This window comes from Lynx rufus, unplaced genomic scaffold (genome assembly GCF_022079265.1).
Source record: "Lynx rufus isolate CCGP_SWC_20201006 ecotype Redwood Valley unplaced genomic scaffold, mLynRuf1.p SCAF_8, whole genome shotgun sequence".
Taxonomy (NCBI): domain Eukaryota; kingdom Metazoa; phylum Chordata; class Mammalia; order Carnivora; family Felidae; genus Lynx; species Lynx rufus.
This window is the reverse complement of record NW_025814896.1, coordinates 67,982,785-68,121,023: the sequence shown is the minus strand read 5'-3', so window position 1 is coordinate 68,121,023 and position 138,239 is coordinate 67,982,785. Positions and strand designations below refer to the sequence as shown.

General features: G+C 41.2%; 2 protein-coding genes across 5 annotated transcripts; both read right to left on the bottom strand.

Annotated features, from left to right (window-relative positions):
• Positions 1-12,950: 12,950 nt before the first annotated feature.
• On the bottom strand, positions 12,951-28,180 carry STON1 (stonin 1). The gene is made up of 3 exons (XM_047069730.1): positions 26,213-28,180; positions 18,145-18,347; positions 12,951-15,938 (listed from the first exon to the last, which is right to left on the bottom strand). The coding sequence occupies exons 1-3, from the start codon at positions 28,140-28,142 to the stop codon at positions 15,864-15,866; spliced, it is 2,208 nt and encodes a 735-aa protein (XP_046925686.1). The 5' UTR covers positions 28,143-28,180; the 3' UTR covers positions 12,951-15,863.
• A 41,462-nt stretch (positions 28,181-69,642) lies between these two features.
• Positions 69,643-133,669, bottom strand: PPP1R21 (protein phosphatase 1 regulatory subunit 21). Of its 4 annotated transcripts, XM_047068074.1 has the most exons (22): positions 133,593-133,669; positions 124,271-124,339; positions 120,862-121,008; positions 118,738-118,839; positions 117,009-117,173; positions 116,773-116,831; positions 115,676-115,770; positions 111,930-111,982; positions 111,294-111,443; positions 106,937-107,038; positions 106,760-106,848; positions 104,236-104,372; positions 99,287-99,379; positions 94,516-94,643; positions 91,800-91,952; positions 87,579-87,671; positions 83,922-84,164; positions 78,274-78,306; positions 77,000-77,116; positions 74,020-74,118; positions 72,930-73,058; positions 69,643-70,456 (listed from the first exon to the last, which is right to left on the bottom strand). In XM_047068074.1, the coding sequence occupies exons 1-22, from the start codon at positions 133,647-133,649 to the stop codon at positions 70,427-70,429; spliced, it is 2,343 nt and encodes a 780-aa protein (XP_046924030.1). In that variant the 5' UTR covers positions 133,650-133,669; the 3' UTR covers positions 69,643-70,426. The 4 variants fall into 4 exon arrangements, with proteins under 4 accessions (XP_046924030.1, XP_046924031.1, XP_046924032.1 ...); XM_047068075.1 differs by lacking the exon at positions 99,287-99,379; XM_047068076.1 differs by lacking the exons at positions 69,643-70,456; positions 72,930-73,058; positions 74,020-74,118 and adding an exon at positions 76,199-76,464.
• Between the last annotated feature and the right edge of the window lie 4,570 nt (positions 133,670-138,239).

Genomic DNA, 138,239 nt, shown 5'->3' with positions numbered 1-138,239 from the left:
TCACAGACAAAAAAAGAACAAAAGCCTCTCTTTCTAGCCAAAGAACCAAGAAAGCGGCAGCAAGACAGAAAACTCTTTTTTTTTTAAGTTTATTTATTTGAGAGAGATAGAGCATGCACACAAGTCGGGTAGGACAGAGAGAGAGGGAGAGAGAGAGGATCCCAAGCTGGCTCCGAGCTGTCAGCTCGGAGGCCAACGCTGAAGTCAAGAGTCAGATGCTTAACCGACTGAGCCACCCAGGTCTCCCAAAACAGAAAACTCTTAAACAACTGCTGTACTAGAAAAAAAAAAATGGCCACATCCTAAACCTGTCAGCGAAGGCAAAGTAGACTTCCACTCTTGTCCACATATAACAAGGTGCAGCCATTCCCATGATGTCACTGGGTTCCACACGTGATGCCTGGATTTGCACTTCACCCAGCTGTAGAGAAACATCCCTACCACCCACTGGGGTTGTCAGAGAAGGCCAAGATTTTAATTCCTGCTGGTGATAGTGAGACCTGTCCCTTGCAGTGTAGCAGAGGTCATGTGAAAAGGAGCAACAAGGCACCATTTCCTGTCTCAGCCGGGGTGATGTCAGTGGAAGCCTGTTGTGAAGCATGAACTTCCCCCCTACCCAATACTAATGAAAGCTCCCCCCTCCCCTGGGGTGTCAACAGAGGCTAAAAGGAGAACCGGCCCTTCACCTCCACCTGGAAATACCAAGATGGCATTCTCACCTTCCCCCACTGACCCACTGTCACAGAAGACCTGCTAAAACAGTTTTAAATAAGATCCAGTCTCATAATAACCAAAATGTCCAGCATGCAACTGAAAATCACCTGTCGTCCAAGAACCAGGAAAATCTCAACTTGAAAGAGAAAAGACAATCAGTAGATACCAACACAGAGCTGACTAAGATGTGGGAATTATCTGACAAGGATTTTAAAGCAGTCTTACTAAAACTTCTTTGATGAGCATTCAAGCAAGCAATTAAATGAGCACTTTAAACAAATGAAAAAAAAGTCTCTACAAAGAAATAGAAGATACAGAGAAGAACCAAATGGAAGTTTTATGACTGAAAAATAGAATAACCAAAGTAAAAATTCTATGGATGGGCTTGCTATGTGTTGGATTATATCTCCCAAAAAAGGTAGAGTGAAGTCCAAACCTGCAGTACCTCAGACTGTGACCTTATTTGGAAATACAGTCATTGCAGATACAATTAGCTAATATGAGGTCATACTGGAGTAGGGTGGGCCACTAATCCAATATGACTGATGTCTTTTTCAGAGAAGGACAAAGACACACAGAAAGAAGACAGTCATGTGACAAAGAGGCAGAAATTGGAGGGATGCATCTACAAACTAGGAATGCCAAAGATACCAGCAAACACCAGAATCTAGAAAAAGCAAGGAAGAAATTCTCCCTTACAGGTTTCAGAGGGAGTATGGCTGGGTCAATACCCCAATTTCAAACTTCTAGCCCAACTTCAAATCGAGATAATAAGTTTCTGTTATTTTAAGTTACTCAGTGCATGGTAGTCTCTTACAGCAGCCCTAGGAAACTATACAAGGCTCAGCAGCAGAATGGAGACCACAAAGCAAAGAATCAGTGAACTTGAAAACAGAACAATAGAAATAGCCCAATTTGAACAATGAACAGAAAAATAGACAATGGAAATATAAGTGTCTTTCTTGTCAGGAACCATAAAGACCAGGAGGAGGTGGGCTGAAAAGAACTGTCAACTCATTATCCCAAATGCAGTGAAAATATCCTTCAAAGAAAAAAGGGAAAATCAAAATATTCTCAAATGAAAGAAAACTAAGATCATCTATCACCAGCAAAGCTACCCTAAAAGTATGGCTAAAGGTAGTTCTTGAAATAGAAAGGAAATGATAAAAGGAGGAAAGAAAGAAAGAAAGAAAGAAAGAAAGAAAGAAAGAAAGAAAAGAAAGAAAGGGAGAAAGAGGGAGATAGGGAGGGTGGAAGGAAGGGGAATGAAAAATACAAAATGTGTAAATGTAACAGACTTTCCTTCTCTTGGCTTTTTGAATGTAGCAAAAGCTACAAAGAGAAATACATTAAAACATACTCTAGATAGGGGCGCCTGGGTGGCGCCGTCGGTTAAGCGTCCGACTTCAGCCAGGTCACGATCTCGCGGTCCGGGAGTTCGAGCCCCGCGTCGGGCTCTGGGCTGATGGCTCAGAGCCTGGAGCCTGTTTCCGATTCTGTGTCTCCCTCTCTCTCTGCCCCTCCCCCGCTCATGCTCTGTCTCTCTCTGTCCCAAAAATAAATAAACGTTGAAAAAAAAAAATTAAAAAAAAAAAGAACAGAGGGAACAAACAGAAAAATATAGGCACAAATCTGTGTTGGCAAGAATGTGAAGAAAGTGTAAACAGTGCAGCTAGTTTGGAAAACAGTTTGGCAGTTTCTTGAAAAATTAAAAATATATTTCCCATATGACCCAGCAATTCCACTCATACCCAAGAGAAATGAAAACATGTCCACACAAAGATTGGTACACGAATATTCATAGCAGCAATATTCATAGCAGCACTGTTGATAATAGCAAAAAAGTGAGGAAAACCCAAATTTCCATCAAATGATAAATTGTCAAATAAAATGTGGTATAGCCATACAATGGAATACTATTAGACAATAAAAAGGAATGAAGTACTGATACATGCATGAGCCTGGATGAACACAGATACACAATATGAATGAGCTTCAGAAACATTACAGTGGAGCACCTAGGTGGCTCAGTTGGTTGAGCATCCAACTTCAGCTCAGGTCATGAACTCACACTTCATGGGTTCAAGCCCTACATGGGGCTCTATGCTGACAGCTCAGAGCCTGGAGCTTCCTTTGGATTCTGTGTATCCCTCTCTCTCTGCCCCTCCCCTGCTTATGTTCTTTCTCTGTCCCTCAAAAATGAATAAACATTAAAAAAAATTTTTTTTAATATTATAGTAAGTTAAGGAAGCCAGAGACAAAAAAACTTCTATTGTTTAATTCTATTTATATAAAATGTCCAGAAGAGGCAAATCTATAAAGACAGAAATTAGATTAGTGGTTGCCTGGGGCTGCGATGAAAAAGAGAAGCAACTGGGGGCACCTGGGTGGCGCAGTCGGTTAAGCGTCCGACTTCAGCCAGGTCACGATCTCACGGTCCGTGAGTTCGAGCCCCGCGTCGGGCTCTGGGCTGATGGCTCAGAGCCTGGAGCCTGTTTCCGATTCTGTGTCTCCCTCTCTCTCTGCCCCTCCCCCGTTCATGCTCTGTCTCTCTCTGTCCCAAAAATAAATAAACGTTGAAAAAAAAATTTTTTTTAAAAAGAGAAGCAACTGAAAATGGGCTCCAGGAATTTTGGGCGGAGATGGGAATGTTCTAAAATTGATTGTAGTGATGTGATGGTTGTACAATTCTGTGGATGTACTAAAAATCTTTGAATTGTACACTTAAAACAGGTGAACTTTATGAGATACAGTCATCAAGAAAGTTGTCAAAAGGTATCAAGGTTTCAGGGGAGTTAGGGTGGACCTAATTTTTTTTTAATTATGGTAAAATAAACATGACAAAATTTTCCATCTTAACCATTTTTAAGTGCACAGTTCAGTGGCATTAAGTACATCTGCATTGTTGTGCAACTATCACCACCACCCATCTCTCTAAGTCTTTTCATTTTGCAAAACTGAAACTCCGTGCCCACTGAACAGTAGTAACTCTCCATTTCAACTTGGAGCTGCGTTTTATCCTTGTGTGGACAGGTCTAGGAAATTAAGCAACTGGTATTGTTTCAAATGCAGGAAAAAAAACTTTCTGAAGCTACAGAATGGTTCCAAAATATGTTTAACAAAAGACAGATACTTTCATTTCACAACCAAAAACACCACTTCATTGGGTGTTGGGTATTCAATGAGAAACCATGACTCCTGGCCCATAGGAGGTGCTAAAAGCCTATGAAGAAGGCTTCCTTCTTCATTTTCAGCAGCTTTTAAAAATAAGATGGAATCAAATTTTAAAACAAACACTTTATTTTTTTCATCCTCTTGAAGATATATGTGTTTAGTAAGAAAAAGTATATTTATATATGTGATAAATTTTAAATTTCTTTGAAGACTGGGGCTGTGTATTATTATCTTTATATGTCTCCATAGTATCTGCACTACAGAAATCATTCATTGAATGTTACTGATTTGAATTTTTAGTTAAACTGCTCTAAAATGAGGGCACTTGGGTGGCTCATTCGGTTAAGCCTCCAACTCTTGGTTTTGGCTTGGGTCATGATCTCACAGTTCATGGGTTTGAGCCCTGCATTGGGCTCCATGCTGGCAGTGAGGAGTCTGCTTGGGATTCTCTCTCTTTCCCTCTCTCTCTACCCTTCCTCTGCTCATTCTCTCTCTCTCAAAATAAATAAATAAACTTAAAAAAAATTTTAACTGCCATAAAATGGAATTTCTAGCCTATTTGTGGGTAAAAAAATAGGGACCAAAATAAAATTACCAATAGGAGAAGTAGTGCATTGATCTTCATTCATTCGATATTTTTTATTCAACATATAGATCATAAACGCTTGCTAAGGGATCAGCACCATAGCATTGACATTGATACAACCATTGCCTACCACCACCCCTGTCTGTGGGCTTCTTCCCAGAAAATGGGAAATTACTGTAGGCAGAGTCACCCCAATCAAAATCCCAGATGGGAGAGAGGAAAGAAAACTACACAAGCAATTACAATGTAATGAGTTAGTAGTCAAAATTACTTATGAGGAGCACCTAACTTGAACAGGGAGAATCAAGGCGGCTTCCTGGAGTAGGACCCCTCAAGTTAGACTGTGGAATGAGCAAGGGATAAAGGAAGTGGGCAGGGAAGAGTGTCCCAGGAAGAGGGCGCTGTACAAGCCAAAGCTTGGCCAGACAAGGGAAGACATGGTGGGTTTGAGAAAATGAGAGCAGGTCAGTTTGGCCAGGGGATAGAGAACAACATAAGTTGGCAAAGTTAAGGTTGGCTGGTCAGTGTCAGATCGTGTGCTCCCCACTGACTGCAGCAGGGAGTGTGGATTGGAGGACAGGCACACTGGAAGCAGAGGAGCAATTACAAGTCTGTGGGGTAAGGAAGAATCAGCAGCTCTGTTTGAAAAGTATGCAGCAGGCGCAGAGGAAGAACAAGAGATCGACGTTGCTGATGTGTATCCTTTCCTGGTGCTCAGTCATATAAGGCAAAGAGGAAGAAAGGGGTAAGACCTCAAGAGACTTGAGCAAGTTTGGGTGGCCGGGTATGGGGTGGAGATCCACCAACAGGGAAAAGGCAATAAAAAAAAGGGTGACAAACATCATCTAGTTCACAGTTTTACCTCAGGCCACTTCTGGTCCCAGTGTGAGCTTAATATAGAATTTGTCCTTTTCCACAATGAGTACTCAGCAAAGCCTTTGAAAAGTGTTTCAGAAGATCTCAAAATTATCCACTGGAGAGGCAGGCTCTTGGCATTTAACAATGCCACTGTTTAAAGATGCTCTTTCCTTGTCCTTTTCATGGCACTTGAGGACCTTGGGGTGGAATTCTCTCTGAACAGTGTGAAAATATCAAAACAAAGCCCTACAGAAAAGGACAAGCACTTCTACTGGCACCATCGCCCACCCCCACACAGCCACTCACAGATCTACAGCATCCCTCTCAGAGATGAGAAGCAGAAAAAGAGTAAATTCTACACCAGCCACCACTGGGTTTCCCCAATCTGAACATGCATTCTTTGTTAGCGGGATTAATAATCTTCAATTCCAAAATCCCAAGAATTTCCCCATTTGGATCAGTATAGTTGATATTTAAGCATTGCTACCAGTGAAGAACAGAAGTTGAGAAATACATGACCGAACTATTCAAGAAAATAAAATTAAAGTCAGTCTTTAAAAAAAAATTTTTTTTTGTTAACGTTTATTTATTTTTGGGACAGAGAGAGACAGAGCATGAACAGGGGGAGGGTCAGAGAGAGAGGGAGACACAGAATCTGAAACAGGCTCTAGGCTCTGAGCTGTCAGCACAGAGCCCGACACGGGGCTCGAACTCACGGACCGCGAGATCGTGACCAGAGCCGAAGTCAGACACTTAACCGACTGAGCCACCCAGGTGTCCCTAAAGTCAATCTTAAAGGGGAGTCACAGATATCCCTTCTCTGTGGGAGGGTGAAAAGCTTCTGAATTCAATTCCATTTCTGGAAAAAAAAAAAACAACTAAAAAATGATACCTTGGATACATATGCCTGCTTGCATCTGTACCCATAAACTCTGCCTTCCCTCCTATTTGCAATGGGTGAATTTTTCATCCCCTTATCTAAATCAGCCCCCCACTAGCACCTCAGAGTCTATCCCCACTGTCTACTCAGAGATATGACCCTAGCAATTTTCTCTCTGTCTTTGGCATCATCCATTTTTCTTTTGCCACCGGATCACTGCCAACATGCAGACATCCACTATCTAGGGGTATACCAAAGGTTAAAGAGAGGGTGGTCAGTCCCGGGTGCAGGTAATAGCGTGTGCATTGTCTATAGAAAACTTACATACAAGAATGAAAATGACTTTTAATCCGGTTGCTTTTTTCTTTTGCCACGTGCTGGCAATTCTAAGCAATATCTGAGACACAACATTCCCCCACCCTGCTCCCGGCAACTTTTCGTTGGTACGGTGTTCTTTTTTTTTTTTTTTTTTTAATTTTTTTTTCAACGTTTATTTATTTTTGGGACAGAGAGAGACAGAGCATGAACGGGGGAGGGGCAGAGAGAGAGGGAGACACAGAATTGGAAACAGGCTCCAGGCTCCGAGCCATCAGCCCAGAGCCCGACGCAGGGCTCGAACTCACGGACCGTGAGATCGTGACCTGGCTGAAGTCGGACGCTTAACCGACTGCGCCACCCAGGCGCCCCTCGTTGGTACAGTGTTGTAAACAACAGCTGGAATCACTGTTGAGTTTTAATAACACACACATAAACTTCAAATCAGCACATGTTAACTTCTTACCATTTCATGAACATAGAAGTTAATCTGAAAAATCCCCAGTTATACAGTTAAACCCAGGACATACAGGGACTCAGATATCCATATTCATTTGGGGAATTCCTAATGGTCCAGAGTCATCCAAATTTGCTTCAGTTCCTGTCTCCATTCCCTTTGGAACTACATATTCCTAGGTGGAAACTATCAATTCACAATAAACAATGACCAGAAAGATGAAAAAGTAAAACTTGAGTTACTTCATTTTTGTCATTCTGTGTGACTGTCCTGTGTGCCATTTGTATCTTTAAATTTAAAAGAATGAAACAGTAGGATGCCTGACTGGTGCAGTAGGAAGAGAATGCAATGCTTAAACTCAGGGTTGTGAATTCAAGCCCCACATTAGGTACAGAGATTACTTAAAAATAAATAAATAAACTTAGAAAATAAATACAAATAAATAAAGAGAGAGATACAGTGTGAATGGCAAGATGTAATAATTTTTGCTTGAGAAGTTTTGTTTGCTTGCTCTATACATGAAATATTTATTGTATTTGAGTAATATTACCTTTAAAATTGAAGTCTATTCTTCTATTTTAATTATTAATTATTTTAAAACTGAAGAAGGAATTAAGAAAACAAAACATTTAATTAGCATTGCCTAGATTGTACCTATTGCAGCTATTTTTGTGTTATTAAAATTCATGTATTAGTTACTGGACAACTATTTACATAGAATGTTATTATACCAGACTGTAACACAGAACCAAAGTACAGACTGTTGGATAAATATAAAAACTACCGAATAGTTGTATTGTTTTCATCCTGCAGGAACCTAGAGGAATTTGTGGGTGTTCACAAGACTGTGAAACTAGCAACTAGTTCATAAACATTCTGAATTTCGTAACAAAACCTGAAGTGAGATCTCCATACCAACATGAAATAACACTGGCTGGTGGAGACTAACCAAGAAAAATTTTAAAGCAAAATAAGAGGTGATTGAAGCAATGGCTGGATTTATTTCAAAACTTGTGATGCTTCCAACACCACAAGTACAGTTAATGGAAACTCTGAAGAATGCAAGCAGGCACATCCAAAGCACCTGATAGAAACAATGCAAGATTCAGACGACATGGACTGAAAGATGACAAGGAATCACTTCCTAGAAGTATTGACAATGAGGAAGAGAAGTGAAATTTTAGTAAGAGTCAACATCAATCAGATTTACGAAAACAGCACAAAGAGGATGGACTTTGGTCTCAAGGCGAAAGGGTGTTAAACAGATCTCATCCTCACCAGCTACTGTCCCAATGTTCTTATTTACAGCAAAGCTCCTCAAAAAAGCCATCTACTCACGGTCTCTACTCCTACTTGAGTTGTCTGCCAACGTCACCGATGATTTCCACGTTGCTAAATTCAAAGACCAATTCTTAGTCCTCGGCTTATACGGTCAGCAGCATTTCAGGTAGCTGATTACACTTATTCCAGTGAGGTACTCTTCCTCCATCTCCTTTACTGGATCATCCTCGTTTTCCTGACCCCTAATGTTACAGTCCAAAGACTCAGTACCTAGACCGCTTCTACTTTTTACACTCACTCGTAGGCAATCTCATCCAGTCTTACAGCTTTTAGTGCCAGGGTCTCTAAACATCCCATCTCTGGCTCAACCCTCTTTCCTGCCTGGTGTATCTACCTGGATGTCTGATAGGCCTCTCAAGGTCAACACATTCAACCTGCATTTCTGATCTTTCTCCCCAAACTTTCTCCTATAACTCTTTCTCTTCTCCATAAAAGACAGCTCCCGTTTTTAGTTGCTCAGGCCAAAAGTCTGGGAGTCAGTTTTGTTTCCTTCTTTCTACCACACTGGGAGCCCAATCCAATCCATCAGCACACACTACTGGCTCTGTATTTCAGACATGTCCTGAGTCCAACCATATTTCACCCCCCATTACCACTCCCAGGTACCATTGCCTCTCACCTGGATTATTGCAATAGCCTCCTAACCATGCACTGCTTCTGCCATTACCCACTTTTATGTCCACAGACTCATCATAACATGTAATTCAGTTCATGTCACTCATCTGCACAAACCTTCTAATGGCTCCCGTCTCACTCAGAATAAAATCCAAGTCCTTCCCAAAGACTACACCCTACGTGATCTGCTTCCCTCACCCACCCACAACCTCTCTGATCTCTCCCCTGGCCATCCTCCCCCGTTCATCTGCTCCCACCACCCAGCAGCCATCTGCCCTCCTTGGTGTTTCTCCAATAGGCTAAGCACACTCAGACTTCAGTGCCTCTGCAAAAGCATTTCCTTCTGCTGGACACACCCTCCTCTGGGAGATCTTGGTCACTTGCTTCCTCACTTCTTTCAGGTCTCTGCTAGAATGTCATCTCATCAGCGAGGACTTCTGGGGCCAACCTATCTAAAATGGGTTTCAATTTTCTGCCATTCTGTTGCTTTTTTCCACCCCCTGCACAGCAATAATCACAACACGGTATCCGTGTATTGTCCAACTTCCCCACTATTAAGTATCTTCCACAAGAAGAGGAATTTGCTGTTTGGTGATTGCGTATCCCCAGTGCCTAGAAAAATGCAAGCACACAGTAAGCACACAATAAACATTAGAGTCAGCAAGACAACTAATTAGAACAATGGTCTCATAGCATTTTGAGGTGATTCAAAGTGAACACTTAAAGCAGCCGATGTCAAGCAAGCCTTCTGTACTTCAGAGTGTGGAAGACACCTTTGGGAATGCCTGATGTGTTTAGCCACATTCATACACTTACTCGTGGAAAAATATTGTTCTAACAGGCTTTATAAGAAAATGACAACATCCACCCAGAAAGATTTCTGGAAGACAGTGCCTGTCTTAAAGAGACAATGCTCGTTAGTAGTCTCTGAGGACTACACGGGGTGAAGGCTTATCCTTGAGTCAAGACAGTATGGTATAGCCTCCTGAAAGCATACATTTGCTTACCTAAGAACCTAAAAGTACAATCCTGCACTAGAGCTTTTTACAGACCACACCCAACTTGATACATGGCAACTGAAAGCTCAGAAGTCAAACAGGATGGACCCGCTGTAATATTTTTAAAATATTTTAAAGGAAGAAGATTTAGAGTTTATTAAGTTAAACAAAAATTGTTTGAAATCTGTTGAGAAGCAAGGCGCTATTTTTTTTTTTGTCTCTGTAGTACTCAAAAATATTTAGGGGCGCCTGGGTGGCTCGGTCGGTTGAGCGTCCGACTTCGGCTCAGGTCATGATCTCACGGTCCGTGAGTTCGAGCCCCGCGTCGGGCTCTGTGCTGACTGCTCAGAGCCTGGAGCCTGTTTCAGATTCTGTGTCTCCCTCTCTCTCTGACCCTCCCCTGTTCATGCTCTGTCTCTCTCTGTCTCAAAAATAAATAAACGTTAAAAAAAAATTAAAAAAAAAATATTTAGATATAAGCATGGTATTTAAATCTCTGGGATGTGTAAAATTGTATTCAACAGCATTTTTAGACAGGGCATTAAGAATACTTAAAGTGTTTGTCTACTGCATTAATTTTAATTATACTCCACTGGACTCACAATGGTTTGAAATGCTTTACAAAATGCCCCTAAGATCTTTTATTAATCATAATACAAGCACCACCAAACTCAAAAGCTCAAATTCTGGGTAGCAGCAGCTTGCCTGCGAGCGCCCTCTTCTGTTTCAAAAGTATATGGCAAATTTCATTACGTGGAGTTCACAATTCTGGGCAGCACAAAATGGGCTTTTCAGGGAAATGTCAACAAACACAATCATATTATTTAAATATACTGTCCTCCCACCTGAGGTTTGTCAGGCTGTTCTGGAGAAGATAGAGGAGGGGAAGATGAGGGGAAAGTTGCAACCCCAGAAGTTAATGGTGATTTGCATTTCATCCCCGGGAAATCTCTGAGAAATGAACTTTAATCTAAAACATGAAGCAACTAGTCTAATCTGTTTTCCTTTTCCTTACAGACAGAATCCGATTTTAAAGGCAAAATATTACCTGCAGCTTTTATCTAAGGTATTCTCTGTAACTCAGCGATTTGCTTTCTGACTTGCAATCCTGTCTTGCTTTAAAAATTAATGTACAAATTCATATTTAGATGCTAGTTCTAAGCAGGAACGTACTAATGCAATTACAATCAGATAAACCTTTTGTTCCATATAAACTGGGAAAATATGCAGGGAATGAGGTTGAACCTTATGAAATTGCCATTAAGAATGGGTAAATATTGCCCATTTCATATGGTTCAATCAAATACACCCAGTCCTGTGCTTTAGGACCCTGGATAAGAGCACTAAGAGGGGCTGAGAGAGACATAGCAAAATCTAGTGGAATCATGGTGTGTCTACACACAAAGGGGGCTGGGTAGTCTAGGTGGAGTTGATATAAAACAGGAAAGAACTGATTGATGTGAATTTGAGGGATTTTATTAGAAATATAATCAGCAGAACGAGCCAAACCCTGCTCATTCCAGTAGTGGCTAAAACAGTGCTTAATGATCTGGCCACTATGAGGTTTATTTCCTGATGCAGTTTTGAAATTTAACTTCTATAGCTAGATAAAAATTGAATTTCAACACATGGCAGCTTTCTTATAAAAAGGGCAAGCAGAGAGGTCGTTAGGTTGGTTTTTATTAGAACTGATGTATCTTCATATCTTTTATGGCCTCCCACCCAACACACACCTTATCTGAAATATATTCTGTACAGTTGCATAAAAATCATTTATGAAACTGAAAATAGATTGCTTTAAATGAGTATCATTTCTATAATAGTTGCCAAAGTTTGAAAATTCCTTAAAATTCTCCTGTGGACAAAGTTTGTATTGGTGTCAGGAAAAATTAGGAGAGATTTTTTTTTTTTAAGACTTACTCATTTTTGAGAGACAGAGTGTGAGTGGGGGAGGAGCAGAGAGAGAATAAGACACGGAATCTGAACAGGCTTCAGGCTCTGAGCTGTCAGCACAGATAATGACCTGGGCTTGAACTCACTGACCCCAAGATCACAACCTGAGCTGAAGTCAGACACCCAATGGACTTAACCACCCAGGAGCCACTAGGAAAAGCTTTCTTTCAACAGCAGGTGCCCTATTAGCTCATTTATCCAGGTTATCAACATCTTTCATTTTGAGTTATTGTCCAACTCTGTAAATTTTAGGAAACTGGTATTAATGTCCATGATCCTTGTCCATACAAATGCAAATTAGGGGCACCTGGGTGGCTCAGTCGGTTAAGTGTCCTACTTCAGCACAGATCATGATCTCGTGGTCCATGAGTTCCAGCCCCACGCTAGGCTCTGTACTGACAGCTCAGAGCCTGGAGCCTGCCTCGGATTCTGTTTCTCCCTCTCCCTCTGAACCTCCCCTCCCCTCTCAAAAATAAATAAATATTAAAGACAATTAAATTTAAAAAAAACAAATGCAAATTAATTGTAGGTAAATTGATTGTTGATTATTGCCCTATGGATAGGTCCATTTTGCATCTATTTGTAAGCTGATTTCAGAATCCTTATTGCCTGTGTCTCTGCTCTTTGAATTGTCCTTGGAACCAGATGTAACATCTTACCAGTTCCCTCGTTACTTAATGAGCTAACTTAAAACTTGGGCATGTCCATCCATATATATATATATATATATATATATATATATACATATACATATATATATATGTATATTTTTATGAGAGTAATGACTATACCCTCTTTTAAAAATCATCTTTCACATCACAGATTGTAGTTTGATGGTGTTATTTTTCCAGAATGTGCCAAGATTCCATGTTCAGTGACTCTTTAATAATGAAGCAGTATACATTTGCCTGACAGTCAATTGTTTAAGATCCTTGAAATTGATTTCATACAAAAAAAAAAAAAAAAAGTCCCAGACCTTGCAAAAACAGATATAAGTCCATTGCACAGCAAGAACCATTTGAAATACATCTTTAATTTTAAAAAATCAATATGCAATCTACAAAATATTTTGTTACATGATTAAGGCTCAACCTGTTTTATATTTGTATTGCTATGACATAAAATCATATTCTGAGTAAGATATAGTAATACTTATTGTTAAGGAAGACCTTCTAACTGAATTTATAAGAAAAAGAGCTGTATCATAAATACAGTTCCAGAATGGAGGAAACTAAAACCCTAAAACTGTCCCAATATATAAATCAGGTCAAAATGCTAGCCTTTATTTATGTGCTGCAAAGTAATTATTTTCATACATTTTTAATGGATCAACTATTTTTATTCTCATAGAAAAAGGACATGTACTTAAATTCAGACCTGTACAAATGATCAGGTAACCATCAAGCCATGAATTCATTTACACGGTTAGTATGATCCTTTGACTGGTAAGGCAACCAGAGCAGAACATCTAGTCTCATACTGGTCAACTCCTTGGAACTCTGCCATTGTATCCATCAAAGAACTGATCCCCAAACGGTCAAACTCATAAAGGGTTGATCTAAATGACCTAAATTAAAACGCTAGAAAGGATTTCCTCCTTCACACACATCCTTCCTCCCTCCCCAACCTTAAAAGCAGGGGGGTTGTTGTTGTTTTGAAGATTATCATTTAGTTTCTGACAAAGGAAATTTCACTTCTTAATTTGTAAGTCTAAATGAATTCCACCTGATTTTTCACTTAGAGCACCATGGTCACATTTGACCTTCTGCCATTTCTGAGGTCAGAAGAATTGTATTAAAAAGCCTCTCCTCCCTTCACAGAATGTTAATTTAACGCTAAGTAATGAATATTTAAAGATCCTAATAGATGTGCAAATTAACAATTATGCTGTAGCACCCTGCTGTTAATGCTATCAACCTTTGCATTGCTGCAGAAACCAATTTGAGCTTTAGTCAGCCTTTTTGTTACTGCGTTTTCAACACTGAATCTTGAGATGCTCCAAAGGCTGGGTGGCTGGTGGGTAAATGACCCCAGCAGTGAGGTACCCACAAATACTGGGCAACCTGTGAAGCATGAGAGGTGATTAATTGAATGCTTTGCTGAAATTATTTGGAAGTGTAAATATTCATTAAGTTCATCTGAATCAGACTCTGAGTTCTTTACGGGCAGGATGCCATAAAACAGATTTAAAAGGAATGGCAGTAATTAACCCAGCTGACTTCCCTGGGATCATGGAACAGCATCAGGTCCAGCCTGCCTCCATATTTGTTCTGAGCATGACTGCAGTCACTCCAGAATGTGCCACACCAGATGATGGGGAAAGATAGTGGAATTTTTTTTCTAGTGACACACACACAAATTTCCCCTCCCATGCAATCAACAGTGAGTCTCCAACATATGACATTATGCGCACTGTATCAAGCGAAGTTTAAAAGAACAATACCAATTCATTTTAACAGTCAACTTTTGCATTCTCTGTTTTTAAAATAATGATGGGCAATAAAATCCGCTGATTGATACAGATTATCAGAAGTGTTTGTTTTTAATCTGTTTTGAACAGATTAAAATGAATGTAGTACAATATTAAATAAAACATATGACATCAAGTCTGTGGGCCAACAAATAAATGCTGTTTGAAAGAACATTATTATATCATCAGCTCTGACTCAAAAGAAATCTGATAAATAGGGAAATATGCCTCCTAATCATATTTAAGATTCAATATAAATTGAAGGTGTATAATACCACATGGAGGGCATTGTTTTTTCGGACTAAAAAATCTGTAGAATATGGAATTCATAGATTTTAAGTCTGACCTTTCACTGTAAATATTGAAAGAAAATTATAAACAGAATTTGAACTGCTAATGCTATTGGTTTTTTATTAGAAACCAAGCATTTACCTGACTTGGAAGAATAGAGATGTCACCTCGTAAAAATTCAGGTAAAATAATCTAGTGTCTTTCATTTTCTTCATCTTTTAAAGAAAAATACCTAAATTAAGCAGAATTAGCATAAATAGCATGATAGCAGTACAAGCATAAAATAATCATAGTCTCATTTAGACTTCTACTCAAGAGAGGCTTATGTTAATTACAAATAATACTTTATCAAAAATACATTCTTAGAGCCTCTACTTTTGGGAGACAATATTCATGAACTTTAAAAATTCATCTCTAATATACATAAATATTTTAACTAGTGTCCAATACCATTCCATTCTGAAAGGAATCTCTCCAAGCAAAAGGCAATATGTCTTAGTGACTTGTACTAAAATATGTATATCAACAGAAATAGCTTCTTTGCAACACACACCAGAACACAAATACATTTTGAAAATGATAACGCTGTGGGGAAAGACAGGTACCAAATACAGTCAATGATTACTCACCAATGTAGGAAGAGGACAGGAAGATAAATTATTCAAAATCAGATGCTTCCACATCTCCATTTTAGCCTGTGGTTTCAGCCTCATTCTACACCTAGCCACATTCCAGAGATGAGCAAGAGGGAAAATTGAGTATTTCGCTTTATGTCTCCTTTGAATGCCTCACCCTCCAGTAGAGGTGCTAAGAAGAGCAAGAAGAGATGGGACTGGAAGATAATAAATGTGGCCCCCAGGTGATCCAGAGTGCAAAACAGTGAGCCACTGAGTAATGAAAAACTCCAAAACCCTTTAGCCAAGCTGGTTGTCTGGTAACACATTGAGTAACAGTGACTCTGAGTTTTAATGGGAAACAAAGACATCACACAAACTATAGACACATTTTAGATGAAACTCCTGCAGCACAAACATATCAAAAGCATAAAATACAGATTGTTTGCTTTCAGGTCTCCACTTCTCTAAACAAGGCCATTGGACCTGTCCAAACCCCTCTATAAAAAAGTCATTTCCACGGCACAGAGCAGATCTTTGTATGGTTTCTGTCAATTGCATATTTGAAAAGTGGGTCATCATTTACTCTTGCCACTTCTACTGAGTTACGCAGTCACCAGCTTTATCTGGGTCTTCTCCATCGATTTTAATCCTCTTCTTTTCTATTTCAACCTGTATGCGAAAGTGAAACATGGCAGCATTAACAAACACAGAACTAACACTGTTCAGTCCTACTTCATGCATGTGGCAAGGACCGCAGCCACCTCATCCTTTGGACACACAGTGCCTCCACGGTGTCATGCTAGCCCCGAGTGAGGCAGCCTGTTCTCCTCTTGAGCTTTGCAAATCCTTCCCTCTAGGGTCAGATCTTGTAGAGGACTGAAACTCTCCTCCCTTCTAAGTCAGACATAGGGTTTAGAAAAGTACACAGAATACATACACTGATAAGACATTTAGAGTCCTGGATAGATGTGTGAACTATACCCCCAAGTATCATATATGGAGCCTTTGGCCCCCTTGAAATTTATAACTCACCCAAAATCTTCTAATTAAAATGAACTACTTTACAAACTAGTAAACCAGATGGACAGAACCATCCACCTGTCCCTCATCTTTTTCATTTCATCTCAAGTGTTACTGCTTCACAGAGAGGCCCTCCTGGACCACCTAAGATAAGGAAGCCCTCCATCATTCTCTATCTTAGTCCCCTATTTTATTCTTAGAATCTGTCACTATGTGAAACTATTTATTTGTTTACAAACTATGTTTTGTTCCCCGACTAGAAGGTATGCTTCACGAGGTCAGGGACCTGTGTCTTGTTCACTTTTGTGTCTTCAGCATCTAGAGTGGTACCTGGCACTTTGAAATTGCTCAAATACTTATTAACTAGAAGGTGACATTTTGAAACCGCCTGTCACCAAGTGTGGATCAATTAGTAAATACTATTAAAGCAGCAGGGACTCTGTTATATAATTTTGGGCTGTCCTCTAAAACAATAGGAAACTGGAAGGACCCATACATAGGAAAATAGGGATCAATGAATTCTCCATTGTATTTGACCCACATTTCAGTCACACCTAGTACTGATACACCTAGTGTGACAGGTCAGGTTCTCCAAGAAGCAGACTCTGAGATGGAGACCGGCATGTGGAAAGTGTACTGGGGAATACTGTCGGGGTCAATGTCTGTTGGGGGAGGAAGGGGAGGGAAGGAAGCAGACAGAAAGAAGTCGGGCTGTAATGCAGTCACCATAAAGGCTCTAGCCAGGTGAGCTGGAGCCAGGAGGGCTGCAGAGTTAACCCAAGCTGAGGCAAGAGGGTCTTAATCCACCAGGAAGGGGGTGTGACCCAGGCCAAGGCAGCTTTCTTCAGCAGGGCAATCCCAGCTGCTGAGGGACTAAGTCCTTCCATCCCAAAGGGGCTGCACACAATGGTACTCACCCATAATTAATTTTATCAATAGAAAAAAAAAATCACTGGTCCCAAACATATAGGCTTATAAACAGATGGTCCAAAATAAAGAAAAAACCCTGAATTCTATTAGTATATCACAAACCCACCCATTGGTGTTGATGATGTCTTATATAATCACCCCATTTCAAGACACTGGGGGAAATATGTGACAGAAGTTACCTCTATTATTTACTAACTTTGAAGATGAAAAGGAAAAGCAAGTTTAGAAATAGGTGCAAGGAAAGAAAGAACGAACGAACGAACGAACGAACGAAAGAAAGAGATGCAAGTGTATGCCACTCTTTAACTCATCTGGCATAAAAATGCAGAAGAGCTGATGGTAAACACTTAACATTGGTAGAATAACTCAGTATTTCCCAAAGGGTGCTCCACAGAATACTATTCCAGAAGATACTGACAGGTGTTCCACATGTACATGCCCATAGAGACAAGATTCAATAAGCAATGAGTTGGGAGAAACTGAGTTAAGTCTAACAAGTTTCTTTATTGCAGGACTTCTCAGAGCCTTCACTTAACATTAATTTAGTGTATAGCATTCCCCAACTTACTTTTCTCTTGGATCACTATGTGTGTTCCATAGAACACATCTTGAGAAATGTTATTCTAACATAATTTTTATTACAAAGATGCTTCTGGAATGTGAATTTGTTTTTAACTCCCTGTTTTTCATCGAGTGCTGAATTAAGTGGCACTCGTGCTCAAGCTCCTGACATTTTCTAGAACTGAGAGAAACTTGGCTTACTGGTGACCATCAGGTTTCCAGGACGGGGCTCTTTTCTAGGTCACATAAACACACATACATATACATATACACAGTCACTCAAAAGGGCAAAACAAATATCTAATGCCAAATTAGGCCACAGCTCCAGAAGCTTCAACTTCAACCAAAGAGCTTTGGGATATACCTGAATGTTGTAGCAAGCTCTCTGATGAACATGTTTCTGTGGCTGGAAATCACTCTCCACACCCAGAGACCTGACCTCTGTCCCTGAGGCACAGGTGTCAAGCATTCCAAACTGAACAGTAGCAAATGGATACCAATCAGAGGGAATTTCTTGGTCTGATCCAAGTTCTAGTTTGTATGACAAGCAATGGGGATGATCAGGACCTTGAAGAAAAAAAGCAAATGATCAAAGGATTTCAATGGCCATTGAACATTTCTCCTAAGCATAAGAAGTATCCATCCCTCTCCTTAATAAACAATTCTGTTAGCACTATAATGAAAGTGGCATAAATTCCATTTAAACAACATACCATCAAAATTCACAATTTTGCACCAACTAGGGGAAATCTATCTGCATTTTATAACTACTAGCTTTAAAAGAAGTACAAACTCATTACTATATATATGATATATTAACTCCTAAAGTGTTTTTAATTAAAAGCATATTAAGTTTCTTTAATTACATATGACTAATATTTATATTAAGCATCATTATTTGGCTATAATATACATGGAATGTGTTTAAAAAAAAACTCTTTCCCTTAAGTAGACTGAATAAGCTCTTACAATAATTCTTAACTTATTCATTTTCTCACCACTGTTTCTTGATAGATAATGCAAAGGTAAACTTCAGCCCAAATTGGGTCACATCATTAAAATTTCTAACTTTTTAAAGTAAAGTTTACAAAAATTGCATTACATTTTGGAAACTACTCTAGGCCAAGAATTCTTTTTTCAGTAGAATGGATTATTCTTTACTAGGGTAATTCTCGCTCACCCTCCAAAAGCTTTGCCTGGAATGGATGTACGGTGTAGAGATAGGCATATTTGCTTTCAGTGCTTCAATCTAGTATTTGTTTCCACTTAATTCCATTTGCCATGTATTGAGCATCTAGCCTCTGCTAGGCCAGGCTCTGTGCCAGACCCAGGGATATTGGATATACGCAATGATTTTAAGTGGGGCCGTGTAACATGTATGTATGTGTGTGTGCACGTGTTACCATAGATTAAAAAATATATATATTTTCAGTGCAATCACTGTAGTAACTCTACAAAGTTGTGTGATTCTGTTGTGTCGTCCACAGCACCTACATATCCAGCGCAGCTATCTTTACTTAAATAAATGTATGAGATGACAGTTATTTGAAAAGCCAGATTAAATTACTTTACCACTGACATGCCTCAAGAAAGAACACTTCCATCAGAATATAGCTCTAGGCACAAAAACAAGGGTTTAAAGGATTCCACTTAATTCTTAAAAGATAAATTGCCTTTCACTCCTTACAACCTGTTCCTTGTAGAGAAACTAATAGAATTCTAAGGCTGTAAAAGGCCTTGAGAAGTCATCAATCAATTAACCAACAGCTGCTCATTAGCCATCTCCACCACTTACATGTAGCGCAGGACAGCCACGGCCTCTGAGGTGCTCTAAGCTACCCAGATCACTGCAGGCAAGTGAGAACTTTATTCACACACATACACACCCAGGGGAGATTCCATAATCCATTACCCTTTCTAGTCTGCAGTCTGCAGCAAGGAGGCAGTAAACTTATTTAAACTTAATTCAGGCACTCTTAGGTCCTTTATGGCACGGTGGCTAAGAACACAAACACTGGACCCAGATTGTGCACAGCCCAATCCCAACTCTGCTAATTAATAGCTGTAATCCTAGGCAAGTTACTTGGTCTGTCTGAGCCTGTTTCCTTATCTAAACACGGGAGTGATGAGGGGCGCCTGGGTGTCTCAGTCGGTTGACGTCTGACTTTGGCTCAGGTCATGATCTTGCAGTTCGTGAGTTCAAGCCCCGCGTCGGGCTCTGTGCTGACAGCTCGGAGCCTGGAGTCTGCTTTGGATTCTGTGTCTCCCTCTCTCTATCCCTTCCCCGCTCATGCTCTGTCTCTCTCTGTCTCTCAAAGATGAATAAACGTTAAAAAAAATTTTTTTTTAATGGGAGTTATGATGTTGGTGATGATAACATGAACCTTACAGGATTGTTCGGAGGATTAAACAAACCAGTGGACACACGTGGAGCATGAGAGCCATGGTATACTATAGCTGTACAGAAGTGCTGGCTGCATATGATTACTTTGCAAAATGCTCTTAATTATAAATCCACTATTTTTATTTAACTACTACAATTTTGATAACGAAGGGACCGTGAATTCTATACTTTCAGACTGGAAATGATATTGGAGATGGTCTAATTTGATAGTCACATTTTATTTTTTTAATCTGTCATATCTTTTTAAGTTTCTTTTGAAATTTTTTTCTTCAACGTTTATTTATTTTTGGGACAGAGAGAGACAGAGCATGAATGGGGGAGGCGCAGAGAGAGAGGGAGACACAGAATCGGAAGCAGGCTCCAGGCTCTGAGCCATCAGCCCAGAGCCCGATGCGGGGCTCGAACTCACAGACCGCGAGATCGTGACCTGGCTGAAGTCGGAGGCTTAACCGACTGCGCCACCCAGGCGCCCCTTAAGTTTCTTTTGAAAGAGAGAAAGAACGTGAGTGAGCAGGGGAGGGGTAGAGAGAGAGGGAGAGAGGAAATCCCAAGCAGGATCTGCACTATCAGCAAAGAGCCTGACGCAGGGCTCGATCTTACCAAACGTGAGATCATGACCTGAACCAAAACCAAGAGTTGGACACTTAACCGACTGAGTGCCCAGGTGCATTTTAAAGGAAAAAATTCTTTTGGAACTTTTGCACTCGAGATTACTCACATTGAAGACCTAGTAGTATTCCAAAAATGTTAGAAACAAACTTTTTCTACCTGCTTTCCTAAAAAATTGGTAAAAGATAAAGGAGAGCATTTTTCCCTTCAAGTTTTCTGGCATGTTTTTCCTGGCTTTTTAAAACTCTAAATACTCTACAGTGTTTAATCACACACTCCCCCTTTAGACTTTGATCTCTGTGCAAAGAGGTATCATATCTGTCCTTAGCACAATGTCTGGCACATTTAAGGCTCAAAGGATATTTGTCAAATTCATGAACAAATGAATAGAAGATAGAGGGAAATCAGGTTATCTATCTCAGTAGTTTCCAGCAGGGGGCACTCTAGGGCTTTGGTAATGGTTACTCTCCAAATTTCTTCGGACTGGGAAGGTAAATCACAAACCACCTCGGTCTACTAAGTATACGGTCCTTCTCGAACTAAAATATTTCACATCTGGAAGTGAACTGTTGAGAGTTGGAGGGAATGAATGGCAGGAGGATGACACAAGTGGGGAGAGGGCAACCAATGTGCAGATGACAGCATGAAAACAAGCAAGCTTTCTCTAAAAATTGGTAACATGGGAAGGTAAGAGACAAATATATTAATTGGCACCCCCCTTACCACTCCCACTCCCCTTTCTAATTCTATGCTCTCTGCACCTCCTGTGACTAATCAGTGTTCCCATCTGTCCTTCCCACCCCACCCCCACCCCCACAAAGGATGGGGCTACCAGGCCATCCTTTGCTGTGAAATCAAAGACCTGCCCACTTTGTTAAAAGAATATTAAGCACTGGCATGCTGGTGAAAGGCCAGTAGCCCTTCCCACGTCCCTTGAAATCACATGGAAGTGAAAAGGAAAGGTCAATCCTGATCTCAAAAACTCACAGGAGGAAAGGCATTATATAAACTAGTAGACTAGTTCATATATTCTCTTTCAGTTTCCAGTTTTAAAATATTTTTTTCTAATAGTACTGGTTGTTCAGAAACTTGCTTAAAAAGGGTAATGTTTTAAAGACTTTTTAAAAAGATCCTATTCTTTAAACACCCAATTCATTTAAAAATTGTATACAGAACTAGAGATGCATTCAAATAATCTGCTACTCTTTGCATGGCCCGTGAGCCAGCAGCATTTGTATCGCCTGAGAAGTGCGGGATTCAGGGGACCTCAGTCTACATTTAAAAAATTTTTTTAATGTTTATTTATTTTTGAGACAGAGAGAGACAGAGCATGAACGGGGGAGGGTCAGAGAGAGAGCGAGCCACAGAATCCGAAACAGGCTCCAGGCTCTGAGCGGTGGGCACAGAGCCTGACACGGGGCTCGAACTCACCGACCGCGAGATCATGACCTGAGCTGAAGTCGGACACTTAACCGACTGAGCCACCCAGGCGCCCCATCAGTCTACATTTTAAAAAGGTGATTCACAGGGCACCTGGGTGGCTCAGTCAGTTAAGTGTCCAACTCTTGATTTCAGCTCAGATCATGATCTCATGGTCATGAGGTTGGGCCCAGCATTGGGATCTGAGCTCAGAGCCTGCTTGGGATTCTCCCTCTCCCTCTGCCTCTCCCTGGCTCATTCTCTCTCTGTCAAAATAAATAAACATTTTTTTTAATAATTCAAATTAAAAGCAATTCACATGCACACAAAAGTTTAAGAAGCACTGTCTTAGGATAAAGATTTCCTCTCTACTCCAACCTTACTCTTTCTACACTTCTCCACAGGCAAATTGCCAGGCACCCTCTCAGTCTTTGCATTACCCTCCCATCCACACGGTGAAGCCACATGACAGACCACAGGATCACCAGTGTCCTGCTCCAGCCCAGCTTCTCCCTGCCCCTCTAGACTGCACCTGACACAGCCCCCCTGCCTTTTGTCTAGGCCCCCTTTTGGCCCACAGATCTGATCTGAACAAAGCATCTTTGATCCCAAAGGATTTGTTCTGTGAATTATCACCATATAATTGACTGGAATGCCTGGTGCTATGACCGTCTTCTAGAATTCCTGAAGGCCAGCCTCTCTGGGAACATCCACTCTTGTAACTGTTCGTAGCAAGCTCAGCTGCTAGCAAATGTGGGTGGTAGGCAAGAAAGACTCAAGGAGACCCAGGGACACAGAGCAGGGGGGAAGGACCTGTGCCTAGAGGACCAGAACAGGTGTCACAGCAGAGCTACCAGGTCAGGGGTCCTCAACCCTGGCTGCATGCCTTTTACAAGCACCAGTATGTGGGCCTTACTCCCACAGAGCCTGATTGGTCAGGATGGGGCCTAAATACGGGTCTGTTTTTAGAGCTCTAATGATTCTAAGGACTCTAATATGCTGCCAGGGCTGAGAAACAGATTTTAAAAGGAGTAAAGAGAGGATCCCAAGTGATCTCAGCCAATGGCACTATGGATCACCTATTCACCAAAGCCAGAGCCCTCAACCTCCTTGCACCCCTTCTGTCCCCCATACCCACAGGTAATCTGTCCTTTTCATGGGGGCACCTCCTCTGAATTTCTCACCCATCCCTCACTGCTTCTGGGCGCTCCCACTGCCATTGGCATTGTTCATCAGGCCTCCCTATGTCTATAATCTGCTCCTGAATTTCTCCTCTGCATTGTATGCCTGACTTCCTAAAACAGAAAGGATGGATGAAACAAGGATGATTCTGTCACAGTAGTGCCTGAAAACACTCCAGAAGCCCTGCTGACAAACTCCATACCCCAAGGCATGGCTCACAGTGTCCTTCCTGCCTCAGTCCCAAAAGATAACTAAGATCCCCCACCTACATGTCTGATTCTTTTTCTATCCCTGATAGAATCCTACTGATTCTTCCACACCAGGTTTAACTCTAGTGTCCCTTGCAGTTTATCACTCCTTTCTCTGGAATCCCTACTATATACACTTGTACATGCCTAGCATACAGCACACTTCCACATAGTGTATTTTCATACTTGCTTCCACGTCAGTCTCCCCTACTAGGCTGCTACGTTTCTGGAAGTGGGAAGCATGTCTGCATCTGTCTCCCAAGCACCCAGCACAGAGCCAGTACCTACAGGAAGTTTGTGGAATGAATGGGTCTTCTTCTCAATAAATTCTTGGTGAATGAATCAATTAACTATACCATTAGCTCTGGGAAAATACAGGTTATAAACAGGATCATTTTCACAAGAACATTTACATGTTGTTCTCCTTCCAAATAAATGATTCCTATGGGTTCTCACTTTGAAAAATAAGCATGGTTGCCCTGATTGGGTCTAGCAGGAGTGTATGCTCTGAAGCAGAACAGCTGGAATGGGTTCTTTGTGAGCCTCTCCCCTGTCCCTCTTGACCCCACCTGGACAGGCCAGCAGGATGAGCCCCTAGTGCTCCTCTCTGAGGCATAATCAGGAGTCAGGTTATCACCCAGACATCAGGAGACATGTATGGGTTGAGGAGATTACAGTAGGTATTCCTGCCTGCCTTCCTCTCTTTCCCTTTGCCTTTAGCAAAATAAAAAGCAATAATATTATGATTTCTATAACCCCTTTCGTCTAAAAGTAGCACAGATGACTTTGAGAATAGATCATTTGGAACTTTGTACTCAAAACTTCAAAACTTGTTTCCCTAGGATGAAGATAACCTGAGAATGGTTTTAACTTGCTTCTCCAGCAAAGTTATAAAAGGCAGGAAACACCACCTCTGTGGATTGTGTCACGGAAGATATTCCCATCACACAGGAGTTGACCAGGAGGCACCACTAGAAGCCATCCATTGTGACCATGCCACCCCATCACCACCTCACCCTGCCTTAAGCCTGAGCTGTCCTTGATGTTCCTTGGGACTAGAACCATAACTAATATGAGTCATGAGAACACTGCAGAGCAGAATTCGCCATCAACCGAGAAGTGGGGGCGGTGTCAGGGAGGACGACTGCGCAGGGGCTTCCCTTTTGCACAAGGGCCTGGAGCTCTTCAGCCACCCGGCTGTGTCTCTCGCCTACTGGGCCCTGTGCCTTGCCCGAGCTACAATCAGAAGACAGGTGTTAAGCCAGCAAACTGCAAGTCAGACAAGGTGGTCCTGCACTCCCCAAAGACATGGTCCATGCTACCCCTCAAATCCATCATAGTCTGGAGCTTGCTCTTCCTTCCCCCAGAACACTGCAAGGCCTGCAGAGCAGTGTCTCTCAACCCTGGCACACATCAGGTTCACCTGGGGAGCCCTAGAAACATACAGGTGCTTAGGCCCCTCCCTCAGACATTCCAATTTAATTGGCATGGAATAGAGCCTGAACTTGAAAATTATTTGAAAGCTCTCAGGCTATCCTAACATACAGCCAAGTTTGAGAAACACTGCTATAGGTCCGCCCCAAATAAAAATGCTTCTTCTGAAGTCCACAGCCTGAAGGGTCCTAAAATGAAATTAATTTCCCCTGAAGGACTAGACCAGCTGTGAACTATTTAGAAGCAGGGATCAGATCTTATTTATCTTTAGCCCCGGCACCCAATGTGGCACTTGGTTTACCTGATGTGCTCAATAAAGGTTTGACTGAATGAGTGAATACATCAACTCAGATCCCCCAAATTAGCTCCATAACCCAATGTTCTGCTAGAAATAACTGGACTAAAACAGGGAGCAGCCTTAATTTCAAAGTTTGCTTTTTTGCTCTATTATATACACCCACAACTAAGTTACTGTTCTGAAATAAATGCGGTGCTAGGACTCTATTTTTAAAGTTCTGAATTTCTAGATTCATTGTTTTCTTGGCAAAAAAATTTAAAAATTAACTGAATTTTTAATGCTTGGGCTGTTGTCTACTTAATTCTGAAACAACTAGCCAATATGGCCAAATTAATTCAGCTAATGAAATCAATTTGGGTAAAACTGAAAGGCAATCTTATTTTGAAATAGGAGGGAACAAAACCTAAGGAGAATGTGGTACTGGCTGAGAATACAAAAAAAGTTCAGGTATATTCACAGATGAGAGATCTTTAAAGGTTAATTGGGGAATCTTAGCTCTGTGAGCAATATTTTTAATATTTGAGGTTGGTGGTTGATGTCAAAAAGTCCAACTAGAAATTTTCCCTCAGTGCCACCATGCACAACAAAATCTTAGCTTAGGATTTTTTTTTATGGTATTAAAAAAATTGTTTTAAGGTAAACTTATCTGGTAGAAATAGGCACAGAGAACAAAAATAAATCAGCTGTTTGACTAAATGTTCCACCTCCTACCAGGCGATGTAAGCAAGGCCTCAATGGACTGAAGTTATCTATCTCAGCCTGGTTTCAACCCAAGGAGACAAGTGAAAACGTTTAAGCTATTTCATGTGAAAATCAACTTGGGGTATTGAATATTTACTTGAATTTTTATCAGGAAGCCGGTCTATCTTCCATACCACGGCCCGGTAGGCACTCTCATATTTTGCTGACCCCACAGTGACCTGTATAACAGGTTCTGATTCAGGTTCATGTAAACTCCCTAGACATGCCCGGCGGTTCATTTTGGCTTTCAGGGACTTCTGCCTCTGGAGGTTCATGGTCCAGAGGGCCTTGATCCACTGTGATGGGACAGGAAAGTGTATCATTATGTTGTCACAGGACCTCAAGGAACTGGCAGAGGAAGATCTCTGAGCCAATGGGGCCATGTTGACAAAGGCCTGAAGCTCCACATATGCCCCCTGGACAACCACTACAGACTTCAGGGAAAAGGGAAGATCCTCCCCGTTATACAAAGTCTTAAAACGCATCAGTTCAAACCGGCAGGCGTCCAGCGGTACAAACTTAATGATTCTTGATTGCCCGAATTCTTGTGCTTTCACACACTTATGAAAATGATAGTCAAGAATATCAATCCCCTTCTTTTCTGGGTCTTTTTCAAAGTAGCGATCGTTTCGCTTCTGCAGCTCGAGGTCATTCAAGGTTAAAAAGCATTCTGTGTTCCCATTTACAAAAGAGAGGCAATAGATCTGAGTTATGACAGCACTTTCAACCAATTTTCCTTCTTCTTTAGTGATTTTGCCCCAAAAGTTGTCCACAATTTCTAGGGAAATTTCTTGTTCCTCATAGTTCTTTTTTGGTTTTGAACCAGCTGGCAGCTTTGTCAGCTCCTCCTCCACAGTAGTCAGGAAGTCAAGGAAATCGTGGTACTCTGTGGACCCCAACTTCAGCATCTGTTCGATGTCTGGTTCATGAACTACTTCTGTCTTAGAATGGTATTTCCTTTTTTCTGTGTAAGACACATGTTCAATCTTCACAGTATGGATTTTTCCTGCCACACTACAGTTCTCAACTTTTGGTTCAGAAAGCCTGCAATGTGGATCGAGCTGTAACTCCTTAAATGGTTTTTCTAACCCCTTCTCATAATACATTTGCAAAATTCCTCCAGGTAAGACTTTTAGAAAAATTGGTCCCCACTGACGGGAAGACATCATGTTCTTCTTCTCGGGAATTCTCAACATAAAAGACCATCCGGGTTTTGGCTGACTCCTGAAGAGCATGGGGGGGACAAAGGAAGAGGCAGTGTCTTCACCATACAGAGACTGCATAGACAAATTTCCATATGAGTCTTGGTTCTCAGCTGATTGAAGATGTTCAAGCTTCTCACAGATATAGTTGAGTGAACACTGATTTAAGCTTTTTTGATCGATAGGCATCTCTTTGTCTCTTGGTGGGTAAGCCTTTCTGCTTCCTGGAGGGTCAAAGATGAACTGGGAAGCACTGCCTTCATCTTTCCAAAATGGACTTGAAAAAGCACAGTCCTCCCGAAAATACTGAAACTGGGGAGTATCACTTTGAAGCCCTAGGCTTTCAGCCTGGGGAGGGCTAACTTCTTCCAGAAGACCCACTTTGGGAGCTGGATGTGTACATGAGTGGTCACTGGGTAAGGAAACATGGGATAAACAAGCTGGTTTGCTAGGCAATAAGGAAGAGCCTGCTCCTGATATTGTAAGTGGACTGTTTGAGGATGATTCTGGGATAGGATAAAGCATATGAGTCCCTGCTTTGGGGATGCCAGGAATACCTGGGAAGTCCTTCGTAGGTGTAGAAAGAGGAGAGTTACTTGGAGGTCCTGGACTAAAGTAAAAGTCTATGATGGGAGAGGAGAGGGGGGTATTGCTGGCAGAGGAAGATCCACTGGGAAACTCCTTAGCACCAGAGAGGTTCAGCTTAAGTCCATTTGGCCTACAAATGCCTTGATTCTCCAGAGGTAAATTCTTTGACTTTTGAGAAGATTGAAAAGCAGGGTCATCATCAAATGTGACCCAGTTGCCTGGGTTTGTGGAACACATCTTTGGAATCAGATTGTGGTCTTGTCAATGAATCAGATATGGTGTCTGTTAAAGGAGAAAGAGATAATAAGAATATTAAATGAGGAGGAGGAGAAAATTCCAGTTACTTTAGTTCTGAGAAATAGGTGATTTAAAAGCAACCAGGGGCACCTGGCTGGCTGAGTCAATAGAGCATGCCACTCTTGATCTCGGGATCATGAGTTCAAGCCCCCATTCTGGGCATAGAGCTTACTTACAAAATAAATAAATAAATAAATAAATAAATAAATAAATAAATAAAATGTTGTCACAAATAAAAGTTCAAAAACAAAAGAATAACAATAAAAGCAACAAGATTTACAGATTGACTGAGTTCAAATAAATGCTTAAGAACTGTAATACTTCTGATGGCTAAATGGAGTTTTTAAAAAAATGCAAGATCTAACCATATGCTGTGTACTAGAGACTCATTTGAGATTTAAGGACACACTTTCTGTTGAAAGTAAAAGGATGTAAAAAGATATTCTACACAAACAGAAACAAAATGAGAGCAGGCAGGAGTGGCCATACTAACATTGGACAAAACAGACATTACATCAAAAACTGTCACAAGAGACAATGAAGGACATATATAATGATAAAAGGGCCAGTTCACCAGGAAGATATAACAATTACAAGTATATATAAAGCCAACATCAGAGCACCCAAATATATGAAACAAACATTAAAAAACTGAAGACAGTAATAGCAACACAATAATATCAGAATTTCAATCCTCCATTTTCAATAATGGATAGAACATCCACAAAGAAACAGAGGACTTGAACAACACAACAGACCAAGTGGACATTTCCACACAACAGCAGCAGAATATATGTTCTTGGGTCACCTGGGTGGCTCAGTTGGTTGAGCTTCCAACTTCGACTCAGGTCATGATCTAACGGTTCATGAGTTCTAGCCCTGCACTACTGACGGCTCAGAGCCTGAAGCCTGTTTCGGATTCTGTATCTTCCTCTCTCTCTGTCCCTCCCCTGCTCATACCCTGTTTCTCTCTGTCTTTCAAAAGTAAATAAACGTTAAAAAAATTTTTTAAAGAATACATGTTCTTTGTAAGCATACACAAAACATCCTCCAGGACAGATCACATGTTATGTCACAAAACAAGTCTTAACAAATTTAAGAAGACTGTAATCATACACAATATCCTGTCTGACCACATCAGAATGAAACTGGAAATCAACAGATGGAGGAAAACTGGAAAATTCACAAATGTAGGAATTGAACAACACACTCTTGAACAACTAATAGGCCAAAGAAGAATCAAAAGGGAAATCAGAAAATATTTTGAGGTAAGCAAAGTGAAAACACAACAAACCAAAACTTATGGATGTAGCAAAAGCAATAGAAAGAGTGGAGTTTATTATTAAAAAAGAAGATCTCAGATAAACAACCTAATGTTACAGCTCAAGGAACTAGAAAAACAAACTAAGCCCAAAGTTAAAGGAAGAAAAGAAAGAATAAATATTATGGCAGAAGTAAATGGAGTAGAGAATATAAAATAGAAAAAAAAGGAAAACTAAGAGTTGTTTTTTTTTTTTTAAGATCAACAAAATTGACAAACTTTTAGCTAGATGGAGAAAAAAAGAGAAAATCCTCAAAGCCAGAAATGAAAGATGTGACATTAAACTTATGTCACAGAGGGGCGCCTGGGTGGCTCAGGGGTAAGCATCCGACTTTGGCTCAAGTCATGATCTCACAGTTTGTGGGTTCGGACCCTGCATCAGACCCTGTGCCGACAGCTCAGAGCCTGGAGCCTGCTTCGGACTCTTTGTCTCTCTCTCTCTCTCTCTCTCTCTCTCTCTCTCTGCCCCTCCCCAGCTCACGCTTTTTCTCTCTCTCTCTCTCTCAAAAATAAATAAACATTACAAAGAATTTTAAAAAACTTATGTCACAGAAATAAAATAAATTATTTTATTATTTTATTATTGACCATTATGAACAACTATATGCCAACAATGTGGATAACCAAGAAGAAATGGACAAATTCCTAGAAACATACACCGACAATGACTGAATCATAAAATAACAAGAAATCTGACCAGATCTGTAATTAGTAAAGAGACTGAAGTGGTAGTCAAAACCTCCCAAAAAATAAAAGCTCAGACCCAGATGGTTTCACTGGAGAATCTACCAAACATTTAGAGAAGAATTAACACCAATCCTTCTCAAACTCTTCCAAGAAACTGAAGAGGAGGGAACACTTTCACACTCATTTTATGAGGTCGGCATTGCTCTGACACCAAAGCCAAAGACACTACAAGAAAAGAAAACTACAGGCCAATATCCCTCATGAATGCAAAATCCTCAACAAAATATTAGCAAATCAACTTCAACAGCAGATTAAAAGGATCATACACTATCACCAAGTGGGATTTATCCTTGTGATGCAAGGATACTTCCAACATATGAAAATCAACACAGCAATACATCACATCAACAGAACAAAGGATAAATATCACATGATCACCTCAATAAATACAAAAAAAAGCACCTGACAAAATCTAATGCCTTTTCATGATAAGAAACCACTCAACAACCTGGGAATAGAAGGAAATTACTTTAACCTAATAAAGGCCATCTATGAAAAGCCCATGGTAATTAACAGCATACTCAATGGTGAAAAACTGAAAGCTTTTCCTCTAAAATCAGGAACTAGGCAAAGATGCTCACTCTTGCCACTTCTATTCACACAGTACTGGAAGTCTTAACAAGAGCAATTAGGCAAGAAAAAGAAATAAAAGGCAACTAAATTAAAAAGGAAGAAGTTACATTTTGTCTGTTTATAGATGATCTGACCTTATATGTAGAAAGCCCTAATAATTCCACACACGCGCACACACACACACACACACACACACACACAAACACACACACACGTTAGAACTGATAAACAAATTAAAGTTGCAGGATACAAAATCAACAAACAAAAACAAGTTGCATTTCTATACACATACAATTAACAATCCAAAAACGAAATTAAGAAAACAATCCCATGTACAATAGCATCAAAAAAAAAAAATAAAACACTTAGAAATAAACAAAAAAGGGCAAAAGACTTTTTTTTAATGTTTATTTTTGAGAGCGAGAGAGACAAAGCATGAGCAGGGAAGGGTCAGAGAGAGAAGGAGACACAGAATCTGAAGCAGGCTGCAGGCTCTGCACTGTCAGCACAGAGCCTGATGCTGAGCTCAAACTCATGAACCTTGAGATCATGACCTGAGCCAAAGTTGAACACTCAACCAACTGAGCCACCCAAGTGCCCCAAAAGACTTCTTTTTAAGTGTATTTGAGAGAGATAGCATGCATGTGCACACACAAGTGGGGAAGGGGAGAGGAAGGGGCGGTCGAGAGAGAAAATCCCAAACAGGCTTCATGTGTGATGTGGGGGCTTGAACTCATGAACCACAAGACGATGACCTGAGCCAAAAGCAAGAGTCAGACTGAGCTATGCAGGCGCCCCTGTTTTTTTTTTTAAAGGGGCAAAAGACTTTTACACTGAAAACTACAAAGTAATGTTGCTGAATGAAATTAAAGAAGACATAAACAAAAAGATATCTCACATTCATAAATGGGAAGACTTAATATTGTTAAGATGTCCACACTACCCAAAGCAATCTACAGATTCAGTGCAATCCCTATCAAAATGACATTTTGCAGAAATAGAAAAAACAATCATAAAATACATATTGAATCTCAAAGGTCTTTGAATAGCCAAAACAATCTTGAGAAAGATAAAGGTGGAGGCTTTACACACTCTAACTTTGAAACATATTACAAAGTTATGGTACTCAAAACAGTATAGTACTGGCATAAAGGCAGATAAAGAGACCAATGGAGCAGAATATTAATTCCAGAAATAAACCCACACACAAGGTCAAATGATCCTCAACAAAGGTGCCAAGATTATACAATGAGGAAAGGATAGTCTCTTCAACAAACTGTGTTGGGAAAACAGATATCCACATGTAATAAAAAAAAAAATGACATTGGACCCTTATTTTATATCATTCACAAAAAACAATTATAAATGGATTATAAACGTTAAGACTTAAACATAAGACCTGATATTATAAACCTCCTATAAAAAAAAAAAGAGGAAAAGCTTGATGACATTAGTCTTGGCAATGATTTCTTGGATAGGGTACCAAAAGCACAAGAAACAAAAGCATAAGACTTAAACATAAAACCTGAAATTATAAAACTCCTATTAAAAAAAAAAACAAGAGGAAAAGCTTGGACTTGGCAATGATTTCTTGGACAGGATACCAAAAGTACAAGCAACAAAAGCAAAAATAGACAAGTGGGACTACATCAAACTAAAAAGCTTCTGTACAGAAAAGGAACCAATTAACAGAGTGAAAATCCATGGAATGGGAGAAAATATTTACAAACCATATATCTGATGAGGGTTTAAATCCAAAAGGTATAAGAAACTACTGCTCAATAACAACAACAACAACAACAAACAATTTAAAAATGGGCAACAGACTTGAGTAGACATTTCTCCAAAGAAGACACACAAATGGACAACAGGTATATTAAAAGATGCTCAGCATCACTAATCACCAGGAAAATGCAAATCAAAACCACAATATCACCTTATACATGTTAGGATGGCCATTACCAAAATGAACCCAAAATAAAACCAAACAAAACCAAACAAAAAACATAAAATAACAAGTGTTGACAAGGATGTGGAGAAATTAGAACCCTTGTGGATTGTTGGTGGGAATTGAGAAAACAGCATAGAGGCCCCTCAAAATTTTTTAAATAGAACTACCATGTATATGAGCCAGCAATCCCACTTATGTAAATTTATCCAAGAAAATTGAAAACAGGATCTCCAAGAGATATCTGCACTCTTCTGTTCATTTCAGCATTATTCCCAACAGCCAAGAGGTGGAAACAACCTAAATGTCCATCGCCTGATGAATGGGTGAAGAAAATGTGGTATATATACATACAATGAATATTATTCAGCCTTAAAAAGTAAGGAAATTCTGGCACATGCCATAACAAAAATGAACCTTAAGAACATTATGTTAAATGAAACAAGCCAGTCACAAAAAGGCAAATACTCTATGATTCCACTTACATGAGGTATCTAAAGTAGTCAAATGCAAAAAAGAGAGAGAGAGGAGAGAGACCAAATGCATAGAAGCAGAAAGGAGAATGGTGGGGTGGGGCGAGGAGAGGGGAAGGGGGTGGCTGTTCAATGGGTACAGAGTTGTAGTTGTGCAAGATGAAAGAGTTCTAGAAATTTGTTGTAAAACAGTGTGCATATAGTTAATAATACTGAACTATACACTTAAAAATGTTAAGAGGGTAAACAAATTGTTAAAAATTTGTTATTTTTTACCACCACTAAAAAAAACCTACAACACTTTTTCATCAATTCAGGAAGTATATGAATGAGGACTGTGTAGTCAGACCTTACTAGTGTTGCAGAAAATACAGAAGATAGAAACCCAATTTATAATGAACCTATAACCTATGGACAGCCCCCCAAATATGTGAGGTTTATAGGTTTGAAACATTTTGAGATTCATGACCTAATTTATCAAAACAACCCTGGGAGGTATATATCATTTCCATTTCATAGCTGAGATCACTTGGGTTTAGAGTCATTGCCTAAAGCTGTCCCACTGATAAGAGACAGAACTAAGATTTTTTTTAATAACAACTTTATTAAGATACAATTCACACACTAAAGTTTATCCTTTTTTAAAAAAAATGACAATTCAGTAGTGTTTAGTATATTCAGAGTTGTATAGCCATCACCACTATTTCCAGAATGTTCTTATCACCCCCAAAATATACCTGTACCTATTAGCAGTCACTCCCCTTTCTCCCCACCCCTACCCCCAAGTCCTGACAACCACTAATCTACTTTTTTAATTTGCCTGGTCTGAACATTTTATATAGATAGGATTTACAACATACGGCCTTCTATGTCTGATTTCTCTCACTTGGCATAATGTTTTCAAAGTTCATCTGTGTTGTAGCATGTATCAGTACTTCTTCATTCCTTTTGGTGGCTGAATAACATTTCATTGTGAAGATAGTCCCCATTTTGTTTATCCATTCATCAGTTGATGGGCATTTGGTTTATTTCTATTTTTTTAGCTATTATGAATAGAAAGTTTTTGTATAAGTTATATATAAGTTTTGGTGTGATCATTTTTCTCGGGTATATACATAACTTTGGAAAGAACCAGGATTTGAGCACAGATCACTTCATCCTGAGCTAATACAATATAAACTATTGAGATCATTCTAATGGCATCAGAGGCAATGAGCTGTATAGGCCACAGCACAGACCTGGGGGGTTGGGTACCCTGAATGCCGGGTGCTGCTCTGTCACTCACCAGCTATGGGGCAAAGCCACTCTGGACATTCAGTGATTCGAGTAGAATCATCTCTAAGGTAAGTCCTTTCCCACTCTAAAATAATTCTATGGTGGTTGACATCCAACCGAAATTTTTTTCAAAAGCAGAAATTGTGCTACTGCTGGGAGTTTTGACCAAACTTCCAAACTGACAGAGAGAAAAACTCCATGAGATGTACTGATATGAAAACTCAAAACCTACTGGAACACAGCCATGAGAAAGGCATATTTTTCTCCCTCCAGCCAGCCTTCCCGCTTCCCCTTGTGGATAATGAGGGCTCAACCAGTGCAATCATTCAAGCCTGGAAAAGAGCCAACACAGAGAGAGCAAGCCTGGGGCTCCACTGGGGACAGGGCACATTCACTGTTGTCATTTGCTAAATCCGCACATTCCTGAGGGCACAAAAACACACAGTAGAGCAGCAGTCCAGGCCAGCTGGCTCTCTCTGGAGGGCATTTCACTGTCACTGCCCTTGGGCTGGAGTTCCACAAAGCACTTTCCCTTCCAAGCAGGCACAGCCTGTTTCAATGGGATACCACCAGGAGGCACAGAGGCAGGAAATCAGCAGCAATGTTTCTTGACCCATCCCATTCCATTCTCTTTAGGGTGAGAGATTGTGTAAATATTTATGTTAGTTGGGTTTATTAAAAAGAAAGAAAAAGAGAAGACCAAGAGAAGAAATAAGTACGCTTTGGATGGAATCTTATTCTGATCTATAGAAAACGTTTTCCCTCATCTGTTTTCCACTGCTATCTTCAAAATTTCGAGCAGTGATACTGGTTTTATCAGAGCTTTTGCATATTATCAAAAAAAAGTGATTTCCATAAACCAGAGAAATCAATTCCATGACCTTTTAAGTGACCCTTGAACTTTAAAGAGAACATCTTGCAAGAAAACTCCTACCTTAAACACAAAAATCTATGCAAAGTATACTCTTCCCCTGTATGCAGGATTCTTCCACAGGAGGCACTCAGCAAATGTATTCTGAGTTTAATACAACCAAACGGAATTCTGCATTGTGCCCAATATGAGCCCAAACCTTTGTCCCTGTTTAAAAGGTGGGACTTGGATGCTCCTGGGATGAGGGGCTAAGGCTCTGGCTCCCTGTGGTCAAGTGCAGGTGTGTTTCCCACTATTCTCTTCTTGCTCCTCTTCCGTATCCCTCTTGCTGCCCTTCCTTATCAATCCTCTTCACACTCATTTCATTTCTCTCTGACCTCTTTTACCCCTTCCTTGTATATGACCTCATCTTTCTATTCTAGTCTCAAAACCCCCACCGTCATTTTTCCCAAAGTCAACAACTAGAATCGATTCCATCTAAGGCTTTCCTTCTTCCTTCCCTAACTCACCCCCACCTTCAGCAGGGAAACAACCACATCCTTTCCAGAGCCTTGGTCTGTCCAAGGCCCTCTGGGTCTCAGGGAGGGATGCAGTAGCCCAGAGTGGAGAGGTCATGAATATGTCCTGCCTTAGTCATCTGCAACTTCACCATCTCCTTCAAGACACTGGAACCAAAAGTACTCAAGCAGCAACACCTATTTAACCTCAGGATTTTTTCTGCATTGCAAATGAGGCAGGATGTCAATATGTGTCTATGCCTCCCAGGGCACCCTAAATCCTACCATTTACAGAGCCCTGTCACAGGCAACAGCTCATTTAAATTTATGACAACCCAGGGGTGCTTGGGTGGCTCAGTCAGTTAAGTGTCCGACTTTGGCTCAGGCCATGATCTCGCAGTTTGTGAGTTCGAGCCCCGCATCGGGCTCTGTGCTGACAGCTCAGAGCCTGGAGCCTGCTTCGGATTCTGTGTCTCCCCCTCTCTCTGCCCCTCCCATGCTCATGCTCTGTCTCTCTCTGTCTCTTGATAGACAAATATTAAAACAAAAAAAAATTTTTTTTTAATTTATGACAACCCAGAGTATAGACCACAGCATTGGGGGCACCTTCTCTAAAGTCCAGGTTCCATTTAGTGCAGAACTGGGAACTCAGGACCCCTGGCACTACGTCCCCAGCTGCCTTCCTCCAAAATAAAGGTTCCTCTCATTGGCTTCTGTGTTTTTTTTTCCTCAGGTGTGGACTACATCCTACCCCACATGCCCTAATCCTTCCAGAGGTCTGTTTTCAGTCAATCTGGACTATCTTGCTAACTCCTGGAAGACAATGCCAGACGAAATACAGAGATAGGACAAGACACCAAGACTCTGAATGAGGTGCAGATAGGAAAGAATAATGTCTTATGGTGGAAGCTTCTAGAAACCAATCTCTGAGGTTTGAAGGTTTCTAGGGGAGTGTTTGCTTCTCCTATAACTATTAGACATCCTTTGGGGTACCTGGATGGCTCAGTTGGTTGGGCACCCGACTTTGGCTCAGGTCATGATCTAATGGTTCATGGGTTCGAATCCCACGTTGGGCATTGTGCTGACAGCTCAGAGCCTGGAGCCTGCTTCGGATTCTCTGTCTCCCTCTCTCTCTGCCCCTACCCTGCTCGTGCTCGCTCTCTCTCTCTCTCTCTCTCTCTCTCTCAAAAATAAACACTTAAAAAAATTTTTTTAATTAAAAAAAAAACTATCAGACATTCTTTTGCACTGCCGAATACATTGAATTCAAGAACAAATTAAAAGTGCACATGCCTACTGACACTGGGAACAACAAGGATGTAGGTAGACAGTGGTTTTCAACCTTTTACCTCAACACATATGACAGATGGCATTCAGAAGCCTAGCACATTCTCTTGGGTGTACCCAGAGTTTAACAACCCCCAAAATATCGAGGGACGTCCTGAAATAATTATCCCCACCTTTCTAAATGTTGGATCAACAAAGGTAGGCCACAGGCCATAGGAAACACAAGAAAGTCCACACTTACATACAATCCGAGACTCCACCCCTTTCTGCCACTAAAGAAATCATCCGGGAATTCTTATGAGAGTATTGTGGAGATAATGAATTTATTCTAAATTGTTTTAAAAAGCAAATCTTTCAAAAATAGCAACACCTTATATATTATTAGCAATATTGCAAATTACTTGCAATAAGCTTATGAAAAAGCAGCACTAGTATGAAATAATTACCTCACCAAAAAGAATTGAGGGTAATAATTATCAAGTTGTCGTACGAAAAATTCATATATTTTTTGTGAGTCAGACTGAAGCTTTTGCAGGGAGGGATTATGTCTCATTCATTAGGACATCTTCCACATTGTCTACAAACATCTGACATCACTATGCAGTTCAATACGTTTTTGATCGAATAATTTTAAATCGTCTTTCCAGTTTCCCATAAAGTAAATCTCTACACTGCCCTCCTCAGTTCAAAGAATCACTGCATTTCAGAGTCAGACAGAAATTGGAGGTATTCTGCTCAACGAACACGTATCAAGTACTTGCTATGTACTTAGGGTATGCTAAGGGCTGGGTGTGCATTTAATCCTCACAACCCCATTAAGTAATAAACATCACTTTGTAGAAGAGTAAAATAAGGCTCAGAGAGGTTAAGCTACTTGCCTAAAGTCACCCAACCAGAAAGAGGCAGATCCCAAAGTCCATGCTCCAGACCATCCACCACCCCAGAGGTCCCAAGAGATCCAATGACTTGATGGCGTTGGTGTCCTTTGGGGACATTCCCAATGGGGACATTCCCATTTCCGAGCACTTGCCACCTCTCCACCTTCACTAAGGAGAGTTCCTGCAGGGAGGCATTCTCTAAATTGGAAAGATTCTATTCTCACCTGGAAAGAGCCTATTTCTCCACAAAGCCCACCATGCGTATCTGCCGCTTGGACATCAGGCTGTGGGAAAGACAAGCTCAGAGAATGTTTTCCCCATGATCGCTCAAGAACAACAGCTCAGTAGCAATTTGGGTCAATTCTGAGACTGGCTTTCATAACTCAGCCTGTCCCATTTCCTGTCCCTTTTCAACTGCAAAAAGCCACCCCGCCCTTAGCGATGAACAGTATTTCAGACTTGCTGCCCAACAAATACACTCGGGTGCCACCCTGTCTTCTAGGACCAGGCCATCTTGGTATACATTGAATTCCCCAAACTTCATGTAACTCCCTGCCTCGTCCTTCCATACCACCCCACCCCGCCCCCCTACTCTGGAGGATCTACTCCTGCTGTTCTTCACAGATTTCCTTTGCTTTTCTTCAGAAACCATTCAAATAAAGTGTAAATATGAAGTTCTACCTTTTCCTGCAGATTATCACAATCAGATCGGACGCATTCGGCTCTTGAATCAGCATCCCTGTTCATCTGCAGCTGAAGACTGTCCTCCCTTGTGGAGAACAACACCCTCTCAGATGGTCCCTAGGATCTGGCTTTTCTGTAGCTGCCAGATCCTGGGGGAGGATGGACATTGGAGAAGTGTTCAGCTCAGGAAAGCATCACAAGCGCCTAGCAGTAACCTCCTGGAATTAGCTCCACCCGACTGTCGTTGTCAGGCTGACTCCCACTCAAGCCTCAACACCTCTGGACCCTCAACAATGCCCCTGCCTTTGTAAAAGGCTGGATTTAGTCCTTTTATGCCTATGCCTCTTTTGCTCCACAACAATGCTGCCTAATCTAGAGAAAGAATGTCTTCATGTCAGTATCTGTGTGGTTTCATTGGCTGTCCCCCCCAAAGAAGGAATTGTCTGACTCTCCCAGTGCTGGATTCCTCAATTGCAACACTGGAGCTAGGCTGGGGCAGCATTCGCAAAGCCTCCCTGTGATTGTTTGGTTGGAGGTCTGCAATCTAGTTACCCTCCTTACTATTCTGGGATGCGTATCCCAGAAACAAAGCCAAAGACAAGGACAGCCCAGTGTGCAAAATGCATCCATGAAGGTTTGCTAAGACAGTGTTTAAAATATCATTCCTGTAGAATTTTTCCCTTTAAAAGGAGAACCAAACTTTTCAAACAGAAATGAATCATAAGGCAACACAAAAACCCTATGTGAAGTGAAAACGCTTACAGAGCACACCTTCACCTTAGGTCACAGAAGTGCCCGCTGCATGTACTGCCTGTATTATTACCACAGATGTTCTGCAGCCCATCATATTTAATCACAAACATGTGTGGTATTTAGTTCAGCTATGTGACAGGAAATACCATTTGTAAAATACTAACCCACAGCAAAACCTACCCGTGCCTTTGAATATTATCTGTGCTGGTTCCAGCTCAGCTCCCCAGCGCCACTCCCCACCCACCCCCACCCTCCCCCCCCCCCCCCAGTGTGGATTTAACCTCCACTTCTCCAGGATGAATCTGGGTCCTGGCCATTTTTTTAAACCTTGTTTTAATAATCTTCTCATTTCCTAAATCTGGAGAGTAGTATAAACAGATAGTAACCCAAACTAACTAGTCCCAGGAGACGGTCTTTATGTGAACAAAGAAAAAATTTTGGGCTGGGTGGGCCATTCTGATTTCAGAATGTTATTCTCACCGTGACACTTTTTTATATTTATTTAGTTACTTTGAGATGGGGGGAGGGGCAGAGAGAGAGGGGGAGAGAGAGAGAATCCTAAGCAGGCTCTGCACTGTCAGCACAGAGCCTGATGTGGGGCTCAAACTCATGAACCAGGAGATCATGACCTGAGTGGAAATCAAGAATTGGGTGCTTTACTAACCGAGCCACCCAGGCGCCCCTCACCATGACACTTTTATGGAATACGTACACCACATCCGTATCACTGCCATAAATGCTATGGAATTTACTAAGCAGAGACCTCTGAGCCTCACTTTCTTTATCTGTGAAATGGTGATATTTGCCTCATATGTAAATTGCCACGTTATGGGTACTTGGTACATATAGTTTTCCTTTCTCTTTGTCTTTCTCCTTTCTGTTTTCCCTGTCTCCCATTCTAGCCTTCCTTTCTCAAGTCAGGAAGAAAGGAAAAAGCCCAGACTCTGCAGTTTGCTTTAGCATCAGGTCAACTTGTTACAAATCCTTTTCTAGAACTAGGTGTCCATTCTGTCTGGCACATGACTATGCCTCTATCCTGCTCTCCAGATGTGATCTGTTCCTTAGTCCCTTGTGCTTGAATCCCTGCTCAGGGTTTCTCCTTGAAGATGGAATCTCTCAAAACAGAAAGAAGTTAACAGGCTTGGGGAAAAGACCCATGGTCAAATGTGTTTGAGAAACCTTGGTTAAGCAAGGGTTTACATGTCTCTTCATGGCATTCCTTCCCAGAGCCTTCAGAAGCTAACCTTCTTATGGGCTCCAGGATGGGATAACAGGAAGCCATCCTCAAAGACCCACATGGATGGTTTGCCTCAGAACATTCTGGAATGTGCTTTTTTTTTTTTTTTGTTAAGGTTTATTTACTTTTGAGAGAGAGAGAGCAAGAGCAGGGGAGGGGGAGAGAGACAGAGACAGAGGATCCAAAGCAGGCTCTGTGCTGACAGCAGAGAGCCCTACATGAGGCTTGAACCCACAAACTGTGAGATAATGACCTGAGCCGAAGTCAGACGCTTAACCGACTGAGCCAGCGAGGCTCATGGAACATGCTCTTCTAAGAATAAAGTGTCTGGGGCTAGGAAACACACAGTCCACCTTTAATTCCTGATGCCCTGGCCTTTTCATTCTGTTGCCACCACCGTCTCTGCTCTGACCATGAAGATTGGCTCCAGGCCCAGACAGCTTCTCTAGTTTAGCAGAGTCTCAGCATCACTCTCAGAACAAGCAAACCCCAGGTTCTTCCCCCGGGACACCAGCAGTTCTCATGGAAGGACATACCCCTTTTGCTTACCCAGACAGGAGACCAAAGAGCTTCCAGATAGGCCATGACTGGAGTGAACTCTTGCCTTTGACCTCAGCAAGCATATGAGAGTTTTGATCCCCAGGTCATCCTCTGGCATTGAGGGTGGCATCTGGCAGCTCTCTTCACTGGCAGCGCTAAAGCCTCCCACCCCAGGTCCTGGCCTCTTCGGCCAAGGCAGGGAACCCACCCGGGTCTCAGACCCTCTATGGGAATCAGGCTCTGGAATGCTGCATGATGCCCAGGGCACACTCCACCCCTGGAACCGTGGACCCTCAGCCTTTCTCTCCCCAACCCCACGAAGCCCCAGCCCAAGGTCATCTTCCCTTCACGGGCCTCTGGGACCCTCCTCAGTCTCCTACTACAGAGGGTCCAGGAGGGAACAGTGTGGGGCTACGGGCCAGGGCCAACCTCTCATCTGCCCCTTTAGTGAGTGGCACTGAACCCTTGGGCTATTCTCTTAGGGAAGAGTGAGCACCCAGCACATTCCACAGCCAAGTCTTGTCCAAAGTGTGAAGGAAGGAAACTACCTCAATCAGAGTCTTCTTGGTGGTAGACACAGTGCTGGGACTCATGGTCTCAACCAGCCATCTGCCTGCCCTAAAGGTCTGTTCTCTGTCCTTAGGACCTGTAGGTGGCAAATGGGGACCTCTTGAGCCACAATTAAGAGGAGCTCCTTGTGCATGGCCTCTAGTCGCAGCAAGGGCTCAACCCACAAAGGCAGAAGAGCATGGAGGTCTAGGGGACAGACTCTCACACCCAAGTCACCTGGCCTCTCATCTCACTTCCTCTACTTACTATCCCTGACACATGCTGCTTAACATTCTCAGGGTCCTCATCTATAAACTGAAAATGAATCACACCTACTTCCCAAGTTCTAAATAAGTTAATGCCAAATTAATAAGTAAAATGCTGTATCATAGGCACTCAAAAAATAGTAGCACAGTGCTTACAAGTGAGGAGTTCTTGAGTCAGCACTGACCATTGCTAGCAGCCCCAGGCCGAGCAGCAGGCTGGGCCAGGCCCACAGGTGACACTGATGAGGGCCCAGGGCTTCCTGCCTAGTCCTAAACTGGTTCTCCCATTCTATGGCAAGAGAAAACCAAGATGCAAGCCCAGCATGTACTGAGCTGTGAAATAAAAAGCACAACTTAAGCAAGTCAGCACAGCACCTGGAGATAGTAAAAGTAATCACGAAAAAGACTGATCAAAAATGATGTAGGGCTTTCCTACGTGTGGCTGACAGTTGTAAGGTGAAACCCTGGGACGACACTCATCACCCATACCGGAGACTCAGCATGGCTGTGTCCCAGCGATCTTCCACTGGCATGAGTCTACTCCCCAGGGGACACTTGGCAGTGTTTGGGGACATTTAGTTGGCACAACCAGGGGCAGTGGGTACTACTGACATCGAGTGGGTAGGGGGCAGGGATGCTGCTTAACATCCTACCATGCACAGCACAGCTTCCACAACGAAAAATTACCTGGCCTAAAATGTCAATAGCACTGGGGCACCTGGGTGGCTCATCTGGGTAAGTGTCCAACTCTTGTCAGCTCAGGTCATGATCTCACAGTTTGTGAGTTCAAGCCCCACATAGGCTCTGTGCTATTGGTGCAGAGCCTGCTTGGGATTCTGTCTCTCCTTCTCTCTGCTCTTCCCCCACTTGTGCTCGCTCTCTCTCAAAAAGTTAAAAAAATGGGGTGCCTGGGTGGCGCAGTCGGTTAAGCGTCCGACTTCAGCCAGGTCACGATCTCACGGTCCGTGAGTTCGAGCCCCGCATCGGGCTCTGGGCTGATGGCTCAGAGCCTGGAGCCTGTTTCCGATTCTGTGTCTCCCTCTCTCTCTGCCCCTCCTCCGTTCATGCTCTGTCTCTCTCTGTCCCAAAAATAAATAAACGTTGAAAAAAAATTAAAAAAAAAAAAATTCAATAGCACCAAGGTTGAGAACCCCTGCTCCTTGTTGAGAAGGCCAGTGAGCTGAGTATGCCAAGCAGGATATCTGCCCTTCTGCATCTGTCTACTTTGTAGATAATCCATTGGAAGCTTAAGTTGGGCAATGTGCCTGAGGTGACACAACCAGAAAAAGGTGCTGTCAGAATCAAACCCTGTCTGAGCCCCAAATCTCACGCCCTTTCCACTACACCACACTGATTACCAGGGCAGTAGTCACAACAGAAGAGAGGGCAGATAAAGTTTTTATATAGAAGACTTGCCAGGATTTGGACACCAAAGTGATCTCAAAAAAACACAGGAAAAGGGGGAATCTGGCACTTAGAAAAGTAGAGCCAGAGGAGAGGCAGCAAGAGGGGCAGGTCTGAGGTACATCCAAGTGGAAATATCTAGCAAGGAGCTAGAAACACAAGACAGTACTTGGAGAGAAAACCAGAGGCTACACATCTAGAGCTGGGTCTCTTTCTAGGCTAGGTGAGAGCAGAATGCAGGAGAAAACAGGGGAGGCCACGTGGCATCCAAAGCTGAGGACTGCTCACTTTATAGGAGGAGGGGAAAAAAGGGAGAAAGGGAGACACACCCAAGAGGTCAAAGTAAAACCTGGAGGTGAAAGGATCCCTAAGGCAGGAAAGAATGTCCTCATGAGGCCTTGAAGAGCAGCAGAGGGCAGGGAAAACAGAGGTGAGAGACATCTGGGTTTAGTGACAGGGTCTGTAGGGATGGGGTGGGAGCAATTTCACCAGTGGGTGGGGGTGAGGCCAGGCTGCCAGTCTGGAAGCAAAGGGAATACAGATGCTGGGGCCCACAGGCAGAGGCTGCGGTTGGCGGTCCATGTCTTGGCCACCTCAATCCCCCAGCCCCCAGTTCCTGGTTTGGGCAGCTCTGGGGCTGCATTGTTTCCTGGGTGCACTGGTTTCTGGCAGCCCTAGCAAAAGCCCCCCTTTTCAAACCCTACCTACACTCCAGTCTCAGGAGCACAAAAAGGCCCCAGGGCTTCCCACTCTCCAAAAAATCCAGCCCACCCCTGGCCAGGAGAAGGAGGCAGACAAGTGAGCCTTCGAGCCTTCGTGCAGGCGAGGGCCAACAAACAAGGCCTGCTTTCAAGGCTGCCTTCTGGTATTTATGTTCCTGTGGGCTCTCCAGTGGGAAGAGCTAGGCACTCAAGAGGAGGAAATGAGAAAGGGCATTATCTCCTCAGGGGCCCCCAGGGCTGGGCGGGGGTGCACGACACTGTGGTTACTGGATGGTGGCTCCCGGGTTTCAACTCTGCATTCTCAAAGGAAACCTTGAAAAAGATGTGGGATAAAGTCAGCTGAAGGGGCCTGGCTCAGATCACACGTCTTAAACATGCAAATCTCCTCCTTACCCTCTTCTCTGCAGGCCCGAGGGCCCTCTTGAAGATAAGCAGAAAGTCCTGGAAGTTTAAAGAACTCTCTGGATCCAGGATCTCTCTCTGGACTTAAATATTGGGGGTGGGGGACAAAATCAACCACTTTGCTATGAAACCTGGTCAAGTAATTTATCTTAATTACCATGTAATTATTTTTAGTGTTTTCAGAAGAAGCTGCAGCTAAATGGCCCAGAAAGGATATTTAATGCTTTAGAATGTGATTCCCTCCCACACACTAATCATGCTGCGTTCAGATTGGAATGGTCTGAGAAGTTAAGGACCATCACATGCTGGGAGAGATCCAGGACCTTCATCCTTGGATGCTGGGGCTCTTCTGCCGCATGTTCTGGTACAAATTCTTGTACCCCCAACCCCTGCGCATTCACTCAGCAAATAGTGTCTTCCAAGTGCTGGGTCCTGGGTGAAACACCATGCAGACAACAGAAACCAGTATGACCTGATTCCTGTGGTGGGGAAACAAGGGTTTAGAAGTTAGGTCGTGTGTGAATCCTGGCCCCACCACTGACCAGCTGTGTGACAGGGGCAAGTTACTTTAATTCCCCAGGTGTGAAAAAAAGCATAATCATAGTTAACTTTTACTGTTTGTTATGGGCTGAATTGTGCCCTGCAATTCAGCCCTAATGCCTAGTACTTCAGAATGTGACTGTGGTTAGATAAGGGCCTCTAAAGAGTTGTTTCAGTGAAAATGAGACTGTTAGGGTAGTCCCTGAGCCAATCTGACTGGTGTCCCTATAAGAAGTGAGGACATACAGACAGACACCAGAGAGGAAGACACAGAGAAAATGCCACGTAAGGACACAGCCAAGGAGAGAGGTCTCAGAAGAAACCAAACCTGCCAGCACCTTGATCTTAGGTCTCCAGCTTCCAGAACTGTGAGAAATGTATTTCTGTTGTTTAAACCACAGAGGCTGTGGTTTTCTGACATGGTAGCTAGAGCAAACAGAGAGAGGGTTCTTGAGACACTAAATAAAGTAACACCTATAAGATGGCAGGTGCATAAATAGAGGCTGTTCTCACTAGATTCCTGCCCCCAAGCTGCTTATAACCTAGTAAGAAAGACCAGAGGTAACAACAAATGAAAGAATGTGCTCACTCTCCCGCACTAAAGCATACTGGGAGGTTGGGAGAGGACAGCCCTGGCTCAGAGGCAGGCAGGCTCTCTGGGGAGGGGACACATGCTTGGGCAGAGACATGGGGCAGCAGATGAGGCATCAGTGACCATACCCTCTTGCCCATGTTTCTGTGCATGTGGGTTACACGCCAGTTAATACGAGCAGAGGGGACTGTCTCCTGCCTGGCTTCATCCATGAAACCCAGTTGTGCACAGGCTGACTGCTGCTACGGCAGGTCTCCCCTCCGTAGCTGCCCAAACTGGACCACAAGCCCCAGAGACGAACGACATCAGAAGTAATCCAGGCTGTGTGCAAGCCTCACATCAAATGCATTTTGGTTTATCTGTGGCCAGTCCACCAAGCGCACCTGGAAATGCCCGAATCACTGAATACATAGGCAGGAACCACTGACTTACAGAGAACCAAAGCACATTTGCTTCAATCCTCACCATTCCCGGCAATTCAATGAATGTACATGTATAAATATGTAACTTGAACAATTCTAAGATTTTAAAAATCACTCATGAAAGTCCTATTTACAAACTAAGTATACAAGATCAACCTTTCACTTGGGCCCCTGGGTCTCAAATGCAGATATCACACACAAAAATAATATTTGTGCCTCTCAGGCTACAGGGAGTGCACACAAAGTATTTGTGAACTTTACTGCATTTTGAAGGCCACTAAAGGTTTTAACAAAGAATTTTGCACTTACAGCAAAGTCTGATTAGAAACGTGTAAGTAGGGGGGCACCTGGGTGGCTCAGTCAGTTAAGCGACTGTGGTTCAGATCATGATCTCACAGTTTGTGGGTTTGAGCCCCGCATTGGGCTCTGTGCTGATAGCTCGGAGCCTGGAGCCTGCTTCGGATTCTGTCTCCCTCTTTCTTCGCCCCTCCCCTGCTCATGCTCTGTCTCTCTCTCTCAAAAATAAATAAACATTTAAAAACATATATTTAAAAACAAAAAGAAACATGTAAGTAGGTATAAATGAACAGATTTGCCCACTGACATTCTCAGCGATGGGCATTAGCTTATATTTAAACTTACACATCACAGGGTGCCTGGCTGGCTCAGTCAGAAGAGCATATGACTCTTGAACTCAGGGTTGTGAGTTTGGCCCTATTTTGGGTGTAGAGATTATTTAAATAAATATATAAACTTAAAAAAAAATCTTATGGGGCACCTGGGTGGCTCAGTAAGTTGAGCCTCTGACTTCGACTCAGGCCATGATCTCACAGTTCATGAGTCTGAGCCCTATGTTGGGTTCTGCGCTGATAGCTCAGAGCCTGGAGCCTGCTTCAGATTCTGTGTTTCCCTCTCTCCTCCCCCCCCCCACCACCACTTGTGATGCCTCTCTCTCTCAAAAACAAATAAACATTAAAAAATATTAACAACTTACTAACTCTACATACCAACCAGGGTGCTTGAATGGCCTCCTTCTTCTGGACTCTGAATCTCCATGTAAATGAGTAACTCCCAGTATCCTCTCAGAACACCCAGGTGCCTGTGCATATTTCTGCTCAGTGATGTCCATGAGCTCCAGACAGCACAGCAAGGGGCTCACCCAGCTCTAAGATGCAGGCCGACCTCCATGGATATGCCCAGGGCCTCTCTCGCCATACCCTTCTCTCCACCAGACCTTCTACTATTGCTCACAGCACAAAAATGTGCCTCTGGGTGAGGTCTCCACAGCTGTTTGCCCAGCCTGGAAGCCAGGAGGCCAGTGTTTAGGAGGTTTTGTTCCAGCTCTGCTTCATTCTGTCTCTGTAAGTTAGAACAAGTCATTGCTAGCAACTGGTTTCAAAAAGTCCTAACAATTTATGAAGATTAAAACTCTACCAATCTATGAAGATGAATTCTCCTGAAAAAGAGGTCATACAGAGAAGTGTGTGCCTCCCTGAAGACCCGTTCCTATCCAATCTCTTTAGGACTCCTGCAACCATGCTTCAGGATGAAAGTTTTCTAATGGTGGTCACAACAGTATCTCCCACCTAATGCTCTTCTAAAAGGCCATGGAACAGAGAAGCTCTATTTCCCCTTCCCTTGAAGGTGGGCCTGTCACTGTTCCCACCAATACAGTGTGGCAGAAGTAACACTGTGGCAATTCTAGGCATAGGCCTGAACTGCCCCAGAAGCTGCCCCTCCTGCTCTGTGGGAGCGCTGAGCCACCACAAAAGAAGCCCAGGCTACATGGGGGAGCCACACTGAGGCGCCATCTTGGACATCCAGCCACCTTACCTTTCAGTGATTCCAGCCTTGGCTGCCATCTGACTAGAACTATATGAGAGACCCTAAGCCAGAACCACCCAGCTGAGCCCAGTGTACCCACACGACCAGGAGAGATCATGTTAAATTGTGATCTTTAAGCCTCTACATGTTTTTGTGTGGTAAAATACACATAAACATAACATTTACCCTGTTAGCCACTTTCAAGTGTAAAGTCCTGGTATTAAGTACATAGTTGTGCAACCATCACTACCATCCATCTTCAGAACTTTCCATCTTCACAAATTGAAACTCTGGACTCACTGAACCCTAACTCTGGATGCCCCGCCCCAGCCCCTGGCCACCACCACTCTACTTTCTGCCTCTGTGAAGCTGACTACTCTAAGTACCTCATCTAAGGAATTGTATGATATTTACCCTTTTGTGACTGGCTTATCTCACTTAGTATAATGTCTTCAAGGTTCATCCATGTTGAAATACATGCCAGAATTTTCTTCCTTTTTGAGGCTCAACAATATTCCAGTGCATATGTACACTAGTCTGCCTGTCTGTTCATCCATCAATGAAAACCTCTACACTTTGGAGTGGTTGTTCTACAGCAATAAACAGTCGGAGCACTGGGCAATGGAGGCCTGGTACAGCAGAACAAGGCCCCTAAGGCAGATGCCAAGAGCTGGGAAGTCTGGCAGAAACACAGAGCACCAGGGCACTAACCCCCAGGGTAGATGACTAAGGAATCCAGGCTGGAATTCCCAATAGCACTCATCACAGCAAGCTGGTTGCCTCCTGGGGTCTCCATTCTAGGCTAGGCACCACCCCCAGACAGGGACTGGCAGGACCCTGTTCATGCCTGGGTGCCTGCCCTGGCACAGGCTGATAGATCCAATAAACATTTGGTGAATGACTGAAAAATGTACGTGACATTGAAGCCAGGTTCTGGGTCATATCAGAGTCTCCTACAGGCTCCCTATAGGGCAAGAACTGTGCCAAGGAAAATGCAGAAAAACAGCTGCTTCTGGCTGGAAATGGAAGGGGGAGGTAGCAGCAGCAGGACAATCTGACAGGGGAAAAACCCACAGCTTCCCTGGGAAGAGCAGGATCTCCACCAAAGTACCACCCTGACCCAGGCAGCGTAGCGAGACTTCTATCTGAAGAGGAGGCCCCTTGGGAAGGGTGTGCTGGGCATCAGCCTGAGCCAACAGGATGAGGTATCTTAGGCACCAGCCCTGCTTAGCATGTCAGCCTCAGTTCCCAGGGCTCAGGGCAGTAGAGCTCTGTGTGTCCATTACAGGAGCAGGAGGGGTTAGAGGAGCTCGGCCCTTTGGCCTGGCACAGGCTATGGTGGGCTGTAAGGGAGACTTGAACTCTGAGCTGAGTCACATATCTGAGCCCTGGGAGCTCTGAGACAATGACCTTCCTTCACTACAGGGGGAGCCAGGTTGGTTGTACCATGACCCCTGCCCTCTCACCGGTAACTACTTTGCTGAGGAAAGCCAACATTCTCTTCCTGCTGCACTGCTCCATTTGGTCACATAACTAAGGTGCCCGACACAGGTCAGGATGCACCAGAGCACAGAAGCTAATTCCAAATCTAAGAAGAGGACTCATTTCTGGTTGACTTAAAGAGTGAGTAACAACCATACAATGCCCACTTGGGGTTTAACAAAAAGGGCTCATGTTATGTTTCAACTCTGCATTCAGGTTTTCCAGCCTTTAAACATAAAGCAAAACCCCAAGTAATAATTACAAAGGTGTTTTTCTCTATTTCTCTTCAAAGCATACACCTTGAAGGTTAGAAACTGCTTACATGTGGAAGGCAGTTAGAAGTACCAATAAAAGAGTTCAAGAAACATGGATTTTTGAACTTGGCTCAGCTTCTAAGTAATCATGGGGCTTTAAGCAAACTAATTACCCTCCTTGGGTCTCAGTTTCATAACGATAAATGAAGGAAAATAGTCTGTACTCCCATGATTTGGTTACGTGCATTAATGAGAATAACTATATGTGAGATGATATATAGATACACACTTATATATGGGAAGTCGTCATAAGAAAAACTAAACTATAAATATGTTAGAGATTTACTTATGTTCAGTAGGTGCTTGCTGAATAAATGGCAAAAAAAAAACCCAAGACAATAACAAGACACATTTGGTGAGAACAGTCCCTCTTCACACTAGGAAATCCCCACTAGTGCATCTACCGGATCTTAGAAGACCACCTCTCTCCGCAGAGCCCTTCTCACCCATATCTTAAGAACCAATTCTCAGGGCACCTGGGTGGCTCAGTCGGTTAGGCATCCGACTTCTGCTCAGGTCATGATCTCATGGTTCGTGAGTTTGAGCCCCACACTGGGCTGCTGTCAGCACAGAGCTGACTTTGAATCCTCTGTCCCCTCTCCTTGCCCCTCTCCTGCTTGCACTCTCTCTCTCAAAAATAAGTAAACATTAAAAAAAAAAAAAAAAACCAACTCTCCCAGCCTGCATGCTCCCCTCCCATCTGGTCTTATATTCACCAGCCTGAAATCCAGGGTCAAAGCCTGCCCCAGCCTCCTGGCCCAGCTCTCACTCCAGTTCATGACACGAAGCTACATCTTAGGCCAACTTCCAAACTCAGAAGTCTAGGCCTGCACCATGGGTCTCCACTGCCTTTGATAGCAGAGGGAAACAACTTACACCCTCTTCCTGGTTTTCGTGAAGCACAGCCATGTGGAAAATTTGTGGACCAGGAGCTCAGGGCCTCCTCCCTCGACCTCAGACCTGGACTCCACTCATGACGTTCCCCTGCAAAACAAGGCTTGCACAAGTTCTTCTACCTCAAAGGGCTTTGGGGAGCATCATATAAGGTGAAGAACTCAGAAGTTTCTCTGAAAAATATGAAGCAATATAAATTCTTTTGCTTTTGTTACTCTTGCTTGTTTACTTCAATATGGTCTCAGATTAAGAGTCACTACAGGCCTGGGATTGCTCCCCCGGGGGAAACTCTTTTGGTACAATGACCACACACAGAGAGAAAAGCTTGATGCCCTTTGCATTTCCAGTGCTAAGAGCAAATGCAGTATGAGCTCCAGGACAGGGGATGGGACAGAAGTCAGAAAACCAGGTTCCGGGCCTCTTTGGCCCTGCCAATAAATTAAGCGCATCACTTAACCTCTCTGGGCATTTTTCTTCATATGCACAATGGAACTGACAAGCCACCCGCATTCCTATTCACCAGGATGCCAAGAGGGCAAAGAATCTGAAAAGAAAAACACTGCACAAATAGAAATGTTGTAGTATTCAGTGGGCTTGGAGTTGAGAAAGAAGAGATGGAAAAGAAAACTGAAGGGGGGAAAGGAACAAATACTAAAGCAAGAAGACATCTGGGGTGAAATGTGAGGCACTTGAGAAGCCCCAGATGGAATGCTATGGAAGTTTCCAGTACAGTTAGTATCCCCCAAGCCCGAGAGTCTGTCTGGATTAGAAGCTCCACCACAGAGACATCTGAAGTTCAACTCCAGCAGGGAAAAGTGGATGGAAGGAAATGAAGTCCATCTACCACCTGCAGTGGCCTGAGACATACCAGAAGCCCAGGCTCGCTGCTGTTTGCTTTTATAGCCCAGCTCAGAGTGAGAAGAGAGATGAGGAATTAATAGGTCCACTACCTACAAAAATTGTGTAATGTCCCCAGAGAGGAGCTGGCCAGGCCACATCCTGGTACATGATGTCCAATCCAGAGTGCTCCACTTTAAGGGGGACAGTCAAAGACTACAGAGTTCCCAAAGGCTGGTCACCAGGATAGTGGGGTGTGCTGAAACCACATCACAGAAGGATGGGCTATAAAATCTGAAAGTGTGTCCCTAAACAAGATTTGTGGAGGACATGAGAAGCAAAGGCTCTCTTAGAATCAGAAAAATACTTGAAACATCGTCTGATCCAACCTTCACAAGAGAGGAATCTCTAACACAACATCTCTGCAGAGGAATTAACCAGCTGCTGCATGAACTCTTCCATTAATGGAGACCATGTCACTTTATGAGGAGTTCATCTCATTATCACTGGGGCACGATTAAACTCTTCTCCCTCCTATTAACCCCAAATTAACCTCCTCCTGGCTTTCATTTGTGCTCTGCAGGGACACAAGCTAAATCTAAACACTTTTTCACCTGCCTATTCTTCACAACACTGAAGACAGCTGGCCTTGATGACGTGCATCGGGTCTTTGCACAGACTTGCCCAGGAGGAGCACACGCCCCTGAAACACATCTCCAGGCCCCTCCAATGCTTCATTCCTGGTCATCTCCAGCCAGCTGTGACCTCAGGCTGCCATGGAACGCTGACTGCTGCCCCTGCCTTGCTCAGAGCATGGCATCCTGGGCCATGGCCCCTAGTTGTGTTTGCTTTCCAAAGAGGTCTTGGCCTCCTGCCCCTTTGGCCAAACCCTGGTCCATCTCTTTTCTTGGCTCTGCTGCTGTGCCCAGTGCTAACGGCTTATCATGAACATCTCCACAACGAGACCAAAAAATGAGAGTCTCAAATTCATGCCACTTTGTAGAAAGCAGCTGGTTATTTGACTTTAGTCCTTCTAAAGTAGACTGAATCTAGAATGTTCAATAGACATTAAATATATTTTCTAACACCTCATTTGACAGATGAGGAAATAGAGGTCCAAAGGGGTAAAAGGATTCACTCAGGTAACACAGCCAAGAAGATGAACTCTCATCTTTGATTTTTCAGTCCCACATTCCTTCTACTGCAGTTAAGAGGAAGTGGAGTTATCTTATGGCTCTCTTCTCAGTACATTTGGGGTAAACTGTCCATAGTTTGTGTGTATGTGCATTCATTCTTTGACTCAACAGACCTTCGCTAAGCACCTACTAAGTGCTTTGGAAATATTCTCAGTGAGATTTGAAGTAAGCTTCCCATAGGGAACCACATCTTGTTGTGTGTGAACACGTAGTGTGTGTGTATATGAACTAATTAATTCTTTCATGCATGCACACATTCACTCAACAATGATAGCTGAGCACACTTAACACTATACTACACACTGGTACAAGTAAAAATAGTCACAGTCCCTTACCCCAGGGTATTCTCTGTCTAGTACAGACAGTTCTCAAATGTTTTGTTAATGCAGGCTACTATGGGGACCCACAGCCAGGTGCTTAGTTAAGATCGGTGAGAATGATGGCTATGTGTCCGTAATGGATGGTATGCGTATGTCCGTGTGGTGGGGGAGTGATGCTGCCAGGACTGAAAAGGCCTCTGAAAGAGCAGGCTTATGAACTGAATCCTGAAGGCTGCTATGAATTGATCAGGCAGAGCAGACTGGAGAGCGGTGAGTGTTTGTGCAAAGGCGGCAGGGGGGTGGGGGGGAGGCACAGAAGAGAGCCTGATTCTGCAGGCAGAGGGGCCCAGCTGGAGTCAGGGCCTAACATGGTGCTGCCATAAAGAGGCAGGTAGGTGAGTAAGGTACAGAAGCCCTTCTGTGTCATGTAAGGAGTTGATTTTATCCTAAAGGCAACGGGATTCAGTGAAAGAATTTAGAGAAAGGAAACAGGATCAGATCAAAATTTCAGAAAGAAAGCTCTTACAGTGGAGGATGGACAGGAAGGCAGTGAGGCCAGGGGCAGGGAAACCCGATAGGAGGCGATAGTTGGAAAGCAGGAGAAAACCAGGGCTGAACCTGATAGCTCCTGCCTACACACACACTTGATTTAAGTCTGAAATAGGAGAAGAGAGGAGAGACTGTTTTTCATGAACCTCTCTCATGGCACGGGGGCAAGTACCCCACAGCTCTGCAGACACACATCATCATCACCTTTCTCCACAGTGACTTGCTGGCAACAGAAAAGTGATCTCAGCTGTAGCTTCATGACCAGTCTCGATGTGCAGGAGCCTCAAACCGAGCAGCCACTCAGGAGGTAGTGGCTGCATGCATGAGCCACATACATCCAAAGGGAGGTGGGGGGGGGGGGGGAAGCAGTCCTAAACAAAGTAAGATCAGGGTCTCAGAAGCACGGATAAGTCAAGTCCAAGCAAGGCAACAAGTCAGAAACAAGACAAACAGGAAAAGTTCCAAGAGGAAAGGTGTTTTAAAAACAAAAACAAAAACAAACACAAAAGTTTCTTCACAAGAATAGCAGGCGAACAGCTCGGACAAACTAGGAAACCCAGAAAGGAGCCAGCACCTGTCTCAGGCGGTAAGAGTCTGTGGGTCTCCTGTCTCTGGAGGCAGCCCGCTGCTGGGGAAGCTCATACAGTGCTCTCATGAGAATCCAGGAAGGCGCCTCCTCTGGCCACACGGGCAACAAGCAGGCCTCAAGTGGTGGAGTTTGCAGCAGGGTGCCCGAACACAGCCCACTAAGGCCTGTGTGCACCTGCGCATGGGCACATGTGGGCAGGAGAGGGGAATGTGTGGGCGGGAAGCAGGCAGATCCAGACAAGCAGGGGGCTGTTTAAAGCTGGGTAAACCCCATCACGTGTGGTACAGAGCCATTCCCACTGGGAGCTGATGGTCAAAGAAAAATGATAAAGGGGATGAGGTTGGAACCCTAAAATAACAAGTTTCTGCCTTTGGGGCGGGGTGGAGGGGGGAAATGTTCATCTAGGCAAGTCTGAGCTTTCTCTGGACTGGAAGATTCTGACATTATCACCCAGTTCCCAGGAAAGCCTGATCACTTGTTTTCCCTCAAGATAATTTTATGAAAATCAGAAGCACCTGGTAAGTAGCTGCCTTACTACTTACAATGACCCCAACGAGGCACCTTCCACTGAAGCTAGACTGGCAGCCACCAGGGGGATTTTCACAAAATTTATGAGGTTCTGCTTTGAACCACAAACAAGCAAAAGGCCTAGAGCTGCACTAGGGGAGGTTCTCAGTTGTAAAGATGTGAGATTAAAACATTTCTCTATGTTGGTATTAACGCTAAACTGAGGCCAACAAAAGCAAGGTTTGTAGCATCAATTACTGTCTTCTAGTGCCTCCAAACTTGCCCTGAATATGCATTACAGTGAGCTAGGAGAGAAAACTTTCAAAGGGATGAACAGAGGCCAGTATGACAGTCCTGTCTCTGAATTTCTGGGCCATAGCTGTTTTAAATTAGGTTCTCAATGCTGCTTCTGTGAAACTCTTGGCTTAGCTCTGCAATGGAAAAGTTATTTTTATGCTCCAGGCCACAGATATTTATATGGAGGCACATCCCCATAATTCCAATTATGTTTTGTTTTCATGATGCTCTTTTCCTCTACTTAAGAGCCATCATAGATATCATTATTATTTCTGATAAGACACTTGCAAAAAAGCTCTGGGCCAAGTACAGATTCCACAGGGCCCAGACAAATGACGTTGTAAACAGGCAGATTTTAGGTCTTGTGAAACCCTCAAGGAATACCTTCAGTTCTTCTGCCCACTATGGCTGCCTCTCCTTTGTCGAGTCCCCACCCCCAATGAAACCCTTTAATTACTCAGGAACTTCATAATCCCTCCTGGGAAAACCTAATCCCAGAAGTCATTTTGTTATTTACTCCTTATATACTCTCTCTGGGGTCTTTGCATTTAATTTTTTTAAGTATATTTATTTATTTTGAGAGAGGAGAGCAGAGGAGCGGCAGAGAGAGAGAGAGAGAGAGAGAGAGAGAATCCCAAGCAGTCTCCTCACTGTCAAGCAAGAAGCCTGACATGGGGCTCGATCCCGAGAACCACGAGATCTGACCTGAGCTGAAATCAAAAGTCCAACTCTCAATGACTGAGCCACCCAGGAGCCCCCTGGTCTTTGCATTTAAAATGCTATTTTCAATAATGAAATGAAGGGTTTTTATCTTCAGAAGGACAGGAACACCAACTACTAAAGCAAAGAGATACTTGTGGTTAAGAAAGACACTCAAATAACAACACAGTTATTCTATAGAAATGTCCATCAACATGTTGTGGGGACAACTAAAAGCTGTTGGTACAAAAGCAAAAGCAAAATGGTGATTCAAGGCTTTAAGGAAATTCATCCAAGAGAAATCTACATTGATTACCAAGAAAACCTAAGTTATTATGAGGTGTTCCCATGGCGTCTCCCTAAAAGTCTCTCTGGTTAGACCTTCTGAAGCACAATCCTGATTTGAAAGAGACAGAACAGTGGAGGGGAGATAACAGGAGACCACTATCTATGAGCTTTAACATATGCCAAGAACTTGGTCATATTATTTCTTGTTATCTCACTTCATCTTCAGAACAACTTATTGAGGTAGGTCTTGTTACTACTGTTTTATAGAAAAGGAAACTTAGCCTCAGAGATGTTAAGTAACTTGCCTAAGGCCACTGTTATGGTCTGAATGTTTGTGTCCGCCTGAAATTAATATGTTGAAATCCTAACCCCCAAGGTGATGGTATCAGGAGATGGGGCCTTCGGGAGGTAACTGAGTCATGAGGATGGAGTTCTCATCAATGAGATCAGTGCCCCTAAAAGAAGAGGATGTAGACAGATCTCTTGCCCCTTCAATGGTGTGAGTACATAGTGAGAAGATGGCTGTCTGCAGTTCAGAAGAGGGTCCTCACCGGAACCATGCCGGCACCCTTATTCTGGACTGCTAGTCTCCAGAACCATGAGAAATCAACTTTTGTTGTTTATATGTCACCCTGTCTGTTAAACTTTGTTACAGCAGCCCAAATACACTAAAATAGAGCCACACATCTAGTTAGTGGCAAATCTTAAAATCAAACCCAGATCTGCCGGACTCCAAAGTCCATTTCTTTTCCATTATCTTTTTTTTTTTTTTTAATTTTTTTAACGTTTTATTTATTTTTGACACAGAGAGAGACAGAGCATGAACGGGGTAGGGGCAGAGAGAGAGGAAGACACAGAATCAGAAGCAGGCTCCAGGCTCTGAGCCATCAGCCCAGAGCCCGACGCGGGGCTCGAACTCACGGACCGTGAGATCCTGACCTGAGCCGAAGTCGGACGCCCAACCGACTGAGCCACCCAGGCGCCCCTCTTTTCCATTATCACCTAGGGCTGATGTGAGGACCAGGGGAGAAGGCCAAAAGTGTCTGCTGATTTGGTTCTTTAAAAGAATAGATTTGTTGGGAAGATATGGGAAAGATATGCTTGCATAGATCTCCTTAAACATTTCCTATAAACAAGCTCAGCTGATATCAAACAACATTCCCGGAGATGCTGCCAGCTGCATATAAAGAATCGATCATTCAGTATAAATCTGTCTGCACTGTTATAACAGACACAAGTAAATACACATGCCCAACAGAGATAGAACATCACCATCATGACCCAAGGGAACACATCTGCTTCACAAAGTCTTCCTTTCAACATAAATGTGAGTTAGGATGCTGGTTGGTCAGCCATCAATGTTATTATTGAACATTGTACTGAAGGGTCTACCCAATGCAGTAAGACAAGAAAAAGATCTAAGTCACAAGGAATGAAAAGACAAATTAGTATTGTTTTGTAATTGTCTACATAAAATATTCAATAATATCTACATACAGACTCTTAGAACTATTAAGAGAAGTCAGCTTGGATGCTAGATGCAGGATCAAAATCCCCAAATCAGAAATGTTTCTATAGGCCAGCAAATAACCAATTTGAAAATATAATAAAAGATATGTAAAATATCAACAAAACCTATAGGAAATTAATACAGCAAAAGTTGTGTAAGACACTGATAGGGGAACTCACCAAACACCATCCACCTGAATAAAAGGAGCAGATAGGAAGACCTAATATTGTAAAGGTATCGGTTCCCTGGAATATAATGTGAATGCAAGTTCAATAAAAATCCCAATGTGGTTTTGTCTTTGCGTGTGACTAGACAAACTAACATTTATATGAACTAGCAAAATCTAAGAAAGCCAAGAAATTATGAAAAAATAAAAGTAATTCTAAAAGCTAGAAATTATTGAGTTTCCTTATATGGCAGGCAATATTTTGCATACATTATCTCTTCACAATTATCCTTGAAGTGGACATTATTATCTATTTTATAGACAAAGAGACTGAGAGAAATTAGGTAACTCGTCCAAGGTTACTTGGTACTCTTAGGAGTAGCAACAGATGCAAGAAGACAATGGTGCGATATCTTCCCAAGTACTCAGGGGAAATCATCGTGAGTCAAAAATTCTACACTCAAACTCTCCTTTGTAAGTGCAAAATAAAGACATTTTCAGGAAAACGAATACTTTCAAGTTTACCAAAGCTCTGTTACGAAAGAACTTCTTCTAAACTTACATTCACATGAAGAAAAATGAACTCAGAAGGAAGAAGTGGGGTGTCTGAAGGAGCAATCTCCAAACTGCATTGAATTGATGAAACAAAACAATGCACAGGCATACCTCATTTTATTGCACTTTGCAGATATGGCATTTTTTACAAATTGAGGGTTTGCAGCAACTCTGCATCGAACAAGTCTATTCGCACTTTTGCAACAGCATTTGCTCACATCACGTCCTTGTGTCACATTTGGGTAAGTCTCACAATGTTTCAAACATTTTCATTACTATTATATTTGTTATGGTGATTGTGATCAGTGATTACTACGCGCTGAAAGCTCAGATGATGGTTAGCATTTTTTAACAATAAAGTATTTTCTTAATTAAGGTATGTACATTGTTTGCCTCGACATAATTATTGCATACTTTAATAAAGTACAGTATAGTGTAAACAAACTTTTTTTTTAATGTTTATTTTTGAGAGAGAGAGAGAGAGAATGTGAGCAGGGGAGGGGCAGAGAGACAGGGAGACACAGAATCTGAAGCAGTCTCCAGGCTCTGAGCTGTCAGCACAGAGCCCGATAAGGGGCTTGAACCCACAAACCGTGAGATCATGACCTGAGCCGAAGTCAGATGCTTAACTGACTGAGCCACCCAGGTGCCCCTAAACATAACTTTTTTATGCACTGGGAAGCCAAAAAATTCATCTGACTCACTTTTTTGCAATATTCATTCCACTGAAGTGGTCCAGACCAAATCTGCAATATCTCAGAGATGTGCCTATAAAGTAGGTGAGGAAAGTGGGACCACAGGAAAAGTAAAGGTAGGAAATAGGAGGTGTCTAATAAATAACATTATTAGTTATTGAAAATACAGGCCATAAAGTCCTACACACATGTGAGAAGTAGGCAACTAAGTTGGCTATGTGCTTCTTTTTAGCCAAATAAGAAGTGAGAAACATGTTAAAGGATTCACAGCATCCACAACACAAAGCAGCCAAGTTGCTCACAAGAACTGTTTCTCACACTGAGACCAGGAAGACCTTTCCCATATAGTTAATGGGATACAAGATCTGGGACATTGGTCTGAATGTGATAATTTGGGAAAGGGGTCCTTGACTCTTACAATTTTTTTTTTTCCAATAAGAAGTTGCTTTAGAAGCATCAGCCTTCCTGGGGTACCTGGGTGGCTCAGTCGGTTAAGTGACCAACTCTTGGTTGGTTTTGGCTCAGGTCGGATCTCATGGTTTAGTGAGTTCAAGCCCCACATCAGGCTCTGCGCTCACAGTGCAGAGCCTGCTTGGGATTCTCTGCCTCTCCCTCTCCCTCTCTGCCCTTCCCTCACTCGTGCTATCTCTGCCTCTCTCAAAATAAATAAATAAACTTTAAAAACAAAGAAAAAAAGAAGTATCAGCCTTCCAGAATCTCTTCCTTGAAGAATAGAAGAGATAAAGCCTCCTACTTAAAGGTGTGTTATTTGAATGACCATGTTTTTAGAAAAGCCCAAGTTTCTGTGGATCTTTAGGTATTTTCCAGGAGGAAGATGGATAAGGTGACCTTGGGGGGCCTGGCTCCTTTTGAGGGTACATTGTGGTACAGGATGTGGGTATTTTTTCCCAAACCACCCCCAGAATCACTCATGCTGAATATTTCCACCTCCACTAAACCAGTTCATTTTGCCAATGCATGGAACCACTCACACAGCCAGGATTCCGAAAAATAGTTTATTGCTGTGCTTTTTAGTAATAAGCATCAAGACATAATAAGCTCTTCTTTCCTGTTCAATGGTAAATCCATGACCTACCTATCCTGACACACCATATAACACATAGGCAAAAGCGAGCCTGGGAGCTTTCCCCAGATCTTCCTATCCATCACACTCCCCTGACAATGCCAAGAACAACGAAAGCCCATGTGGACAGAGCTTTGAAAACATAACATGCCTGATCTACTTTAAAAATCCTGCCTTCTACCAGGACTGCTCCAGAATCCCAGGGGGTTCCTGGAACTCCAGGCTGCCTGGGAAGCTTCAGAGGAATTCTAGATACCTTTTGTGGGTACAGCTGACTCTTCTGGGAAGGTGAGCTACCTCTGGCTAAGTCTGGAGCAATTCCCAAGGACTTCCAAAGAGAAGTGACAATGAGACACAGAAAAGATGAGAGGCAGAGACATTTTACAATTAACCAAAACATCAGTTCTTACTAAAGTACAAAATACTTCACCTTTCCTTTTCTACATTTTCTTTCTTAATGTAGAATACATGGCAGGAAGATTGTAGACAGTAGTGATTAAGATGCATAGACTTTGGTCACTGACCTGAATTCAAGATCTCATTCTAGTACACAGAGGCCATGCAGCCCTGGCAAGTTACCCCTCTGATTCTAGTTTCATGAGAATAACAGTTTCATGAGAATAATAACAGTATTTACCTCACAGAGTTTTAAAATGAAACACCATATGCAAGTGGTTTATACTCAATAAATGTTAGCTATTACTACTGCAAAAACTTGACAAATACTCGCAAGCACAAAAAAAAAAACCCTCAAAAGCACCTGTAATCCTACCATCCACTTTGATGTTTGTAATTCCAGTATTTTTTGATGTATTTTCAAATAGTGAGATTATAGTACTTTCTATTTCATAACTTGCTTTTAAAACTTAACACCGTACCCTAAGCATGTTCTATGTAAGTCAGTGTTCTTGTACAATACGGTTTTTAAAGGCCACATCATAGCCCTTTGGGCTATTTTACTTCTTAACAACCCTTGCCCTTCTTCCTCTCTGCAGGCCCCACACTTCATGTATTTCCAATTCATCTGACCCTCCCAGATGATAACTGGCTGCTTTCTATCGGCTAATTGGGGATGCAGGCTTCATCTTACCATCCAGATGACCCGCTCCTTAGCCTTCACTTTACTGGCCTTCATTCATCCCCATCATGCAGAGGGGCCTGTTGGGCTACACAGCAAACATTGGTGTCTGATGCCAAACCACTCAAGATTCCATGAGGTGGCACAGAAGCTAAACAAGGCAGAAAGGCAATTTCTTTCCCAACAGTATAAGGCTGACCTCTAGGGCATTAAATACAGTATTAAAAATCCTCAGGAAGAGGAAGAGACAAAAGATTTTTATCTGCGTGCATTGTTTTCCTAAGCAACAGAGCCAAACAAGTTCAAAACTTACAGGCTTTCTATTTGAATGAAAGTAACAACACTTACTTATCAATGACATTTTAAGACCACAGTAAAACCGAACTAATTCATACTAATGGGGAACTATCAAACTGCATCAGTGGAGAAATATGAATTTACATCCTTTTTAAACTAAACTTTATTTCCAGTGAAAAAAAGTTTTTTTAATGTTTATTATTTTTGAGAGAGCAAGAGACAGAGCACGAGTGGTGGAGGGGCAGAGAGAGAGGGAGACACAGAATCCAAAGCAGGCTCCAGGCTCCTAGCTCCAAGCTGTCAGCATAGAGCCCAACGCAACGCGACATGGGGCTCAAACCCATGAACCATGAGATCACGACCTGAGCCAAAATCCTACGCTTAACCGACTGAGCCACCCAGGCGCCCCTCCAATGAAATTTTTTTTTTAAGAAATCTTTATTTCCAGGGGCGCCTGGGTGGCTCAGTCGGTTAAGCATCTGACTCTTGATTTCGCCTCTGGTGATGATCTCATAGTTCATGAGTTTGGTTTGTGAGTTGGAGCCCCGCATCTGGCTCCACACTGACAGAGAGGATTCTCTCTCTATCTCTCCCTCTCTCTCTCTCTGCCCCTCCCCCGAGCACACATCCTCTCAAAAATAAACTTAAAAAAAGAAATCTTTATTTCCAAATAGTTCAACACTTTGACCTGTTTTGACAAGTTGTTCAGAGCTTGATCCTAATACATTTGTTACCACCACATTTAGCGTTCTTATAGAAACAGAAACAGCTGAAGTTCTTAAGAAGAGCATTCTCCCTAAAGACAATAAGTGTTCAACACCCCCTGCGATCCTGCTCACACAGCTCACCCCTCAGGGAAGTGTTTTCTTCTTAGTCATGTGGACGCAAACCTCAGCTCAGGCTCCCTCCCACCTCCCTCCAGTTCTGAGTGAGTGGGCAGAGGCTTGCCATCTCAACCCAGATCAAACCCTAAAACAAAACAAAACAAAACAAAACAAAATCCCTCCAAATTCCAGACTCGATCTGTCCAGACGCATCTGAGAATTAACGAGCTCCTTCTAAGCACCCAGAGAACTAAGCCTGTCATGGAAACACTGATTCAACCATAATGAGAACCGACATAAAACCGCACAAATGAACTAAACATTGTTCCACCCAATCGGAGCCAAGCTACAGCAACAGCCTCAGGAATAAAATAAGCAAGGCTGTTTTTCTTCTTTGTGGTCCTACTCATTTTAGCGCCTTCCACCGTTGTCTTCACAACTGTTTATGAGAAAGTGGGAGCGGGGGAGTTGGGAGAGAGATGGGGAGCCAGCCTGGGAAACGCCAACAAACACTGCGGTTTGTGTCAGGCAAATTACAACTTCTGGCCTGGGGGAGGCCTAACAGTCTGGGGTAGTCTGAAAACGAGCCACACTGAACTCCCATCTCCCACAACAGTTAAGTGTGGAATGAAGTCTTTATTTTCCAAAGATCAAGTTCTGCTCAGTATTTTTAGCAAGCATTCTTTTTATCTCTTTATTATTTTTAAATTTTTTTAATTTAATTTTTTTTCGGAATTAGAAAGGTTAATTATATGAAGTAACATTATTAATGGAAGAAAGTATATAGGAGGAAAGGCTACAAAAAAAAAAAAAGTTCAACCAACACAAATAGTAAAAACCTAAATAGAGCCTAAGTAGGAATATATTTTAATTTCCCCTTGGACCCACCAAGGGAGAGTTTGTGAGTCCAGGGGACCCAACACCAAATCTCAGTGAACGTCACTCCTGCAGGAAATGCTGGGGCAAGTGTGGAGGTCCCTTGAGACTGCGGCCGCTGGTCCTGGGTCGTCACCTACTAGAGCTGGGAGGGGACAGCGGCCGCTGGTCCTGGGTCACCACCTACTAGAGCTGGAGGGGACAGCTGCCGCTGGTCCCGGGTCACCACCTACTAGAGCTGGAGGGGACAGCCGGCCGGAGACACCAGCTGTGGCCCGAGGCAGGGGGACCAGAGCCTCCCGCGGAAAGGGGCGGGGGAGGGGCTGCAGCATGAAGAACGCGAGCCAGGAAGAAAGCAGGTGAGAGTCCTGGGCGCGGGGGGAATCCACAGCCCCCGAGGGAGGGTGACTCAGGTCGGGGAGGCCCGGACCGCGCACGGGTTACTAGGCGCCCCCCGCCCCCGCCCTCGAAAGTGTGTCTGGATTTTCTTTGCTGCTTGAGTTTTCTCTTTACAGCCGGACCCAGGTCCCAGCAGTCCCAGGGCCGACGTGCGTAGGGGAAGCCCGGTCGGGGCCCTCCCGGGATGCCTCTGGGGGCGGCAGAGGCGGAGGGAGGGAGATGGGGCGCCCGCGCACGGCGCCCAGAGAGCCCGGGAGATGCCCGCGACCCGGGGGCGCGCGCGCTCCCCGCCCGCAAACTTTCCCAGCCAAGTAGGTGTGGCCCCACCCTGCAGAGAAGGATCCCCTTGCCTGCCCGACTGTCCCCTGGGGCTGGTCACTCACCCGCAACGCCGCTGGGGCTCCGACTCCGGCGGCCGCCATCCACTACGGAGGAGGAGGAGCGGGAGGAGGAGGAGGGGGAGGGGATCCGGGGGGAGGGGGGAGGGGGAGGGCCCGGAGCCAGCAGGAGTGGAGCCTGCAGGAGTGGCGGGGAGGGAAGGGGGCGGCCACCCCGCGGGGACTCCAGTCCCCGCCCCACCTCCTCTCCGTACCCTGCCGGCCCCCTTTCTCTCCCCACTCTCTTTCCAGCCCTGGATCCCCCAAAGTCTTTTCAGGTGTCCTATTCTCATTCTCTTCCCTCTGGCGCATCTTCCTTCCCCTGAGTCTCCAGCCCCCAAGAAGGGGAGAACATGCTCCCTCCAGCAGAAGTTGGTGGGGAGGGGAGTGTGGGAGCTACAGTATATATGAGTGTGTGAGCCCCCTTGAAGCAGATGGCTGGGACCCTTGGCAGGTCTGAGGCCAACCTGCACTTTCTGGGCCTTTGTCATCATTTCTAGGTGGTGGGATGATGGAGGAGGGGGTGTCTTTGTGGGCATGCTTTCCACGTTGCTCCACTGAGAGATTTTTTTGGTTTATTTTGTTTGGCTTTCTCTTGTGATTAGGAGAACTAAAGAATTATTTTTGAAGTCTCTGTTGAGTGCCTCCTCTTTTCCCTTCAGGTGGAACCAGCACTGGTCAGGATAAGATGAAAGGTACAGTCAGTCCTTATGAGGAGGACCCTGGATGGCTTGTGAAGGGCCAAGCTGTGTGGATGGGGCAGGGCGGAAATATTTAAAGATGCCTCCTACGTGCTGCCTGCAGAGGACAGAAGAGATAAGGGGAGTTTGTCTCCCCAGGAGAGGTTAGAGGGGGCTTCCCGTCCCTACTCCATCACCTGCTAGGATTTGACTGCAGGCAAGTCAGTCATTGGGCTGCTCAGCCTCTTTTGCAAGTGGGGCTGCCTCACTGGGAGCCAGTAAGAATTGAAAGGAGATCTGCCTGTGTGCCTTTTATCCTGGAGGGATACCCAACCCCAGGATGGGGTGTTTGAACAGATACTGAGGGGAGAAAAGAGGACATTCCAGGCCCTGGGTCTAGTGCTTTGGATACTGGCAAGACTGGAAAGCTTAGAGGTGGAAAATGTTTGGATGGGAAGGTGGAACATAAAGCATGAAACTGGAAAACATGTTTTTAAGCAAAGGAATATTTTGCTCCAGGCGGTGTCCTATTCACTCTTGGATCCCCAAAGCCTAGCATACAGTAGGTACTAGTAAACCCTTGTGGACTCAAAATGACAACTGAAGAATATTGACCTAACATTCTGAAAGATGAACTATCCAGCAAGGGAGAGCTTGGGCCCAAAGAGAAAAGTTAGGGGACCCTAGTGAACATGTCAACTTGAAGTGCTATGCCTGGATGGTAGAAAGGAAATGAGGGAATTCCCCGATACATCCTTGCCTTGGCATAGCAACGTGATTCTCTTTTAAATGCTCTTTCAAGTGTAGGCTTGTTTTTGACCTTGGAGTTCTGGGTGAAATAAAAAAGATACTCAGTATTGTATTCAAAAACCATCCTGAATCTACATTCAGAGAGGATACAGGCATGCCTGAAGTCACACCACAGGATCTACTTAGGATACTTTTATTCTCAGATGAAATTTCTAGTGGTTTTTATGCTTAGAATACCCTCAACAAATAGAAAAAAGGACCAGGTCCTCCTCTTTTCCCTATTTCCTCTGGCTACCATCCCAGTGATGGTCAAGTGTTGAAGAAGGTCAATAGAGAGCCTAGGGAACAGGAAGTCACCTGATAGGCAGCTTTTCAGAGACTCTTCTGTGGAACCAGACAGGTAATGGCCCCAAGTCCACCTTCTGGTAAGGAGCTGAGAGAGGTGCAGAGCAAGAAGAACAAAGGAAGAGGGAAGCAGAGGAAGGGAAGCAAAGGATGCCTTGACCCTGGGCATTCTGGCTAAAGCTCCAAATTGAACTTTCTAGGTTTGGTGAATAAGCCAACAGGCCTTGGGGGGGGGGGGGGGTGCAGGGAGCAGCCTATCTCAGAAAATGCCGCAGGTAACAACTTAAGAAAAGGCTCATACTGGTAACAACAATACACTTGACAAATGGCAATCATTGTTGCATTTAAATAGAGTTTTGAGTGCACCTTTTAAATTCTACCATCTTTGGATAAGTAGTGTGGCTTTGAATAGTAGGTTGCCCACCTAGTGAAAGAAATCTCCAAATTTGGAAACTTTGACACTATAGGCCCATAATTTTCTAAAGACCAAATACAGTTGGTTGAAAACCATTTATATTTTACAAGGGACTGTCCCTCCCCTTTCTGTGTGACTCAGTGTTGCCCCAAAGGTTGCCACTTTCATGAATGCAGATTTATTTCTTGAAACACCACCACATATTTCCAAAGAATCCTTTCTGGTAGTGCCCCTTTGTATCAAAATCTGATGGTAAACAGCTCAGTCTGGCCTCCATAGCTAAACTACCACAGCCTTCTATCACCAGCTGTTACCCCATTTTACTCCACTTCCTTTTCTTTTCCTTGCTCTATAAGTAGACTTTCAGACTAGCTCATTCTCCTTTTTATTTTTTCTTTTCCTAGCAGCTTTTCCACGGAAATCATTTAAAACTTCAAGCTGTTTAACAAAGGCTCCCCAAAGTGTCTGTACATATGACCTAGTAGATTAACTTGGAATTCCTCGAAACTCAAATCAGATGAAGCAGTCAGGATCAATTAATATAAACTCAAACCAGTTTGCAGAAATGCCCAAAGGGGATGTGGTTGGGAAAAGTAAGGACTTCAGATTTAGGACAAGCTTAGCCCTCAATGCTTGATAAAAACATTCTTCTCTAAAAACTTTACAAGTCACTATTTACAACATTCATTGAAGATAGGAGGAGGGCTTTTGGAAAACTATATTCAAAAAAAAATATTAGCCAGAAGATGGCTTCAATAAAAGTGAAGATTAAACAGGGGGAAATAACCACTATTTTACCTACGTGATTGCATTCAAGCCTGATGTTTGAAGAACACACTATTTTTAAACAACTTTCTCCATGAGGAAACCTGAATACTCTTTGGATAGAAATTTCCAGAGATAAACACATCCTCACTGAGCATGTCAAAATCAATGATAGTTACGGGGATGATCACTTATTTCAGAATGGCCTGAGATTGGCTATCCTTTATCCTGGGGATGGGACACTCTTAGGTGTGGGGCTTGGGCTACAGTTGGCCAGTTCCTTGGCCGGCTTCCTAAAATGTATCCAATTAGTATTTTGACCACCTGCTACAAAACACTGGGCTAGGCATGAATGGTTCCTGCCTCCCAGCATCTGTAGCTGCTCAGGGAGACTGCACACGTGATGATGATTGCACGTGGTATGTAGATAGTTGAACACAATAGAAGAGGTGTCCAGAAGATATAAACGAAAGCTGAGGAGAGAGAGAATATTCCTTAGCATCTGAGCAAGATGTTAGTGACGTTTTGTTCTTTGTTAGTTAACTGAACTGTGGAGTTTCTATTCTTGGACCTATGGTATGTCACCACTCAGCTATTCCACTGGTGTTTAGGGAGCAGTGGGGTTGAGTTCGGATTAAAGCTCCTGGTAAAACAAACACAAAGGTTCCAGGTGGGGGAGGTGCCTTTTGATTCTCCTATACCCACAAATGAGACAATAGCCCCCAGCATGTTTCCACCAGGAGTCAATTCTTCTAATCCTCTCCTTATGAAAAGTTACTCCCATGTTCTAGAGCCTCTTCTTTCAAAGACTGGGAAGAGCTATAATGGGTTTTCCTGCTCTAATGCTTTGATGGCCAGTTAATTTCCTAATTTGGAGCTAATTACTAAACTGCTTAAAAATTTAAGGCACAGGCAACCATCTACTGACAAGCTTTCCATTTATCACCATGGTGTCTGAGGACATGGCCCTTAGCAGAGAAAAGCAGCTTCCTTCTCTATCACAGAACAGATACTTCCTTGTCAGTGTGGCTCTGCCAGATTAGATTATTTAATAGCCATCAGCAACCAAGTTGCTCTCTTCATATGTTAAAGTGACAGAGGAGTTTGAAGACTTTTAAGAGCTAGAAGCGACTCCCAGGTTTAATGCTGCATAAAACAAAACTATAAACTGCATGTTTTTTCTGTTTAAGGATTTTTATTATAAAGAAGGCTTTAATTCATAGACATTCAGAAAGAATTTTTTTGCTCCCTGTTTTGGTGGCTCTCCCAGCTAACTGGTTCCTCATTTTTATTTTTACTCACATTTTTGTTCAGAAATAGTGTGGCTGAGTTTTTGTTTTGTTATGTTTTGTTTAAACAGATAATGAGTTTGGAAAGTGGTCATGTTATTAAAAAGTATGTTAGTTTCACTGAGAGTTTCTTACCAAAAGCAGTAGAGAATCCAGTTTAATCTGCTTGAAAGATGAACAGTGTTGCTTACAACATAATGAGGGGTGCTACTTAAAATGATACAAGGCACATGCGCTTTGTCAGTTTCTCCAGCTGTGCCTGTCTAGCCCGGGGCTGCTCGTGTGAACAGTGCCCCCTTGAGTTATGCAGCCGACTAACCAACCACCAGCCCCTTCTTATTAAAGAGCCTTTTTCTCTTCACTTGGAAATTTCTTACAATCCCAATTTTGATTAAAAACATACATTTTCACATATGCATGAAAAAAGGGCAGGAAGAAACAAAAATGTTAATGCCTGGATCTCTACCGAGAGATGCGCACTCTTGATACTCTTTCTTGCCTCCAAATTTTCAACAGTGAGCATGCAGTACATAATCAGGAGAAAGTAGGATATATGTCATTTCATTTCTGAGAACTCGGTCTTCCCCAGGAAGCAGTGCATGATTAAAGACCTTCCCCCCCCCCCTTTTTTTTCTTTTTAGCTTCACTCCTACATGGATTTCAGGTAACCATCTAATTCCCAATTCTGTGCCTAAACTAGAATTACCTCTCACTTTGCACTTCCCATGGCACTCAGGCCTTCCCTGAGAGGTTTACACAGAAGAGACAAGTCCTTTGAGAGGTAGGCTGCAGTGGTGAGCAGAGGAAAAAGGCAGTCCCTAGAAGGACTTCTCTATCCCAAACCCTCCAAAGGAGGAATAGAAATAGACTAGAAATGCCATAAGGACTGTCACAGAGCACTGAAGGCCTGGCAGGAGCTGGAAAGCCTAAGTTTATGAGGGAGCTAATCAGAATGGTTATTTGATCTCTTTCCCACAGTGCTTGGGGGCCTAGGTGCAGTTGCAGTGAAAACAGCTGGCTTAGCTGTTAGAGACCTGGAAATGAGGTCACAGAAAACAGAAAGGGGTAAGGGGCCCGTGCCTGGACAGGCAGGGCAGAATGGGACTGAGCTGATTCACTCAGAGGTCCCCAAGGCAGGATCCAAACACAGTCATTACTGTGAGCTCTGGGTCTCTCTCTCTACAGCAGGCAGCAGAGGCCATGGGGCGGAGGTCAAGGAGGTGGCCTTTGTGCTGAGCACAGAGGGAAACTGGTGATGAACTCTCAGCTAAACCAGAATAAGGCATTTTGGAAGGTGGCTAGAGAGGAGGCCCAAAAGAGATGCAGCAGGCAGGGAGGCGGGGAGGAGGGGCTTCAGGAACAGCTGAACTAATCTGGGGGCTTGGACATGGGGTGGAGTGGGCTTGAGCAAGCAGCTCAGGTAAAAGGAGAATATATTTAGAGAGTGCTGGAGACATACCAGAGGTTTATACCGGAATGATACAATGTTGATGACATAAACCAAGGAGAGCCTGAAGTATGGTTACAGGTACTGTTAAGGTAAAACGCAAAGCATTAATAAAGGATAAACCAGACAATTGTTCAATTTGGGGAATTAGAAAGGTTATATCTAAGTCAGGATTCTGTACATTTTGTAAGACATACTTTCATAGGTTTTGGTTTCCTTCATCAAATTTTCATAGCCTGAAAGTTTGACATAAGTACGAATTTATTGACATCAATTTCCTTAAGCTATTATTCCAACACAGAGAAGGTACTGAAGAGCTGTGATAATAAGACAATGATAATAAACCCACAAGATCTGAAGTTTGCAAGACCCACTCCCTCTGAGAGAGAGAGAGAGAGAGAGAGAAAATACGAATAAGTCTTCAAAAAGAATCTGGAGACTGCTTTCAATTATAGCAAGAAGGAACGCCAGTTTGACAATTTAAGCATTTTATCCAGAAACATAGATCTATTCCATAGATACCAAATCGATTACCATATAATTGAGTTTGAAAATATACAAAATATTTGTTGTTCTTACATACTGAAATTAAAACCTAATTTTAAAAAGTGCACAGTAAAAACAGCATAAGGAAACCTACGATATCCATGATACATGTATTGTTGTCCATTGTACTGTCAACATCAAATTCTGTATTTGCATTACTGGTTACAAATATACTTTAAATGTTTCAAGGCCATTTACAACACTGACTAGTTTACTAGGTCCAAAAGCAGCCCAGCTCCCTGAAGGTGGCCAGCACTGGGCACTGGACACTGGACAAGCGGTCTGGGTCCTGCAGCTCCACGCAAAAGTAGCAGCTTTGGAAGGAAGTCGCCAACCATCTATGTGTAAGCTATCGGCTCTTGTTCTTTTTAGAATTTCCCTGTGCAAAGAAAAATATCAACAATAAGAACACAGACTTCTAGAAAAGTAACCCAGAGTTTACAGGCCAAGCTCTCTGGAAGGCCGTAGTTCACTGTGGAAAACTTTAGCTTCCAAGACAGAGTACAGCTGGTAACCCTGCATTGCTAACTTTTATTCAGTAATCAAAAGGCAGTTGATCACTTTTAACTCCCCCACTAGCTATCTCCTCGACCCCTATCTGCCTGAGGGCTAAGAATCGGCAATAAAGAAAGAAAACAGAGCTATCTTGGATTTACCAAACCTCAAAAATTCATTTTGATCCAAAGACAAGGAAGTTTATGATTTCAGCCTAAACATGTTCTTAGCCTAAACATGTTTCCTTGTTGCTTAATAAATACCTTTTAAAGGTCTTAATAGATGCTAATTTTGAGTATGTGCCAACTAACGCCCCAGTGGAAATGATCATCTGAAAAAGGAAGCTCAGATACTGACTGAAAACTCAGGGGCAGATGTCTTACCTTATTCCCCATCTCCTCACATACGGCGATTTGGACTTTCCAGTTTTATGAACTTCTTTCTGGAGAAGCTCACTTTTTAGGAATACATTCTAACTAAATTCCTATACTTAACCATTACTTACAAATATATTTTTGTCATGTATGTGGGAAATGCCTGCAGAACACAAATATTTATAACAAGATGATAGCAAACAAAATGGTTCCAAGATGTTTACTTGGTATCCAATGGAGACCCTGTCAACTCAGCTGTAAGATGATTCTATAGCAACCTTAATTACTAATAAACGGCGGGTGGAGGTGGAGGGGCAAAATACAGGGATCACAGAATGATCAAAAAAAGGTTAACAAAATAAACTACAACGTGAGGAAGGATCTCAAGCCCAGCATTTCATTAAGGATGTATTTTAAGGACTAGATTAAAAAGTTCAGAGAGGACTTGAAAATTCCCTAACTGCTAAAGTAGCTGCAATACAGTTACCTTCGGGACAATGAACTTTGCTGTAGTCAACATTCATCCCTTTCAATTCAGAACAAATGTCTTCTGCACCCTGAAGTCTGCCACTTCTTTCCAAATGTTAGGAGCTAAAACAGGCTTTCTCATAATACTCATACTAATGTATGTGCTTTCTACCATCAACTTGTGAGCTAGCTGTTGCCCTCCTGTAACACCAAGAAAGAGGCCAAAAGAGTTACAGGGAGGCATTACTTAAGGACCAACCCCCACCCATCACCTCCGAGCTCGTTTCCTGAAACAAAAGTAACTAGAGAACCACAATCAAACTCACACTGTCTGGTTACCATCATCACAAGATGTCCCAGAAAAGTATCACAGACATTCTCTTGCTTTCTCCAAAGCGGCCAGGGGCCAATCAGTATCATGAGGCTACACCGAGAAATGGTATTATATAATGCAGATGCCAATGCACTAACAGGATATATTTCCCAAGGAGACACCAAATGAGCAGAATGCTGCCCTCACCACCACTAGCCGATGTTAAATAAAGCTATAGTTTGTTCATTTCTATTTCCTCCCCAGTGCTAGCAGCACATAGAAGGAATGGCTGCTAAGTCAATAAGAGGCAGCAGCAGATTTCAAAGAGCACAGGTTAGAGACAGTAAATCCCACCTGGCAGTGGTACAGTATTGTCTGAGTTACAAAACATGCTAAGTATGTGAGAGGCTTCCTAAAGCCTGTCTTTCATGGTAAAAGAATATATACATTATGTGACAACAATAGAGACATGATATGTAGATATACACTTTAATATAAGGATAGTACTAATATCTGTTGATCTCAAGACTGGACAAGCAGTGGCTTTATGGAAATGAAAGCAAAAGAAAATTTTGCAAAAGGACAAGACATTCCTAGCTTTATGGATGTGTATGAAAATAAATCTGCTAAAGAAGGTCACTCTTCAACAGCACCGTTTTAGTTTCATGGGTGGCTCAGTCGGTTAAACTTCTGACTTTGGCTCAGTTCATAATCTCACAATTCACAGGTTCAAGCCCGTATCGGGCTCTCTGCTGTCAGCTCAGAACCCACTTCAGATCCTCTGTCCTTCTCTCTCTGCCCTGTGCTCTCTCTCTTTCTCTCTCTCTGTCCCGCCCCCATGCACATGCTCTCTCTCTCTCTCAAAATAATAAACACTAAAAAAAAAAAAAAAAAGAACAATTCATATCATAACCTGCCTAAACAGTCCCCCTAAATGATAAAATAGTAGAATGCCAAAAATGCCCAAAATCAAAGGACACAGTATTATTAAAGGCCTTAGAGGTCAGACCTCCTCTCAACTTATAATTCAGTCAAAGAAACTGAATTTTACTTTTGGATAACAGGACAAATTGTGTGAAGAATAATTATTTAAAAATACTTTAAATCTCTTAACCTTTGCTCCTGAAATGCATAGCAATGAAATACTTCATATTACATATGAAATACTGTATGTGAGAGACCTCCTCCTTCCCCTTCCCTACCTTACTGGACATCTTCAGTGTGTCAATCTCTTCTCTCTGTTTAGATAATGTCTCGTTCATGCTGCACAGGTGGTCACTCATCATACTTAACTGATCCTCATAACTCCTCTTGGTAGTTGTCAGCTCATCCTAAATGGCAAAGGAACAGAGGGAAAAAAGACAAATCAAAACCCCCCTAGTCACCCACCTCAAAGCTTTTTTAATTTATGAAAGAAATTTGAAAAAAGCAACCTATCAAGATGACCTATCTGATCAATTAACATAAAGGACAAGCCATAGGCCTTAACAAAATTAAAACAAATGAGGGGAAAAGTTTTTCTTCTTTTCAGCCTTCAAAATAGGTTTTGAATTTCTTTGCAAAAAGACTTTCCTTCTACCTCAGGTATAAAATTATGACAAAGAACAAGAGGGCTACATTGTCTTTCCAACTCTCCTCAGGTTTTCCCCAAGCCTCAAGGCCCTCAGCCCTCAGGGCAGGACCCTCCTTGGAGGAAGCACCTTTGTCTTCCCATCTCTCTGCTTGCTCCAGCCCCTTAAAATCTAATCCTGTGCTCCTAGCTAATCTGATTAACTAATCTGAAATTAGGAGGGGGCAGGTGTTGCTGTGCTAATGTGTTTTTTCTCTACCTATATCACGTTTATATTTAACAGAGGCTTTCTGGAAACAAGGCTTTTAAAACAGACCAGTGAGGAAGGAGGAATATTCTGCAGCCCCACCTTTCAGTTCAGGTCAGTTTTATGAAATGGTAAAGACAAGAATCAGAGTCATGTGAACAGAGCAAGTGTACAGCCCGTCACAACGGAGATTAGCACGGGGAATGGGGAGGGAGGACTGGGGGTACATAAGTATCATTTAAGGAAATGCTGACTATAAAGCTATTCAAAAGAAAATCAAGTCAGAGAAAGAAGCAATACACAACTTTCTGCCTGACATAAGTTACTTTAAAATGAGTTAGAACTAAAGTGGTTAGAAAAATGCATGTCTACAGGTCAAATGCCACTACTTTTGAAAGGAAACGCTGACTTTGCTGCCCAAGAACTTTCAGTGAAAACCGTATTAACATTGTGTAGGTAACACTTCTGAACTCACCTGAAGTCTGCTGATGTTCTGACCAGCTACTTTCATCTCTTCCGTCAGTGCCTCTTTAGACTTTTCGGCCAAGGCCAGTCTCTTAGAGAGTGCTCGGCACTGTTAAATTAGAAAACATCCCATTATCTCAGGGGGCATTTCCCCCAAACCAAATTCACTTTAGGCCTGTACCACACACTGAAGGACACAGAAAGATGTGGTCCCTCTCACCACTTTAATAAGCAAAAACATCTACTAACCCAAGCTCACCAAGGTTTTCCTAGCTCTAGCCTGACAACCAGTGGTTACAAAAACTTAAGAAGTTGGGGGTTTTTTGTTAAGAATTTATTTATTTTTAAATGTTTATTTATTTATTTAGGGGAAGAGAGAGAGAGGGTGCATGCGTGCATATGAGCAGGGGAGGGGCACACAGAGAAGGAGAGAGAAAATCCCAAGCAGGCTCCATGCTGTCAGCACAGAGCCAGACAGGAGGGGAGTAGGGGTGCTTGATCTCATCACCCATGAGATCATGACCTGAGGTGAAATCAAGAGTCAGACACTTAACCAACTGAGTCACCCAGGTACCCCTAAAAATTTAAGTAACCTCTATACCCAATATGGGGCTTGAACTCACAACCCCAAGATCAAGAGTTCCATGCTCTAGTAACTGAGCCAGCCAGGCGCCCCTTAAGAAGTTTTTTACATTTACCCAGGATTCATTTATACTCAAACTGGATGAGAACAGAAGTGGTTATTTCAAAAGTTATCAATGATTAGTCAGTCAGAGAAAGATAAAAATCATATGACTTCACTCATATGAGGACTTTAAGAGACAAAAGAGATCAACATAAGGGAAGGGAAACAAAAATAATATAAAAACAGGGAGGGGGACAAAACAGAAGAGACTCATAAATATGGAGAACAAACTGAGGGTTACTGAAGGGGTTGTGGGAGGGGGGATGAGCTAAATGGGTAAGGGGCACTAAGGAATCTACTCCTGAAATCATTGTTGCATTATATGCTAACTAATTAGGGTGTAAATTTTAAAAAATTAAAAATAAATAAATAAATATGTTAAAAAAAAAAAGTTATCAATGGCATCTGACTTTGCAATATGAATCCTAAGGCAATTTTCTCGTGTTTTAAGTCCTCTGTTATAGAGACCACATTACAGGAACAATAAAAGCTTTACAGTCCCAGGCTACAGATTAGGCTCAATCTACAGGGAATATGAAGTCAGTGTAGGAATCTGAAGATCCCAGCTGCTTTCTCTGGGGTTCTACCAAAGCTGGGCTATCCAGAGACAGAGCTCATCAAGAAGAGAAAAGAAAAATTCTGTTTCTCACTATTGTTTAAAGACAGTGTGCCATCAAAGGATCACTAAACTTTCTGATAAGGCCGCGAGACTGACAAGGAGGATCTGTTGAGACACATCTGAATCTGTGTCGACATCACTCAGACTAACCATTCCAGTAAAGTCATACGGAGGGCTCACCACTTCCTGTTTACAGACGAGGAAAAACTAGGACAATGTAAAAATTGTTGTTATCACATTGTGCTGAAAACATTTCCCAAGATAAGCAAATCTCTTGGAAATGAAACAGCCAACACTCCCCAGCTACTCATTTCATTCCTCACAAGAGAATTCCACCAAATCAACCACCATTTATTAACCAAACATCTACTATGTGCTCAGCACCAAACCTGAAAAAGAGGGAGAGATTTGCAAGGCACAGGTCCTCAGAAAGACGACAATCCAGTCTGGGACACTAACTCCAAAGGCAGTTAGGGATCCAAACAAGGACATGGTTGCATGGCCTCAGAAGCTCAGCACCACAGCAGCACCAGCGTAGGTCAGCCAGTTCGCTGTGCTCCCCATTTTCTACAGCCCAACAAGCAGTCACTCTTATTAACTGATCAAAGAGGTGTGGAATGGTGGTTTGTGAACAGCATGGACCTAGGCACATCATTTCTTCCAGCAAGAAAAAAAGAAGCAAAGTCCCTCTCCACATCTAGCAACTGGCTTCCTATCAACCCCTCTATCTCCGTAGTACAGTAGAAAATCACAAAGTCAGGCCCAGTACTGGGTGTTGTCTTTTCTTTCCCAATTTCTTTAACAATTTATTTATTTTTTTAAGTAGGCTTCACACCCAGAGTGGAACCCAGTGTGGGGCTTGAAGACCCTGAGATCCAGACCTGAGCTGGGAGCAATGGTCAGACGCTTACCCGACTGAACCACCCGGGCGCCCCTCAATCTCTTTAACAACTTAAAGCATTATAATTCTCTGTCTGACATCTAAAACTGACCTTTAGTGTAAAGTTTTAAGTGAGAGACCTTACAGGTATTCTTACAGGTTGAGCACATCCATTCTATCGCTGCACTTTCTTGCTTCATTCTCTCCCTTCTAATTAATGAACTGGTGTAGGATGTTATTGAGTATCTTGCATAGGGTTTTTCTAATTCTCCTAAGAAAATGAGTTATTTGGTTAGGGAAGAAGAAAATGTAACAAAAAGATTATATATCAAAGGTTAAAAAAGGTCACATTTTATCATTTATAGGATTTTATCACTTATTCATTTTATCATTTATAGGAACTCGTTTCTACAACTTGTCACTTAGGAAAAAAAGAACCAGTCATATTTTTTTAATTTCTTTGCATAAAATTCCTTGACTTGTGAACGTCTACCTGCCTATAATTCTCTAAAACAAGCAATCTCTAGCAATAATGCCCCAAACATATATTATGTGACCATAGGAAAGGTGAATGATAAGTCTCTCAACTGTCTTTCAGTAATTTGGAAATGACAAATCAGTCCCTATGTACTGAAATGAGGATGTGGGGTTGGATGCAGGCTGACCAATATGAACTCCAACCAACTTCACACGGATGCATAGACACGAACTTCTCTCTTCGAATGAATAGCAGGAGACCAGGACAGTGACCTAATTGCTGACAGGGTGAGGAAAAAGCCCCCAAATCTAATTAAGTCTCCACTCACCTCAGCGTAAAAATGCACTGACTTGCTGTCAGCCAGCTGCAGTTGAGATGTCAGCTCCACTATCCTTGCCATGTAGTGATTTTTAATTAAGTCTTCACGAGACTCCACATCTGGAACCTGAACAGAGCACAAATAACTAACTAAATAAATGCCAGTGAGACGAAGCAGTTCCAGAAAAGATTACCATCACTCCAAAAGAAAAAAGAAAAGGACAACATTTTGTACACTTTCATTTTAAATCGGATAGGGAATCATAGTTTTCCTACCCCTCAAAGAAACTTCAGACAAGCCAGGTAAATGTGTATTCTAAATACCTCTTATTCTGCATTTCTGCCTATCTCACAATAAGGTCGTGGCTTCAAAAGAACAGAGCATAAGTGAAGTACTGGGAGGCCCACTACCTCTGGAGTCATGTCCCTTCATCCAGCCTTGAGAAGCCACAGACCTGTCTGACACCTACATCCTCTCCAACCGGAAGAAGGCAGGGGAAAGGGAGCATTGTTGGAACCCCTAAAATCTGAACATTCTTTTTTCCCCTCAAATTATCTTAAAACAGCTCTAATGTTCTTAAACACACTAACCAATGAAACCATTTCTATTCTGAACAGTTCATGGGCCTTGTCCCACACCAGTATTTCCTCTAGTTACTCTAGCAATGGTATGTTATTGAGTTTTAAGTTTAAAAACACAGAGAAATTTCAAGATTACCTAAAGTAAAAGGCCAATAGGGAAATCGAATTTACCAACCTACTTGAACTATATTTACCAGCTTGCTATACTGAGTAGAAAGCTGAATAACTTCGGTGTTCCTTGAATGGTTATTTATAAAGTTACACTTTACAATATTTCAAAACTCAAAAGCCAAATTTGGGTTCACTCCCTTGAGGACTGGAAAGAACTGGCAAGCACACTACACTGTTGGTCAAGACCCTGAAAAGCCCTCTCCCCAGCCTGCCCACTAGGAGGGCTAACACCTCCAGCCTCCTTCAGGATGCCAGCGAACTGATGGCCAAGCTCGCACCACACCTTGTCAAACTGCCAAGCCAAGTCGTTCAACGAGACAATTACAAAAACAGGCTGCAATTTGTTGGTGACAGTTAAAATAGAACCAGAAAGAAAAGCAACATGGATCCGTGGATGGAGGAGAAAAACACTGGCTCCACAATTTCTAGAATGGTCAGAAAACAATTAGAGAAAGCTGACTTTTGCTGGACTTTGTGAACAAACATACAGTCAAATATTTACTAACAAATATGACGCTAAGCACACATTACCTCATTGTCAGATGTCCTGGTTAAAATCCCAATCTAGAATATAAGGGGAAAAAAATCCTTAGAACAGATTGTTTTCACTTCAAATACAATGATTGAAACAGTTGTAATATTTTCGCTTCTCAGTTCACACTGTTTTTAAGTGCTCTGGGAGTGCAGTCCTAGATCATCACCCTGTAAGGTCTTTTACTACAAGGAAGCTGTACCTACAGAGAGCTAACTGTGTTCACTATTTCCATCATGAGGCAGTAATGGATAATGATCATCACTATTTCCTCTATCAAAATGCTGTAGTCATTTTCACTGAAACCCAACAAATTGCCTGGGAAGAGAGGGAGAAGAGCTTTGACTCATCATTTCTGGGCCTATTTCCAAAACAGTAGCCGAGGAGGGGTAAAGACAGTTTTATGGTGACCATAATAACTAAACATTCCAAACAGAAAATACAAATAACAAACATTCTGCTGAAAGTTCAAAAGGAGAAAGAAGAAATACACTTTTGATACAATGTTATGACATTAATAAATACTAATTTGAGGTTTAAATTAATGAAAAAGAAAATGTAATTTCAGACACATTAAAGTACTGCCAGGTTGCTTTTGTGGATTAAGATTTCAAAAGCAGATAGTCATGAATACTGATTTCAGGTTATTGTTCAAAGTGGAAATGCATGTGCTTGGGCACAATAACTTAAGGAAACTTGGAAACTCAGTTTCAGTGGATTCTGATACTCACAGATCACACCAATAAACAGTTTTCACAGATTCTAAATAATTTCCTCCAGAGTATTACTCTGAACAGTGAACAGAGTATCAACAGAGTGTATGCTAATGAATGTCATGCCCACCTAGCTGTAAAAGAATCTTTTATACTACTTTTTTTTTTTAATAGAACCATAATTTTCTACTCACTGAAGCAGGAGTAGCAATTAGTCTTTCTCTTTTAGTTAAAAGCTGTTTATGGTAACATGCCAATCATTTAATTTTATATATTCAAATATGACTACATTTGGCAAGAGAAACTACGAGCATGCATCTATATTCTGCCTCCCCACCCTTATCCAGTGACTCCCTGGTTACGGTTTGAGAATGTATTATAGCACACAGACCCACAGAGGAATGGTAGTAGATAAATGGAAGGAAAAAAATCAACATACATAATTTCAACATGTTCTCATATGATGCTAATGAGCGTAAACTGATATGGCCCTTTTAGAAAATAATTTGGCAATAAAGGTCAAGAAACTTGAAAACATTCATGTCTTTTGACCTAATAGTTCTAACCCTGAGACTGTATCCTGAAGACATCATCCGAGATGCAGAAAGAACCTTATGCACAAAAGGAGATGCTATTTAAAATAGCACAAATTATAACCAGTGTCCAATCATAGGTTAACTAAGGTATATTCTATATAGAATACTATGCAATCAACAACTAAGTTTATACAGAGTTCTAATAATAGGATAAATATTTATGTGTTCACATTACCTTAAAAGATTTGGAATGATATGTAGCACAGTATCAACCAGGCATGAAATTTTGCAGGAAAAATGTTAACAGTAGTTGCTTTGAGTATTCAAGAGAATGTCAACTTTTTTCTTCTTTAATTTTCTGTAGTTTTAAATTATCTACAATGTACATGTATTCTCTTTATACATAAAATATATATACTTAAAATTCTATGAATGCTCTTTAATTCCAGCAAGAAGCAGAAATTTGTATTATTCTGTGCCTTTTCTTTCTTGAGGTTACTGACATCTTTGATTACAATGAACTGATAGGTGGCTGAATGCTCAAATTACCCTATAGGTATTTTAATGACAAATAATATGCATTCAACTACCAAACTGCCACAGAGTTAGAAATAGTAAGTTTCTTTCTGATGTAACTTTTTCAGCCCCAAGGTGCTTAAACCAAAGTAATCTTCTGAGGACTTGTAAGATGAGCTTCCTTAGTCAATCAATTAACTTTAAAATGGGTACAGACTTGCTCCTTACACCCAAAAGGAACATGACAGAAAGGACACACAGAGCTGCATGCTTAGTCAGTGAAGTTCACTAGGGGTAGGTGGGGAAAGACAAGGGGATAAAAAGAAAGGCTGAAAAGGAGAAATGTCAAGGAAGGCAAAACACCATCACTCTTATATCTCTGTGGTCTCCAGGCTGGTTTTGGCAAGAATCGCCACGCACAGGAGGAAGGAGAGTTACGTGCTGAGACCCTGTTCCTGGCCTGCAACACTCTCCTCGTGCCTTGGACTCCTATTCACTTCTGAACCCCATCCATATTACCTCTTCTGCGGCATCCTCCCCGCGCCCTCCAGCAGCTTTCTCTGTGATCCCACAGCGCTCCACAAATGTCTATCCATGATTGTATTCCATTAGAGTGAAAGCCACAAAAACTGACTGTGAAAAATGAAAGGAGGCCAGTCACGTCTTTGTTCTCTAATCCTGACCATCAGAGACAACACCCACAACTAGGGTGCATGAAAAATGTGACACCTCAAGTGTACCTAAAATCATGGGCAGAATTGTGAATTCAAGAAAGTCAAGGAGAAGGAAAGAGGAGTTGAAAGGCAAAAGTATGTGAGTATTGAGATGATGGGGGTAATGGATACACAAATATCAAAAGAAATAGCTTGAACAAAGAGAGGGAAGCAAAAATGCCAAGAACATTATCAGGGAAGAGCTCAATTTGGCTTTGTATGAGGAAATGTAGAAGACAGGGCTAGACAGGTAGTCTGGAAAAGGTATCCACACACCTTGAACAAATGAGTGGATTATATTCTATAGATAACAGAGCTACCAGAAGTCTAAAGCGAGAGAGTGCATTATCAGTAATATACTCTAGGAAAATTATTCTGATAACACCTTATAAGGTGGGTGGGAGGAAAGAGACCCTTGCGAGATGCAGACAGAAATCTGCGAACAAAAGAAATCAAGGCCATGTACAGAGATGCTAACTGGACAGACTACTTAAAATAACACTGACTTCCAATCTCAAGCACAAATAAAGTCATCATCACTCATGCCCCAAGAGTGCTCAGTACTAAACGTTTCCCACATCCCTGGGAAGTCCTTCTCACTTACATATGGAAGAATCAAATAAAAACACAGTCCTCAATTTTCAGCAACCGACATTAATGACTCAAATACACCAGTGTTGCCAACTCCCAGCACTTCAGAAAGGCAAGCAGTAAACAGATGAATTGATGTCAGCTGATCTATTTTCTGACACCAATCAGATCACAAGGCCATGGTCCCAGATACCTTGGGTTCCATCCTAGTTCCATCACTTACCAAGTGTATGACTTCAGCTGAGTTTTTTCACCTCTCTGCCCCCCAGTCTCATTTACAAAACAGAGACACGATAGTATGTACAATCTCATAGGATCTGTATGAGGACTGACTGAGGTAACATACTAAAAGTCCTCAGCACTGTGGCCGGCCCAAGATCACTACAATCACTACTGTTGTATCAGCACTCTTCCCGGTCTAGTCTGGTCCAACAGTTACTCCCTCCACCAGCAACTCTACTGCTTAGTGCAAGTGTGAGACGAGCAAAGGAACAGGTATAGGAAAGGAGAAAGAGACAGGAGAGAAACAAGAAATCAGACCAAGAGGGAGAACCGTGTGACCGGATCAATGAGACAGACTCTGAAGGGAAATCCAAAGATGAGTGGGGGGGGAGGTGCTTTCCCAGGTGGTCCCTGAACAGATGTCAACATTCAGCTATGTGTGTTGAATGTACCCTCTAGGCAGTCAGCTTCTCCTAGCCAGAGGCAATGTGCAGGACTCATGTCTGGGATTCAGACCTGTGCGCATGGTGTCCACGCAAGTCACAACTCTGAGAAGTGTGGTTTTATGTGTTTTTGCTTTTCTAAAAATTTTAATCCTTTTTTGCTCCCCATATTTTACTATGAAAATTTTCAAACACACAGGAAGTTGGGGATAAAAAGTTTAAGAAATGTCTGTATATCCACCATCTACATTTAATAATTAACATTTTGCTACATTTGTTTTATTTATCTGTGTGTGTGTGTGTATACAGATATATACATGTATATATATGTATACATATATACACATATGTATTTTTTTTCTGAACAATCTGAAAGTAAATTGCATATACTGGGATACCTAAGTACTTTGGCGTTTATCTCCAAAAATTAAGATATTCTCCTAAATAATCATAATACCAGTATCACATCTAGGAAAAATAATAATAAACTGAGTTTCTGACACTGTTAAAATGAAATGGAGCCTGTATACATCTTGAAAATAAAAGCTGGTTTGTATGCTTTACTATCAGGGATGCCCTGAATCAGATGTGAGGTAAATCTAAGAAGGACCATGCCTTGCTCATCCATTGCATCAGTGAGCTACAAGAAGGGTAAAATCAAGTGCTTAGGACAGGTCTCACGAAAGCACCATGGCTCACCTCAAGATCTTCAAGAAAGGCTTGTAAAAATGTACCTAATAAGCCATATTTCTAATTATAAGGGTTTTTTCCCCCTCTGATTTCTCCTTTCCTAGATTTTCTAACTTTTTCTTACAGTGGGCAGAATATTATAATTAGAAAATTTTTCTTGACATAACTTTGAAGTTACCTGAAGTAATTAATAGCTCCAATATAGACAGATGTTTCTTCACCTTCTGAATCACTGCAGTTAAATATAAGGCAAGAAATATAAGGTTGTAAGATAACTTGGCAGTATATTGCCTCATGGAATATAACTAACCTGATGAGCTTCTGTATTACATATATGTTGTAAAGCTTTATACTGTCTAAGAACCATAAATTGGTTTAAAATGGTATTTGTAGGGTGCCTGGGTGGCTCAGTCAGTTAAGCGTCTGACTTCGCTTAGGTCACGATTTCACAGTTTGTGAGTTTGAGCCCCGCACAGGGCTCTGCACTGACAGCTCAGAGCCTGGAGCCTGTTTCGCATTCTGTGTCTCCCTCTCTGTCTCTGTCTCTGTCTCTGTCTCTGTCTCTCTCTCTCTCTAGTAAATAAATAAACATTTTAAAAAAAATTTTAATGGTATTTGGGGTCATTTCTATGGAAAGTTAGACATTCAAGCCCTTGGTCAGAAACATAACCTATAGAAAAACAGAATCGGGGCGCCTGGGTGGCGCAGTCGGTTAAGCGTCCGACTTCAGCCAGGTCACGATCTCGCGGTCCGGGAGTTCGAGCCCCGCGTCAGGCTCTGGGCTGATGGCTCAGAGCCTGGAGCCTGTTTCCGATGCTGTGTCTCCCTCTCTCTCTGCCCCTCCCCCGTTCATGCTCTGTCTCTCTCTGTCCCAAAAATAAATAAACGTTGAAAAAAAAAAAAATTTAAAAAAAAAGAAAAACAGAATCACCTTAAATTTGACTTACTTGATCTTTTCCAGGAATACAGCCTTTACCATGGGGAAGTGTCATGGAAAATCAAAGGAAATTTAATGAAATAGCTTTTTCAAGGAGCCATCCTGACTACCCCTTGCTTTTTCTAGAACACATGGATAATACCTGTTTTACACTGACATGTAATTTAGATGGTTAACAGCAAACACTAGGTTAAGGCCTTACCAATTATCGTTAAAGAAGAAGAAGGAGGGGGAGGGGGACGGGGAGGGGGGGAGGAGGAGTGGAGGAGGAGGAGTAGACACTTACCAGACTGGTGCTGTGAATAGGCTCCAGCACAGCCTTGGTTGAGGCTTCTTCCTGGCCCCCTGCATTCACCCCAGTGGGATTTTCCTGGGCTGGCCCAACCCCCTGCCCGATGCTTGTACTCTTCAGCTTATCTGCAATTCGCTGGTTTTCTTTCTCCAGCTTGATTTTGGCTAACTGTGCTTCCAACATCCAATGCTCTTTTTCCTGCTCCAGTTTAGAAATCTTTTCCAGACTCTGCTGAACCTTGAAAAGCAATAGAGTTCTGCACCTTAGAGGATGATGCAGACAAAACTTAGTGGCTAAAGACAGGCTTCACAGCACATCAACCCAAACTGCCTCCCAGAAATAAAACTTAAAAAGCCTGAACGTTACACAGAGAAAGCGAAATATTGTTAAACAAGATTCACAAAGCACAACCAGAAACTGAAAAATTGGATGACAGTAAAATTAAAAATCTTTACTCATTGAAAGATATCATCAGGGCACCTGGGTGGCTCAGTTGGTTGGGTGGCCGACTACAGATCAGGTCATGATCTTGTGGTCTGTGAGTTCGAGCCCCGCGTCGGGCTCTGTCCTGAGCGCTCAGAGCTTGGAGTCTGCTTCTAGTTCTGTCTCCCTCTCTCTCTCTGCCCCTCCCCTGCTTGCTCTCAGTCTCTCTCTCTCTCTCAAAAATAATAAACAATAAAAAAAATTAAAAAAAAAGAAAGATATCATTAAGAGAGTGAAAAGGAAAGTCACAAAATGGAAGACATCCGCAAAGCATGTATCCAACAGAAGACTAAACATGTAGAATATATAAAGAACTTCTACAAATTAGTAAGAAAAAGACAACCCAATAGAAAAATAGGGGGGGGAAAGACTTGAATAGGCACTGAACAAGACTAAAAACATAAAAAAGAAGGTATTCAATGTCACTATTATCAAAGCAAAGCAATTTGAAACCACCCAAATGACTAAAATTAAAGGACAGAAAATACAGGGGCACCTGGGTGGCTCAATCGGTTAAGTGTCCGACTTCGGCTCAGGTCAATCCCGTGGTTCACAAGTTCAAGCACTGTTGTCAGACTCTGTGCTGACAGCTCAGAGCCTGGAGCCTGCTTCGGATTCTGTGTCTCCCTCTCTCTCTGCCCCTTCCCTGCTCATACTCTGTCTCTCTTTCAAAAATAAATAAAACATTTAAAAATTTTTTTAAAAAAGAAGAAAACACAAAGGTGGGCATGTTTGTGGAGCAACTGGAACTACCAGATAGTGCTAGCAGGACTGGAATTTGGGACAAACACTTTGAAAAACTGTTTGGCTGGATCTTTAAAGCTGAAGACATCATATCCTATATGACCCAACAATTCTATTTCTATGTATGTAACCCGATGCACATTTACCAGAAGACATATGTAACGATGTTCACAATAGCACTATGATAGCCAAACACCTGGAACTACCCAAATATTCATAGGCAATAAAAAAGAATAATGCATATTCACCCAGTAGAATACTAAACAACAATGAAAATGGACAGATTACAATTACACATAACACGGATGAATATTACAAATATAATGTTGAATGAGAGAAGGCAGACCTGAAAGAATATATATTATATAATCTCAATGAATGAAAAGTTTCGTTTACTGAACTTTTCACTAATCTATTGTGTTAGAACACAAGATGATGGTTTTCTTTGGGGGCAAGGAGGAAGGCGAGAAAGGGGCATGAGGAAGGCTGCTGAACTCCTAGTATTTTTTTTTCTTAAAGGAATACTTTACATACAGAAGTGTTCTTTTTAAAAATTTTTACTGAGATGCTAGTTACATCAGTATGTTTGCTTGTGAAAATTCACTGGGATACACAGTTGGCCCTTGAACAACATGGGTTTGAACTACATGGATCCACTTATATGTGGATTTTTTTTCAATAAATACGTACAATATTGTAAAAGTATTTTCTCTTCCTTATGATTTTAATAACATCTTTTCTCTAGCTTACTTTATTGTAAGAATACAGTATATGATACATAAAATACACAAAATATGTGTACATCGGATATTTATGTTATCAGTAAGGCTTCCAGTCAACAATAGGTAATTAGCAATTAAATTTTGGGGGAGTCAAAAGTTTACACGAATTTTCAACTGTGCAAGGGGATCAATGCCCCAGCCCCCTTGCTGTTCAAGGATTAACTATACATTAATAATTTGTATATTTTTTTTAAATTATGTTATACTCCATTCAACAAGAAGTCTAAATATATTAATTCTCAGGGCAAATGAAAGCTTGAGAATTACATGAAAATAAAAACAATGTTACAGTGAATTCCAAATGCTTTACCGGCTATCATGGTTGAGCAATTACCATGTAGCAGACACTGTTCATGGTACTTTCCTGCCAGGATCCCATTGAAGCCTCACAGTCCTTCAATTCTCATTTCCCAAAGAGGAGAACTAAAGCTCCCAGCAGCTGAACCACCTGCTAAGCTAGCAAATGGCAGAGCCAGGATTTGGATCCCATGTGTCTGGCTGTCTGGCTCACAAGTCTGATTCTTTTCACTATATCACACTGCCTCCCATTGGCTCAGTTAATGCTTACAAGGCCCTGGAAGGCAGATCTTAGACTCACTCTTTTCAGAGAGACACGAAGTCACACCCTGAGTGCTTATCAGACTAGCCTACAGCTGGTCAATGGGGGAGGGGGGGGCAGTGCTGCAATAGCTCTGAAACCAGACAGTTCTCCCACTTACTAGCTACCTTGGGTAAAAGCTGCTTAATTTCTTTAAGCCTTACTTTCCTTACATAAAGTAAAAAGAAAATTGAAATTGAAAATCAACTTTTAAAGTATTCAACACTTTATTTTTGTCCCAAGAATTTTGTTTTTTAGGAATGACTCTCTGGATTAAATGTTTACTTCCAACATCCTAGCTCATTTAATGTCAAAAAGACAAAAGGACAGCAGACAAAAGGATGTGTCAGGTGAATCTATTTGCACTCTCTTTAAAATAAGTATTTCCAAAACTTAACGCAAGCCTGCTGTTGGAAGTACGTCTCTGACAAAAGCTAAACCAGTGTCAGTGTGTACCAACTTCCCTCCCACCTCCACCTAGCCCCCAAATTCAATTGACCAACTAACTGAATATTGGAAATTTTTTGTTCCTGATCATTTAAGAAATAAATAACTCATGGAGTCTCAAGCTCCTCCCCCTTTTTTGCCTTATTAGTTCAGACTTTTAAATCTAGTGCCTAGAGAAAGAAAGAATCACCATGGCCAAAGTGTGTTGATATTACCTGAGTGGCAATTATAACACCAACTGAATCAAGATGACTTATTTAGAGTATCAACAGGGGCGCCTGGGTGGCTCAGTGCTGACAGCTCAGAGCCTGAAGTCTGCTTCAGATTTTGTGTCTCCCTCTCTCTCCGCCCCTCCCCTGCTCCCGCTCTGTCTCTCTCTGTCTCAAAAATAAATAAAAACATTAAAAAAAATAAAATAAAAATAGAGTATCAACAAATGTTCTTCAATGAATTATGCTTATGGTGCGTTTTAGCACATGTTAAACAATTAATTTTACATGTTCACTTATAAAGTCTTTTATATTGTTCTGTGTTAAAAGCCTTCTCCAGGGGATTTAACATTTATGCTCCTTTAACAAGTAGCATGAGGCACCATACCTGTTGTGCAAGGCCTTCTCGACTTTCAGTAGAGCTGAGAAGGACCCGGCGGTTTGCCAGAGCTTCTTCGTAAGGCACAGACTCCAAGAGGGGCTATGGAAAAGGCAGCAGAAGAATTAAAGGAAAAGATCATATCATTCCTGAATCCTATGTACACAGAAAGAATGTTAAATGGGGTTCAACAATAAATTCAGACATATGCCAACATTCACTATTTCCTTTTAATGATGTCACAGGGATCTTTTTTAAAGAAAAATAACGAAGAGGGACTTGTCATTCCAGTTATAATCTACACTAACTAAAAGCATATGGACCTATACCAAATACCATATGATTTCACTTCTATGTGAAATCTACAAAACAAATTAAAGAAAAAAAAAAAAAAAACAGACTCAGATACAAAGATCAATCAGGTGGTTGCCAGATTGGGGAGGGGTGGGGGGTGAGAGCATGGGCAAAACAGAGAAAGGGAATTAAAAGATGCAAACTTCCAGTTATAAAATAAATAAGATACAGGACAGGATGCACAGCATAGGAATATAAATAGTAAGTAACAACTTTGTATGGTGACAGATGGTAGCTACACTTGTCTTGGTGATCACTCTGTAATGTACATAAGTGTTGAATCACTATGTTGTATACCTGTAACTAATATAATATTGTATGTCAATGACATCTCAATTTTTTTTTTTTAAAGCAGATTGTCAGAGAGGCAGAAATAAAGATCACTAAGAGGCATTGTCTTGACTGTGCTTTTAAGGGTGTAAACATATGTCAAAACCTATCAAATTGTATGCTTGAAATATATGCAGTTTTTTTATGTCAATTAAACCCCCCAATAAAACTTTCCGAAACAAACACATGAATAAACAGATAAAGGAAGAGGACAGAATATCTAGAAACAGACAAAAGCATACACAAAAACATATTATGTGATAAATGCTGGGTTGTTTTTTTTTTTAAGTCAATAGAGAAAGGACAGACTGGATAAAAGCCACAAGGATAACCAGGTAATAATCTAGAAAAATAACTATTTAGATCCCTTTTTCATACCTCTATCAGAATGACTCCAAGATGGATTAAAGAATTCAATCTAAAAATTTAGAACATGAAAGTAATGGAAGAAAATGTAGGTGATCATTTCTGTAATCGTGAAAAGTACCCCTGGCCAAGAATCACCACCATAAAGAAAAAGATTGGTTTAAAGACATAAAAATTAAAACTTCTATTTTGAAAAAATACGACAGCAAACTGGAGAAAAAATACTTCTAACACAGGCACAGGATTAAAGTTCTTACTATATAGGGAGCTCTTTCAACCCTAATTAGGAACATTTATCTAAAAATAGATCAACGATGAACAGAGAATTGACAGAATAAATACAAACAATAACTTTATGAAAAGACATACCACTTCAATAAGCAAAGGAATGCAAATTAAAATAATAAGAAGCTTCTTGTCTAATTAATATTAAATTTATGGGTTAAATTTATACTTCTGCTGGTAAACTATAAATAGACAATCTTCCTGAAGTGTAGTCTGGAAAAATGTGTCAAAATTTGAAAGATTCACAGACTTTGTTTGAACCAGCAATTCCATTTTGGGAAATTAATCTTAAAGACATAATTAAAATAATTACACAAAGAGAGATTGGTAGCCTTATACAATGCTAGAAACATAAAACAGTACAGCTACTCTTAAGGACAATTTGCAACACATATTAAAATGTAAAATGTGCAAGCCACATGATTCAGAACATTCCACTACTCAATATTCCACACATGTGCCCAAGGAGGCATTTACAAAGCTATCACTTAAAGTATTATTGTAACAGTAAAAAACTGGAATGAACCTAAATGCCCACCAATAAGGAATATCTAAATGAGCCACAAAACATACATATTGTAAGATTCTATGCTGTATTTAAAAGGAATATAGTAGCCACCATATGTAATGATACAGATAGGTCTCTAAAACATTTTATTTGTTTTTAATTTTTCTTTGTTTCTTCATTTTTTTTAAGTATAGTTGATGCAGGCACCTGGGTGGCTCAGTCGGTTAAGCATCCAACTTCGGCTCAGGTCATGATCTCACAGTTTGTGAGTTCGAGCCCTGCATTGGGCTCTGTGCTGACAGCTCAGAGCCTGGAGCCTGCTTCTGATTCTGGGTCTCCCTCTCCCTCTGCGCCTCCCCCCACTTGCTCATGCACGCTCTCTCTCTCTCTCTCTCAAAAATAAATAAAACATTAAAAAATATTTTTTTAAATACATAGTTGAAGAACAATGTTAGTGTCAGATATACAATATGGTGATTCGACAATTCTATACACTTAACAAAACATTTTTCTAATTAATTAATTTTTTTAAATAATCTGTATACACAATGTGGGGCTCAAACTCATGACCCTGAGATCAAGAGTCTCCCACGCTTCAAACTGAGCCAGTCAGGCACATCTAAGACACTTTAAATGAAAAAAATCAAGGCACCTGGGTGGCTCAGTTGGTTAAGTGTCCAACTCTTGCTTTCAACTCAGGTCATGGATCTCACAGTTCAGTTTGTGAGAGTGAGCCCCACAATGGGCTCTGCTCTAACAGCACACAGCCTGCTTGGGATTCTCTCTCTCCCTCTCTCTCTCTGTCCCTCCCCCACTCACACTCTTTCTCAAAATAAATAAAACATTTAAAATAAATAAATAAAACTTAAAAAGTCAAAAAAAAAGAAAAAATCAAGTTGCACAATGAAACAAGCATTTCAGTTGAAAAAAGAAAGAAAATTCTATACATTGTATATTGTCTGTAAGTTTATACAGATGCATAAATGCTCCAAGATTCTGGAAGGTTATACACCAAACTGATAGCTATAGTGACCTCTGGCGAGAGAGTGGAATTAGGGACTATACATGTAATGCTCTAATGTAATATAAGAATATGTTTAGGCATTATTTGTACCTAAAAGTAAAAAAAAATAAGGAGGAAAAAGGTAAAAAATGCACAAAGTTAGAGTTGCATGTGCAAGAATATCTACTGTTTCTCCGCATATAACAGTGAAAAATAGGAAACAACCTAAATATCCATGAGCAATGGATTAGTTAATTAAATTATCACACACAGAATGAAATACTATAGATTTAATACTATAAAGGTATTAAAATGATAACAATTTATATTTATAGAAAGTATTATTTGATGTATTAAAAATCACAATTTTTATATCCACAAAAACAATATTCTAAAACAGTGTATGTCAATGGACTATCAGCCATCAAAAAGAATGAAATCTTGCCATTCCAACAATGCAGATTGAGCAAGAATGTATTCTGCTAAGCAAAATAAGCCAGTGAGAGAAAGACAAATACCTTATGATTTCACTCATATGTGAAATTTAAGAAACAAAACAGATGAACATAGGAGAAGGGGGAAAAAAGAGAGAGAGAGGGAGGCAAACTATAAGACACTCTTCAACTACAGAGAACTGAGAAGTGATGAGGGGAGGTAGGCAGGGGATGGGCTAATTGGGTGATGGGCATTAAGGAGGGCACTTGTGATGAGCACTGGGTGTTAAATTTAAGTGATGAATCACTAAATTCTACACCTGAAACCCATTTTACCATATATCCTAACTAGAATTTAAATAAAAAATTGAAATAAAAAAGTAAAATGAAATAGAAGGGTATGTATCCAGATACACTTTGCTTTTTATAGCACATACATGTATGTGTTTCCTTGTGTGCGTGTGTACACACATGCACTAAAGTTTTTTGGATACAGATATACTCCAACAAAATTAAGGGTAGCTACCTCTGGGGGGTGGGAATTGGTGTGTAATTTTCTTCTTCTTTATGCACTGTTACACCTTCTGATTTCTGCTTGCAATGACCTTGTATTCTTATACTCAGGAAAAAATTATAAATGTATTTCAATTTTTTTCTATTTCTACAAATTTGAGATTTCTGAAGTTTGATATTTATTGGCTGCCTGGCTGCCTCATTCTAGACACTTGGGGACATGAGTTCAACATGGCCTATGCATAGATCACACATTAATTGAGGTTTGGGTCTCTGTCACCTTCTCCTCCCCAAAGACCTCCCCCAATACTCACCAACCACCTGTGCCCCCCAACTGTGTAAAATCTAAACAAAACGAAATGTGGAAAAACTATTGCCCTTCTCTGGAATGATTCCTGATTTTTCCTCTGAGGTTAATTTAACAGGAGCTCACAAACCTTTCTCAGAGCCTTCATATAGGCGGCAGCTTTTTTCTTGTATTGCAGCATGCACTCAGCTGAAAGAGGACTAATGAAGCCACTCGCTGCCTTAGGCCCGTAGCTCAGAGAAGCAATGAAGTAGTCCACATTGTTGCTGAAGAAAGATGCAATCTAAATCAAGTGTGACAAGAAAATAGATTTTGTTTTCCAATCATGTATCTAAAATATAGACCTAATAGTTTTCGAAGCAAAGTTAAAGGTGCCGGAATGGAAATGAAATTTCAACACCTGCCAAAAGCCCACATTTATTTACTTGGGAAGAATTCCTAGGGCAATGATTTGTAATAGAAAGACAATACCAGTATAAAGACTGAGACCAGACTTCTGACATGTCTTAACCTAGACAATTTCTATTCTTTCTGAAAACCAAGACTGATTCGGGTTTATTCTGGGGATGATGTTCATGGGCCATTTACCTCATTAATTTCTGCCACTAGTCTCAAAATATGCATGTTTGGATTTATATATTCCATTTGTATTTTAACTTTGAATGTTTCCAATTCCAACATGAGACAGGACACAGCATCTTGAATATGATAACTCTACTTAAATTTAATTCTGTAAATCTCAATTTATGATCTACAAATATAATAAAGACTGTGTAAGCAGGCACAGAGACCCATGACTGAGCCATGACTTTGCATTTATAGTGTTGTATGAAATGGTGATATAAATAAAAATGTCTGAGGTTATTAGCCAAAAAAACTAAAGTGCTGGATACATTAAAGAATATCCTATTTTGATAAATAAGAAGTGACTTATGGAACAAAGTATCCTACACCTTGGCAAAAATTGGCCAGAAAGTAAGCAAGCAATCACTAATGGTCTGAAAGATTTTATTTTTCATTAGTATTTTACTATGTCAAAGGAAATTCTACACTAGGTAGTATTCAAGAAAATAAAGGATTCTAAAAGTCTTGAGCTTTATATTCCTTGTAAATGACATGGATAATCATATACCCAGGATTTGCATTTTAGGTCACAGCAATATATGGTGAGGTTTACATTCTTTCCTCTTTCTAGTATTTGTACATTTTCTAAATGTTCTTCAATATGCATATGTTACATTTTCCTACTGGGCTTTTAAAAATTATATACCATAAAATTTAGTTTAATCAAATCACATTAGCTAGATATTAAGCTGCCACCAACTAACATTAGTTCAGATACTTACTTCAGTTAAAAACCATTTTTAGGGGTGCCTGGGTGGCTCAGTTGGTTAAGCGTCTGACTCTTGATTTTGGCTCAGGTCATGATCTCGTGGTTTTTTAGTTCATGCCCTGCGTCGGGCTCTACACTGACAGTGCGGGGCCTGCTTGGGATCCTCTATCGCTCTCTCTCCCTCCCCCTCTGTCTCTCTCTTTCCCTCTCTCTCTCTCAGAATAAATAAACTTTAAAAAAAAACTTATAAAAATTGCACAATTTTTCACCATCAGATACCTTCCCTTGAGACATTTTAAGGTTTCAGGTAAAGCAAATCTAAAATTAGCTTATATAAAGGTATTTAATATTTCAGAATTTTCATAAAAGTTAGAAACTGCAGAAACGCCTCTAAAGTGCTAACATTCTCTTCTTCCAGAATTTTTCTTAATTAAATCAAGGTCAGAATTATCTTCAGAAAGCTTCAGCATGCCTGTAGATGCAAGCGATCAAGAGGGTACAGCTGGGATGGTCTTCTGGCTGAGGAACCCTGGAGGCACAGATCTGTGCGCTGACAGAACCCAAAGATAACACCCTCTAATTATGGCCCCAAGCACTGCAAAGTGTCACAAAGACCAGTCTGAGTCGGGGAAAGATGAGAAAGAGGACACTGAATATGTAATATGATCGGTGATCACTTCTGGTTAACTTAATTACCTGAAAAAAAATGTGTTCCTGTTATGGGCAACCTGTCAGAAAAATAATGGTATATAAACACAGGTAGAAATTAACATTTCCTTGAGAAATTAGGTTGCATCCACAGAAATAAATGGGCTAAGATAGTTCTGAATACAGTCCTTTTGGTTACACATATATGGGTAGTTCCCAGAGAAATAAGAATCAGTAAAGGTGCTGATGACAGCCACATGAACACATACTGACAATGTCACAGCTGCTGAAGCCAGAATATCCAAGACAGAATTTTTAGAGAAAATGCATTTTGGCCAGTTTATCATAATAATTAAGTGCTTAATGACCCAAATAATTATTATCTAATATTAATGGTTCAATGAAAAGACATATGTTCAAAGTCACCTTAAAAGTTCTTGTTAAGAAACAAAACCACAGAGGTAGCATTAGGACAAGTGTTATCAAAAAACAAAAAACCAGGAAGGAAAAAAACCAAAATATTAATGAAGGTTTTATTGGTTCGTTTTTCTTTTTATGTAATTTCCCAATTTCTATACAGCAGACATTTGATATATACAAAGATGTACACTGATCATCAAATATCTCACTAAAAAATAAACTGTGAGTGATCTACTTACTCATCACGAATGCTAAACAGTCACTCTCCTATTGCTTTAAATATTGGGCAGTTGGAAGGAAAAGGGAGACAACTTTATTTTACAAAAAAGTCTGATATTCCAAACTTCCTTTACAGATTAATTTTCCTATGTCATTTAAGGAAGGAAAAAAAAGGAGCTTACCTAAGAATTAAATTTAATGTCAATATAAACCAGAGAAAACTTACCTTTCCTGCTCCATTTGTTAATGCTACTACTGAGGACAGGATACAGTCATTAGTTGTAATGAGCTTCTGTGTTGCTGTTGGAAGTTCATGCTCTATTGTAGCTTTCTGATTGTAATGTTTAGAGATATCTATAAAAGCAATCAAATGAAAACTATTACCATCCATACACAAGTTGCATACAGATAACCAGCCCGTTCACTCTCATATCTGCTTTTAGAGACTTACACAGTAAATATGACCAAAAAATGGTCCCAAATATATCGGGATTGTCCTGAGTATCAACTAGGTCACAAATCCATGTGGAGAGAATAGAGCCAAGTGAGGGTCTCTTAACACCATCCTGATGTCTCTATTATAGTCACCAGCTTAAGGGTCTGATTCTCCCTCTTTCGAGTGTTTGCTCTTATTCTAGTGTTGAGTAAATGACCCTGACCAGTATTTACCAGTTAAAAACGCTGTTTTAATAGTCTGGCAGGCACAAATGAGAATTCATCTTGTACTTATATAAGCTAACCATGAGGCTGGAAGAGAATGACCAACACAATCTCCTGCAATCCTTACTGGACCTTAGTCAGTCTGCCAGTACACACCCTAACAAACACTGACAAGGATCTTCACAGCCAAACTGGGACTGAATCCTCCAGTGTATGGCTTCATGTGCTACTGCCTCCAGTCCCAGAATATTACAACAAAGGCCTGTGGTTAGAAAAGCACAGGAGAGACTTAAATATAAAAAGCATGAGGAGAAATTGCAGTAGGTGAAACCGTCCAAATGACTTAAGGTTGGGGTTTTCTGGGTCTCTGAGAAAGAATGATTTTGTCCTGGAAATAAGGGATAATGGGAGAATCTTAAGACAACACTGATTTATAAGGAAGGGTAATTATATTTTTAAATAATAAAGTGTTTACAATTCATTCTCCTCTGAATTTTTTAGAATACTTCAGGTACAACAGCACTAATTATCCCTACCAACAAAGCTAAAAATAAATCACAAAATATGAAAATTAATTTTTATAATGGGTGTGTATGCAGAGAACTGCATTTATTCAGAATCAAGAAGTCTAGTTAATCCTAGATTATGGATAATTAAAAAGAAATAAGACTAGAAAGAAATGGTTTTTGATATTTAACCTGATATGATCATGGTATTTTAACACAAAATCACTGTTTTATGAATAGAATTATTTTTTTTTTTTTAATTTTTTTTTCAACGTTTATTTATTTTTGGGACAGAGAGAGACAGAGCATGAACGGGGGAGGGGCAGAGAGAGAGGGAGACACAGAATCGGAAGCAGGCTCCAGGCTCTGAGCCATCAGCCCAGAGCCCGACGCGGGGCTCGAACCCACGGACCGCGAGATCGTGACCCGGCTGAAGTCGGACGCTTAACCGACTGCGCCACCCAGGCGCCCCTGAATAGAATTATTTTTACTAAAATTTTTAAACTGGGGAATTGTTTTAGTTATATATTTAATATACATATATGCACATATATGTAAACTTTCAGTTTTAGAGTCACAGAAAAGTTACAGAGACTTTTCTGTATATCTTTTAGCCAGTTTTCCCTGTTGTTAACACCTTACATTACAGTTGCCACAGCAAAAGAATCAACTAATTAGTATATTACTATTATATTTACGTTTTCAAAAATAAATGATTATCCTCTATATATTCATAAGATACCCAAGTGAATAAAAATTCGACTGGCGGCACCTAGGTGGCTTAGTCAGTTGGGCATTAACTTCAGCTCAGGTCATGATCTCACAGTTCATAAGTTCGAGCCCCGCACTGGGCTCTGTACTGAGAGCTTGGAACCTGGAGCCTGCTTCGGATTCTGTGTCTCCCTCTCTCTCTGCCCCTCCCCCCACTTGCTCACATGCACGCGCTCGCTCTCTCTAAAATAAACATTAAAAAAATTTTTTTGATTTGAACACTGAACACTCTTATATACTGAACTTGCTAGCCCCTAACACAGACATTTTCTCTCTACACACCACAGAAAGGTTTGGTCGCAATTTTGCTAGAAGTACACAAAACTATGATACAACTTGGCTGGCAGTAATCTTAGGTGATCAGCAGGTGACTGGGATACTTAATGAAAGTCATATAATACTATGAATACTTACATGGCTTCTACTGGACCTGTGCCACTGCAGTTTGACAACAGTAATTCTCCTAATCAAATTGTGTACTCTTTATCAAGTCGAAATATTTCAATTATTTAGGGTGTTCCTTGACATTAAATTTTAAATCCAAAAAGAACAAAGAAATCATGCAACCTAAGCCCAGAGATTTATTTTTCTCTTATGTTTCCTATGAGTCTACCTGCTTTAGACCTGAGACTAAAAATCAACAATTCTCAGGGAGCCTAGGTAGCTCAATCAGTTAAGCATCCAACTCTTGATTTCAGCTCAGGTCATGATCTCACAGTTCATGAGTTCAAGCCCCACATCAGGCTCTGAGCTAATAGTGCAGAGCCTGCTTGAGATTCTCTCCACCCCCCCTCCCCTTTTGTGCTCACGCTCTCTCTCTCAAAAAAAAAAATAAATAAACTTTAAAAAAATAACAATTCTCCCTCAGAATTCACTTGTTAAAAGATTAATTCAATTCACTTGTTAAAAGATTAATTCACTCCTATTTTAAATCCATTAGGACAGACATTTTAATATATCTCTAGCTCTCTTTTTACAATGACACCTGCCTGCCTTCTAACTTAGATCAAGCAATTATTCAGGGCAAAGCAGGAAGGGAAGAGGCTTGAAATGAGAGTTCTCTGAAACATAAAGCTTCTTCTGTTAATGCCAGTTGATATTCACTCTGAGTTTCCATGAGAGATACCCACCAGTCTTACAAGTTAAATAAAAAGACAGATTTAAACTGTAAACCTAGTAACAGGACCCCATAATCTTGCCAACCACCCTTCATGTTTTCCAATATTCTCTCTTTACGTTATGTTTTCAAGGACAGAAACAAATGGAGGAACTAAGGGGGTTCAGGGTGGAGGGTGCCTCTGATCCTCCCATAAGTTCCATTAGCTCATGTCCCAAATAACAAACAGTAACATTCTTAGATTTGGACCACTTGGTGTCTTAATCTTATGTAATGTTTGAATAAAAGCATCTGAATAGGGGTGTCTGGCTGGCTCAGTTGATGGAGCATCTGAGTCTTGATCTCGGGGTTGTAGGTTGGAGCCCCATGCTGGGTCGAGAGATTACTTAAAAAAAAAATCTTAAAAAAAGAAAGCATCTGTATAAAACTCTGTATATTATAGATTAATTAAAATAGAAATATAAATAAAATCGAGATTTTTTTTTTAATGTAAAGGAAGCTTTAAGACCCCTCTTATTGGATAGCAACCCTCCACTGCTCTCACCCATTCTTTATAGGAATGCTGGAGAAACTGCTAGCAAGAACAAATAATAATATCAGCATAGCAAAATTTAGAAACTAAAACCAAAAACTGTAGCAACAGCTACCTATGGTTTCAATGGCCTAGCTCTGGGTTAACTAAAGTCCTGGAAGAGAGGACCATAGCTAGGTTTTAACTTCCCAAACCAAAAGCTGCACAGGAAAAAGGCACCATGCCCTTAGGTCCTCTACACAGCAGACTAGTTCTGCTGGGTTTGGGCTGACTCTTGTCATCTGGCACCAAGACTGTCTATTCAAGCTGTGATTCCTACAGCCACGGCTAGCCCTAGAAGTACAGTGATTTTTTAAATTCCTTATAATTGGAGACGAGCCACAGAAAGGTATATTCTCCATACTGAACGGTAAGACAGTGCTAGCTAATACTGCTGACACTAAGACTGAATGATTCCCAGTGCTGGAGGTTACATGCCAACCTACAAGAGAGCCTGAATACACCCATCTTGTACATGCTTTCCAACAGCCTTAAGGTTTTAAAATTATTTTCTGTGAAACTAGTAATTGGTCCCTAATTGTTACCTAAGTACCACAGTGAATAATCTAGGCTATTATTAATCTGGGCTATTTCCAATAATTGCTTCTGCCCTTTCCTCCTTCTCCTACCCCAACTCTCTTCAAAAGGAAAAGAAGAAAAAAACCTAGAAGCCATGCAGACCCACAGATTGAAAAGTCGACTCAGGATCACAGTTAGCTAAGAAGCATATGAAATGTCCTTCAGCCGACTATATTCTTTGTACATAGCAATTAAAAACTAATCAAAGCTTAAAACCAGACCTCCACTCCTTAAGTCTCCCCTGAAGAAAACAGGCCTTAAAATGGGTACTTTATTTCATTTTACTTTTTTTGAGAGAGAGAGAGTGGGTGCAAGTGAGTGACGGGCAGAGACAGAGAGGGAGAGAGAGAGGAGGGAATTAAAATGGGCACTTTAAACTTAAAAATGCACAGGATGGTGGAAAGTGAGTACATTCTTTCTTGGAACTTTAAACCCTGGATTCCTCAACTCCTTCATGCTTGGGCTCTAACAAGTGCAAAGTATTTTGCTAAATGCCTCTGAATAGCATGTCTGGCTTGATAAAATTCACACACCTGCCTTAAATCACTGCAATGTATTTTTGGCCAAAGTACTGTGCACAAGGGTTTCTCTTCAGCACTGTGTTTACCTTCTGAAATGAAGCAGATGGAAAAAACAGAAGGCAGTGAGCTGCGCACTTCAACATAAGCCAAATGCTACTAAGCCTTTTTCTGGGGTCTATTAGCCTTGGTGGTATTGGTTTAATCTCATTTGGGCAGATCTGAGAAAATGAGATGAAGGTTTTCAGCTTATTTATGTTCTTTCCAAACCTCACCTTTCATGACATCATGAAATCCATGCAGAGCAGCACCAACATTTGTTAAGACAGAACTATAGTTCGTCCGAAGGAGTCCATCTGGCTCTGTACCTAGGAAACCAAAATCACAAGCCTAAGCATTTTCCCAGAAGACTTCGCCTAAAAACCTGAGAGCTCACCTGCCTCCTCTACTCTTGGGAAGAGAGAAAATAAAGATGGCTTGTGATATATTGGAAATAATGGCTCCTGAAGTCTTTGCAAACACATTCAGATAGAAGAGTGATAAATATACATCCAACTCATCTGCATTACCCACATCCACAAATATTTTTAATGGTTAAGAACCAAAATTACATTGCTAAGTAGGATTACATATTTTATGATTCTTCTTGCAATAAAAGTTGAATTTTCACCTTGTAACTTCAGGACACATTTCTCAATTTCTCCTTTCCCTATACATGATTATTAGTTGAACATCACTAAAAACACCATTATTCAAATATCAGAGCTCCACTTCTGGCATGACAGCATGAGCAGTTCCACAGGCCCTCTGAGCTCACAGCATGGAGCCTGCTTGGGATTCTCCCTACCTCTCTCTCTGCCCCTTCCGTGCGCACAGGTGCAGATGCTCTCATGCGTGTGCTCGCTCTCTCTCTCTCTCTCTCTCTCTCTCACACACACACACACACACACACACACACACACACAAACACACAAAATAAACTTAAAAGAAAAAAAAAAGCCCAAATTTAACTGGATCATCTGTGAAGCAATTTATGCCCCAAAGGCATTGTTGAAAACAAGACAGCAGCCAGTCAGCAATCAGTGGAGTTTATCCTCCACGTGATTAAGAAACAAAACAGGAGGGGCGCCTGGGTGGCTCAGTGGGCTAAGCATCAGACTCCTGATATGGGCTCAGTTCATGATCTCAAGGTCCCTGTGCTGGAGCCCCACATCGCACTCCATGCCAATAGTGCACAGTCTGCTTAGGATTCTCTCTCTCACCTTCTCTCTGCTCCTCCCCCACTAGTGCTCGTGCGCGTGCTCTCTCTCTCTCTCTCAAAATAAACTTTTAAAAAAAGAAGGAACAGGGGCGCCTGGGTGGCTCAGTCGGTTGGGCATCCGGCTTTGGCTCAGGTCATGATCTGGCAGTTTGTGAGCTCAAGCCCCACGTTGGGCTCTGTGTGGACAGCTCAGAGCTTGGAGCCTGCTTAGGATTCTGCACCTCCGTCTCTCTCTGCTCCTCCTCCTCTCTCTCTCTCTAAATTAAACATTAAAGAAAAATTAAAAAAAAAAAAAAAAAAAAGAAGGAACAAGACTGGGAAAGGGCCCTGACAAAACCACTGTTACCCAGGGCGACTGTGGGCCTGCCCATGGCTAAACCCCCTGAGAAACAACAAGTAATCAGGGTGATTACTCTGAAAAACTACAAAATAAAATTAAAGAAGGTCTGTCTAGATGCAAAAATACAGCCTATTAATGAACCAGAAAACTTAACATTATTAAGATGGCAATACTCCCTGTGTGAGTTTCCCAGGGCTGCCGTAACAAAGTGCTACAAAGGGAGTGGTTTAAAACCATAGAAAACAGCGCTCTTACAGTTCTGGAAGCCAGAAGTCTGAAATCAAAGCTGTGCTAACAGGGCCACACTTCCGCTGAAGGCTCCAGAGAATAGTTCCTTGCCTCTCCCAGCTTCTGTTGGCCCACATGTTCCTTGGCTTATGGCAGGATTAACCCCAATCCCTGCCTTGGTCTTCATATGGCCTCCCTGAGTCTCTCCTGTGTCTCTGTATGTCTCCAAATCTCTCCTTATAAGGATGGTAGTCACTGGACTGACAGGGCTCTCCCTAAACTAGTAAGACCTCATCTTACCTTGATTACATCTGCAGAGATCCTATTTCCAAATAAAGTTGTATACACAGATACCAGAGTAGAATTTCACGTACTTTGGGGAGACAATTCAACCCACAAAACTCCCCAGACTGATCTACAGATTCAGTGCAATCCCTGTCAGAATCCCAGCTGACTTCTTTGTAGAAACTGACAAGCTGATTCTAAAATTTACATGAAATTACAAGGGAACAAGAATAGTCAAACAGACGTGCCTGGGTGGCTCAGTCACTCCTCCAGCTCTTTGGTTTCGGCTCAGGTCATGATCCCATGGTTTGTGGGTTCAAAACCTGTGTTGGGCTCCACGTTGACAGTGCAGAGCCTGCTTGGGATTCTCTCCCTCTGCTCCTCCTTCACTCTCACTCACATTCTCTCTTTCTCTCTCCCTCCCTCTCTTTCAAAATAAATCAATAAACATAAAAAAAAAGAAAGAATACTCAAATAATCTTGACAAAGAACAAACTAGGAGGACTCTCACTTCCTGATCTCAAAACTTACCCAAAAGCAACAGTCATCAAGACAATATAGTATTGGCATAGGACTGACACATATATAGATTAATGGAATAAACCTGAGAGTCTAGAATTAAATCCATAAACCTATGATCAACTGATTCTTAACAAGTGTGCCAAGGTCATTCAATAGGGAAAAAAGTCTTTTCAATAAATGGCGCTGAGACAACTAGATATACACCTCACACCAGATAAAAAAAATTAACTCAAAATGGATCAAGGACCTAAACACGAAAGCTAAAACTATAAAATTCTTAGAAGAAAACATAGGGGTAAGTCTTTATGACCTCATATTTGACCATGGATTCTTAGACACCAAAAGCACAAACAATAAAATAAAAATAAATTGATTTCATGTAAATTAAAAAACTTTTGTGCTTCAATGGACACCATAAAAAAGTGAAAAGAAAGCCCACAAAATGGAAGAAAATATTGCCAATCATATATCCAAAAAGGAATTTGTATCTAGAGTATATAAAGAACACTTACAGGGGTACCTGGGTGGCTCCATCAATTACGCATCTGACTTTGGCTCAGGTCATGATCTCTTGGCTTATGGATTTGAGCCCCACATCGGACTCTAAGCTGACAGCTCAGCCTGGAGCCTGCTTCAGATTCTATGTCTCCCTCTCTCTCTGCCCCTCCCATATTCATGTTCTGTCTCTCTTTCTTTCAAAAATTAATGAACATTAAAAAAAAATTTTAAAAACAGGGCTCCTGGGTGGCTCAGTCAGTTAAGCGTCCAACTTCAGCTCAGGTCATGATCTCGCAGTTCATGAGTTCAAGCCCCGTGCTGACAGTTTAGAGCCTGGAGCCTGCTTCAGATTCTGTGTCTTCTTCTCTGCCTCTCTCCAGCTCATGCTTGCTCTCTCTCTAGCTCTCTCTCTCTCAAAAAAAAAATAATTAAAAAAAAAATTTTATAAAAAAAATAAAAATAAAATAACACAACTCAATAATAAAAAGACAACCTAACTGAAAAATGGAGAAAAGATCTGAATAAATCTATTTCCAAAGAAGACACACAAATGGCCAATAAGGACATGAAAAGATGCTTGACCTCATTAGACATCAGGGAAATACAAATCAAAAGAGCAATGAGACACCACCTCAGAAAGTTGAATAACAACACTAGGATGGCTAAAATCAAAAAGCCAGATAATAACAAGTATTGGTGAGGATGTGGAGAAATCAGAACCCTGCTGGTAGGAAGCCACCTTGCAAAACAGTATGGCAGTTCTTCCAACAGTTAAGTATAGTCGTTACCATATGACCCAGCAATTCCACTCCTAGGTATATACCCAACAGAAATGAAAGCTAGTCCACTCAAACACTGTTCACAAATATCTATAGTATCACTATTCATAACAGCCAAAAGGTGGAAAACAATAGAAAGCATCAACTGATAGGTAAATAAAATGTGGTATATCTCTACAATGGGAGGGTACTCTGTAATAAAAAGGAATGGATTATTGATACATGCTTCCTGTTGGGTGAATCTTGAGAACATTACGCTGAGTGAAAAAAAAGCAGTCACAAAAAACCATGTTATATGATTCTGTTTATACAAAGTGTTCAGAATAGGCAAACTTACGAGCAGAAAGTACGTTAGTAGTTGCTTAAAGCCAAGGAGGGGTGGAACAGGGGAAAAAGAAGGTGATAGCTAAAGTATACAGGGTTTCTGCTTGAAGTGATGAAAATATTTTAAAATTAACTTTGATATATGATGGTGCATATATTTGTGAATATACTAAAAACCACTGAATGTTATACTTTAAATGGGTAAACTGTATGGTATGTAAATTATATCACATTAAAGCTGTTACAAAAAAAACAAATCACAGTTCTAGAAAAATCATGTCATTCTTAAAACATCGCTTAAACTGAGATCCATTCAATTACCTGAAAATATTCTCCTCAAATTAGACGAAAGGGAAACAAATGATATTTTTACTTCTAAACCTCCCCCCCCTCCTATTCTACTTGTTGGGAAGTTGCTACAAATTCTTATGCTTTGCCCCTCTGCATTTAAAAAAGAGGATTGTGAGGGGTGCCTGGGTGGCTCAGGCAGTTGGGTGTCCGACTTCGGCTCAGGTCATGATCTCATGGTTCATGGGTTTGAGCCCCGTGTTAGGCTCTGTACTGACAGCTCAGAGTCTGGAGCCTGTTTTGGATTCTGTGTCTCCCTCTCTCTCTGCCCCTCCCCTGCCCGTGCTCTCTCTCAGTCTCTCAAAAATAAATAAACATTAAAAAAAATTTTTTTTTTTAAAAAGAAGATGGTGAGAAAGGAAATTAATATTTAATGCATGTCTTCAATGCCTGATTCTGTACATTCTTAATTTAACTTAAAAATCATTTTACCTCCATTTTTAAATGGGAAGACAGGTACAGAGAGATAAAGCAAGTTGCCCAAGACCATAAACGTGTAAGGGGCTGGGGGACTTGAGTTCAAGTTTTTCTGACTCTAGATCCTGCATTCTTCCTGCTCAAACAAACTAAACATCTCCTTCTCCAGCTTCTTGTACTCTCAGTTCTTCAGGTTGAACCATGAGCAACAAACAAACATACTTGGCAAGGCGAGAAGACCAACGTAAGTCTGCAGCTTCTCAAACACAGCTGTCATTTTTCTCATGTCCTGAGACAGCTCTAGATTCCTGGCTCTCAACGCAGATGTGCAAAGAGAAGATTCACATTCTTCTTCTAAACTAGGAATGAGCAGATTTTTCAAAAGTGAGCATCCTAACGATTTTCAAATAGCTACAATAAATCCTCTCAATTCTCAAACAACTAGATCCAAAGAGAAAACTTTACAAAAAAGAAAAAAAAATTTATCTCATTTATAAGGTTCCGTTTTTTAAACCGTAATACACATACCTGTTGGCTGCAAATGTCAAAGGAGTAACAGAGGACTAAATGGGAAATAAAAAAAAAAAAAAAAGGCAGGTGTCCATTGTCTTTCCATTCTGAGAACAGCACAAAATTATTTCTCTTAAAAATATTTTGAGGAAAAAAATATTTTGAGGAGGGGTGCCTGGCTGGCTCAGGTGATAGAGCATGTGATTCTTGATCTTGGGGTCATGAGTTCAAGCCCCACACCGGGCACAGAGCTGAAAGGAAAAGGAAAAGGAAAAGGAAAAGGAAAAGGAAAAGGAAAAGGAAAAGGAAAAGGGAAAGGGAAAGGGAAAGGGAAAGGGAAAGGGAAAGGGAAAGGGAAAGGGAAAGGGAAAGGGAAAGGGAAAGGGAAAGGGAAAGGGAAAAGGAAAGGGAAAGGAAGGAAAAAGAAAAGAGAAGAAAAGAAAGAAAAGAAAAGAGAAGAAAAAGAATACAAAAATATTTTGAGGAGAAAAATATCTCATAGACTGACTTCCTAAAGAGAACTGACCAGGAACCAGCAGAGAGTCAATCATTAAGAAACCTTTATAGTATATGTATTTGTAAGGTTAAAAAAACAGGTGGATTCTTAACAGTACTTTATAAAAATGTGCAGGTAATCCCTCCCCTGTTCGTGCTCTGTCTCTGTCTCTCAAAAATAAATAAACGTTAAAAAAATTTAAAAAATAAAATGTGCAGGTAATCAAGCAAAATGCTTTTTATATAAAGCTAGAAGAGTTATTATCACAGGAAAAATAAACATATCTCCCTCCTCGACCTTGCCATGTCTCTTTTTCTACTTTATAGCAGACAGCTTCATTTAATACTAAGCCCGTTTACAACTAAAAAACATGCCATCTTGTCAATTAAAGTGGTTTTGAAACCAATGATGAAAAGTTGCCTAAAAACATAAATATATGATGGGGTAGGGAACAACATTCCAAAAATAGGAATCTAAGATCAAGAAAGGTCTTATCCAATGTTTCTAAAAACTCAATAGTGAAAAAATTAATTAAGGTAAAATAAAAATGCCTAAGTGTTTCAAGTAGTAAATACCACTTTTGCAGTGGTTCTCAGATTCCTCTTAAACATAAGCCAGATCAATAAGGTATATTCAATTTAGTGTTAAACTTCTAGAATCAATTTTCAAAAAACTTTAACTATACTGAACCATAAGATGTAAGAATCTGAATGAAACTGTAATTCATAATTATTAAAGTCCTAACTCCTTGATTCCTAAAATTCTATCATACCAACAAATCATAAAATTTGGTTACTGAAATAACTTTTAATTAAGAATTAAATAACATTTAATTAGGAAATAAAATGGCTTTTAACACATATTAAATGTTTCAAATAATGAAAGTATACATTTTTAAAAAAGTAAAACCTACTACTTTAGTTTTATAAGGATTAATGAACCATAATTACTTGTATATTTTCAAAATCTCTAAGTGAGTTACTTACATATGAGTTATCTACATATTTTCTAAAGTTTATTCTACAATATATTATAATACATCTGTGTTCTTGTTTCTCTTGTGTTCCAGTTGTATTCTTTTTTTTTAAGGCTAAATCTTAGGATGAAAAGATTTAGATGGAGGTCTTGTTAGTTTTAGACCAAAAATATCAAAATGTACAAGCAATATCAAATTTCCAGTTACGGAGATTATTTTCGCTTTCCCTTCCAGAAATACTTAACAAAGAATACTTAAGGTTACATAATGACATCTTCTACCAGGGATGGAGCACATACACAAAATTTTTAGTTTGTAACTTATAAACATCACCAATAATAAAAACAAGAAAAGACCACCTTGAAGAAACCTAATGATTACAGGTCCAATCGTAGAAGCTAACTATTATAACCCCCATCTAAATGGGGGTTTTGTTTACAGCAAAAAGATAAAACTGAAATTATTTCAATAAATGTGTGATTCACAATCACTGAAAACATGGATTCATACTGTTATGTGATTATAGCAGTAACCACAGTACAGAACTACTCAAAAAAACCCTAACAGATGCACAACAAATTTTCTTAAATAGAAGTTTATGCTGCTCAAGCCATATTTTCCTTTTTCGTAAAAGTCCAAATTGGCTATGATGCAGAAAGATCAGGCAGACCACAAGAGATACCTGTCTCTATTTTATTAATTCCAGCACAGGTCAGGTGACACCCCACAATTCCCCAAATTCCTTGCCCTCAAGGATTAAGTACCTTTTTAACTGATAAGGAAGAATCTTCCTAAGAAAACATATGTAAGAGGTTAAGTGCTCTGAAAAAGTTTTCAATTTCACAGTAGTCTCCTGGAAGAGAAAAATAATTTCATGGTTAATAGTGTTATTTGACAAAGAGAGCCTCCACTTCCAGAAGTGAAACACAGAAGAAAATTACCAGGACAGTCACAGTATCCTCAGTAATACTTTCAAATAAATGAAGCATTCCTTCCTCAAGAGGGCGGACGTAGGATGCATTTTCATGAAGGTACTGTGAGAACTAAATACAGAAGGGAAAGAATTGGGAGTTACATCACTGGAAAATACCAACAGATTTGTAAATGGACTCAACTGAGTTGCAATAAACTTTTTTGGGAAATTTTTCTGGGAAATTTGGCTTTTACAAAACAGATATGCTCCCCTCTAATAGTTCCAAATACAATCCCCAAGTCCCCATCTCATTCCAAAAGGAGGAACTTGAAAGGGGGCCCGGGAGACATAATTAACAACCAGGCATGGGTGGAAATGGGGAGGGGACACTGCATCACAACCAGCACCAACAGGCCTTCCCCAAACACCTGCTTCTCTACAGGGGTCTCCGTTAAAAAAAAAAAAAAGAAAATCAAAACTGTATGAAAGGTTTTTAGGTTATGTATCTCATTCTTTAAAAAAATTTTTAGGGGCGCCTGGGTGGCGCAGTCGGTTAAGCGTCCGACTTCAGCCATGTCACGATCTCGCGGTCCGCGAGTTCGAGCCCCGCGTCAGGCTCTGGGCTGATGGCTCAGAGCCTGGAGCCTGTTTCCGATTCTGTGTCTCCCTCTCTCTCTGCCCCTCCCCCGTTCATGCTCTGTCTCTCTCTGTCCCAAAAATAAATAAACGTTGAAAAAAAAAAAAAATTTTTAATGTTTATTTATTTTGAGAGAGAGAGCACGTACAAGGGAGGGGCAGAGAGAGAGAGGGAGACACGGAATTCGAAGCAGGCTCCAGGCTCTGAGCTGTCAGCACAGAGCCCAATGTGGGGCTCTAACTCACAAAGCAGTGAGATCATGACCTGAGCCAAAGTCGGACGCTTAACCAACTGAGCCACCTAGGTGCCCCTGTACCTTTTTTAAAAAACAAGTCTATTAAGGACAGATTTTTTTTTGTACTGTGGACAATGTTCAGAGTTAACAAAGTCCAGAAATACAATTCTCACCAACATGAGGATATAAAAACTTTCATTACCATCACTGATGTTTAGTATTTAAGAACAATTCAGTATGAAGAATCAATTCAGAAAAACATCCTACAGGCATTTAGACAACTTAAAAGCAAAAAGGTTAATTTTCACCTACAAAATATCTCAATTACTGTATAATGAGTATTGTATAATGGCTCAAATGTTGATTTCTAAGTATAGAAATGTAAGATCTCACTATGCAGAAATGTGATTCAACTGGCCCCCCCGCTAAACTATAGATACATGGCTCTGGGCATCTCAGTCTTTCTGGACTTCAATCTTTAGACCTGTGAAGTTGAACATTAGGCTTACACATCTAAATGTCTACTTTATGATTCTATGAACAAGTCTAAACACTCTGGTCATCTTTTAACAAGTGGTTTCTGAATCCCCTTCAATAATACAGACTTATTAGGGAAAGCACATAGAACCTTTCACAGGCCAAAACACCGAAAGTAAGACATTGAGAAATACATGAATTCTTCAAAGTTAATGAAGTGCTTCAGGAAGTTAAGACTAACAAATGTGACTCTCCCTGTGTGGGCTTAATACGGCAACAAGCTAAAATAAAATTCCAATAACGCACAAAGAACCAGTAATGAGTGAAATATATTTTTTGATATTATAGAAGTGTAAAAGAAAATATAACCACATTAAAATGCTGCAGCACTATTTCCCTACCCAAGTCATCTGAAAGCTTTTTCCCACAGTGAAACTGAAGAGCATATTTCAAAGACCCAAAGTTTAATTCTTTATGAACTTCAGTAGATATACGGCGTCAGATCAAAACTGATGAAAATCAAGCATCTCCTGAGGTCTTCCTATGTGTAAGACATAATGATAACAAGAACTAACCATTAGTGAGTGCATACTACGTCCCAGGCACTATTCTTAGTACTCTGCACGTATTATCCACTTAATCCTCAAACATATATACCTATGAGGTATGTACTCTATCCTCAGTTTTAAAGATCAGGAAAATGAAGCACAGAGAGGTTAAATAAATTGCCCAAGAGGACACAGAAAGTGGCAGAACTGGGCTGGGACCCCAGTAGTCTGGCTTCAGAATCCAGGCTTTTGCTACACTAATAGGTACTTACAGGATCCATGGACATAAACACTATTCAATCCCTGGAAACACTGCATGGTACAGAAAAACAAGCTAGGAAGAAGAATCAGCCAAGTAGGAAGAGGGGCAGATTCATTTCAGAATACCACATTATGGGGGCACTTAAGAGCACACATCTACAGCAAAATCCCTCAATTTCCTCCCTGTGGGAGCCAGCCTTCAAGCTAGCCCCACTGATCCGGGCCTTGGCCATTCTTGGCTTTGTGTAGTGCCCTACCTAGCACATTGTTTCAGGGTTGGTCTGTGTGACCAAAATGATATGGTAGAAGTGATGATACTCAGTACCCACACTAAGTCACAATAGGCATTGTGGCTTCCACTTTGCTCTCTCTTGGATCCCTCGTTCTAGGGGAAGTTAACTGCTGTGTCCTAAGGACACTCAAGCAGCCCTGTGGAGAGGTGTTCTCATTGAGAAACCAAGGCTTCCCGCCAACAACCAGCACTAACTCACCAGCCACGTGAGTGAGCCACCTGGGAAGCAAATCCCCCCACCCCGGGCAAGTTTCTAGATGAATACAGCCTCAGCTGACTCTTGACTGACCTCATGAAAGATCATAAGCCAAAGCCCACCAGGCTAATTTTCTCCTGATTCCTTACCCACAGAAAGTGTGTGAGATAATAAACGTTTGTCATTTTAAATGACTAAGTTTTAGTGTAATTTATTACACAGCAATACCTAACTAATACACTCACTGTTTATTTTTCCTTTTCAGTAAAAGGTGATCCTGCAAACTATCGTAAATCCTTTCATTAGAACTAGATGGGCAGGGAATCGGGGAGGGGTGGGAGGGCTTGGGTAGCTCAGTTTGTTAAGTGGTTATGCATCTAATTCTTAAATTTGCTCAGGCCATGATCTGATGGTTTGTGAGTTTGAGCCCTGCGGCAGGCTCTGTGCTGACAGCATGGAGACTACTTAGGATTTTCTCTCTCTCTCTCAAAATAAATAAGCGTTAAAAAAAAAAAAAAAAAGAACCAGCTGGGGAGAAAAAAGGAAAGGAAGGAACAAAATTTGCCAGGCCCCAAAAAAAAGGACTGAAGGGAACAACACTTAGCCCTCTTCTTATTCCTTGTTTAAACTTCACACACTCTGAACATACCCCAAAAATCAAGCAGAGAAGCAGTCTCACCCCCACTCCATACCCCAGCAAGAAGGGTCAACTATACCACACATATTTTTTTGCTTTTAAACATATCCAGGGGCACCTGGGCAGCTCAGTCAGTTAAGCGTCCGACTTCGGCTCAGGTCATATCTTGCTGTTCGTGGGTTTGAGCCCCGCATCAGGCTCTGTGCTGACAACTCAGAGTCTGGAGCCTTCTTCAGATTCTGTGTCTGTCTCTCTCTCTCTCTCTCTCTCTCTCTCTCTCTCTCTCTCTCTCTCTGCCCCTGCCCCACTCATGCTCTGTCTCAGTCTCTCTCAAAAATAAATAAACATTAAAAAAAATTTTTTTTTTTAATTTAAACATATCCAATGAAGAAAGTTACACAGAGAGTATAAACAAGGAAAGAGAAAGAGAAAAATGCCAGCAAATTAACTTTTCCAACAATAAAATGCACTTTTCCTTATGCCACATCCCGGTCAAAAAACTACTGAAGTCCTCCATCCTACATACGACGTGAAAAGTCTGGGCCTTGGCCTGCCCAGAGGGGCCTTCTAGAGTCCAGAGCCATGTTTTTTTCTGTGCAACCTGACCTCCCACTTCTCCACTTAAAAGACTTGACACTCTTGCCAAAACAGATTGTTCACTGCTCCCTTCCCCCCGCCCCACCCCCCCAACACACACTTCATGATGCCTTCTAACTCCATGACTTTACTCATGTCTTATATCCTCTTCTGGAGGAAAAAAACACCCATTCTATTTCTCTCCTCCTATTCAATTCCCGCTCATTTTTCAAAGCCCATTCAAATCGCCAAAGAAGCTTTCCCAGACACTACCACCAACAGCAATCTTCCCTCCTTGATGACCTCACTCCACTTACTGATCTTACCACCCACACTTCCCCCTACTATTTAATTTCTTAAGAATCTCCATGTTTGCCATATTTTATCTTGAGGGTAAAGACTGTGACTTACAGTTTTCTTCCATGTCCTCCATGGTAGTTGGCTGATGCACAGTAGTGGTCTGAAAAGAAATAACGTGTCCTCCTACTTGTTCAGGGCAAAGAAAGGTATCCTGAATTAACTTTACCTTCTGATTCAACGGAGATATAGTGTCAATGGCAGAATCAATAGGAAAAATCTGAATCCTCTGTTCTGTATAGGTGTGAAAGTTCAGTAGAGCCGTCACAAGATCTTGAACAAAAGCCAGGGCCTGCCCAGCAATGTCCCGCATCTTCAGCTTTTAAATGGAAAGTATATAAAGTCAACTCTCCAATTACTATTCTCAAACAACTTTAGTAAGTCCCCTTTTAGAGAAAACACTTAAATTCTAGTATAATTATTCCTTAATTTAAATTTATTTGCTCCCACTTGGATTTTAATATTCCCTCCTAATTAGAATGCCACCAGTTTTAGAAAATAGACCTCTTCCACTTAACCTAGACCATATAAGCACAAGTCCACCAACCTACAAGAAAAGTAGGACTCACAAAATTATTGCATCCCATAATTCCATTCTAAAGTTATCAGATGAGAGAGAACAAAAATCTGTATTATTTATGAATTCAATGAACAGCAGATTATGCAATTTTTTAAAAATGTATGACAAAGTGAAGCAAAAGTTAAACACATGGTTTAGTGCACTAAACAGAGGCCCAAACCGATAAATTCTTGTTTCTGAAAAGTCTGACATACACATCGCTGAAAATAAAAACATCATCATTACCTGATGTCTCCTATTGTGGAGTGGAACGTTCAGAGCGTTATACTGACTATATTCTACAAAACAAAAATGGATGCATGTTAATTCATTTTACATTTACAGAGAAGCTGCATAACTGAAAAATAAATGCTCTGCAGCAAAATCAGCTTTACATAAGAATTGTAAATGATCATAGTGTAAGAGAATAATGGAGTTTATATGGAATCAGTTGTTTCTCAGATAAAGTAAAACTTTTGATTTTTTTTAATTATGCCTAACGTGGGGTGTGAACTCATGACCCTGAGATCAAAAGACATATGCTCTATCCAGCCAAGCACCCCCAAATTTTTTTAACTGTAAGATAAACCCTGAGTTTCTGTTTCTAAGAAATATTTCCAAAACTTGAGGCCTATCAAGATTACTTAGGCCCATGATGTTCTTGCTATCTTCAGTCATGCTCCTTTCTAAAATAACCCTGCACACAGCTGCCACACCAATCATCCAAAAATATCACTGTTTTCATGACAGTACGATATTTGACAGTCTACCACGGTCTGCTACTGCTGATCCCAACAACTCAATGCAACTTTTCTGGGTTGGTCTCCTCATCTTTCTCACAGTCGTCTCTATCCCAGACTCTGTTATCAACCTCTGTTAGCTTCACCTGGCTTCACACTTTAATCCCCGCCTCCATCTCTATGAATCTCTACAGCCACTCAAACCCTCCCTCCTCTGCCTGGTCCTTAATCAGAAAGATCTGGTGCCCAAATCCAACTCAGAAAGTCCCTATGCCACTCTCATCCAGTTCTCTCTTACAGCCCCATTTCCACCAAGGGCTTGGTCTCCCATCCGCAACTGGACTATTTTCCTATCAGTTCTCTTGGGGGCCTTGCCTGTTTTCCCTCCCAGCCTGGCCCATCATTTCCAACACTGCTCTTGCTAACATGAAAGGAGATCAGGGTCCATGACAACCTAATTTACCAAACTTAAGGGGGCCTCAGTGATACTCTGCAATCCATGACTTCATTGCTGTGTCCCTTCCCAAGGCATCTGTTCCAAACCTTTTCCATTTTAAGCCTCAAACACCATTCCCTGTCTCATCCTCTGCCCCACGGATGGGGTGGCCTCCCCCTACAACACCAGGAAGACCAGGGCCGAAGACCAAAGGGTTCCTATGTTCCCTACCCTCCACCTCAGAGTCCATGGCATCACATAGCCTGTCCTCAGCCAACCCTCCCCCTGGGTCCCCAGCAATAGCTCCTTCTGACTCCTCACGGCCTAGTCCATCAACCACCCCCTCTCCTCCCTACTTCTTCAAAATTACCTTCAAAAAAAGCATTTGTTGCAGCTTTTTAAACTCTATCCCCATAGTAACTTGTTCCCCTTTACCTCTATCATACTGAGTCCTCTGCCCTTACCCATCCCCTGCATACAACGCCTTCTCTTTTACTCCCAACCTTTTCCATCTCCTTCATTCCCCCTGCTCAAAGAACAGCATGTCTTCCTCATGTCTGCCTATTTCCTCAGCACCCATTCACCTCTAACCCTCTGCCGGCTGTCTGGTATCCACCTCTATCCTGTGTAAAAACATTCTTCTCCAAGTCACCAAAGCAGCTGCCTTTACTGTCCATCACCCTCTCTGAGCTCCCTGCCTTTACTGTCCATCACCCTCTCTGAGCTCCCTACCTTTACTGTCCATCACCCTCTCTGAGCTCCCTGCAGCAATGCTACAACTTAGAACTGCTGCCCAGCACCACCAGGCTGAACACTCCCTTCCCCACCTCCCATGGCACCCCATTTCCCCAGTTCGCCATGATCTCCACTCCAGCCTCTCTACTTCCTGATCACAGCTCTTCAAGGGTACTACACGGGCCTCTCTGCACTTTATACCCCTCATTCCCAACATTCTCAAAGCCCATTCATCCCCCCAGAGTCAACTTTAGTCTCTCTCCGAGGTCTGGGCTTTTATTAGAAATGCATACACCAATAGACAGCTAGACATATGCTGATCCGCCAGAATATTAAACAACAAAGTTAAGCTCGCCACCCCCCTCCTCCATAAACCTGCCTCTCACCTGCCTCTTTGATTTCTGTCAACAGTGCCACATCTTTCCCCCACACTGCTTCTTCACACTCCCCTGCCTGCCTGCATCTATCGCCCTGACAACTCAGGCCCCAGCCTCCATAACAGGACACCAAGACTAGCATCACAGTAGTCTTGGCCCCTTGCCCATTCCAGGGCAGTCTACACCCTTGCCAGACCAACTCTGTGAGACCACAGATCTCATTGTGACATTCAAAAGCTTAAACACCTCCACTGTCTCGTGAATTACATCCCAACTCCTTGGGTCCGGCCCCTCTCAGCCTTTCAGAACTCACCCGTCACTGCCCCCACCTCCCAGTCACACTTAACTAATTACTGCTCATCAAACTGTGACGGCACCTTTTGTCCCACATACTACACTCCACTCAATCCCCTGGCTGGTTCTCCTGCATTTCAGCCCAAAAAAACCTACTCAGGCCCAGTTCAAAGCACACTTCCTCCAAAAGACTTCCCCAAACAACCCTCTAGCAGTAATCTGTCCTTCCTCGGAAACCCCAAGAGTCTTTTCTATACATTTCTAGACACTTCTAGACATTTCTATACATTATCTCTCCCCTTCTGAACTACAAGTTCCTTCAGGGTACCCTGAGATTTCTTAGAGATTTTTGTATCCCTTGTGCTCCCTACCCACCTAGGCACTCAGCAAATGATCTCTAAATATTTCAGAACTCAAAGAAGTAACCCACAGTGACATGGTAAGGATCTAAAGTAGGTAGGGTGACAACTAGTATTGGAAAGGGAAAAATTTTAAAAAAGAGATCCAGAAGGAAATTATTAGAACCTGATGACAAATTGATACAAGGATTAAAGGGAAAATGAAATACCAAGATTTCAAGTCTAGGGGATCAAAGTATGCTAGCACTATTCACATTAATGTAGAAACTAGAAACAGGTGTTGTTTTCAGAGGACCTTAGGTTTCTGATATAATAATGACATACGCTGATTTTAGTGTTAGATCAAACTGCTGGGGTTTTTTGGTGTCTTTTGTTTCCTCTTTTCTTAGTTCTTCCAGAAGAAAAATTTAGGGGAAGTAAAAAATTTCAATCATGTAATGGTAAGAAGGGAAATCTGTACTTAATTGAATATAGGCTTCAAAATTCCAAGCAATTAAATAAAATATATTCGTTTTCAAGGTTCTGATTTAATTATCTAAATGTTACAAAATTGGTACCTATTATACATGTAAGTTGATTTTCTTTTTTTAAAAAAGTTATTTTTCTTGATATGGCTATGTAAATTACCAGACCATTCTCAGGATGAAGAGGAAGCAGGATTTACTCAACTCAGCTCTGTATCACTGAGCAGGAGATACGAGGCTGAGAAGATCCATCGCCCACTGCCCTTCCCCCACTCCCCCCACCACGAGCAACTTTTCTTATACAAATTTTCAGGTATTTTATGTGCAGGATGGTTTTTACCTTGGGATATGCTAAATATGTGCAATTAAAAAATGTGGATTTGAGGTTTTTCCAAGAAGGCCAACTTTGGATCAGTCTCCCTATGAAACATGAGGGCCAAAGCTGATCAAAAAAAACAAAAAGAAAGCAATCTTGTGTTGAGCCAATGAAGTTTTTTGCCACATAGATTAAAAATGATTTTAATTAGTTCATTACTACAGACAGGTTCAAAGTTGCACACAAAGAAAAACTGTACATTAATACCTACTTGTATCATTAAAAGGTACTTTTTCACTGATGATTGATAAGGACTCCTCTAATCTACCTGACAAATCTTCATGAAGGTTCTTTAACTGTAATTGACTGAAAGAAAAAAAAATACAAAACCACATTATTGCCAGTCAGACAGTGGATCCTCACTTCCTTGTTACCACAACAGCTGGTATCAGGCTTTCAGAGAATTGTGCCTGACACTGGGAAATGCTTGGTGGTAGACAGTTATTAAAAGATGAAGATAAGAAAAATACTAAGCCTCAATTCTGAAGCCCTTGAGACTTCTGTTGAATGACGTTGAAGACTGTCAGAATTTATCACAGTCCCAGTATCTAATACAATCTTATCAGTTTATTTCCTCAAGTGCAAAGTAATCTTAGAGCCATTTCAAAATCACAAATTTTCTCTTTATGGCACATAAATGTTTGTTCAAGTATTACAGTAAAGTTCTTTTTTAAGTATTCTATCAGATTCGTCTTCCCCTTGGGCTCAAAATCTGATAATTTCTCTGATTTTGATTCAATTACGAGTATAGGTATACATCTAAATCATGCATATAATTCCACCAATGCAACTAAATTGAAGAAATACACGTTGACTGATTCTGTAAAAACCTAAAATATTATGTCATTCATCAAATAAATACTGGAGTATGCTTTTACCACCCATCACTTCATCAAATTTTAAGATTTAGGTATCTCCAAATTAGATCATATAACCTCTCTTTTATTCAAAATGTACCATTAAAAGGTTGGCATAGTGATAAGGAGTCAGTTTTCCTCCCTGGGGTTATCAGAAGGCTCTCTCTTCAGCGCAGTCTGAAACAGAAAGCACCCAGTCCTCAGTACAGGAGCCCCAGAACACGATCGGCCATGGCAGCAAACATCTGCACAGGCTGAGGACTAACGCACAAGCCACTCCACCGAGAGTGCATAAGGCCCCGGAGAGAACAGAACTGAGGAGGACCCCGGAGATGGCCTATTCCCAGCTCACTTCAAATGTGAGAAAATTGAGAGAAAAGAGTTGCTAAACCAAAACTCAGGTCTTCTGATTCTTACTTCAGGGCCCCTTGGAATTCACGTTTCCACATACCATTCTTCTGTTCGAAGCCGACATTCCTTGGCCTCCTTTTCTAGAGTCTGAGATTTTACCTGAATTTTAGAAGAAAAAGAAAAGCAGATGGCTCAGGCTAAAGATGAGAGCACACTTAGGGGACACCGCAGGCAAGCGCCTCCCCTTGAATGACTAACTCTGCGTTCCGTCAAGTGCACAGATTTACAAGAGTCTTGACTATCTCTTAATGTGCTCTCACCAACAGTGGGGCTTACTTCTAGTTTGGCCTTGTCATTCTGCAGTTTCTCGATCGTTTCCATGTACTTCCGTGTCAGGCCATCAACCACGGCTTGGTGCTGGGCCGCCTCCATCTCCAGGGTGGCCAGTCGACTCCTCAGCTCTGCTTCCACATGCTTGTGCTGCTCATCAGCTTCAAAAAACTGAACAGAAAAGATCATTTTTATCTTTTCACGATATCCTAATATGTCCAAATGAAGAGGAAAATAACAGCAGTGACTATTCATGGAGCAATTTCCACCCATTGCATATGCTCACTATGCAAAACCCGCACAGGCATGATCTCACAAGATCCTCACAGTAGGTCAGAGGTAGTGCTGTTATCTCTCCTTTACACTTGCGGAAACCAAAGCTTCAAGGGTCTACATAACTTGTCAAATGTAGAAACGAGATGTGAACACAGGAGATCCATGCCAAAGCCTGTACCTCCTCCCTCTCAATCTCACGGATTTCTTTCAAACAACTTCTGGCACACAGAGAGAATTCAACTGACCAGGGTATAACTTTTCTGCTACGCTAACTTCCACAATTAAAAAATCCAAATTCAAATAGCTGCTATTCCTAAAACAGGTAAAACTCCTTTCCTTAATAAGATCAAAAGCTCATTTTGTTAACATTCACAAAAAGACTGCAATAAACGCATATTTATTTTCCACCATTTCACTATGCTCACCATTTCACAAAAAATTCAGGAGGCACAGCTGGATATATTACAGTATGACTCTTAAAATATGCTGAATGTTGGGAGGCAAACACTGATTATTCAACATTCCATAAATATATGAGTGCCTGCCATGACAGAAAGAGACCCTGTCCTGGGGAAAGGCATAAAAAATGACATGGTGTGTACCCTAACAGACCTTACGACCAACAGGTGAACAGATACAAACCAACTAAATGGTAATAACTTAAAACACAAACACTTCTTTTTGATAAGCCCTCATCTAAATGATCCTTTTCTAGCTAAAATGAACAGTGCTTAGTACTGTACTGTTAAGTTATAAAGTTATACTGCTGTCATTTAAATAAATGCGTACTTCAAAGCACACATCAGATTAAGATATGAAAGAGATTTAAGAAGCGAATGAATGACAGTGACATATATACGTAACAACCACAGGAGACATTAAAATACATACACAAAACACTCTGTGCTGTCCTGCATTGGTTTTTCCACATTCCAGATCCTATGAGCCATCTTTTTTTTTTTTTAATGTTTATTTTTATTTTTGAGACAGAGAGAGACAGAGCATGAATGGGGGAGGGGCAGAGAGAGAGGGAGACACAGAATCGGAAGCAGGCTCCAGGCTCTGAGCCATCAGCCCAGAGCCTGACGCAGGGCTCGAACTCACGAACCGTGAGATCGTGACCTGAGCTGAAGTCGGACGCTCAACCGACTGAGCCACCCAGGCGCCCCAAGCCATCTTTTTTTTTAATTATGTTTATTTTGAGAGAGAGAGAGAGAGAGAGAGAGAGAGAGAGAGACAGGGTGCGAGTAAGGGAGTGGCAGAGAGAGAGGGTGACGCAGAATCCGAAGCAGGCCCCAGGCTCCGAGCTGTCATCGCAGAACCAGACGCGGGGCTCGAACCCACAGGCCGTGAGATCATGACCTGAGCCAAAGTCAGACGCTCAACCAACTGAGCCAACCAGGCGCCCCATCATACGACCCATCTTTAAGTCATTGGAAAAACAGAAATATTTTCTCACTTGTATATGTAACCGTTCATTCTCTTCTATCTTCTTTTGTAGATCTTCATCAAAGACACTCTTCTGCTCTTGACTCAACTGAGAAGAAGATTCTCCACTTTTCTGATGGAAAGAATAAATTATGTCCACATAACTTTCATCCTTTAGACAAACATCCTAAGGTACACAGATTCTCTATCACCTTAGTAGCTTGTCCCTTCTATGTGTGCACCATTCTCAAACAATCCTGCAAAAGGTATACAATCCATCACTTAACTTTTCCTATTTGACACAAGTAGGAACTGCAAATATTGAAACAAGCAGAAGAGCTTAAAAAGGAGATAAAGGGAATAAAGAACAGATAAGGTTCACTATTCTTTGCAGATCAGTCCGGGAGTGGTTCTATTGGGAGACATAGCAGGCCCAGAAAGCTAGCAATAAAAACATGCTACAAAACATCATTTCGAGTTGATCTTTTGGTTTGGGAAATGACAGTTTTAATAATTGCATGAGTCTGAGTTGTTAAACTCCTTTAAGAAATTGTAATAAATCAGCATTCACAAGGACAAATTCATACAAAATTTCACATAAATATCTAATTTTTAAAAAAAATATACAACCATATAAAATAAAGCTATTATAAATAAAGGGAGGGAAAAAGCTCAAAAACACCTTCCTTTCCCTTTTTTACTAATATTAACTTTTTCTACATAGAAGAATAGCACTATTTAAGAAAGCCAATAATGAACATTTGTTTTCATGGAATACAAGAGCTGAGACTATTCCAGGGATAGCCTAACAATGAAACTGTGTTCAGCCATCAGTCACCACCCTTCTCTGCCTTTCTTGTGCCCTCACTCCTCACTTAAAATGAAGTTACTTACTGATCCAATGTGAGCCAATGACTGGAAAGCCCTTTGAAAATGGAGTAGCTTTATTAAAAATAAAACATTAAATATCCATTATGTTGGGACACGAGAGCTGCACAAAGCAAGACTGCCGAATGACATATTCTGGGTCACAATGCTTCTTCCCAAGTTGGAAAGCTTTAATTAACATTAATTCAGAATTGTTACACCCAAACCTCTGCGAAAACATCCCTGGGAGGGGATCTCGCCAACCTGGGGAGGCTGTTTGAACAACCAACATATGGTTGTTCCTTCCCCAAGGAATCTCCAGAGCATGCATATTTTGACAAAATTTCCCAAGTGATTCTAATAGATACCTGCTTTCACTCTCTCTGTTCTCCATTTATTTGAAAATTACCACTCTAGAGAATTCTTTCATGTAGAGGAAATGTGTATGGAAAGGTACTAACGTATAATTCTGTTGATTGCCTATCATATGGCAAAAACAGTTCTAGCCACCTTTACAGAATCCCATTTACTACTCAACAAACCTGAGAGTACCATCCCCATTTTGCTGATAAGAAAACTGAGGTTGCAAGACTAAAATGACAGATGAAGAATTCAAGCATGGGCTTAACTCCAAAGCCTGTGCCCTTCCCTCCACACCACACTGCTTCAGAGTTGCTATGTGCCTTCTTCTTCCCTCCCATCCTTCTACTCTTACTGCCTCAAGCCATACGTTTGCCAGGTGCCGCTCTACATACACACAAGACTTAAAAGATTCAATCACTAGCCCCAACCCTTCAAAAAAAATGCAACTTCTTAGTCACAGAGTGCTCCAAAGTACCAGACCACCCATCTCATGGCAATGAGAATCTTGTCTCACTATACAAACCATAATGGAAAAAGTTTACTTTTACATGACCACACAAGAATCCTAAATTGGGCTCCTAAGAATAAATACTAAGAAATATCTGCAGCAAACTTACAAGCATAAGGAATGAGTATTTCGACTGCTACTTTCACATGAGCTGTTACACTTTAACACAGTCTCACATTTGATTTGCCCTACCTTGAGTTAATAGCGACTTAGTGTAACCGAAAGCAGTAAATTTGACCAGTATATACCTAAATATATATATAAATAGCAAATGTCTGCTTCCTTGACCCGATATCCAGCCATAATAATGGAAAATTAGGGAATGTGGAGATGAGGTGTTCTGTTAAAACCCAGATGGCCTGTAGATGTCTGTACCTCGCAGACAAGGTCTCACTAACTTGCTTGTATTTGACCTACCTTGTTTTTCTTGCCTCGGGGTTCACTTACAGCCAATTCATCTTGAAGTAGTTCTACCCTCTTGGCAAGCTGCAGATTTCGAAATGTCAAACTGTCCATTTCTTGCTGTAGTTTTCTCAATGACTGATCCTTCATTTTCAGTTGTTCCTACATCCAAGTGAAAACAGACCATTCCTTACAATTTCACCTTAAGGTTTAGAGATAATGAAATTATGTTTGTTTCACTAAAATATTAAAACCTCTTGCTGTAGGGAATTCACGTTGTATGTTTATCATGCCAGTTCCATGTTTTCAGCTATTTGGTGACAAAATCACTTTTTTTGGCCAAACCGAGTAAATTTAAAAATAAAAATAAAAATAAAAATAAAGCATATATATTGAAGTAACAGACAGTCATCAACTTAAAGTAAAATACCTACAACTGTATGTTGTTCCATAATGTTGTTGTGTATGTGTCTGGCAGTGAGGAGGCACAAAGCCTGAGGCTATAATTTTATAAACTTGAAATGTGAGAGAGAACTTCATACTCACTGATGACGCCCTTCAGTAAGAATGGGAAGCAATTTATTTGTATTCATTTTTTTCCCCATAAATCCACCCTGAATTTAAGTCAGCCAAAATGAAGTCTTTCCAAGACACTGTGATTTCTCAGGTCAAAAATCAGTATTATCCTAACATGAGAATATTTTTAGATGCTCTTTGCCCTACATCAATTACTTTAAAGTTTTAAGTGAAAATAGAAACAAAATCTATATTTTAAACAACATATATTTCGCTGCCCATTCTGAACTGTTTATACTATAATGGGGTAAGAAAATGGAAAGCTAGGGAAATACTTAGCTTCACTCTATTTTTAAAAAAATATTATTCTCACTAACTTTACTTATGACATTCTGACAACTTTGTGTTCACTGGTTATCGAACACAGATGACCAAATACTACTGCATATTTCAAGATGTGTAGGTTTATTACTTTCACTGAAAAACCACTGCAATGCTAAGATGAGGTCAAGCTCAATGATAAACTAATATAAGTATACTGCAACAGCAACCTAGAAACCAAAGTCTGGTATCTGCAACCTACTGACATTATTTGCATGTTGAGAGCAGCCAGAGCGATAGAATAATGTTTCCATTAGGTAGAGAAACAATTTTTCTTTTCTATTGATTGTTAGTAAGCCCTTAATTATTTTTTTAGGTAAACTATGCTCCACGTGGGGCTCAAGCTCATGACCCTATGATCACGATATGGAACTCCTGACTGTATGTATGCTCTACTAACTGATCCAGCCAAGCGCCCCTTACTCAGTAAGCCCTTAATTTTTGCTTGCAGTTTAATGGTAAACATAGACCTGCCCATATCCAAATTATCATATATTTCAAATTAAAGAAATCCAAATCAAGGAATGCTGACAGTATCTAACAACTCACTGAAGAGGCAAACCCAATATTATCAAAAGCATGCTGTAACAGAAGACATCCTAATATTCCCATTGAGCAAACCAGCAAATTGCCATTCTTACTATAACTATAATGACCACTACAATGAATAGTAAAACAGTTATTTCTTTACATCCTTACAATTAATCACCTCTGACTAATGCTTCAACTCCATTAACCAATCATCAATTTCAAAAGACAGCTATTTCAACCTCTCTGTACACCCTAGTTTCTGCAATGGGAGATGATGATAATGTTATCTGCCTTCACAGAGTTGTGTGAAGACTAAATGACAGAGCAGATGTAATGTGCTTGGCACGATGCCTGTTACACAGTGAGAGTTCAATAGTCACCATCACCAATGTTGCCACCACTGCCACCATCGTAGAGTTAACCAAACAACCAGCAATGGGATGCTGTCATATGCCAGAGTGGGCTATTAAGACACTCCAGGAAATATCTTCCCCAGTTTTAAACATCATTAAGAGAGAGGCAGCCTGGGTGGCTCAGTCATTTAAGCGTCTTACTTCGGCTCAGGTCATGATCTCGTGGTTCATGAGTCTGAGCCCCACATCAGGCTCCTTACTGATGGGCACATCCTGCTTGGAATTCTCTCTCCTTCTCCCTCTCTCTTTGCTGCGCTCTCTCTCTCTCAAAATAAATTTAAAAACCTAAAATAAATAAATAAATAAACACCTTTAAGAGAGGTAATGATCACTTCTTCAATGATTTAGGCAAAATAATAACTTGACTAACAAATCCTAACTACAAAGCGCATGCTTACTAATCTTGGCTTGGGCGCAGACAGCTTCGGAAGTATGGGTACAGTGTTCTGAGCTGCCTCAGCACTAAGTCAACAGCACCTGAGGACGGGGCACTCTTAGGCAGAATTCTCTAGGGTAGGGTCCAACACTATAAGTAAAAGTACATATTTCTGGGTTACCCACGTGGAACCACCCAGGATACGTCACTGGTTGGAGGCTACTCCAGGAAGAAATAAGAGTAAAGGGAATCCTAATTACCTTTTGTCTAAAAATCAGGCAAGGGAGTGAAGAATGACATAGACAGTATATTTAACTGAAACAGGCCATGAAGAAATCTATATTCTAGAATTAATTTATTCAATTAAAAATATCACTAATCAGGGGCCCCAGGGTGGCTCAGTTGGTTGAGCATCCAACTTTGGCTCAGGTCATGATCCTGCAATCTGTGAGTTCAAGCCCATATCAGGCTCTGTGCTGACAGCTCAGAGCCTGGAGCCTGCTTCAGATTCTGTGTCTCCCTCTCTCTCTGCCCCTCCCCTGCTCGCACTCTGTCTCCCTATCTCTCTCAAAAATAAATAAACATTAAAAAATTAAAAAATATATATCACTAAGCAATATTTATGACATGCCTACTAGAATGAGGCAGAAACAAATTCCTTCATCTCCTATTATATTTCTCCCCTCAGTGAACAAAGATGCTGATGATAAAATGTATCACTCAGAGTAACCTGATTTACAGAGGTTATTACTATGAAATACCTCAACCCAAAAGCAAGATCAATGGACTAAATGGTTCACACTTTCAAATCCATTTATTAGGGGACAACCATCTGCTGAATGCTGGGCATATAAATGTGAATAGGACACAGACCCCCTCAGAGTGCTATCTAGTGATGAAGACATATAAGAAGCCCCATTAATTCAGATAAATTTAGCTAAAGAGAGGCCATGAGGTATAAGGGAAAGCATGAGATAAAGTCAAATGATACTTTTTTATACTTTTTAGCAAGGAAATCAAAGTGCATCACGTTCATTACCTAAGCAAGTAGGAAAGTTAAATACAAAAAACTATATTACCTTCTCCTATCCCTAGTGAATCAGTGTCATTGTTGAGACCTTACCAGAAAACCAGCTGAATTCCTTGCATTGAGTATTGCCCAACAATGACTTACCCTCACAGTACAAATATGAAACAGGTTTCTTACCTTTAAAGCAGCAGAATTCGCTTGTTCATCCACAACACCTTTTTTCAGGACCTGATTCTGAGCCCGAAGCTGAAAACAGAGGAAGCAATAATTAATTTTTAATATAAAGCAATAGCAAGGAAATCATTTACCATTACTTCACAGGATCATTACACTGAGTAACTATCTTCCCACATATATATGAAAATAGAAATATTTGCCCGGAAGAGGATAGTAGATATCATCATTCTGTCATTTCCTCAGATAAGGCACAGAGGCTGAGCTGCTCAATGATGTAATACTAATCAGTGGCAAAATCGAGACTAAAATCCAGTTCTCTTGACTTCCACCCAGTACATGGTTCTTTCTATAAAACCAAGTCACCTCTTTAAAAAAAAAAAAAAACAAACACAATAAACTAAGTACTAATACAATAAACTAATATTAAAACTAATAGAAAGTAATACAATAAATAATAGGGTACTGTGTATGCCATTTTCCTTGAACCTCTGGCACACATTCATTTGTAAAATACATACATTCGGACTACTTATGAAACCCTACAGAAAATCAAAGTGTAGGGCGTTAAACATGCCCAGCAGGATACTGTGCCTAATATTAGTTATGCAAATATCATCACCCACAATAGGTACTCTTGCAATAAGGCATCAGCTAAGGTAGTATATGAAAGCAACTAAGAAGCAGACTCAATCCAGAAGTCAGTAATAGCAGCTAACATCTGAAAGTTCATTATATACCAGGCACTGTCCTAAATGCTTTACATGTATCACTTCATTAATCCTTACAACCTTATGAAGTAGGTACTATAATTATGCCCATTTTACAGATGAGCAAACTGAAGTACAGAGAAGTTAAGTAGCCATGCTGAGATTCAGACCCCAGCAGTTTTTACTCCAGAATCATGATGCCATTAGACAATATTGGTTACCATTTTCTAAAGCTACATATAAACGAGAAAAGAAGTAGGCAGGAGAAGTTGGGGGAGTCTCTGAAGAGGTAGGACTTGGGCTTTATTTTTTTAATTGAAGTATAACTGTTTTATTTTTTTTTAATTTTTTTAATATTTGTTTATTTTTGAGAGAGAGAGAGACAGAGTGCAAACTGGGGAGACACAGAATCTGAGGCAGGCTCCAGGCTCTGAGCTGTCAGCACAACTCAAATGTGGAGCTTGAACTCACAGACCATGAGATCATAACCTGAGCTGAAGTCAGGCGCTTAACCGACTGAGCCACCTGGGTGCCCCCAACTGTATTTTAAATAAAGCAAACCAATCAAGAATTATGCAGCTAAATGAATTTTCCTTATGTATACCTCTATATAACCACCACTTACAGGGTTTTAAAAGACAAAATCTCCTTCTATAGTAAACAGAAAGCTCTCAGCAAGGATAATGCTGAGCATGTAGATATAAATACACAAGGCCAATGTAGCCAAAGCAAAAGGTTTACAGGCTAATAATCTAACGGTCCAGTAGGGAGACAATGGAAGACTTTCTCTGAGAAAAAGAACGCATGGGATGATTTTATCTGTGCGCTTAAAAAAAATCTACTTCTACATAACTCAGATCTGCCTCCTGAGAACAGAAATGACCCTTCTCTGCACCAAAAAAAAAAAAAAAAAAAAGGAATATCTGAATACTAAATCTTAAACTGAGTATGTGAAACTCATTAGAAAATTTAGCTAAGAATTCAAGAAGAAAAGCAGGAATACTACAGGATATTCAACAGCTTGAGCAAAATGCAGGTTTAAAAAAATAAGCTTTTCTATTTTTAGAAAGTTAAAGATACAGTTCACTACCACGACAGAAAGAAGGCCCAAATATTGCTCTGCCAATCAGTAGACAATACAAACTTGAAAAATTCACTTAACCATTCTGAATCTCAGTTAAATGGTCTATAACATGGGTGAATACAGCTACCCTATCTTCTTTCTTCTGACGTTGTTGTGAGAACCAGAAAAAGAAACTTACATGAAAACACTTTCTAAATCTTAAAAGTCCCCACGAATGGAAACAGAACTTTTTTTTTTTAACGTTTACTTATTTTTGAGAGAGTGCAAGCAGGGCAGGGGCAGAGAGAGAGGGAGACGCAGAATCTGAAGCAGGCTGCAGGCTCTGAGTCGTCAGCACAGAGCCCGACATGGGGCTCGAACCCACGAATCATGAGATCACAACCTGAGCCAAAGTCAGATATTTAACCGACTGAGCCACCCAAGAGCCCCAAAACAGAACTCTTATTACTAGAATGAATCAGAAGGATAACAGATAACATTTATGAAAGCTTGCCTGGTATAAGGCATTGTGCTAAATGATATGGTGGAAAGAAGTGGTCTGCAAAGAGCTTACAACTTAAAAGGCTCAATGAAAGATAACTAGCAGGACTTACTAGAACTTCACTTCCCTACAAGAAGGATTGGCAAACTAAGGCCTGTGGGCCATACTGGCCGGCTACCTAATTTAAAGTTTTACTGGAACAGAAACACAATCATTTGTGTATTGTCTATGGGTTACTTTTGAGCTACAATGACAGGGACGAGTAGTTGCAACAGAAAATGTATGGCCCTAAGCCTTATATAGTTACCATTAGTCTCTGTACAGAAAAAGTTGGGGCACCCCTGCATTAGAAGTTCAGAAAAAAGAGGTATGACTTTAATATTGACTTCCATCATGTAGTATTTTCCTTGCGCAGCAGTATCAACACACTCTTGGATACGTGCTACCTAGGTAACAGAATTCAATAAATACTCTCAAACCCACATAGCCAAAAGATGGCAATGACATCTCTTATTAAACTGCTCAGTTTTAATTTTACTTTTTAAAGTAGTAAATTTTACATTTACTAATTTATGTTTAACTTCTGTACTCATCTCCCTATTGTCAGCAAACTATCATTCATGGTAGACTACAGCATACTTCCCTGTATTTCCTGCCTACAATGAAAGATCAATACCATGGATACAGAAGGCAATCCATCAATTTTTAGTTAATTAATCAAATTAAATACTGTATACAAAAGGTGTTTGAATGTAATACATTATACATCTATAAAGCTGTCCTTATTTTAACAGTACCTCTCTGACAATTCTCCAAATGACTTGAACCATATGGTCCTACTGGACACCAAGAATCCTCAAAAGCCCTGAGCCTAACTCCCTAAACACCACTATGCAGACTACTCTATGTAACTCTGGTTCTGGAACAGCCCAGCTTCAGTCAGGCTTATCACAAAGCTATTTCTCTAGAGAGAGAGAGAGAGAGAAAGTGGTAGTAAGTCAACTATGATCTCTCTCCTGCCACTTGGACAATCTGGGATAGGATACCTGGCCCAAGGTTAGGGATTTACTATGTCCAAGAACAAACTGTTGGAAGAGTTTGTGGGGAAAGAGAGATGAATCGCACATACACATTTTCTCATCTAATCCTCAACAATCTCCTGTGTTAGAATCACTTAATTATTTCATACCAGGAACATTTTGACATTTTACATGTTTTACAACCCTATAAAACAAACTAACAAACATATAGCTTTCCTTCATTACAAAGTAATGTTGCAACATACAACCCTAAGCCCATCCCTAAGCCTCACCAAAACCTGGATTCAAAACTTCAAAATACTGAAGTCACCTGCAGACCCCAGCTTCAGAATCTTTGGTCTGGATGATCCCTAAAATTCCTTCCAGTCCCAACATTTTAAGTATTCCAGAGTGCTGGCAATCTCACTTGGTCTACCTACTTACTTGTTCTTCCCCCTTGGAAGGGGATAAAATACCTGTAGGCTATACAATACTAGGTAGTGGTGGCTGGAGTTATTGTCACTGAGGCAGGAAAAAAACCTTCTTCTCTCAGACTTGCCCTCAAATGGAACCCTTCTGCTCCTGCTCCTTTGCAAGGAAACTCATTAGAACAAATCCCACCCCTAAATCCTGCGATCTAGCTGCCTCACCAGTGACTAGAAAAGTAAATCAGTTGGACTAAAGAGGAAGAGTAAGACACCCCTGGCTTTTCTAAGGCCTTACTATTCAAAATGTGGTCTGCAGACAGTTACAATAGCATCACTTGGGAGCAGATTCTTAGGCCCCGCCCCAGACCTACTGAACCAGAATCTGAAGTTCAACAAGGTCTTCAGGTAAGTCAGAGACATTCTGTGTTTGTGATGCACTCATATAGGGGTTAAACTAGCACTTTCTCACAGGGTGGCCAAAAGCCACATGTGCCTAATTGAATTTAAATAAAATCTAACAGGGGCACCTCAGTGGCTTAGCTGGTTAAGCATCCAACTCTTGAATTCAGCTTCGGTCACGATCCCAGGGTCTCAGGATTGAGTACCACGTTGGGCTCTGCACTGAGTGTAGAGTCTGCTTATGATTCTCTCTTTCAGGGCACCTGGGTGGCTCAGGTATCCAACTCTTAATATTAGCTCAGGTCTCACGATGGTTTGTGAGATCAAGCTCCACGTCAGGCTCACAGAGCCTGCTTGGGATCCTACCTCTCTCCCTCAAAATAAATACTTAAAAAAGTAATAATAAATAAATAAAACCTAACATTCTGTTCCTTAGTTGTACTAGCCACATTGAAAATGTTTAATAGCCCCATATGGCTAGCGGTTACCCTACTGGGCAGCATAAATACAGAACATTTCATTCTTATAGAAAGTTCCATTAGATAGCACTGAACAATGCTATTTTCCAGTCAAACTTCACTAGTGAACCCTACACATGAGGGCAAAAAACAAAAACAAAAAAATAAAACTGATATTAGATTTTAATCCAAATATACTCATTTTTAATCCAGCTCCTGAGTTGATTTCTCTTACAGCAAGGGGCAATTAATCAGGTTCCACCAAGCTCCAACCAAACATGCCAAATCAAAACTGACCCTTCACCAATATGAATAGCTCTTTCCTAAGAGTGTAAATCTAAAAAGCTCCGAAAGGCAATCTCTTTCATAACTAAAAGTAGCACCAACTGCAAAGTAAACTGTTAAGAGAAATCATGGATGTCTGACTTTCCCAATGGTTTTTACTGCCTCAAAAAGAGCTTCAAAAAGATTAACTGAGGAAGAGCTAATACTGATACCATTCCTTGAGCAATGGTTCTCAAACTTTGGTGTGCATCAACATCATTGCACAGGTTTTTACCCACAGATTGCTGGGTTTAACCACCAGTTTTAGATTCAGTAAGTCCCAGGTGGACCTGAGAATTTATAATTCTAACTCATTCCCAGACGCTGATGATGCTGGGGCCACACTTTGAAAGACACTGACCCAGAGTGAAACATAACATTGAGAAAACAGAACTTGAAACATGCTTATACACCTAACATGATGCCAGGCAGGGATACAGGAGCTCCTACAAAGAAAGCAGGCTGAAACCAACAGAGCCAGGACTCAGTGCTCTAAGCCTCTCTTCTCTATGAGGTATACCTGAGCATCAGAAGCAGACCAGGCCAGGGCACCTGGGTGGCTCACTCAGTTAATTGTCCAACTCCTGATTTTAGCTCAGGTCATGATCTCACAGCTCATGAGTTCAAGTCTCAAGTTGGGCTCTGCACTGACAGTGTGGAGCCTGCTTGGGATTCTCTCTCTCCCATGCTCTCTCTCTGCCCATCCCCTGCTTACACTCTAAATCTCTCTCTCAAAATAAATAAATAAACGTTAAAAAAAAAAAAAAAGAAGAAGAAGAAGAATGGGGCGCCTGGGTGACTCAGTTAAGCATCCGACTTCAGCTCAGGTCATGATCTCATGATTCGTGAGTTTGAGCCCCACATAGGGCTCTGTGTTGATGGTTCGGAGCCTGGAGCCTGCTTCGGATTCTGTCTCCCCCTCTCTCTCTGCCCCTCCCCTGCTAGCACTCTGTCTCTCTCTCAAAAATAAATAATAAAACATTAAAAAAAAAAAAAAAAAAAAAGCAGCAGCAGACCAAGCTGTGGAAGAGACACCATGTAAGAAATGATCTTTGATTCTTAATCTACAATGTAGTAACTGAGGCCTTGATTAGCTTTCCCTCACAACTTAAAGAAGTAGCTTGTATCTCTTACCAATTAACTCCATAAACCTCTAAAATTCAGTTACCTACACCTTTTCCCTCCCCTGAACTTTATTAAACCTGAAATTTCAAAAGCCTCCAATGACCTCCTAATTGCCCAAACAACTAGGGTCTTAATCTCTACATTCACTGCCCTTTCCATTAACACTCAATATTTTAGCAATCAGCCTCAGAAATTCTCATCTGCTTTGGCCTCCCATGGTCCATCTTTTATCTAACTAAACTTTCAGTTTCCTTAATGGGAGCTCCTCAGACCATTTTTTTCCTTCTTGGGAGGGAAAAATATATGACCGCAGTTCCCAGAAAGAAATGGGCCCCTTCCTGGAAAACAGGCTGAGATCTGCATTAAATCAAAACAAAGAGATTCTGCAAATGTCCTTGGTTTAGGGATCATGCTTGCTCTCTTGCTTTGTAGCCTCCTTCTACTGTTTATGAGGAAATCTTTTGTCTTCGTATCCTAAGTAAGGAAAAAGACATAACTGGATTTCAACATTAGCCCACAATGTCTGCACCAGAGAAGGTAATAAAAGGCAGAAAGCCCCTTCCACAGGCTCAGAGCTGAAGGTGGCATAGATCTTACCTAGGAATTGCTTGGCACTAGAATTGACAGAGAATAAAAACACATGCAATCTTTTGACCAACCTCTGTTCTCTTACGTTCCGAAATTTCCATCACATTGCAATTAAAAAGATGAAAAATGGTCTAGCCTAATTGGGGAGATAAATAACCTCAAGTCTGGCAGACCTCCTTAGAGTCTCCTTAGCATCCCCTCCTTCTTTCACATGCTTCCCACCCATGTTCCCCAAAGAGTCTATCTAAAGTGTTCCACCCTGATTAACTCTTGCAGTTCAACTATTGTCTTCATAAGAACTATTCCAGAAGCTCTGGCCATTGTCCTGACTTTTAGCCAGTCCATCTCCACTAGAAATTTTCAGCAGTTACTCCAACAACACCTCAAGCTCCTATGTGAACAAGAGAACTTTAATGTGCCTGCAGACCTTAAAATTCTACAACTGCATCTAACCTTTAATACACCCCTTTACTCCAAACTGCCTCAACTTCCTGCCAGTGGCATCTGTCAGTAGCAGTCATATCCCCTCACCTCAGAACAGCAGGGTCAACTCTCAGTCTCCCCTCACTCACCACATCCCACAGAATCAATGAGACACCACGATGAGTGCCTCCTACACTCTACATTCTTCATAAATTTAGTGCTATGTACCACTAAAAAAAAATCTAAGTGAAAAGGTACTTTAATCATAATTCCTAAATCTAGGTCCTCCTCTCCACCTCAACAGTCACTAGTTTGATTCAAGCCTGTATTACACTCCTCAGAACTATTCCAACAGCCTACAGTCTGGTCTTCTTTTCACCACTCTTTCCCTTTCAATTCATCCTCCACATAGTTACCAGTTCCCCTCCTAAAAGTAACATCATTACCCTGATTAAAAACCTTTGACATTACTCAAAAGATAAAGTTCAAACATATTTAACATCCACAACCCTTTATGATCAGGTCCAAATTAACTCTCCAACTATATTTCACCAGTCTTGCCATGTATCTTAATGTGCTTTCGTGTCTGCAAACATAGCCCTTTCCCTTTGCCTGGGATGCTACCAACCCTCCCTCTTCCGTACTTCCCAGTTAACTTCTTCAACCCTTACCCTCCATCTCTTCTGTGCTCCCAGTGAACCAACACTTGTCATACTATATCATAAGGATGTACAATGTTTGAACATCCTACTAAAGGGTGCTCCTTAAACTGGAACTCTGCCTCACTCAACAGACCATGGCGGGCTGTTCACAGAAAGCACATAATAAATGTCTGTTAAATGAAAGAGCATCTATATCCAAACAAATAAAATCTTCCAAGTTCGTAATACTTTGGGGAGGCTATGTAATTATTTCGGCAATGCAGTCACTGCTTAAGACATTTTTAGAACTCTCTTTTGCCATCTGGAATTGTCTTCTGAGATTGTTTACTCCCTGGAGAAGAAAATCAGTCCCCTTACTTTATATTCATAAAACATTTTCACCCACAAATAGTAGAGCCAAGTTTGAGTACCCTTCTTCACCGACCTTCTTCATCATATGGATGTTTCAAACAACTTCTGACCCTTTCAAACAAGAAAATATTCCCTCAAAGGTTGAAAACTTGCCATCACTGACATTGTGCTACAGGCTCTTAAGACCAATTCAAATGGAAATGCAAGAAGTTTTGCCCGAGGTAGCATCAATGAATAAGTATCGTATCTCAAAAGACTCCCATTTGATGGTGAAAAGAGGTAAGTGTGTATGTTTAGGCACAGCTTTTATTTTTCAAACAATATTTCATTTCACCTTGCTGAGAATTTGTTAAATGAAATCCTAAGGATATAATGCGTCCGTTTCTCCAAATTGTAAACAGGGGGCTAAGTCTTCCCATTGCCCCCATGATAAAAGGTCACAGAAAACTACGCTTAAAGAATGCTAAGTCAATTTCCGAAGATGTGAGATTCTTTTATAACTTCATTAGAATATTCTTAGGGCAGCAACACCTTAGAAGCAGCACCACCCTTTCCCAAGGAAAGGGTTCCATCATTTAAAGACGGGTGCCATAAATACGACAAAGGGGCAGGTCCCTAGTTTGCTTAATTCAGCATGTATTGAGCACCCGGGTGCTCTGCCCCACTCCAGGTGACCGAGGGAAAAGAAAGAAAAAAGGACACAGCCCTAGCACTCAAGCTTTCAAAATCATCTCCAGACAACATCTTGCCAATGCACTGAATACATTCGTAACCACCCATCCCCAGTGAGACAGTTTACACGAATGGCTCTTTTCACCCTCCCGAATTGAGTGGGGACACATAAATCTCTTTTATCTTCATCTCATCTCTGTGAGAAGGAAGAAAGCTTGATCTTTCCCATCACTGGGCTGGGAAGATTGAGGAAGCAGCAGTGGAGGGGTTGGTCCTTACCCTTCCCTTCCCCTCCCGACTAGCACCAAAGGCAGAAGCCAGGAATCTGACACCCCAGTCCCAAGCCCGCTAGTTTGGTGAGAAGCAAAAATCAAACTCCTGCTCCTTCCCGCAGAAACGCACACGGACCGAGACGCGGCCCGGCCCCATCTCCTGGGAGCTGCAGGTGGAGGCATGGTAATGGTGGACAGAGAAGCCACAGGAGAGGAGGGGCAAGCGAGCGTGTCCCCTTCGCCGTTCCCCTCCGTCCCGACGAGTAGCTGCCAAGGCAACCCGAGGCCGCAGGGCCGGGGACCCCCTACTCCCCGCCCACGATGGATACCTTCGAGTACTCCTGAGCCAGCTTCTGGTACTTCCCCTGCAACTCTGCGGAGGCCATGGCCTCCCCCGCCCCGTCCGGGCCTGGCTGCCCAAGCCGCTCAGCCCCGCCCCCCGCCCCCAACCCAGACACGCTCCCCAGTTGGGCTCCGCCAGCGCCTGCCCGTTCGGCCACCGCCGCCGCGCCTCCTCCTCCACTTCCGGGTTCGCCGGGTGGGAGGAAGGCGGATGGGGACCAGGGGCGGGGCGACTACTGGGGGCGGGGCAGCGTCTGGGCGTCCCCGCCCCACCCTCCAGCGCCTGAGCACGTGCGTGCGCAGGCTCGCTGGCGCGCCAGGGCTCTGCTTCTACGACCAGGGGGCGCCATCTTGTCGCATGGCCCAAGATGGCGACCTAGAATGGGGAAGGAAAGAATCAAAAAAGGAAGAGAATGACGGGAGCCCACAGAATGGGCGGGGGACCGAGGAGAGATGAGGTGGTTGCCAAGAGCAAAGGACCGGAAGAAGAAACATTCTAAGTGCATCAAGAATTCTGGCGGATCTTCTCTCCCCCCTCCCCCTGCTGGTTCTCATGGCAACCGTGTGGCGTTTGATGGTTATAGCTTTCAGAACGTACTTGGAGAGAAAGACCTTTATGTTCCTTTATCTCCTTATCCGGACATGGTAGCACCAGACATGCTTTGCATTGTAAACTGTCAGACCTCCCCCAGACTTATAACGCGTGCTGCGGCCACCCTCTCCTGTTCCAGCCCAAACAAACCATTGGCTTATATTTTGACATTGAAGTTTCTTTGTGAACACTCTCTACCCACTGTATCCGCTCACCCCGTCCCCATGATCACACCACATCAGAGTCGTTTTCAGTGAATTGGGTAAAAAGGCATTAGGAAATTTTAGGGAATGACTCCAGCCATTCCTGCAGATAGGGTGGATGATAACGACAAATAACTGGAGAACTGAAGCAAAAAATAGTCTGCGTGAGGTATTTTTTGCCGCTTTTCTTTAATTAAAAGCTTGCCTCCATTGATCTAATGGAGGATCTAGTATATATTCGATATTGTTCTAGGCATTGCATTTATTGCAATATTAAAATGTTAATTGATAGAGGAATAAATAAGTGTGTCATGAATTACTACACAACAGTTAAAACTAATGACCTAGATCTGTTTATGTCTGTATAAATCTGTATGTCAACATGACCAAATACTGTGTTAGCAAATTGCATTATACTGTAACATGAAAAGATACGTTTAAAAATAGAAAACATTTGTATTGTGCATGAACACGTGAAATGTAGGAAAAATAGGAAAACAAGAACTGGGCTGATACACATCAAATTCTGGATAGTGGTCGGTCACCTCTAGTCAGAAAAAGAGAAAAGGAAATGAAACAGGAGAACAAAGGAGCATAAACTTTAATTTTTTTAAAGTAAATATGACAGGATGCTAACATTATATATGTAGTAGATACAGAGATCTTAGTTATATTGGCATTTTAGGATACTTGAAAATTTCCATGATTAAAAAAACTATTTGTGCCATCCTGGTTTCTTGTTCGGCTATCAGTAAACCTGGGATTTTATAGTGAAAGACTGAGCCTATATGAATTTTTTAGCCATTGCAATGTATAAGAGGATTACAAACTTTAAAAAAAATGTGTTTTTTAATTTGCTAATAGCCAAGTCCTACTGTCCAGCAAACTTTCAGAACAATCCTTTTAAATCATTATTATTAGTTTTCCATGACACCACCAAGCGGCAGAATTAAATATTGTAAGTATATTTTTCTGGCTTGTAATGTAATGGAATTTTCAATCGTTTAAACATAAACTGCCATCTCAGAAACAACATTCCAATGAAAGAATGTGCAACTTTGTCTAGAGAGCATGTGTGAGTTCATTTTATTGAAATGAGAAATTTACTTTCCACTGCTTGGTCTAGTTATTCTGTCAGATGCAGATGTAGTGTTTTCAAATCCCAATTGCTAAGTCTGAATTAATTCTCTCCCTCAAAAAACACCTTTAAGTGAGTGCAAAGGCAAGTCACAGAGTGGAAGAAGATGCTGGCAACATATATATCCAACAGAGGGCTCTTGGTCTCTTATTCAAATATATAAAGAACTCTTAAAAATCAATAAAGAGAAAGGCAATCAAAAACAAAAACAGGCAAGAGACTTCAACCGGCATTTCACAAAAGAAGATATACAAAAGTCCATTAAACATGCAAAATGGCATTCAGTTTTCATTAGCTATCAGGAGGAAGTGAAATTAAAACCACAGTGAGATACCATTTGCACCCACACAAATTGCTAAAGTTAAAAAGACTGTGTTAGGATACAGGACAGGATAAACTCTCATAAAATGCTGGTAGGAATATAAACTGGAAAAATCATTTAGGAAAAGATTTTGGTATTATTTACTCACCTGAAAAGGTACATATTCATGATCTAGCAATTTAACTCTTAGGTATACAGTAAAAAAAAAATGCATTTATTCACCAAGAATATTCACGCCAATATTATTAATAAAAGCCAAAAAATTATCTATTAACAGAATAGACAAATGACTGTACATTCATATGATGGAATACTAAACAGCAATTTTTGAAAAACAACTATAGGGGCACCTGGGTGGCTCAGTCGGTTGAGTGTCCCACTTTGACTCAGGTCATGATCTCACGGTTCATCCTCTGTCTCCTTCTCTCTCTGCCCCTCCCTTGCTCATGCTCTCTCTCTCAAAAATAAAGTTAAAAAAAATTAAAAAATAATAATAAAGTAAAAAAGCTGAACTATAGCTACAGCTAACTACTGGATGAATCTCAAAATACAATTCAGAACAAAAGAATACAGATCCCCCCAAAAAGTTATATTGCATTACTTCATTTATATAATGTTCAAAAAAATGGCAGAATTCAATTTTAAGGTTCAGGGATGTGTGCTTGGGTAATAAAACTAGGGGGAAAAAATAAGGAAGTGAAAACCATAAAGTGAGAAACCTGATTGGAAGGGAGCATGAGATTGGACTTTGGGGGTGTTAGTGTTGTTTCTGTGTGAAAATTACACAGCTGTTAACTTTGTGATAACTCTTCATCAGGTACATTTCTGATTTGTGTACTTTTTTGTATGAGTGTTACATTTCATAATAGCAATTTTTTTAAGTCTCAATTATCTCATATGCTTGCCAATAATAGTGCCCAGCCTGTAAACATTGTATAATTATGGAGAATAGTGTAAATTGCTTGGAATTGCTGTAAATATGCAAGTGCTATGATGATCACTAAATCATTTAAAAATCATAATTGTTTGAGGATTTTTGTTTTCAGCTACAGGTATGAGAAACTGAACTCAAACTAGCTTGGACCCAAAGGGGGAATTTACTAGAAAGATGTGTGAATAGCTCACAGAAAAAACAGGAAAAAAAAAAAAAAAGGAGCACAGGATCTCAAGTATAACTTAGATCAAGGATCTGACTCTCACACTCTCAATTATGTGCTCCTTTCCTCAGGTCTTCCTTTACTTCCTCGAAGTAGCAAAACAAAGTGGCCCACTGGCCCTGAGCCTCCTGAAAGAGACTAGGCTGCTTAGCTCCAGTTCGAAAAATCCTAGGGAAGATCTCTGACTGGTCCAGCTTGGGTGAGATGCCCATCCTTGGCGCCATCAGCTCTGGCATGAATTCTCAGTCACAGAAGGACAGGCAGGTCAGCTGGGAAACCCCTAGGTCCTGACCAAGCTGAGAGAGACTAGATAACTCTTTCCCCAAATGACTTCTATGGCAGATGTCACCAGGGTAAGCAAGGGACACACCACCACAGGGGCCAGTAGGGGCCAGAAGGCAATACCAGGACCCCTTGATGCAGACCCAAGGTTGCCTGCCCCACCTTCAAGGGTACAGTGTACTCTTCACACACCTGGAAGCCACCTTGGGAGGTAAGAGAGAGGGGTCAAAACTCAGAATAAATGAGCTTTTCCTGAAAGGAGGGACTTGTAAACTAAACTAACTAAATAAACAAACAAACAAACCAACAGTTTTGACTGAAGAGACTAGGAAATTATTAATAATTTATAATAATAATTATCATATAATTATTATGAATTAGGCTTTCCTCTTCCAACGAAGAAGAGATTGTAAGAGACCAGATCTGCCATAGAGAAAGGAAAGGCTCCATTTCTCTGCACATCTAAGCATACTATGAGCCAATTATAGTCACACAGCATGAGTAAGAAAAAGTTTTGGTTTGTGCTATTCAAAGTCCATCCTGAACAATAAAAGAACTGGCATAAAACAAGACGTGAGGACTTCTTCATGCATCACAAAAGGATAATGATGGAGAACAGAGCTGTTGGTCATTAGTTTAATGTTGAGGAATAGACAATATATATTAAATAAGATGTCTTAAAAAACACACACACACAAAGTTATTGATGAAAATGCTGTGACCAGAGGTTTGCAGAAACCTATCCCTGTATTTTTTTAACCTTGTTAATTGCTAATTCAGTGTTTATGGCAATTTTAGAATGTAACTATTTCGAAGTAATGGGAATCAAATGTAATGTACGTACATTGAGAACAGTGTGGAACTTCCCGTGGTCACACAGTAACCAATTATGCCGAGGGGTTACTTAGAAGATATTGTCAATCTCTGGGTGCACATTATT

Excerpts from the sequence above, each read along its gene's own strand:
- STON1 (XM_047069730.1), bottom strand. The coding sequence starts at position 28,142 with ATGTGTTCCACAAACCCAGGCAACTGGGTCACATTTGATGATGACCCT. Across the intron at positions 18,348-26,212 it reads GCTTCCTGATAAAAATTCAA|GTCCTGATCATCCCCATTGC; the intron begins GTAAATATTCAA and ends TTTTTCTTCAAG. Across the intron at positions 15,939-18,144 it reads GAGCTTGCTACAACATTCAG|GTTGAAATAGAAAAGAAGAG; the intron begins GTATATCCCAAA and ends TTTCGCATACAG.
- PPP1R21 (XM_047068074.1), bottom strand. The coding sequence starts at position 133,649 with ATGGCCTCCGCAGAGTTGCAGGGGAAGTACCAGAAGCTGGCTCAGGAG. Across the intron at positions 118,840-120,861 it reads CCCGAGGCAAGAAAAACAAG|AAAAGTGGAGAATCTTCTTC; the intron begins GTAGGTCAAATA and ends TCTTTCCATCAG. Across the intron at positions 111,444-111,929 it reads TCCACAATAGGAGACATCAG|CTGAAGATGCGGGACATTGC; the intron begins GTAATGATGATG and ends TCCATTTAAAAG.